Source organism: Heptranchias perlo, chromosome 22, assembly GCF_035084215.1.
Source record: "Heptranchias perlo isolate sHepPer1 chromosome 22, sHepPer1.hap1, whole genome shotgun sequence".
Taxonomy (NCBI): Eukaryota; Metazoa; Chordata; class Chondrichthyes; order Hexanchiformes; family Hexanchidae; genus Heptranchias; species Heptranchias perlo.
Genome location: NC_090346.1, coordinates 29,874,998 through 30,019,176, shown reverse-complemented (window position 1 = coordinate 30,019,176; position 144,179 = coordinate 29,874,998). Strand labels below are relative to the sequence as shown.

Below are 144,179 nucleotides of genomic sequence, written 5' to 3'. Positions count from 1 at the left end.
GGCGCGAATGTTACTTGCCACTTATCAGCCCAAGCCTGGATGTTGTCCAGGTCTTGCTGCATGCGGGCTCGGACTGCTTCATTATTTGAGGGGTTGCGAATGGAACTGAACACTGCAGTCATCAGCGAACATCCCCATTTCTGACCTTATGGTGGAGGGAAGGTCATTGATGAAGCAGCTGAAGATGGTTGGGCCTAGGACCCTGCCCTGAGGAACTCCTGCAGCAATGTCCTGGGGCTGAGATGATTGGACTCCAATAACCACTACCATCTTCCTTTGTGCTAGGTAGGACTCCAGCCACTGGAGAGTTTTCCCCCTGATTCCCATTGACTTCAATTTTACTAGAGCTCCTTGGTGCCACACTCGGTCAAATGCTGCCTTGATGTCAAGGGCAGTCACTCTCACCTCACCTCTGGAATTCAGCTCTTTTGTCCATGTTTGAACCAAGGCTGTAATGAGGTCTGGAGTCGAGTGGTCCTGGCGGAACCCAAACTAAGCATCGGTGAGCAGGTTATTGGTGAGTAAATGCCGCTTGATAGCACTGTCGACGACACCTTCCATCACTTTGCTGATGATTGAGAGTAGACTGATGGGGCGGTAATTGACCGGATTGGATTTGTCCTGCTTTTTGTGGACAGGACATACCTGGGCAATTTTCCACATTGTTGGGTAGATGCCAGTGTTGTAGCTGTACTGAAACAGCTTGGCTAGAGGCGCAGCTAGTTCTGGAGCACAAGTCTTCAGCACTACAGCTGGGGTGTTGTCGGGGCCCATAGCCTTTGCTGTATCCAGTGCACTCAGCCGTTTCTTGATATCACGTGGAGTGAATCGAATTGGCCGAAGACTGGCTTCCGTGATGGTGGGGATATCGGGAGGAGGCCGAGATGGATCATCCACTCGGCACTTCTGGCTGAAGATGGTTGCAAACACTTCAGCCTTGTCTTTTGCACTCACGTGCTGGACTCTGCCGTCATTGAGGATGGGGATGTTTGCAGAGCCTCCTCCTCCCGTTAGTTGTTTCATTGTCCACCACCATTCACGACTGGATGTGGCAGGACTGCAGAGCTTTGATCTGATCCGTTGGTTGTGCAATCGCTGAGCTCTGTCTGTAGCATGTTGCTTCCGCTGTTTAGCATGCATGTCGTCCCGAGTTGTAGCTTCACCAGGTTGGCACCTCATTTTTAGGTACGCCTGGTGCTGCTCCTGGCATGCTCTTCTACACTCCTCATTGAACCAGGGTTGATCCCCTGGCTTGTTGGTAATGGTAGAGTGAGGAATATGCCGGGCCATGAGGTTACAGATTGTGCTGGAATACAATTCTGCTGCTGCTGATGGCCCACAGCGCCTCATGGATGCCCAGTTTTGAGCTGCTAGATCTGTTCTGAATCTATCCCATTTAGCATGGTGGTAGTGCCACACAACACGTTGGATGGTGTCCTCAGTGCGAAGACGGGACTTCATCTCCACGAGGACTGTGCGGTGGTCACTCCTACCAATACTGTCATGGACAGATGCATTTGCGACAGGTAGATTGGTGAGGACGAGGTCAAGTAAGTTTTTCCCTCGTGTTGGTTCGCTCACCACCTGCCGCAGGCCCAGTCGGGCAGCTATGTCCTTCAGGACTCGGCCAGCTCGGTCAGTAGTGGTGCTACCGAGCCACTCTTGGTGATGGACGTTGAAGTCCCCCACCCAGAGTACATTTTGTGCCCTTGCTCCCCTCAGTGCTTCCTCCAAGTGGTGCTCAACATGGAGGAGGACTGATTCATCAGCTGAGGGAGGACGGTAGGTGGTAATCAGCAGGAGGTTTCCTTGCCCATGTTTGACCTGATGCCATGAGATTTCATGGGGTCCAGAGTCAATGTTGAGGACTCCCAGGGCCACTCCCTCCTGACTGTATATCACTGTACCGCCACCTCTGGTGGGTCTGTCCTGCCGGTGGGACAGGACATACCCAGGGATGGTGATGGTGATGGAAGAATCTGGGACATTGGCTGAAAGGTATGATTCTGTGAGTATGGCTATATCAGGCTGTTGCTTGACTAGTCTGTGGGACAGCTCTCCCAATTTTGGCACAAGTCCCCAGTAAGGAGGACCTTGCAGGATCGACTGGGCTTGGTTTGCCATTGTCATGTCCGGTGCCTGGTGGTCCGTCCGGTTTTCTTATTATGACTTTTTGTAGCGAGATTTTACAACTGAGTGGCTTGCTCGGCCATTTCAGAGGGCAATTAAGAATCAACCACATTGCTGTGGGTCTGGAGTCACATATCGGCCAGACCGGGTAAGGAAGGCAGGTTTCCTTCCCTAAAGGACATTAGTGAACCAGATGGGTTTTTACGACAATCCGGTAGTTTCATGGCCATCATTACTGATACTAGTATTTTAATTCCAGATTTTATTTAATTAATTGAATTTATTTAATTGAATTTAAATTCGCCAGCTGCCGTGGCGGGATTTGAACTCATGACTCTGGATTTTAGTCCAGGCCTCTGGATTACTAGTCCAGTAACATAACCACTATGCTACCGTACCCGGTAATTAAGTGATTTAAGCACAAGGATGAGAATTTTAAAGTTAAGGCTGAGGAACCAGGAGCCAATGTAGGTCAGTAAGGACAGGAGTGATGGGTGAACAAGACCTTGTGTGGGATAGGTTATGGGCAGCAGAATTTTGCATGAGCTGAAGTTTACGGAGGATGAAGGATGGGAGGCCGGCTCGGAGAGCATTGGAATATTTTAGTATGAAGGTAACAAAGGCATAAAGTTGTCAGCAGCAGACAGGCGGAGACAGGCGATGTTGCAGAGACAGTCTTTGTGACGGAGAGGATATGGGTTCAGAAGCTCAGCTTGGGGTTGAATTGGATGCCGAGGTTGCAAACAGTCTGGTTTAGTTGGAGACAGTGGTCGGGGAGGGGGATGGAATCGGTTGTAAATGTACAGAGTTTTGTGGCGAGGGCCAAAGACTATGACTTCCGTCTTACAAATGTTTAGCTGCGGGAAATTGTGGCTCATCCAAGACTGTATGTTGGCAAGTTGCCTGACAACCCAGAGGCAGCAGGGGGGTCAAGAAAGGTGGTGGAGAAGTAGAGCTGGATGTTGTCAGCATGCATGTGGAAGCTGACCCCTGTCTAGATGATGTTTTCAAAGGGGCAGCGTGTAGATGTGGAAGAGAAGGGGTCCAAGGATCGATCCTTGGAGAACTCTGGAGATAATGGCGCGGAGGTAGGAATATAAGCCATTGCTGGAGATGCTCTGGCTACGATTGGACAGGCAAGTGTGGATCCAAGGGAGGACAGTATCACGCAACTGGACAAAAAAGAGGAAAGGCATTGGAGGCGAATGGTGTGGTCAACCGTGTCAAAAACTGCAGAGAGAGCAATGAGGGCTAATGCATCACAGTCACAGAGGATGCCATTTGTGACTTTGGTTAGGACCCTTTCAGTGCTGTGTTCCAGCCAAATCTGGTGAGGGATGCCTAAATCAGTTATGCGCCAGATATAGTCTTATGCATCTGTTGGACTTGAAGGAATAAAAATGGGGAACATAGGGGGAATGACCATGATGGGAGAGGATGAAGGTTTTGCTGGGGACAAGGGTGGAAGTGAGGAAGTGGTTGAGCAAATTAACAGCTGTTGAAGCATCATGACCAATACAAGGCCAAAGGCTAGGCAACTGGAAGTTTGTGTGCAATTTTAAATGACTTGAAGGAGAATTTTTTTTTTGCAGGGACAGATGCAGAAGGAAGTGGGTTAGAAAGGAGGTGGGCCACATGGGTGGTGAGAGATATAAGAAGTGGTTGGAGATGGCTCTGTCTGTGATCAAGTCCATGGGAGTGAGAAAGAACACGGGAGGTGCCAAGGTCGACGGGATGGCTTTGAGTATAGGTGGGAGACTTTATATGGAGGGAGAAGTTTAGGAAGGACAGTGGGGTTATGATTTCAGAGGAGCAAAGGAAGCAGAGATGGACATTGAAATAGTCAAGGATAATGATTAGGATCAGTATGGTGTCTGAGGGAGGAAAGGAGGAAGGATATCTTGGTGTGAAACTCAGGCTGAGGCTTGGGGGTGGTAAACAATGAGGAAGTGAGAGGCTCAAAGGAGGAAAAGGTGCCAATGGGATAGAGGAACAGACCAATGTGTGACTTGGTGATAAGGGCTACACCACCACATCGATTTGGGTGGGGCAGGTGGTAGAAAATATAGTTAGGTGGGGAGGCTTCAGTGAGGTACAATGTATCACCACCCATGAGCCAAGTTTTAGTCACAGCCAGGATGTCAATGCAATCATCCACAATAAGGTCGGAGACGGAAAGGGCCTTGTTCCAGAACAACAGACTATTCTAAACATTACAATTATATAGCATTCTGTCTGTGTATCTGCTTTTGTGAATCATTTTAATGGCAAATAAATCTGGTTATTGGTTTAGTTTATAGAAAGTGGCCACATGTTATCAATATTATTTGATTCTGGAGTGCGCATCATATATGATCTCCGGTGAGCAATTAGGGTGATCAGTATTAATTGATAGACCTGATCTATGTTAACTCAGTACAGCAGAAAGTAAAAGATGCAGGTTTGAGCTGGTAAGAAACAGTTTGCTTACGGAAACCTTAGCCAAGGCATTTACACATGGAAAAGAGTTGATAAAAATCTGAACCATAACAGTTTTTGAAAAATATTTAGTATTTAAAAATATTTCAAAATGATGATTGTATAGTTTAAAGCATTCATAGGTGTTTAACCTAATCCTAAAATTTAAATATATTACTTCAACAATACTTACAGTGATCTTAATATCGTCTGCCATTCTTCTAGAAATTTGTTTCATCTCTGTTTTGATTAGTTTAATCTCAGAGTCTTGTAGTTCCATTTTATTTTTTTCCTGTCCTAGATCATTCAGCAAAGTCAAAGTCATTTGCTCTGTCTGGTCTCTTTGGTCTTGAATATCATGCACTACAGTCTGCAGTTCTACCATCCTAAAAAAACACAGCTCACTTCAATAGAATAAAATTAGAATAGAATAGAAAGTCACATAACATTTTCTTATTTAACAAGAGAAGCTCTGCATACAATATCAAGAGTTGGTACAGTAAACAGTCACAGGAAATGTCATCTATAATTTTGAACACGTAGTAAAACTGTTACTATTGAACGATTTTATTGAAAGGACAACTGACAAATGTATGTTATAGTGCTGAAAGTACCACAGTAAAGATTAAAGCTACTGTAACTGTAGTGCAATGAAACATTGACAAACACTACAGAGATCAAGGGCAGAAACTGTGTTATCGAGACACGGCAAAATCTCTAGGCTGTCAGCCAATGTTTAATTGAATATCTAGTAATGACATGTTGCAGGGAATGTTTGGAAACTTTACCCAACAAATGACATAACCCAGAGGTTCTCAAACATTTTTTGCTGAACTCCCTCTGACCAGAGAAATGGGTCTGATATGCTGATAATATAAGTAGTTCTGTTAATAGCTCAACAAAAGGTGCACTCATGAGGTTGAGTGTAAAAGGACATGAAAAAAAATTACATCAATGTGTTACAAATTTTGTAGGTCTGCAATAGGTATTTAATCGGGTTCACGTCACCGGCAACTCCTGTAGGAGGACCCTGCATACCTGTAATCTGAAGTGGAATTTTACTGCTCAATATCTAGTTAAACAATAGTGTAACCTGAGGACTGTAACATTGACCTCGGTTGAATGTACTGGATACGATGATGTTTCTTGCACATGCCACCAAGCATTCTCCTGTCATATGGAAAACTGACTGAAAAGCAGTCGAGTGAGTTGTGGCCAGTTGTAAACCAACAAACTGGTTTATTTCACATCGAATAGATGAATGAACAGAAAACAGTTTTCCAATGAGACATATCTATTTTCTACCGCTCATTGTACCATTTAAAAAAAACAAACCACGCGTCCCTGCCAACATTCTGGGCGGAAACTCACTTTTCAACCCAATTGTCAGATAACTGGTAATGATTTTAGGTTACAAGCACTTTGAGTTCAATCTGCCATACTGGAACTTCTGTTTGTCTCTGAATAACTCACACCAACTAGCAGGAGAGGTATGTCTCCTCTCTAGAGGATGGGGGAAGAGAACAAAGACAATCCTCTGATCTCTCCCTTAACTCTGTCGAGGACTGGCCCACCAAGCTGCCAATAAATTACCACTTTGAATGAAAAGCTGTCCTTTGGTATGGGGGCCGGCAGCACATGTATGCCTGGTTCAATCCCTTTGCTGGGCAAAATGAATGAAAACATTGTCATAATGACAAGAAACTCATAGGACCAATCCTAAACAAGCTTCATTGTATCAAAACTAATGTAATATGCAAAAATAAACAGGTGTCTATGATGGCTTGCTCGTCTGGTATCCCACCCCCAAAACCTATCACCAGGGTGTGAACTGCTAATTAAAGCACCTGTTTCCTACTGAATGTCCTAAATGGCTCTAAATGTTAAGTTAAAGAATGTTTTACCTCAGGGACTTTGTAAGCTGAACCTAGCCTTCAAAGCGATATCATAACATGAATTAAAACCAAAACAAAACTCCTTCTGGGGCCATGTAGATAAAAAGTCCAAAATATTATACAAGGCATTGGGGCTCAAATAATGATTTTAAAATGGATTAAGGTCATACACAAACTTTGAAGGTGGCATGTACAATTCTGGGCACTGCACTTTAAGTACAATGTCAAGGCCTTGGAGAGGGTGCAGAGGAGATTTAGTAGAATTATACCAGGGATGAGGAATTTCAGTTGCATGAAAAGACTACAGAAGCTGGAATTGTTCTCCACAGAACAGAGGTTAAAGGGAGATTTAATGGAAGTGTTCAAAATTATGAAGGGTTTTGATAGAGTAGATAGGGAGAAACTGTTTCCACTGCAGGAAGGTCAATAATCAAGAGGGCACAGATTTAAGGTAATTGGCAAAAGAACCAGGGAGGAGATGAGGAGAATTTTTTTTTTACCCGAGTTGTTATGATCTGAAATGCACTGCCTGAAAGAGAAGCAGATTCAATAGTAACTTTCAAAAGTGAATTGGATATATACTTGAAAGGGGAAAATTTGTAGGGCTATAGGGACAGAGCAGGGGTGTGAGACTAATTGGATAGCTCTTTCAAAGAACTGGCACAGGCACAATGGGGCTGAAGGGCCTCCTTCTGTGCTGTATAATTCCATGATACTTGGTATGTAAACTATGTATAGGGAGTTACTTTTGTAACATTTTAAACTGCTTGATTAAAAAAAAATTACATTTTTACAAAATTATTGTCCTCTGAAGTGAGAAGTAATAGTGAGAATACTTTTAATAAATTGCAGTTTGCATTGTATTCTTTCTGTCGATTATGTATATTTTAAACACTTCTGAACTTTGTTGTAGGCATTTTGTTAACATCTCTATTATAAATAAAAATGCTGAGCATGTTGCAATATTACATAGAAAGCTCCTTTGTCAATGGAAAACCCATTTTAAAAGTGGCATATACCTGCAGTACCAGATATGCCTGTAGGTTACACTGTAAATGGCCGATTTCTATTTTACATAAATCACAGCGACATTAGGTGGAAAAACAGCTAATATTGAGAATGAACGTTTGTTCATCATCCTGCACTTCCACTCTCTGGCCACCTCGTGGCTCTTCAACAGCCAGTCAACACCAGCACCGAATAGTAGGAAATTTATCAATCTTGTGCTTCCCTGTTCACTACAAAACAAAGCTTATGTGGACATTCAGTTAAGTGTTACACACCAGCCTGGAGCCCCTTCCCCTCTTTTGTGCCCAGTCCAGAAATCCGCCATCTTAATCTCTACTGTTCTTTCAAGATGTGATGTCTGTCAGCTTTTGGAAGCCACCAATACCCTGCAGCACCTCATTAACATTAGCTTCTCCCTCCCACAACATCAGGGACCAACCACTCCCTATCCAGGCCCAAAATCCACATCCTCACTGGCCTTTAAATGTAGCTGTTTGTCGCAATGCATCCTGGTGGAACATTCCTGGTTACAAAATATTCAGGAGGGATAAAATAGGAAAAAAGGGGGAGGAGCTGTGATGGTGTTAAAAACTCAATTTCAGCACAACGACAGGGATGATACAGGGGTTGGTTCAAAAACTGAATATATTTGGTGAGAGTTGAGGAATAACAAGGGAGCTGTTACTCTACTGGGAGTATATAATAGGCCAGAGTATAGTGGAAAGGCAATAGAGGAAGAAATGTGCAGATAAATTAGAGAAAAATGCAATAACAGAGCTATAATAATGGTTGACTTAATCACCCAAAGATAAACTGGTAAGAGTAACATAAGTGGCAAAGAAGGGGAGCAGTTTCTACAATGTATCAGGACTATTGTCTATATCATAGTATTTTTAATCCAACAAAGAGACAATCTCAACTGGAGGAAGGCTAATTTCAGTGAGTTGAAAGGGGATCTGGCCATGGTGGATTGGAATCAAAAACTGGCAGGTAAAACAGTGGGAGGCCTTCAAAGAGAAGTTGGTTAAGGTACAGACTAGACACATTTCCACGAGGGGGAAAGGAAGGGCATCCAAACCTACAGCTCACTGGATGACTAAAGATATAGAGATTAAAATGAAACAGAAAAAGGAGGCTTACGATAAATGTCAGGCTCTTAATAGCGTAGGGATCCAAACTGAATACCGAAGGTACAGAGAACTGAAAAAGTAAATAAGAGGGGCAAAGACAGTGTATGAGAATAGATTAGCAGGTAACATAAAAGGGAACCCAAAAGTCTTTTATAAACATATAAAAATAGTAAAAGGGTAGTCAAAAGAATGGTAGGGCCGATTAGGGACCGAAATGGAGACCTTCTTTTGGAGGCAGAAGGCATGGTTGAGGTACTAAATGAGTACTTTGCATCTGTTTTCACTAAAGAGAATGCTGCCAATATTAGTGTAAAGGAGGAGTTAGTAGAGAAATTGGATAGGATAAAAAGAGAGAAAAAGGAGGTACTTAAAAGGTTGGCAGCGCTCAAAGTCAAAAGTCACCCTGTAGGGATGGGATGCATCCTAGGTTGCTGAGGGAAGAAGGGTGGAGATAGCGGAGGCTCTGGCCACAGTCTTCCAATCCTCCTACAGGAGGATTTCAAATGTTACACTCCTGTTCAAAAAAAGGGGAGAGGAATAAACCCAGCATACGTAGGCCAGTCAGCCTAATGTCTGTGATGGGGAAACTTTGAGACAATAATCTGAAACAAAATTAATTGGCACTTGGAAAAATATATGAGTTAATATATTGCAACCAGCACAGATTTATTAAAGGCAAGTCGTGTTTGACTAATTTCATTGAGTTCTTTGATGAAGTAACGCAGAGAATAGTGTTGATTAAGGTAGTGTGGTTGATGTTGTATATGGTCTTTCAAAAGGTGTTTGATAAAGTACCTCATAATAGACTTATTAGCAAAATTGAAGCCCATGAGATTAAAGGGGCAGTGGCAGCACGGATATGAAATTGGGCAAGAGACAAAGCAGAGAGTACTAGTGAAAGGTTATTTTTCAGACTAGAGGGAAGTATACAATGGTGTCGCCTATGGGTCGGTATTGGAACCACTACTCTTTTTGATATATATTAATGACGTAGACTTGGTACATATTGCATAATTTCAAAGTTTGCAGATGACATGAAACTCTGAAATGTAGTAAACAGTGAGGAGGATAGTAACAGACTTCAGGAGGGCACAGATAGACTGGTGAAATGGGCAGACACATGGTAGATGCAATTTAGCGCAGAGAAGTGTGAAGTGATGCACTTTAGTAGAAAGAATGAGGAGAAGCAATATCAACTAAATGGTACAATTTTCTAGGGGGGTGCAGGAACAGAGAGACCTGGGGGTGTACGTACACAAATCTTTGAAGGTGGCAGGACAAGTTGAGAAGGCTGTTAAAAAGCATTTGGGATCCTTGGCTTTATAAGACCTAGAGCATAAAAAACAGAAAAGAGTAGGGGTTAAGGGTAGCTACTCATACTGGCAAAAGGTGGGAAGTGGTGTTCCACGAGGATAGGTGCTGGGACCACTGTTGTTCACCATTTACATTCACGATTTGGATTCTGGAATTGGAAGTACAATTTCAAAATTTGCGGACGACACCAAATTGGTGGGTGTAGTTAATACAAAGGAAGAATGAATCAAAATGCAAGAGGCCATTAATAAACTTGCAGAATGGGTGTGTAATTGGCAAATGAATCTCAATATCGATAAGTGCGAGGTGGTGCATTTTGGTAGGAAGGATAAGAAGGCCACATACTGCTTGGATAATAAGAGTATAAACAGGATAGAAGAGCAAAGGGATCTAGGGGTACAGATACACAAATCTGTAGCAATGCAGGTTAATAAGGTTAAAAAGGGCAATTAAGCACTAGGGTTCATTTCTAGAGGGATAGAATTGAAAAGCAAAGAAGTTATGTTAAGCTTCTATAGAACCTTGGTTAGACCGTATTTGGAATAGCGCGAACATTTCTGGTCTCCTTGTTATATAAAGGATATAGAGGCATTGGAGAGGGTGCAAAGATGATTCACAAGGATGATACCAGAACTGAGAGGCTATCCTTATCAGGAAAAGCTGAATAGGCGGGGACTTTTCTCCAGAAAAGAGAAGGCTGAGGGGTGATCTGATAGAGGTCTTTAAGATTTTGATAGGGTAGAACATAGAGAAAATGTTTCCACTTGTAGGGGAGTCCAAAACTAGAAGCCATAAATATAAAATAGTCATTAATAAATCAGATAGGGAATTCAGGAGAAATTTCTTTACCCAAAGAGTGGTAAAAATGTGGAACGTGCTACCACAACGGGTAATTGAGGCAAATAGCATACATGCATTTAAGGGGAAGCTCGATAAGCTCATGAGGGGGAAAGGAATAGAAGGGTATCCTGATTGAGTTAAGTGAAGTAGGGAGGAAGGAGGCTTGTGTGGAGCATAAATACTGGCATAGACCAGTTAGACCGAATGGCCTGTTTCTGTGCTGTAGTTTCAATGTAACAAAGTAAAAGCAAAGAAGTTATGCTAAACTTTTATAAATCACTGGTAAGGCCCCAGCTGGAGTATTGTGTCCAATTCTGGGCATCACACTTTAGAAAGGATGTGAAGGCCTTAGAGAAGGTGCAGTAGAGATTTACTAGAATGGTACCAAGGATGCAGGACTTCAATTATTGAAGAGACTAGAGAAGCTGGAGTTGTTCTCCTTTAGAGCAGAGAAGGTTATGGTCAGATTTAATAGAGGTGTTATAAATCATGAAGCGTTTTGATAGAGTAAATAAGGAGAAATTGTTTTCACTAGGAGATGGGGTGGTAACCAGATGGAACAGATTTAAGGTAATTGGCAAAAGAACCAGAGGCAAGAGGAGGAGACGCAGCGAGTTATGAAGATAAGGAATGCACTGCCTGAAAGGGTGGTGGAAGCAGATTCAATAATAACTTTCAAAAGAGAATTCGATAAATATTTGAAGGGGAAAAATTTGCAGGGCTACTGAAAAAGTGAAAGAAATGGGACTAATTGGAGAGATCTTCCAAAGAGCCGGCACAGGCAAGATGGGCGAATGACCTCCTTCTGTGCTGTACCATTCTATGACTATGTTGGATCGAGTTCCTGGAAATGAAGTAGGGCAATGTGAGCATAGGGGAGCACCTAGGAAACAGTGATCATTACACCATTAAGTTCAATATAAAAATTGAAAAGAAGAAGGATCTGTCAAAAATAAAGTTACTGACTAGAAAAAAAAGCCAATTCCAATGAAATAAACTGGAAAGAAAAAGTGACAAATAAGACAGTGCACAAACAATGGGGAAATAATAAAACAGGAAATGATTAGGGTATAGACCAGATATATTTCTCCAAGAAGTAAATGTGTTGCAGCAAAAGCTGGAGTTCCTTGAATGAGTAGAAAAATTAAAATGATGAAGAAAGAGAAGACTTACATTTATATAGCGCCTTTTCACAATCTCAGGATATCCCAAAGCTCTTTACAATCAGTGAAGTACTTTTGAAGTGTAGTCACTGTTGTAATGTAGGAAATGCTTCAGCTAATTTGCACACAGCAAGGTCCCACAAACAGCAATGATATAATGACCAGGTAATCTGTGTGTTTTTGGTTGAGGGATAAATATTGGCCAGGACACCAGGAAGACCTCCCCTGCTCTTCTTCAAAATAGTGCCATGGGTTCTTTTACGTTCACCTAAAAGGGCATACAGAGCCTTGGTTTAACATCTCATCAGAAAGACAGCACCTCTGGCAGTGCAGCACTCCCTCAGTACTGCACTGAAGTGTTAGCCTAGATTATGTGCTCTGGACTGGGACTTGAATACATGAGCTTCTTACTCAGACGAGAGTGATACCACTGAGCCATGGCTGACACCATAGACATATGATAAATCTAGAGTTAAAATTATAAAAGAAAATCAGGCCGAATATAGAAAACAGAGGGGAAGCAAAAAGATTAGAAAGGCTAAAATAAGGAATGGACTAGTAGGTAACAAAGGAAAAGAGGAAATAATTTTATAATCACGTAAAAAAAAAGTTATAGAAATGGATGGTGCGCATTAGAGATCAAAATTGAAATCTTATACTGAAGGAATGGTAGAGATACTAAATGAGTATTTTGCCTTGGTATCACAGAAGAGTGTAATGGAGAGCATGAAATGGAGGAGATGGAGTAATTGTACAGAACAGATAAGCAAGAACTACTGAAAAAATTGGTGGAATTCAAGCCCTTATGGCATTCATCCTAGAATACTGAAGAAAGTCAGAGAAGAAATAGCATCCCTAGATATGGACGTTCTGCCAGTGACTGGTGGGGTTGCCAATGGAATACCTTTTCAAAAAGAAAGTAAAGGATAAACTATGTAACTAAAGAAGAGTCAGCCAAACATTGGTCGTGAGTAAGTTTCTAGAGGTCACAATATGGGATAAAACTAATATTTACCTAAAAGGTCTCAGCTTTGAAAAATGACATCTAGGAAGAAGGTTTTGTTGAAAGTCATCACCTTGGGAGATTCAGAGGTAGGGAAGACCTCACTGATGAACCAGTATGTAAACAAAAAGTTCAGTAACCTGTATAAGGCAACAATAGGGGCTGATTTTCTAACTAAGGGGTCAAACATCTTACATTAAATATAACAAATACATCACAAGTGTTAATATTTGTTCAAGGCATGATTTTGTAAAAGGCAAGTCATGTTGAACAAATTATTTCCTTGAAGAGCTCTGTTAAATATGTTGATAAAGGAAATGCAGTGGACATTGCGTGTATGAATTTTTATAAGGTGGTTCATGAGATACCACATTGGAAGCTTGCTGATTGAATTAAGGCACACTATTAAACAGAGTGTGGTAGCCTGAATAGGAAGTTGGTTATAGGACAAAAAAGAGAAGTGGTAAATGAATGCTTTTCAAATTGTAGGGATGCAAACAGCGGTGATTCCCAGGGTTAATGTTAGGACGATATATAATATAAATAAATGATTGGGACTTGGGTATAGGGGATACAATGTCAAAATTTGTAGATTACATAAAAATGAAGAATGTGGTTGACTATGGAGAGATCTATATGTGACTTCAGGAGGATATAGACAGGGTAGACTATTTGGCAGATAGACATCAGATGAAAATTAATGTGGAAAAATGTGAGAGGCAATACATTTTGGGAGGAAGGATAGAGACAGGACAAATACATTATATGGTAACATTTTAAAAGGGTTAGAGGAGCAGAGAGACTTGAGGTTCCAGTTACACAAATCTTTAAAGGTGGGAGGATAAGTTGATAAAACTGTTTTTAAAAAAAAGTATGCGTACCTTGATATTATAAAAGCGGATATAGGCCCCAAATTTTCTCATTTTTCAGCGCAACAATGGTATAAGTACGACGTAATGCCAATTTTCAGTGCAAAAGATCAAGGAAATTTGGGCATAAGTGACTTACGCCTGTTTGTACACAATACTCGAGTTTCCTTGATCATTTGCGCTGGCTCAGCAAAACCTCCACCCAAAACCCTCTGCCACTCATTAACATACTCCACCCCTCAATGCAAAAGTATAGCTCATGTGAATTTCCTGAATTTACACTAGTTCTGAGGGCTATTAATTTATGCAACAGGGCCCAGTCATATTTCTGATGTTTTATGGCAATTTTTTCAGCAATTTCTTTTCTACTTCTCACTGAAACCTAAAATGTATTTCTATACCTTTTGAATGCAGCTTTATGGTATCAGAATGATTTGCAGTAAAAACTGAAAAACTTCCATGATTCCATAAAGATTGCACAAAGAAGGAATATGATATAAGTTCTGTGCTTTCCTTGGGTCCCGACTGTTTACACTGATTTCTGCATGTTTAAAGCCAGTTTTTACATTCCATCGTATTGCTCATGAGATTCTCAGGAGCATAGGAACAGGAGTAGGCCATTCAGCCCCTCGAGCCTGTTTTGCCATTCAATTAGATCATAGATCATCTGTATCTTAACTCCATCTATCTGCATTGGTTCCAGAACTCTTAATACCCTTGCCTAATAAGAATCTATCAATCTCAGTTTTGAAATTTTCAATTGACCAAGCCTCGACAGCTTTTTGGGGGAAGAGAGTTCCAGATTTCCACTACCCTTTTTGTGAAGTGCTCCCCGAATGGCCTAACTCTAATTTTAAGGTCATGCCCCCTTGTTCTGGACTCCCCCACCAAAGGAAATAGGGTAGATAGAGAGAAACTATCAACTCCTTTAATCATCTTAAACACCTCAAATAATCTTTTATACTTAAGGGAATACAAGCTTAGTCTATGCAACCTATCCTCATAATTTAACCCTTTTAGCCAAGGTATCATTCTGGTGAATCTGTGCTCCAGCCCTCCAAGGCCAATAATCCTCTGAGTGCACTGCCCAAAACTGAACTCAGTACTCTAAATGGGGTCTAACCTGAGCTTTATATAGCTGTAACATAACTTCCACTCCTTTGTATTCCAGCCCCCTTGAGATAACAGCCAACATTCCATTAGCCTTTTTAATTATTGCTTGTACCTGTCCACTAGCTTTTAGTGATGGAAGTCAGGAAATGTTGCAGATGGCAAGATCGACAAATTTTGGCACAACTTACCGTTTTTTTTTTCAGAAAATACCAGGCCATAGACTACAGAGGCAAAGGGGTAATGCTAAACCTATAAAAATTATTGGTTAGGTCACAGTTCAGAATATTATGTCCAATTTTGGATACCTTACTTTAGGAAAGATGTTAAGGCCATGATGCAGGTGCAAAAAAAAGAGATTAGTTAAAATGATACTGGACATCAGAAGCTTTAAGAAATTGGGGCTCTCTTCATTAGAACAAAGAAGATTGAGATCTGGTAGAGGTGTTGATAAGGTAAATTGGGAAACGAGCCAGCATGGAGGGTATAAATTTAAGATTACCATCAAAATAATAAAGGGAGAGGTTAGCAGAATTTTTTTGTGCAGAGGGTTGTTAGAACATGGAACACCCTATCAGAAACAGTGGTGGAAGCATAATCAATAATTGTGCTTAAAAGGGAAGTGGATAAATATTTCAAAAAGAAAAATGCAAAACCATATGGGGATGAAGCAAGAGAATGGGAAAGATGGATACCTTTTTCAAAGAGCCAGCACAGGCATGATGGGCTGAATGGCCTTCTGTGCTGTAAAATTTTATGATTCTAAATAAATAAGATCTTGAGATGTTGGGAGTGAAGAATAAAGAATGCTACTAAGCAAGTTTTCTCAATTAATATAACTACAAATATTATATCTGTGTATAGCATAATATCTATAAAGCAATATTACATGTATAATACTATTACCTCTTGATTTTGCATCAGTAAATTTACTATAGAACAATAATGGCACTGTGGTTAAGCACCAGAAACCATACTATAGGTCTGTGATCAACCACAAACATCATCAAAGGAGATCCACAAATCTTATTAAAATACACACTAGGATCTATGAACTAATGAACAAAATTACAGTCAATCCCAATACAGGATACTTCATTGCACCCTTAAGACAAGCTGCATTTACGACAATTATGTTCACCTGTACTCAAGATGATTCTTTTGTCTTTTCATATCTTCCTGGTGGCCAGTGACAACCCGATCTAGCTGACTCGTATAATCTAATAACGCATTAACTGACAGTTTCTCGGTGTAGAGCATCCCCTCTGCTTCCTTTAAACGAGACACAACCTTTGAAATCATGTTATTGCTTGCTTTAATACTGTCCATAATAGCTGACCATGAATTACGCTGCTCTTGGAAATTAATAGCTTGAGTTCCTATTTGTTTGAGCTCATTTTGAAGTTGTACAACATCCTCTCGTAAGGAATAATTTGCTTCTTCTACTGTTTTCACTCTGGATTCTAACAAAGATATCTTTGAACTTTCACCAACCTCAACGGAAGGCAGCTTATTTCCGTAATATTTACTGCCCTGGAAAGTGTGTCTTTGTTTAACCGCACCATATGGTCTCTCTTTATTTGAATCTGACATGTGTAGATCAGGAAGGATGCCAACCCGAGGACCAACTTCACCAGTTGATCTAAAAGGCAATTTAAAATCAGAATCAACTTTTAAAAGGGTGTACTATAATTTTATGAACATGTAAAGCACTTCTTGGAAGGAAACACTCTCAAAATTGTACTAATAGCTTGCTGGACATGGTTGGTATACAGATTTTGTCAGATTAGTTTTAATTAAAGTATACCCATGAATGCATTCCCATGGTATTGTAAGTTTAATATATCGTGCTGCATGCTTTAATTTAAAAAAACCTCTAATTTGTATCTGTGAAGTTATAAACGTACGGTAAACATATTTCTGATTACGCAAGCATATTTTTAAGTGAACTAGTTAATTTTATTTTCTACAGGTCATGCTATCTAGTAGCTTTACTGCCTTTATTTTTTAACACTGTTAGGTGATCATTACACATAATTTTTTAAACAAATATTTAAGTTTATAAGGCTCCAAGGAGCAAATTTACTGAATCATTATCCATAGGAAATCTTAAAAGATTTTACGGGTAAAACAAGGAAAGTAATCAATAATTTAGTTTTCTGTGTGACACCAAAAGATAAACAGCAAAATACAGTTTCAAATTTAATCAATCAATTAACTTTCTTCACCATCAAGATCTGAGGAATGTCAATGTTTTATGGGTTACAATCTGTATGTTCTGTTTCTAGAAAATGTTTTGTCATCTTGTGGTCTAATTAGTTTAGAACTTCTGGGTAAAGCTATATAAATGCAAGTAAACTCAACCAACATAAAACAAAATTTGGAGTGAGAAAAGGCCATTCAGCCCACCGTGTCCAACACCATGTACAATTTACCTATAACTGATTCTAACCAACTCAGTTAACCTCCAGAGAGACACTAGTAAAACCTCTAAGACAATAAATGAAAATCAAAATACCTCTTCCCCAGTCTTTAAAAGTACTTGAACAAACCTTCAGTAGATTAATCCAAACTCACATGATATAACACTAACCAGATCCATTCCACACATATCTTATCCATGGCTCCAGCAACATCGGAATCGTTGTGTTCTGTATAGTATTTGATCATCTATCTAAGTCTATTCCTAAATAGACACCAACCCTGCTATCTCTCTTTTAAATGAGTTAAATCAGCATAGCATTAAATTCAAAAGCAAAATACTGCGGATACTGGAAATCTGAAATAAAAACAGAAAATGCTGGAAATACTCAGCAAGTCAGGTAGCATCTGCGGAGAAAGAAACGTTTCAGATCAATGACCTTTCGTCAGAACTGAAAGAAGTTGAAGATTAAACAGTTTTTAAGCAATTGTAAACAATTTTACAACACCAAGTTATAGTCCAGCAATTTTATTTTAAATTCACAAGCTTTCGGAGGCTACCTCCTTCCTCAGGTGAACGATGTGGAAATGAAATCCTCGAAATGAAATCGCATTTATAATTCACAGAACAATGCTTGGTGATTGGTTTTTAAGCAAGCTAGGGAAAGGGGGAAGGAGAGGAAGGGAGGAAAGAACAAAAGGGAAGGTCCGATAGGGTGGAGGGCAGGAGTGATTAAATGACAAAAGGGATGATGCTGCAAGGCAAGGAGGGTGGTAATGGGACAAGTAAAAAAAACAAAAGATAGGTCTAGAGGAGCTGTAAATGGCAACATCAGAACCATTACCAGCACCTGCTGTCTGAAAAAATGGGAGCAGTGGATATGACTATATTATTAACTTCTTTTAATGAGAATCTATTACAAATATCCAGTATCTGTGGTGGAGGAAAAAATTATTTAATCTGCTGTTTTGAGATTTGTGAATTTTACACTCATACCCTCTGCAGTCTTGTAACTTGTTCACATCTATATTAGTCATGTTGCTCATCATTTTAAAAATCTGAATCATCTCTCAATCATCTTTTCTCCAATAAAACCAATTTAAGGGTTTGGATGATACAAGGGATTAGCACAATGTCTTTTCACATCTGGACCTTGGTTTGCTGCTAGCCCAGACTGATGGAGTGAAGGTCTCTTTCTGCTTAGTCAGTGACCTTCCCTCCATCATAAGCTTAGGAGTTGGGTTGTTTGTTGACTATTCCACAGTATTCAGTTCCATTCACAATTCCTCTGATAATGAAGAAGCCCATGACAACCTACAGGAGAACTTGGGCAACATCCAGGCTTGGCCTGACAAGTGGCAGATAACATTTGTGAAAGGCAATGACCATCTCCATAAAGAAGAGACCCAACCAATTCTGGGCACTGCACTTTAGGAAGGATGTGAAGGCCTTAGAGAGGGTGCAGAAAAGATTTACTAGAATGATTCCAGAGACGAGGGACTTCAATTATGTGGATAGACTGGAGAAGCTGGGGTTGTTCTCCTTAGTGCAGAGAAGGTTGAGAGGAGATTTGATAGAGGTATTCAAAATCATGAAGCGTCTAGACAGAGTAGAGGGAGAAAAACTGTTCCCATCAACGGAAGGGTCAAGAACCAGTGGACATAGATTTAAGGCGATTGGCAAAAGAACCAAAGGCAACATGAGGAAAAACTTTTTTTTACACAGTGAGTAGTTATGATCTGGAATGCACTGCCAGAGGTGGTGGTGGAGGCAGATTCAATCGTGGCTTTCAAACGGGAATTGGATAAGTACTCGAAGGGAAAAAATTTGCAGAGCTACAGGGATAGGGCGGGGGAGAGGGACTAGCTGGATTGCTCTTGCAGAGAGCAGGCATGGACTCGATGGGCCGAATGGCCTTCTTGCGTGCTGTAACCATTCTACGATTCTAACCACTTCCCCCTGACCTACAACAGCATCACCGTCAGTAAGTTCCTCACGATTAACATTTTTAGTGGAGGGAAGGGGGTTACCATTGACCATAAGTGTATCTGATCCAGACATTTCAACACTGTGGCTACAAGAACAGGGCAGATGCTGAGTAATTTGCAATGAATGGCTCATCTCCTGATCCTTAAAGCCGCTTGACCTCAACACCCGCTTGGAAGGGTACAGTCTCAATAACGCTCAAGAAGCTCAATATTATCCAGGACAAAGTAGTTCACAATCATTACCCGTGCTCCTCGACTCAACTCCTAACGCCCCCCCCCCCCGCCATCACCAGTACACTGTGGCTGTAGAATGTATGATCTACAGGATGCACTGCAGCAACTCACCAAGCTTACTTCAACATCACCTTCCTCCCCTGCGACTTCTACAATCAAGAAAGACAAAAACAACAATATCATGGGAACACAATCACCTCCAAATCCCCCTCCAAGTCACACACCATGCTAACTGGCAAATATATCACCGCTGAGTCGATATCTTGGAATTCCCTATCTAACACCATTATGGAAGCATCACCATCTCAAGGACTGCAACAGCTCAAGGTGTTGGTCCCCCAACCACCTTCTCAGGGCAACTAGGTGTGGGCAATAAATGCAACCTTACCAGCATCAACCACAATAACAAATAAGTTTTGGTAGTCTCAACTGAGTTCGAAGTGGACTTGGACCCACAGAACAAAACAGCTCCTTAATATGAGAGTAATCGAGACTGAATTGGCAATTTTACCCGGACAGCCTGGTGTGGGAAATGAAAATATGGCAGTAAGTGAAATAGTGCGTAGACCACAAGCACCCTTACTCTACAGCTGATAGTGCTGACCTGAGATTTCTTGATGTCAACACCAATATGTAAAATAGCTTTCCCTATTGCTAACACCCTTTCCTAAAGAGCACCAAAGCACAAAAAAATGTTTTAAAACAATTGCAGTTAAGCAAGTCTCTGTTCAAAACTGTTTCAAGTCCCAACTTCTGGAATCATCCTCATGATTCTTCTTTGAGCTGTCTCCAGTGAATCAATGTTTTACAGTAGCGCATCAAAATTGAATGCAATATTCAAAATATTGTTACCAATAAGTTACAAACGGTTAAAATTAACCCGTCAATCAAATTCTCTGAGGAGAATTCTCCACGTGTGTGGTCAGATCTGGTACCATGACTCACAGAACTGCCACAGAAGCCGAGATAGCTTTCAGGATCAGGGCTTCCAGCAGTCCGATAGGATATCCCTGTTGATATTCTGGAAAGCCTCCTCTTTGGAAGACTATAATGGAAAATGGAGGTTTGGTGTTTGCTGGTATCACAACCGTGGTTACAACTCAGTGTCTGGTGCACCAACAATTCTGTCATACTTACAAATGGTACAGTCCCCACCACTTACACCATCTGCGCTTATCACGGGCAGCTGCTAATATCAGGCAAACAGCGCTAACCATTTACCAGTACCGTTGGAGTCAATTACAAGGCGCCACTTATAACGTATTAAGCTTGCCAGCTATTCCGTGCAGTTCAGTAAATTCTTCGCACCTCCACAGGAGAAACCAAATTATGATGATCCGCCCAATATGTTAATCCCCTATTCTTAGCGATTTAAACGCTCCGCTGATTTCAAGTCAGGTCTTCAAGTAGCTTCAATCAGCTGTTCGCAAATCGTTAAAGTGAAATTTCCTGAGAAATGAGATTCTTAACGTTGGTATTGGTTCGGATGCAACTGTTAAAAATTACGGGAGGCAGTTGGAATGTTTGCACAACGTGCAGTAAAATTTCCTGATGGCCAGATGAGGTTTTGGCGCGGATGTGCTGTTGGTTATGTTCAACCATGAAATGCTATTGTACTGCTACAACCTATTATGGTTTTACCATCCACCGCATATAGTGGGCAAATTGCAATAGTACAAACTCGTCCACTATATATAGAGTGGGGACTGTATCATAGTAGGTACAGCACAGGAGGAGGCCACTATATCTTGGAGCATCCTTTCTTCAATTGACAAACCATGGTCAAATCCTGAAATGCAGGGTACCACCAAGGTTAAAAAAAAGTAAGAGATGAGGTATATCATGAAGTAATGTTAAGGTGATGTGAAACTTGAATTTTAAAAGTCTGAAGATCACTTCTTCCAGTGAAATAAAGTTATGTTTAGATGCCATTACATTTTTTTGCAAATAGATTAGATTTGCACGAATCCGTTTTAACATAGAATTATATATAAATTACAACATGGAAGTATATCATTCAGCTCCACCAGTCTGTGTTGGTGTTTATCCTCTACACGATCAGTAGTCTTAATCCCAGGTGCCCATCCTTGTTCCAATGTCCCTTTAACCCCCTTTCCTTCAACCACTTAATTACACTACTCTTAAATGTTGACACAGTCTCTGCTTCAATCACCAACTCCAGTAGTGCATTCCACATCATTACAACCCTCTTTAAAAGTTTTACCTGCTCTCTATTCTAAATCTTACATTTAATATTTACATCACCTTGTTCTAGAACCTTCAACCACAGTCTGTGTCTGTCTAATTTGTCCCATCCCTTAAGAATTTTAAACACCTCTCAAATTCTCCTGAATCTCTAAGTTCTAATGAAAACAACCCCTGTTTTTCAAACCTTTATATTTTTATTTCCCCACATCAGGCAGCTTCTCAGTAAATCTGCACTGTACCCTCTCTATTAATTTGACATCCTTCCTATAGTATGGAGCCCAAACTACACAGTACTCCAACCGTGATCTAGGATTTAATATAGATTCACCATTACTTCGCAACCTTTATATTCTATATCTCAACATAAAACCCAGTATTCCAATAACTTTCTTCATGGCGTTATGCACTGGAGGTGCTGCTTTTAATGTCTTGTAAACCTTAAACTCAAATCCCTCTGCTCTTCCACATCACCCAACCTTTATCAAAAGTATAATTATTACTATTTTAAACAAAATGTACCACTTCACATTTACTGACATTGAATTTCACTTTTTTGCTCGTTCCACTATCTTATCAATATCCCCTTGCAGTTGCCTTCAATCCTCAGATTTATTTACTATGCCTCTTATTTTAGTATCATCTCCAAATTTGGACACCACTGTGTCCAGCTCTATATGCAAATCATTGATGGACAGGAAACAGAAATAGTCCCAGAACAGGACCAAGTGGAACACCACTATCTACTTCCAACCACTCTAAGAAATTGCCCTTAACTCCTACTCTCTGATTTCCTCCTGTTTTTAATCCAACTTGCTACCCCTTCCACTAATTCCATGCCTCTTAATTTTCTCCAATTTCACCGATGCTCAATTTGGGTTCCGCCAGAACCACTCAGTTCCAGACCTCATTACTGCTTTGGTTCAAACAATGAGACAAGAGCTGAATTCCAGAGGTGAGGCAAGAGTGACTGCCCTTGACATCAAGACAGCATTTGACAGAGTGTGGCATCAAGGAACTCTAGTAAAACTGAAGTCAATGGGGGATCAGGGGGAAAGTGCTCCAGAGGCTGAGTCATACCTGGCACAAAGGGAGAGGGGGCTTTGGTCATTGGAGGCCAATCATCTCAGCCCCAGGACATCGCTGCAGGAGTTTCGCAGGACAGCATCCGACACCCAACTATCAATGACTTTTACTCAACAACAACTTGCATTTATATAGCGCCTTTAACGTAGTAAAATGTCCCAAGGTGCTTCACAGGAGCATTAACAAACAAAATTTGACACAGAGCCACATAAGGAGGTATTAGGACAGGTGGTCAAAGAGATAGGTTTTAAGGAGCATCTTAGAAGGAAGAGAGAGGGGTTTAGGGAGGGAATTCCAGAGCTTAGGGTCTAGGCAGCTGAAGGCACGGCCGCCAATGGTGGAGCAATTAAAATCGGGGATGCACAAGAGGCAAGAATTGGAGGAGGGCAGAGATCTAGGAGGGTTGTAGGAGGTTACAGAGATAGGAAGGGGCGAGGCCATGGTGGGATTTGAAAACAAGGATGAGAATTTTTTAAAACTAGAGGCATTCCCGGACCAGGAGCCATTGTAAGTCACCTTAACACCCTGTACTCAAAGTATTTTGCCTCCCAAAGACAAATTGGAATCAGTCTCCCAATTTGTTTTTAAAAAAGAACAAAATCCATTTTAACTATGGGCTAGTACATCTCTTAAAAATGCATACATCTAACATGACAACAATTTCTATTTGTTGCAGCAAGTATTTTTGAAATCTGTAGATGAAAGCAGATCAAGGTCCAGGTGAACTGCTTTTTTCATTGATTCTACTGTTGAAGATGCAGTGCTGAACAGAGTTTGTTAAATCTTACATGGCAAATGGACTCTGGACACTTCTGTTTCTACATGTTCCACTAGGACCAACATTTTCACAGAGGCACTTCAGATGCTGGTCATGATAAGATCTTGAACATTGGATTGTTGTAGTACTGTGACATGATGTATAGCAGTTATAAAATAAAATGTGAAAACTCAAACAATATTATTTTAAAATGTTTCTAAGGAATATACTTCGGCGAATAAAGGAAAGCATTCCATATGCCGCCTTAACCACCTTATCTACCTGTCCTTCCTCTTTCAGGGATCTGTGGACATGCACTCCAAGGTCCCTCACTTCCTCTACACTCCTCAGTATCCTTCCATTTATTGTGTATTCCTTTGCCTTGTTTGCTCTCCCCAAATGCATCACCTCACACTTCTCCAGATTGAACTCCATTTGCCACTTTTCTGCCCATCTGACCAGTCCATTGATATCTTCCTGCAGTCTGCAGCTTTCCTCCTCACTATCAACCACACGGCCTATCTTTGTGTCATCCGCAAATTTCTTAATTATGCCCCCTAGATTTAAGTCCAAACCGTTAATGTATACCACAAAAAGCAAAGGACCTAGTACCGAGCCCTGCGGCACCCCATTGGAAACAGCCTTCCAGTCGGAAAAACACCCGTTGACCATTACCCTGTGCTTCCTGCCACTGAGCCAATTTTGGATCCAATGTGCCACATTCCCTTGGATCCCATAGGCCTTTACTTTTTTGACCAATCTGCCATGTGGGACCTTGTCAAAAGCCTTGCTAAAATCCATGTAGACTACATCAATTGCGCTATTCTCATCGATCCTCCTTGTCACCACCTCGAAAAATTCAATCAAGTTAGTCAAACACTACCTCCCCTTAACAAATCCGTGCTGACTGTCCTTGATTAGTCCGTGCCTTTCTAAGTGACAGTTTATCCTGTCCCTCAGGATTGATTCCAATAATTTGCCCACCACCGAGGTCAGGCTGACTGGCCTGTAATTACTCGGTCTATCCTTCGCTCCCTTTTTAAACAACAGTACAACGTTAGCAGTCCTCCAATCCTGCGGCACTACCCCTGTATCCAGTGAAGTTTGGAAAATGATTGTTAAAGTCTCCGCTATTTCCTCTCTGGCTTCTTTTAACAGCCTGCGATGCATTTCATCCGGCCCTGGTGATTTATGCACTTTCAAAGAAACTAATCCCCTTAATACTTCCTCTCTCACTATGTTTATCCCATCCAATATTTCACACTCCTCCTCCTTAACTTCAATCCCTGCATCATCCCTCCCCTTTGTGAAGACAGATGCAAAGTATTCATTAAGAACCATACCCACTACATCTTCCGCCTCCATGCATAGTTTACCTTTTTGGTCTCTATTAGGCCCTACTCTTTCCTTAGTTATCCTCTTGCTCTTAATGTATTTATAAAACATCTTTGGGTTTTCTTTGATTTTACCTGCTAATATTTTTTTCATGCCCTCTCTTTGCTTTCCTAATTTCCTTTTTAATTTCACCCCTGCACTTTGTATACTCCTCTAAGCTTTCCGTAGTACTGAGTTCCCGGTGTCTAGCATAGATTTTCTTTTTCTGCCTTATCTTACCCTGAATGCTTCTTGACGACCAGGGGGCTCTAGGTTTGGCACGCCCCCCACCCCCTTTTTCTTTGTGGGAACATATTTTCCCTGAACCCCTTGAATCACCCCTTTGAATGTCTCCCACTGCTCTGACACTGATTTACCTTCAAGTAGCTGTTTCCAGTTTACTTCTGCTAAATCACTTTTCAGTTTAGTATAATTGGCCTTTCCCCAATTGAAAACTTTAACTCCTGCTCTGTCTTTGTCCTTTTCCATAACTATGCTAAAACTAACTGTATTATGATCACTACCACCAAAATGCTCTCCCACTGCTACTTCTTCCACCTGCCCCTCTCCATTTCCTAGAACTAAAACCAGAACTGCCCCCAGCCTCTCGTTGGGCTTGCTATATACTGGCTAAAAAAATTCTCCTGTATGCAATTTAAGAATTCTGCGCCCTCTATACCATTCACACTGTTTGTATCCCAGTTAATATTAGGGTAGTTCAAATCCCCTACTATTACTGTCCTATTGTTTTTGTAAAGAATCTTACAACACCAGGTTATAGTCCAACAATTTTATTTGAAAATCACAAGCTTTCGGAGGCTTTCTCCTTCGTCAGGTGACATTCACCTGACGAAGGAGAAAGCCTCCGAAAGCTTGTGATTTTCAAATAAAATTGTTGGACTATAACCTGGTGTTGTAAGATTCTTTACATTTGTCAACCCCAGTCCATCACCGGCATCTCCACACTATTGTTTTTGCACTACTCAGAAATTTGCCTACAAATTTGCTCCTCTATTTCCCTCTGACTGTTTGGCGGTCTATAGTACACTCCCAGTAGTGTGACTGCCCCTTTTTTGTTTTTTAGCTCAACAAATAAGGCCTCATTTGATGCTCCTTCCAAAATATCATCCCTCCTCACAACTGTAATTGTTTCCTTAACCAAAATTGCCAACCCCCTCCTTTTTTATCCCCCTATCGCATCTGAAAACCCTGTAACCAGAGACATTGAGCTGCCAGTCCTGCCCCTCTTTAAGCTATGTTTCTGTAATAGTTAAGATATCATACTGCCATGTGTCCATCAGTGCCCTCAGCTCATCCGCCTTATTTCCTATACTCCTTGCATTGAGGTAAATGCATTTAAGGACTGCCAAACTCCTCTGTTGTTTATTTTCTAACCTTCGTTCCCTCTGCCTTCCAGACTCACTCACTAATTTTCTGCCTTCCATTTCCAGTTCTGACTTAATCCCATCTGAATCCACATTCTGGTTCCAATCCCCCTGCCAAGCTAGTTTAAAAGCAGGGATGTTTTGCTGAAACTGTATAGAACACTGGTTAGGCCACAGCTTGAGAACTGCGCACAGTTCGGGTCGTCACATTAAAGGATGTAATTGCACTAGAGAGGAGGTGCAGAAGAGAATTACGAGGATGTTGCCAGGAATGGAGGATTTTAGCTATGATGATAGATTGGATAGGCTGGGGTGGTTTTCCTTGGAACAGAGGAGGCTGAGGCGTGATTTGTGAATGGTGGTGGACAATTAAACAACTAACGGGAGGAGGAGGCTCTGTAAACATCCCCATCCTCAATGATGATAAAGTCCAACACGTGAGTGCAAAAGACAAGGCTGAAGTGTTTGCAACCATCTTCAGCCAGAAGTGCCAAGTAGATGATCCATCTCGGCCCCCTCCTGATATCTCCACCATCACAGAAGCTAGGCTTCAGCCAATTCGATTCACTCCACGTGATATCAAGAAATGGCCGAGTGCGCTGGATACAACAAAGGCAAAGGGCCCCGACAACATCCCAGCTGTAGTGCTGAAGACTTGTGCTCCAGAACTAGCTGCGCCTCTAGCCAAGCTGTTCCAGTACAGCTACAACACTGGCATCTACCTGACAATGTGGAAAATTGCCCAGGTATGTCCTGTCCACAAAAAGCAGGACAAATCCAATCTGGCCAATTACCGCCCCATCAGTCTACTCTCAAACATCAGCAAAGTGATGGAAGGTGTCGTCAACAGTGCTATCAAATGGCACTTACTCACCAATAACCTGCTCACCGATGCTCAGTTTGGGTTCCGCCAGGACCACTCGGCTCCAGACCTCATTACAGCCTTGGTTCAAACATGGACAAAAGAGCTGAATTCCAGAGGTGAGGTGAGAGTGACTGCCCTTGACATCAAGGCAGCATTTGATCGAGTGTGGCACCAAGAAGCCCTAGTAAAATTGAAGTCAATGGGAATCAGGGGGAAAACTCTCCAGTGGCTGGAGTTGTACCTAGCACAAAGGAAGATGGTAGTGGTTGTTGGAGGCCAATCATCTCAGCCCCAGGACATTGCTGCAGGAGTTCCTCAGGGAAGTGTCCGAGGCCCAACCAGCTTCAGCTGCTTCAACAATGACCTTCCCTCCATCATAAGGTCAAAAATGGCAATGTTCGCTGATGACTGCACAGCCTTCAGTTCCATTCATGCCCGCATGCAGCAAGACCTGGACAACATCCAGGCTTGGGCTCATAAGTGGCAAGTAACATTCGTGGCAGACAAGGACCATCTCCAACAAGAGAGAGTCTAACCACCTCCCCTTGACATTCAACAGCATTACCATCGCCGAATCCCCCACCATCAACATCCTGGGAGTCACCATTGACCAGAAACTTAACTGGACCAGCCACATAAATACTGTGGATACAAGAGTAGGCCAGAGGCTGGGTATTCTGCGGCGAGTGACTCATCTCCTGACTCCCCAAAGCCTTTCCACCATCTACAAGGTACAAGTCAGGAGTGTGATGGAATACTCTCCACTTGCTTGGATGAGTGCAGCTCCAACAACACTCAAGAAGCTTGATGCCATCCAGGACAAGCAGCCCACTTGATTGGCACCCCATCCACCACCCTAAACATTCACTCCCTCCACCACTGGCGCACAGTGACTGCAGTGTGTACCATCCACAGGATGCACTGCAGCAACTCGCCAAGGCTTCTTCAACAGCACCTCTCAAACCCACGACCCCTATCACCTAGAAGGACAAGGGCAGCAGGCACATGGGAATACCACCACCTGCACGTTCCTCTCCAAGTCACACACCATCCCGACTTGGAAATATATCGCCGTTCATTCATCGTCGCTGGGTCAAAATCCTGAAACTCCCTACCTAACAGCACTGTGGGAGAGCCTTCACCACACGGACTGCAGCGGTTCAAGAAGGCGGTTCACCACCACCTTCTCGAGGGCAATTAGGGATGGGCAATAAATGCTGGCCTTGCCAATGACACCCACATCCCATGAATGAATAAAAAATGATTGAGGTGTACAAAATTATGCGGGACCTGGAGTGGATCGGAAGGACCTATTTCTCTTTGCGAAGGGGATCAATAACCAGGGGGCATAGATTTCAATTGATTTGATAGAAGGATTAGAGCAGAAATTTGGAAAACAATTTTCACCCTGAGGGTGGTGGGGGTCTGGAACTCACTGCCTGAGAGGGTGGTAGAGGCAGAAACCCTCATCTCATTAAAAAAAACCTGGATGTGCGCCTGAAGAGCTGTGACCTGCAGGGCTACGGACCAAATGCGGGAAAGTGGGATTAGGTTGGCTGGATCGTTTCTCAGCCAGCGCGGACACGATGGGCCAAATGGCCTCCTTCTGTGCTGTAAATTTTCTATGATTCCATGATTATAAGGTTGAAGATGAACTAAAATTCCCCTGCCTTCCACAGCTACAAAAGAACTTATTTTAACTAGTGAACCTGGTTATCCATCCTCCAACTGGGTTTCTAGAAATTGTACAGAATTTACAGCAGCTACCTGGAAGGTGATTTATTTTAAGTTCTATAAAGACAGTGGCACTGTTTTCTGTAGAACATGACTGAGGTAAATAAGCACAGCAGAATCTATGGTTTAAAATATCATGTAGAAAAGCTACGATTTTCACTAAAGAAACCCATAATTCTGCACCAAACACCTTACTGTATTGCACAAAGCTGCGAATGGGGGAGGAGGTTCGATAACTATCATTAATATCCAAACAATGAGCATCACTCATTAAATGGACGGATGCTATTTACTAAAGGAATTGGTTCAGTCGTTTACATCCGTCACAGAAAAGTTGCCAATCGCCACAGCAACCGTCGAATCGCACCACCAGGCTGCTTTAAAATGGCCAACCTTCTCGATTCCCTTTCACTAAAGAACAGTGAGGAGGCCCAGGCTGGGGCACGGTTGCTCGGTTACCTGCCGCCATTCATGGCGCCCGTTTGCTATTTTTGCAGCCGCTTCCTGCAGCGGACCGGCGTCACAATCAGGCTCCAAACGTTCGGCGTGAATACGCGCGCCTTGAGGGCCATCACGTGCAGGGTCTTGGAAATGTCGGTATCGCCTTCACTCTGACTGTCAGATGATGTGATCGTTGCTGATTCCAACTTCAGCTGCATGGAATCATAGTATTTTGTCGCAAGGAGGCCATTGGGCCCACAGTGCCTCTCAAAGAACTCTCTGCTTACTGCTTTTCATGTTTTCAAAAGCTGATCAATTCCCTTTTAAAACCTGTTATGGGTTCTGCTTCCACCATTCCATATCCTAACCTAACACCCCTCTATGTAAAATAAAATTCTCCTAACCTCCCTTTTTTGACGAGGTTGAAACCCACTCACCGACCCAGTGGAAATATTTTCCCCAGTTTATCAATTTGTCTTTCTGAACTCCAAGTTTCTCTACTTTTTAAAGTTTTAACATCCTTATTCATGCTCCCACAATTGGTATCACCTCGCATTTTTCTGCATTAAATTTCATTTGACATCTACCTGCCAACCTACTAAACTGTCGCATACAGTCCTTTTCACAATTGCCTACAGTCCCTATTGTTGTGTTGTCTACAAATTTTGATATTGTGCCCCCATACCCAAGTCCAAATGATTTATAAATGTTAACAGCAATGGCTGGAACACTTACCCCTTGGGGCTACCACTGTTTCCATCCCTTAATCACTACTCGCAGTTTTCTATCCTTTAACCAACAACCTATCCACACTGCATGCCTTAATTTTATCAACAAGCATCCCGTGCAGCACCTTAGCAAACATCTTTTGAAAGTCCATGTACACATCCTGCATTTCTTTTATCAATACACTCCATTATTTCCTCAAAAGAAAATTTGTGAAGACATTACTTGTCTTTTACAAATCCATGGTGGCCTTTCTTAATTAACGCATGTCATTGTAGGTGAGAATTAATTTTATCGTATATTGTGGCCTCTGGAAGCTTACCATTACCAGTAGCTGGTGCTGTGCTGTGGGCAGGAATTCCTAATCTATAACAAGAACAAAATTTCCCATTTGCAGCCCACAATGTTTATGCAGTAAATATGTAGCTATAGTCTCCTTAAAATGGTCCTGTTGCAGATGATACTTGCTGAAACGCATGGCATACTTTCTCTGCATTTTATATCATTCAGTGACAGTGGATGACAAAAGTTTCCCCTGTGGGATGTTATTTCAATGTTATAGAGATATAGGGGGAATGTTAACCTAACCCACCCATCAGAAAACTGATGCATTGGATGCAACGCTGGTTTTACACCCCACCCGATTTTACCCTGAAGTCCATGGGGCGAGTTAGGCTACAATTACCCCCATAATTTGTAGGAAACAGGAGGCCAACTGTCACTGAAATGCATACCTCATGTTTTAGTCCAAACACACTGACCAGAGATGAAAAAATACGCAGTCAACTGTGGTGCTGGCAGGTAAAGTAATGCAAAGATCAGATTTCATGGTTTGATGAACCTTAATCTTTTACTTTAAAGGGAAGTAGGTTTCTTTTTGGACCACAACGGTTCTTGCAATTGTAGCTCAGCTATCAAAGCAGTAACATGCTACTTTATGGCAGAACCTAGCCCTTGTTCATTAGTCAATTAATGTGGAGCACTAAAGATGCAAGTAATTAAGTTGAGAGCTTGGCATCCTTATCTCAAAAGGTTACACCAAGATGGGTCCTGTGTTTGAGTCCAAACTTTTGGATCCCTTGTTTGCTGGGGAAAGGTCAAAGAATATTAAGTTGGTGGGCTTTGCCACCCTTCTGTCAACTATATGGACATTGCAACGGTTAACTACATCAAAAGGGACCAAGTGGCACCAATGGATTCATTATCAACCCAATGACAACCTCCTTTCATTTCTAGGGCCTGAGTTCAAATCCATCCCAAACTAATGGAATGGAAAGTTCCCTTGGTTTTCTAGCTGCAGTAGTCCTTTATTGGTCAGCTCCACAGCACAAAACTACCAATAAACTAGCACAAGTTGGTGGCCTCAAAGTGTTGGCACTTGTTATCCCACTGCTATCTAACAGAAAGAAAACCAGGATGTGTATCACTACTATCAGCAGAAAATCTGGATATCATAGAATGATACCATTTTGCCCATCAAGTCTGTGACATTGTTACACAGAAGCATAGAAAATAGGAGCAGGAGTCGGCCATTTGGCCCTTCGAGCCTGCTGTGCCATTCAATATGATCATGGCTGATCCTCTATCTCAATACCATATTCCCGTTCTCACCCCATACCCCTTGATGCCTTTTGTCTCTAGAAATCTATCTATCTATCTCCTTCTTAAATATATTCAGTGACTTGGCCTCCACAGCCTTCTGTGGTAGAGAATTCCACAGGTTCACCATCCCCTACATTACTACTACTGTTTGGAGGCCTAAATACAAGTCCCACCAATGTTTTCTGCCCCTTGGTGCTTCTTAACTCCATCCAGACTGATTCTACATCTTGATTTTCTGTACCAATATCCTTTCTCACTATTGCTCTTATTTCATCCTTTACTAACAATGCCACCCCACCTCCTTTTCCTTTTTGCCTGTCCTTCCTAAATATCGAATACCCTTGGATATTCAGCTCCCAGCCTTGGTTACCCTGCAGCCATGTCTCCATAATCACAATTATATCATATCTGTTTACATCTATTTGCGCTGTTAATTCGTCTACCTTATTACAAATGCTTCATGCATTCAGCTACAGTGCCTTTAGATTTGTCTTTTTAATCATAGAATCATAGAAGTTACAACATGGAAACAGGCCCTTCGGCCCAACATGTCCATGTCGCCCAGTTTATACCACTAAGCTAGTCCCAATTGCCTGCACTTGGCCCATATCCCTCCATACCCATCTTAACCATGTAACTGTCCAAATGCTTTTTAAAAGACAAAATTGTACCCGCCTCTACTACTGCCTCTGGCAGCTCGTTCCAGACACTCACCACCCTTTGAGTGAAAAAATTGCCCCTCTGGACCCTTTTGTATCTCTCCCCTCTCACCTTAAATCTATGCCCCCTCGTTATAGACTCCCCTACCTTTGGGAAAAGATTTTGACTATCGACCTTATCTATGCCCCTCATTATTTTTTTTTTAGACATCTTAACATTTTTTTGTGCTATAGCCCTATTTATCTTATTACCATTTTTTCTTATTAGGACCCTATTTGTTGTCTTTTGCTTGTACATTCTGTCCCTTCCTGACACAATCTGATTATCCTTACCCCAATCACTTTCCTGCACTGCTTCTTTGTCTTTTCTCTTTAGCATTCTAGATTTCTCTCCACCGGGACACTCCCCACTGCCCCCTGCCCCCCACCCACCCCTTATTTAGTTTAAAGCCCTAATACTAGTTATTCAATTCGCTAGAACTCTAGTCCCAGCATGGTTCAGGTGTAGTCCGTCCCAACGAAACAGCTCTCTTTCCCCAGTACTAGTGCCAGTGCCCCATGAATTGAAACCCACTTCTCCCACATCAATCTTTGAGCCACGCGTTCATCTCCCTGATCCTGTTGACCCTATGCCAGTTTGCTTGTGGCTCAGGTAATAATCTAGAGATGATGACCTTTGTGGGTCTGTTTTTTAATTTAGTCCCTAGCTGCTCAAACTCTCTCAGCAGAACCTTTTTCTTAGTCCTACCTATGTTGTTGGTACCTACGTGGACCACGACAACTGGATCCTCCCCCTCCCACTCCAAGTTCTTCTCCAGCCCATAGGAAATATCCTTAACCCTGGCACCGGGTAGGCAACATAGCCTTTGGGACTCATGCTCCTGGCTGCAGAGAACAGTGTCTATCCCCCTAACTATACTGTCGCTTACTACAACCACCTTCCTTTTTACTCCCCCCACGTGAACGGCTTCCCGTACCACGGTGCCGTGGTCAGTTTGCTTGGCCTCCCCGCAGTCCCCGCACTTGTCCACAAGAGTTGCAAGTACCTCAAATCTATTGGACAAGCGCAGGGACTGAGGCTCCTGCAATACTACCTCCTGGATCCCGTACCTGCCTCACACGCAGTCACACCCTCCTGTCCCTGACCACTTGTCAATTCTCAAGTATTTAATCTAAGGGGTGTGGCTGCCTCCTGGAGCAAAACATCCAGGTAGCTTTCTCCCTCCCAGATGTAGTCGCCCTGGACAAAAATGTCCACAAACTCCCACATATTGCAGCAGCAACACATCTCCTGTTCTCCCATTATTTTATTTATTTAAATTAATCAATTTAGTGTCAATCAAATTATTTACATTGTTTAATTAGATTAATTAAATTAAATTTAGTTTTTAAAATTTAGTTATATGCTATATGTTAACTTAAAACTTAGCCCACAGTCACTACCAATCACTTACCTGCCTCACCTGTGACATTACACTGCAGTTTTCTCTTGTTGCAGGTCTGCTGCTTTTATCCCCGTTCTCGGTCTGCCGCCGCTCAGGTCCGCCGCCGCTCTGCGGAAAACGTTAGGAAAAGCAAGGCAAAGCAGCACCTCCTTCCCCCATTTCACCGAACTCCCACGCTTACCAAACTCTCAAGCTGTTCACTCTGTGCCCGCTGCACTCAGTGTTGCTTCATATAAGCCACCTAGTTTAATCCCACTTTTCTGCTCACTCATCTCATTTAATGTAAGGAATCTTACAACACCAGGTTATAGTCCAACAGTTTTATTTGAAAATCACAAGCTTTCGGAGGCTTTCTCCTTCGTCAGTTGAGTGTGCAATTCCTTGAAAGTTACCGCATATATAAACAGAGAACAATGCCTGGTGATTACAGATAATCTTTCCAACTGCCCGTTATCAAGGCAAAGGAATTGAATAGTGTTCAGAGAGACATTAGATACAAGACTACCGAATATACAAACGGCCAGAACCAAAGACAGAGAGAGAGAGAAACATCCGAAAGGAAGAGAAAGAGAAGAATGACCAGTTGTATTAAAAACAGATAACTTTTTTTTCCCGCTGGTGGGGTTACGTGTAGCGTGACATGAACCCAAGATCCCGGTTGAGGCCGTCCTCATGGGTGCGGAACTTGGCTATCAATTTCTGCTTGACGATTTTGCATTGTCGTGTGTCTCGAAGGCTGCCTTGGAGAACACTTACCCGAAGATCAGCGGCTGAGTGTTCCCCGACTGGGAAGGAACCCTCCTGTCTGGCGATTGTTGCGCGGTGTCTGTTCATCCGTTGTCGCAGCGTCTGCATGGTCGCGCCAATGTACCATGCTGCGGGGCATCCTTTCCTACAACGTATGAGGTAGACAACGTTGGCCGAGTCACAGGAGTATGAACCATGCACCTGGTGGGTGGTGTCCTCTCGTGTGATGGTGGTATCTGTGTCGATGATCTGGCATGTCTTGCAGAGGTTGTGTGGTGTCGCGGACGCTGTTCTCCTGAAAGCTGGGTAATTTGCTGCGAACGATGGTCTGTTTGAGATTGGGTGGCTGTTTGAAGGCGAGTAGTGGAGGCGTGGGGATGGCCTTAGCGAGGTGTTCGTCGTCATCAATGACATGTTGAAGGCTGCGGAGAACATGGCGTAGTTTCTCCGCTCCGGGGAAGTACTGGACGATGAAGGGTACTCTGTTGGTTGCGTCCCGTGTTAGTCTTCTGAGGAGGTCTATGCGATTTTTCGCTGTGGCCCGTCGGAACTGTCGATCGACGAGTCAAGTGTCATATCCCGTTCTTACGAGGGCGTCTTTCAGCGTCTGTAGGTGTCCATCACGTTCCTCCTCGTCTGAGCAGATCCTGTGTATTCACAGGGCCTGTCCATAGGGGATGGCCTCTTTGACGTGGTTAGGGTGGAAGCTGGAAAAGTGGAGCATCGTGAGGTTGTCCGTGGGCTTGCGGTAGAATGAGGTGCAACAGCCTCAGCATTCAACACCAACAGCCAATCTCCAGATGCCATCCTACAACTCATCCACTTCATCCTGGATCACAATGTCTTCACCTTCGATAACCAGTTCTTTACCCAAACACACGGAACAGCCATGGGGACCAAATTCGCACCCCAATACGCCAACATTTTCATGCACAAGTTCGAGCACGACTTCTTCACTGCACAGGACCTCCAACCAACGTTATACACCAGATACATCGACGACATTTTCTTCCTATGGACCCACGGCGAAGAATCACTGAAGAGACTACACGATAACATCAACAAGTTCCATCCCACCATCAAACTCACCATGGACTACTCCTCAGAATCGGTTTCTTTCTTGGACACACGAATCTCCATCAAAGACGGGCACCTCAGCACCTCACTCTACCGTGAGGTTGTCCGTGGGCTTGCGGAAGGTGAACACTTCAGAATTAATCACTTTACAGAGAGTGGAGAATGTGAGGAATGAACTCCGAAGGAAACAGTGGAGGGGAATTGCGTTCGTGAATTGAACAGGAATCTACATATATATTTGTTAAGAGAAGTGATTGAGAAACATGTCATTGACGACTTCAGGACTGGTGTTATGGTTAGCACTGGACATTCCCATGACCATAAATCATCAGGGTTAAGGGAATGGATATTATCAGCATCCAAGATGAATATTTGATCAAAATGGGGAGGGGTAAGTGAATTAGCAAGTGTAGACAAAAGCATTCCTTAGTTTTCACATTATCTTATTTTCCATGTACTTTTGGTTATGATTGACCAAATGTATATAGACTGATTCACAGCAGCACCAAAATGAGACCCTGAATTATTATCTATTCAGGTGGCTAGCAGGATTGTGAAAAGGTGATCGAGGAACAAATCCCTGAGGAATTCCACTCATTGTGTCCTCAACGCAGCACGCATTTACATTTCAATTATTCAATCCGTGCCACTCAATTTTATTTTCCCCCCTGTTTTGGTATCAAGTCCATAATTTTCTACTCCCTGCTGAATCTTGACATTTTTTTTAAAAAAGCTTCAACCAAATCCACTTTCACAGCATTATTTCATAGGTCAAATGTAAAAATGTGAAGTGTGTAACCAGTAAAGAATAAAGGGAATAAAAACAAGTGCTAGAAATGCACAATAAATTCATTAGCATTTAAGACAGGGAATTTATTCTAGTCTTTCTGTACCTACATTTACCACCAGATAGAGCTATGTACTAAGGATTAAGTTGACATCAAGTTTCCACAAGATTAAAATTCTATTTCCCATCAAATCATTTGTTTTTCAGACTAAAGGGAAGTATACACTGGTATTTCCCAGGGGTTGGTATTGGGACCACTGCTCTTTTTGATATATATTAATGACCTGGGACTTGGGTATACTGGGCACAATTTCAAAGTTTGCAGATGATTCAAAACTTTGAAATATAGTAGTAAACAATGGGGAGGACAGTAGCAAACTTCAGGAGGACATAGACTGGTGAAATGGGCAGACAAAATCTAATGCGGAGGTGTGAAGTGATGCATTTTGGGAGGAAGAATGAGGAGAGGCAGTATAAACAATATGATACAATTTTAAAGAAGGTGCAGGAACAGGGAGGTCTGGGGGTTCACATACACAAATCTTTGAAGGTGGCAGGACAAATTGATAAAGCTGTTAAAAGTATATGGGATCCTTGGCTTTGTGTGTCAGCATGGCTCAGTGGTAGCATTCTTGCATCTGAGTCAAAAGGTTCTGGGTTCAAGTCCTACTCCAGGGACTTGAGCACAAAATCTAGGCTGACACTCCTGTGCAATACCGAGGGAGTGCTGCACTGTCAGAAATGTCGCCTTTCGGATGAGACGTTAAACTGAGGCCCCATTTTCCCCTCAGGTGGACATACGATCCCATGGCACTATTTAAGTAAAAAAAAGGAGTCCTGGCCAATATTTATTCCTCAACCAACACGTAAAAAAGGAAGAGATTATCTGGTCATTATCACATTGCAGTTTGTGGGAACTTGCTGTGCGCAAATTGGCTGCCGTGTTTCCTAAATTACAACAGTGATGACACTTTGCAGGTCTTTCTTTTTTTTTTAAGAGGTATACAGCATAAAGCAAGGAAGTTAGCTGAACCTTTATAAATTGCTGGTTAGGCCTCAGCTAGATTATTGTCCAATTCTGAGCACCACACTTTAGGAAGGGTGTCAAGGCCTTGGAGAGGGTACAAAGGAGGTTAACAGGTGATACCATGGATGAGGGACTTCAGTTATGTGGAGAGACTAGAAAAGCTGGGATTGTTCTATTTGAAGCAGAGAAGGTTAAGGGTTGATGTAATAGGTGTTTAACTGGTAAAAGAACCAGATGGGAGGTGAGAATGTTTTGTTACGAAGCGAGTTATGATCTGGAACGCATTGCCTGAAAGGGTGGTGGAAGCAGATTCAATAATAGCTTTCAAAAGGGAATTGGATATCTACTTGAAAAAAGGAAAAATGTGCAGGGCTAGAGGAAAGAGCGGGGAATGGGACTAATTGGATAACTCTTTCAAAGAGCCGACACAGGCACAATGGGCCGAATGGCCGCCTTCTGTGCTATAAGGTTCTATGACATGTGGATGCTGACTCCATATCTGTGGATGTTGTTGTCAAGGGGTAACATGTAGATGAGAAAGAAGAGAAAGCATTCCTAGAGATGCTCTGGCTCCTATCAGTGGAACCAAGCAAGGCCAGGCCCATGCAGCTGGACAACAGAGGAGAGGCACTGGAGGGGGATGGTGCGGTCAACCACATCAAAGTGCCGCAGAGAGGCTGAGGAGGGATAATGTACCACAGTCATAGTCACAGAGAATGTCATTCTTGACTTTCGATAGGGCCATTCTGGTGAAATGGAAGGAGCGGAACCTGATTGGACTGATTCAAACAGGGAATTGAGGGAGAGATGGATGTGGAACTGGGAAGTGACATCACGTTCAAGAACTTGTGGGTAAAGGGAGGTTATAAATGGGGTGGCAGTTTGCAACGGCAGAGGGATCAAGGATGAGTTTTTGAGGAGGGAGGTGATAACAGAAGATTTAGCAGAGAACCATTTACAATGTCAGCTAGCATGAGGCCAGGAAGGAAAGTTGGGAGTCAGGTGTTTAGTGAGAATGGGATCAAGGGAGCAGGTGGTGGGTCTCATGGATGAGATGAGCTCGGTATGGGGAGATATGGATGAGAAACTAAACAAAGGTGGGGGTTCAGCTTCATGAGTAAGGGGAAGAGGTTGAAGCAGCAGAGGCACCTGAACAAATGGTTCAAATCTTAGTGATAAGTAAGTCTTATTTAACATTTTTATCTTAAATGTGTTTGTTGAAGTGAAGTGCTTAATGTTGACAAAGTAGAAGATGCATGGTCAGATTCATAATCCTCAGTATCTACTGGCTACCTATATCTGCAGGATGTGGCACCTATGCTTCATGTATGTGAATATAACCACAAAAAATTACTTTAATAAAGAACATCACCCATTATTCTAACCATTTATAAAAAGTTCAATATACTTTAATCAGATTGCAGCTGAACTTTGCATTTTCAGATGTAACAAAATCTCAAGTTGGTGTTCATACCTTTTTTCAAAAAATAATTATGTCATTTCTTGTTGAAGGCTTAAGAAAGTTCTTTCAAAATTGTTGAGTAGTGATGAACCTTTTGACAAAATTTTGGGGCATGAAAAGCATCCTTGGCAAACCAGGGGGAATCAGATAGTGACATAGGTTTATAACACCTTTCTCTTCTAGGATCTGGGTTTGAACCTAGCCCAAGCGATCCAAGTCTCTCCTCTCTGGTGGTGTCGGTGTTGTAAAAGGAGTTTGGGCAATCTAAATCCACCCCCTGCGAGACTGGGCCCACAGATATGATACTAAATTAGCAATGTCACTCAGAGGTCGTAAGGTGGGCTGGTGTGGAAGATGGAACATCACATTAGTCAGTGAGGGAGGAATGTTTTCGGAGGCTGGGGTTAAGACACATTAGTAGGACAGAGGCAAGTAAACTCTGCAGCTGACTGTCCTAATTCTGACTTGGGACACCAAAAGAAGTATTTCCCAATACTGAAATCCTTTGTTTTCATGAACATAAAAATTCTAAGAGTTAAAAACTACCTAAGCAAATACATTTATTTCTACAGGATGCTACAGGCCTTGTAAAAAAAATGTAACAATACTTTTTGGAATGCATGAGCACCTAGATATCTTTAGACAAAAAAACTTGAATAGTGCTTAAGGACTAAAACGTATGTCTATTTTGCAGTTTTATCATTATATTTATGGTTCATTCATATAGTTATCATTATATTGGAGTTTCAGACATTGATATAGCAGAATAAAACTAAAATTTGAGTATGATAAAATACAAGTCACTACTGCAGTAATAAGAACACTGTGATTAGCTATCCAAGTAACGGTTTTGTAAAACCTCGTTTGCTCACTTGGAACACTATTTGGAATTTTATTTGTTCCCCTGGTGTTACTGCCATTCTTAATTTGAAGTCAGGTCAACATTTATTCAACATTTTATTAGCATTATTTTTAGTGTAAGATAATAAGATAAACTTAATTATCTAACATTAAATGCAAGGTGTGCATACATCAGTAGTTTCTCATATCAGAACGTGCTGCAGAACAAGACAGTCACTGGTATGCTAAAAACCCTCTACACTCACACCTCACCATTTATTATTGACATTCTATCTTCTGCTACAGAAGTCAAAATTCTAAAAACATTTGTACTCCCTTGAAAGCACACCTGTAACCTCTGGCAGTTTTAAAATCTCCTGATTTAATAGATTAAAAAAATACAAATGAGATTATAGAATCTATATTCTAATAACTGAAATGCTAAAATAAATACTAGCAAATTAACAAAAAAGTCTGCAGATCTGTGCCACCTGTGTCAATGCAAGAGGCAATATACCTCTGGAATCAAGTCCTGATCTGCTCGCATCTGTACAGAAGCTAAGCAGTAAGAGACTCTTGCCAGGGTGTAGGTGCAGTACAACTCCAGCTTGGTGTGAAGGTGCATTTTGAAGGTCCATAGTTTACTGTTAGACTGTCTTGGAACTATGTCAACTTTATATTTTCATATTTGGGCAAAGCAGATGCTCCCGCCTGGGCTTGAACATTAGAAATTAACTACCCACACAGCAGAGCTCTGCACAGGTATGCAATGTGCATGGATAGAGCTCCCCTGTAGCTGACCACTGGGAAGGTGCAGCCAGCAATATAATTTTACTCTGCTGACGGCATGTTACACTTCACAGATACCAGTCTGAGACTGGTAGCTGCTGTACAAGTGGGTCCCAACTTAATATGTATACAGGCCAAGTGAATTCTTATTGAACAAATCAACTTTTCCTTTCCCTAACTCCACCCCCCTAAACACCTGGCTCAGAATAACAGCAGATTTTCCCAGAACATAGCAGAATCTCCCCAAGTTAAAATTCTGGTTCATCTAACCACACAGGAGCAACTTTACAAATACATTTGCATTCCTGATTCCCATTTGCCAAAGTTTACCAGGACCCAGAAAGAACAGCAGAAAACTGTGCAAGGCAAATGTACGTTCTAATTAAAAAATATAATAAGACTGTACAATTTTAAGTTATAACAAGTTACAGTGCAAACAAGTCAATTCTGGCACAAAATGGTAGCCCTTCCAGAAAATATCCGGGTGCATGAGGCCCCATTCACATGAAGTGCAACAAAATGCTGGCTGAATAAAATGTTTTAACCAGAATTTTAAAAAAAGTTAAAACTCCAGCACATCGTAGTTTCTGATCAAAGGCACAAGATGAAATCATGTGTGTGCCATTTCAAGTTCCTCCAATTGTCCTTTATGCAAACGATATCTGGCAAGATCTTTTCTGGTAACAATTCCAATTACCTACGTGCAAAATGATAAACATAATCAATGTTGGCATTAAATCATGAAGTAACTACTTTACACAGAACTTCAGATCAATCGAAGTAACTGGCCAGGTCTATATCACAAGGATTAATTCAAACCCTTCAACTATACAGCGAAACCTGTAAATCAGGGACACCTAAGGGACTTGCATCAGGTGTCCTTTATTTGCAGGTGTCCCTATTTTCAAAATGGTCATTGTATGTACAGTAAACCAAATGAGCCAAATATCCCGGGATCAGCTGTATCTCCTGCAGCGTTCCTTCTTTTTCTCGCCCTCACATGGGATCGTGCCTAATTTTGGAGCCCTGCCAGCAGGATGTGATTTCAGTTTATTTTCTGTTCATTAGGTTTCCCAGTTCTTTGCCATCCCAGGGTCCTTTTCCATTGAGGAAGGGATGTTCTGATATTGGGATTTGCTATGTTGGCAGCCTGCATACGGCAAGGTGGCTGCTGTAGGGCCGGAGTGACTGGAGATCCCAGCCAAATCTTGGGGGGGGGGGGGGGGGGAAGAAAGAGAGGAGATTCATGTCATGCAGATCCCTGAACGGGTCCCCCTCCCTCCGTGTGCTGCAGCTGCTAATGTTTGAAGTGCAGGGGACTGTTAGCCGCTCATCAGTACCTGACCTACTGGTGAAATAGGGTTGCCAACTCTGGTCGGAGGTATTCCTGGAGGTTTGATCACATGGTGTCGGACCATGATCATAACGTCAACAAATGTTATTGGATTTACCTAATACAGGTTGGGTCCCCTGTAGTTGAGAATCTTTAATTGTGGTTTTGCGCCAGCAGTTGTTGTGTGAGAAGTTCCAAGAAACAGGATGCCACCCGTGAGCAGGCGAAGAGGGGAAACTATTCTCTCCATCATTTCCCCCCACCCACCAACTCTCTCCTGGCCCCCAATTCCTTGCGTAGCAAACCTGCAACTGTTGCTGACTACATTTTATCATACTAGTTTCCCAGGTATTGCACTTAGTAGAGTAGTATTCTAATGGCTAGGAGTTTCATAGATCGGTCAAGCAGTTCAGGAAAAAATGCTATATTGTTAATTGATGGTATTTCAATCCTGCTGCAACGTCATAGCTGTTTTTGTTAAACTTTGTCACATGGCTTGAAGCCAAGTGATAAACTTATCAGCTCTAATGACTGTTAGTGACCTTAAGGGAAAATAGCTTGTGCTAATGGAAGATAGGAGCTCCAACATCAAAACTTAGTAATATAAAAACTACAACCTAAGTATGTATTGGGGGTGTGCAGGGAGAATTTTGGGGATGCATTTCATTACACTCTAATGACTTATCACTCGATTCTTTTAAATACTAACACGCAGAATGCATTAACACACAATTGTTTTGTTGTGTTTGTGTAACATACAAGTTCTACAATTTTTGTTTGTTACTAAGGATATAGAGGCATTGGAGGATGCAAAAAAGATTCACAAGGATGATCGCAGAACTGAGAGGATATACTTATCAGGAAAGGCTGAACAGGCTGGGGCTCTTTTTTCTAGCAAAGAGAAGGCTGAGGGGTGACCTGATAGAGGTCCTTAAGATAATGAAAGGGCTTGATAGGGTAGACGTAGAGAAAATGTTTCCTCTTGTGGGGGAGTCCAAAACTAGAGATCATAAGTATAAAATAGTCGCTAATAAATCCAATAGGGAATTCAGGAGAAACTTTTTCACCCAAAGAGTGGTAAGAATATGGAATGCGCTATCACAAAGAGCAATTGAGGCAAATAGCATAAGTGCATTTAAGGGGAAGCTGGATAAGCACATGAGGGAGAAAGGAATAGAAGTGTATGCTGATAGGGTTAGATGAAGTAGGGAGGGAGGAGGTTCGTGTGGAGCGTAAACGCTGGCATAGACCAGTTGGGCCGATAGGCCCGTTTCTGCGCAGTAGTTTCGATGTAATTTCTAGTTTTGCTCTCCTCCCCCAGCCCCCCCATCCCCCCTAACTCGAGCCCCCCGCAAATTATGACCCCCCAATTTGAAGCACCCCCCCCAAGCCGCGATTTCAGCCCCCCTCCACAATTTCAGTGCACCCACCTGTGATTTTAGATTCCCGACTCCCTCCCCCCACCCCATGGCTGACAGTTCCCAGCTTTTTGTGGAATATGGAATTCTTTATCAGCGTCCATAATGGCAGAGAAACCGCTCTATACCTGGGATATAGCCGTCTAAGCATTCAATCCCAGAGATAGAGCGATGGGTAAAAACAGCTCCATTACACAAAAGCCGTTTCTTTCATCCCCGGCCACCTCCCTACCTATGTGTCCCGTGTGTTAAGTTGTAAGTGGACTTGGTACACTGAAGGCTGTCCGCAGTTGATAATTTACGAGTGTCTGTGGTTTCAAGGTGCAGCTTGTATCTATTACAATGTAAGTTATTTAGGACTGTCCACAAGTGTCTGTTTTTTGTAGGTGTCCATTTGTACGCTGCATTTAATTAAATATCCCAGGTTTTCTCTTTCTGAAGATCTTTATTTTTGAAAATTGTGTTACAACTATGTTAACTATTTCCTGATACTAAACATAGTATTTTTCCTAGGATAACAAATTTCGGGTCTTGCCTTAGATATTCTCTCAAGTACTACTATGCTGGTCACTCCCATAAGCGTTCTGAGCATCTTGTGTTTAGGCGCATTCCCCTACTGCCCAATATTTAACAGAACAATAAATATACGCAAGGCTGTAACAACAGTATCTCCTTGTGATCTGAACTGGATATTAATATCTTTCACACATTTCTTCAATCTTTTTGAAGATAAATTGAGAAAACACTGAGATGGGGCTCAATTTTAATTTGATAAGCTGCATTATTTCAAAGCAAGTGAACATAAAGAGCAAATTATGATCAGATTCACTTTGTTCAAATGGTACAACTTGTTTTCAAATAATGATTCAAAATAAAGAACATGCTACACTTCACCAAATTAGTGAATTATCTTACTTAACTTAAATACAATAACTCTTTACAATACTCTTGCATTCTCCTCCTCAGCCTGGCACAAGCTTCCGCTCACAGCTTTCCATTTAAAAAAAACTTTACTGTCTTCACAGCCTTTTCTACACTTGACTTCCTGCCTGTGTCTGTTTATTAAAAAAATCTCCCTCTGTTCACAGCCAAAAAAAGGTAGCCCTGGCAAAGACCTCTTGCCGAATGCCTGGGACCAGGGAGTTCCCAACACTATAGATGTGAGATGTTGATGATCAAGACAAGTTAACTAATTGTTTAACCTTTGAGAAAAGAGCGTCCATTGGCATATTACCGTCTTTCAAGCTATGTGCTTTTTTCCCCATTAAACTTGTATTAATATATTTTATTTTAAAAACGTATTTAAATGCAACTTCTTTCAAATATTTTCTGCAGAAAAATGGTCATAAAGCCCCAAACCTGACACTAAACATAGCATTTTTTCTATTACAACTTGAATTACTTACCCGGTTAGATCCATCACATATCACCAAGTGTCTCAAGCCAAGAGTACGGAACAATCTAAAGGCTCTAGGAAGAGATGCCTCCTTTAAAAGAAAAACAAATACTGGAATTAAAGTTTAAACAAACAGATCAATTTGAGCTCACTTGCGGACTGCCTAACCCAGCTCGAACAAGATCATATTGAAATGGTAAATAAGCTGAGGCCATTGACACAAGTCTATATATTAATTCTGGTCTGACCCAATTAGCCACATGTACTTTCCAGGAATGTTAGCAAAATTAGATAGATGTGTTCTCCTGTCTCTCCTTGAAATGGAAGATTTGTGATCAAATAAACTGCTGAACTACTTCAGTGAGGAACTATTAAAACCAGGATACAAATCGAGTCTGTTTCATTCTAATCATAAGTTCACCTTGTTCACTTACATACACATATTTGACCCAAGATTCAAAATAACAGTTTGGAAATTTGGAATCCAACTACATTTTCCATGGCGTTGCTCATAATCTGAGACCTGGAGTGCTGTTTGTGGTCCCATGCTGCTTAAGCAGAATAGCAGTGTGAAAACATTAGGGATGTTTAAAACACTGAGATGTAACAGTTAGAGTACTAGAGGGATGAGCCTCAATGACACAAATGATCTTTGCTTAAGTTTGTGTAAGTGAAAATTTGCAAAATTTTAGATTATACATTTAACTGCTATAGTAAAATATCTGAATTCAATATGTCTTCATTGTCTATGTTTGCCAACTAATGTAGATATAATTGTGAATACACCAACTCTAAAATAACTTCACACAAGGCAGTGTTAGTAAAATATGAAAAAAATATTCAAACAATCTTTTGAATGATCAACCAGACAACACTGTTCTAAGGCAGCAGTTTAAATTTCATTACCCCAGGTACACTATATGGGGTTGGGTTCATGAATTCTGTCAAATCCATTGTACAGTCTCCCTCATCCTGTGACACATGAATAGACTGGATTGGAGGGAATCGTGGGTAAGCATCTCGGAAGTCCTTAAGTTGAAGCTTCCTCTGCGTGAGGTTTGAGTTTGCCCTTTCCACAAACACCTGAAATAATAAAAGCAGAATGACAACCAAGAAAAAAGTCATAAACAAGAGTTAAAGTATTTGTGTCACCCATAATTATCACTTCCAGAATTATGGACGTTATTCTTATTAAAAGAAAGCAATTTTATCTGGTTAATAGATTGGTCATATTAAAATTAGAGGCCCAGAATTTCCCAGAAAGTTTCAGTGTAACTACGGCTTAAGAATTGAGTTGTACTACTTTTGTTCTGAGGAAATTTGTGCGTATATGATTTACACGGGTTTTATGCCAAAACGTCGCTACGCAGGAATTTCCTCAATCATTCACACCGTTTCCGAGTTATGTCCGCCAAAACTCCACTTGGCTCAGACATAGCACCCCCCCACCACGTAAAATACCAGAGAACACAAGTTTCTTGCATTTACACCCGTTCTGCATGGGTATAAATTTACACCTATAATTTTAGGTGCAGCAGGACCCAAAGTCATGGTGTTTTCTAGTGATCATTTTAGTGATTTTTAAAATATTTCTCCTTATTGAGACCTGCACTGCATTTTCCATATCTTTGAATGCTTTTTATTGGCATCAGAATCTGTTACGTTAAAAAGAGAAAACCGTCCACAATTTCATATTCTTAAACATGTTGTGCTTAATGTGCATAAATGGTTTGATGGCTTCAGACTTTATCTTATTGATGTTATGAAAAATTAAAAAGGGACTTCAAGAATAAAGATGACATATATTCCCGCTTTCCTCGGGCCCCGATTGTTTATACTGATTTCCATTTGTTTTATGCCGGTTATGTTCCAATGAATATTAATGCAATTCTGAGGAAATTTGGGCATAAGTTCCCATCGGCAAGATCAACACAGAAACTGGTGTAAATTTCTAGGTTGGTGCGAACCAGGAAATTCCAGGCCAGTGTTTCTGCTCAGTTCTTTATGTTGTGTCAGCTTAGTTCAGCTGTAGCACGCTCACCTGAGTCAAGTGGTTGTGGTTTCAAGCCCTACTCCAAGATTTCAGCACATGATCTAAGCTGACACCAGTCTAATACTGCATTTTTGAAGGAGTTGTACAATGGCTGAGATGTTAAACCAAGGTATTGTCTGACTGTTCAGACAGATATTATACTAAGAGCTGGGATTCACCTGATGCCTGGACAATGATACTTCCCTCAAACAACACCTCCAAAAAAAAAACTAGTCCAGCATCTCATTGCTGTTGTGGAGTCTTGCTGTTTACAAAATGGCTGCTGTATTTACCTACGTAACAATCCCTGCACTTCAAATTAATTCATCGTATGTAAAGTACTTCTGAGCATCTGAGATCTGTGATTATGGTGCTATATAAATGCAAGTCTCTCAGTTAGATACCCAACATTTTAATAAGGTTTTAACATGTTCCATCTTAACTCTTGCTGTAGGAAAAATGAATTAGCTGTTGAACAGATCAGACTCCTTTGAATTTTAACATGCAGCATTATAATGGCACCAAATACAGTACTTGGCTTCAGATGACTGGAATGTGGCTAATTTTTTTTCCACCTCAAATTCTGAAGTTAAGTCAATAAAGTATTCATTATTGCTTGGTTTCAAAATTCAGTGCAATGCGGGTAGATTATACTAACACTGCTCCATCTAACAGCTGGAAGAACATTTATATCCATGGAAAATGAATGAAACTCTGTTCGTTCCCCCTCCCCCAGTGTAAAAATGATCATGGATAAGAACCAAGATTCAAATCTTTGAAATCAGATAGTTATCCAACCATTACACAATTAACATTTTGCTTCATATTTAATTCAGATATATTTACTTACAAAAATATTTATAATTTTATATGAATTAAAATAAAATGCACCAGAGTCAAAAAAAAGTTCTGAAGGATATACCTACTCCATTAGTTTTTCTCTTCAGAGATGCTGATAGATCTGTGTATTTCCAGTACTATTTTTATTACAGATTTGCATTTTTATTTTATTTTTATTTTAAAGATTACCTTGTGTTTCAGGAGAACAATTAACTGTGACCGTAATATTAATCCACACAGTCTTCCAACATTATCACCTTCAGGCTGAAAAGAAAATGAAAGCCTTTGAAACCTGTGATTATGATTGGAAATTGAAATCACCATCAAAAACAGAAAATATAAACACTCATAACTAGACCTTTTAGGTTGGTTTCCATTCTTGAGTGCTAGTAATGAGAAACAGGAAGAATAAAATTTACCAAAAACAATGCCACATTGTGTATGGAGTATTCTACTTTAGCAAAGTGAAAATAGGTCCAGAAAATATAGTTGCAAAATTAGAATTAGATAAGCAACTTCATAGAAAAAGAAATCAAGTTGCTGGCTGAGTATAGACAGAATTAAAATGAGAGGGGAAAGAATAGAAACAGCACTTCCATAGGAAAAAAGCAACCAGTCTCTTGGGTGCACCAGGTCTTCCGTGCCAAATATCTTAATTTCTCTATTTAATATCCAGATGTCATATGAATTGTAAAAAACATTGAAGAATACAGCAAATCCCAGATGATTCAGTAGCATTTGGCATATCAACAAACTACACTGTGGAATAGTAAATTTTACAGCTATGATTCCCCATGTAGCAAGTTGCTACTTTTAAGCAAGACAGCAAACAAAGCAAATTTCTTTCGTCATGGGGAGGAAGGAGAAAAAGGTAAAATAATTACACTGGTCACTCCAGTTACTGTTTGATTCCCTCTCAAAACATGGTGGAGGTCAGGGTGCTGCACTTTTAACAGCAGAATAATGCACAGGCTTTGGGGTATAAGGGGGGTGGGGGGGGAAGTACAGCAGTTGATCCTGTACATTTATGGTGGCCTTACAATAATTAAAAAGGATGGAATTATGCTTTTGTCAGTGAGGGAACCATAACCCACGTCACGCCAGAGACAATGATGACTGCATATTAATCAAACAACTTCATGAAGGATTCTTCCGATGGCTCAGAAGGGCTAAACATTTAGCACCTGAGCCATACAGCAGAAAGGACCTAGGTTTGATCTCTAGTCTTTGCTGATTCAGATAATCTCAGCCAACCAGCAGTGGGGTGTACAATCTGCCTCATCACCCATGGGTTAAGGAGAAGTTAGGCTCTTGATCCAGTGTGAATGTCTGATCAGTGAGCATATAGGGTACGGTAGCATAGTGGTTATGTTACTGGGCTAGTAATCCAGAGGCCTGGACTAAAATCCAGAGTCATGAGTTCAAATCCCGCCACGGCAGCTGGCGAATTTAAATTCAATTAATTAAATTTAAAAATCTGGAATTAAAATACCAGTATCAGTAATGATGGCCATGAAACTACCGGATTGTCGTAAAAACCCATCTGGTTCACTAATGTCCTTTAGGGAAGGAAGCCTGCTGCCCTTACCTGGTCTGGCCTATATGTGACTCCAGACCCACAGCAATGTGGTTGATTCTTAATTGCCCTCTGAAATGGCCTAGCAAGCCACTCAGTTGTAAAAATCTCGCTCAAGAAGGCGGCTCACCACCACCTTCTCAAGGGCAATTAGGGATAGGCAATAAATGCCGGCCTTGCCAGCGACGCCCACATCCCGTGAACGAATAAAAAAAGATATCAGGCTCAACTCTGATGACTGCAAATCATAAAGCCTACCAGCACTCACCTGTAGCTTACAAAGATTTCTCGATGAGGCACTGGGGGTTAGGGCAAGCCACCTAGTGCCTCGGAATCATACTCCAGCAGGAAATTATTTCCTTTAGGAGGGGAGGGAAGAAAACAGGCCAAAAAAACATAATGGAGTCACAGACAAGAATTCCATAGGTATTTAATAACTATGGGAGTTCCAATCTCCTCAGAGTTAGATGACTTTCTTTTCAATTCCACACAACAAAAAAGGTAATTACATAAACAATCAGAGCTGCCAGTACTAAAATGGGGGCAAAATGGTATTGCTGGACACAGCTGTATGGAGGATGATTACTCTGCCAGCTGCTTAATCTCCAGGCAGGACTGCAAGATTTGAATTATTTCATAACATCAATCTGGGCTTGACAGATCACAGCTATTGGAGAACATGGCAAAATAATGCAGATGGTTAACCATTTAGAGTTAATGGTCAACATTGTGAATCTTACTTGATGGGCATTGGCCATTAGCAAGTCTCAGTATTTGCACCCTCATGGTTTAAAAGAAATTGTTTTGCATATCAAAAATTAAAAAGATTGGAAATACATACATTGTCTTCTTTTCAAAACTTAAATTACTGTCTAAAAAGAAATTTCTGCACATTCTAGGTAAGATCACAACTGACTATCTTAAGGAATGAATCGCCGGCAATTTGAAACATGAAAAATCTTTGGGCTTTGCCTATTGGTTGGTAAATGGCTAATGTTATTAAAATGGAAGAACCACAAGGATATACAAGCATACAGGTACAGTGCAACCTTGATTAATTGCACTGCCATTATTTGTGCGCTCTATTAATGGGAGCTCAGCGAGAGTCAGGGCTGCCAGCTTGTGTTTTAAAACAGTCTTGTTGTTGACAAAATCAGCTGGCATTGCACAACTGATCAACGTGCCGGTCGGTCAGCTTTCTGCTACCCCACACCTGCACAGGCTCGAGTATACCACACAAATATTCTCTCCCACACCAACCATGGGACCCAGCTACAAAAGTGAGCGTTAAAAGAAGTATACACTAACTTCCAACTATTTCGTCAGCACCCTTGGTAGCACAGTTCTCAGCAGAGCTGCAGATTACATAGATGAAGAAACTGCATGTTCAAACATGCTCCTGAACAGGCAGGTTATGCACTGATTTTGAAGTCAACAGTTCCACTGAGATTAGTAGATTAGTGTTATTGCTGCCAATTGGATGAACAAAGGTGAGCTCATAGTACTTTTAGCATTCACCTCTTTAGCTGGAGGCCCATGGTTGGTATCAAGGGACCTTTTTTCAGACTCTCAGGTCTGTAAGCATGAGCTAAGTTATGGGTGGGCTGGTGCATGGGAAAATCGTGAGCCAGCAGGTCTGTTGATTCATCAGCTGTATAACACTAACTGATCTTGCTGGAAAGGATAATGGAGGCGAGTCCTGCTGGAGAACTGAAAAAGTAGGCAGAGACAGGCAGGACAATTAGCAGTTTACAGCAATTTGGAGATTCTTATTTATTATCAGTTTCTATTATTGGTCACAAGGGTACCCCTTCGTTGCATACTATAGCGAACTGGGCTCAAAATACACTAAGAACAGGGTATGGTGGTGTAATGGTTCTATTACTGGACTAGTAATTCAGAGGATGAGAGTTAAGTCCCACCATGGAAACTTGAGAATTTGAATTCAATTTTTTAAAAATCTGGAAATAAAAAGCCGGTATTGGTAAAACTGACAATGAAGCCGTCAGATTGTTGTAAAAACCCAACTGGTTCAACCAATGTCTTTTAGGGAAGAAAGCCTGCCGTCTTGACTCGGTCTGGTCTACATATGACTCCAGACCCACACCAATGTGGTTGACTCTTAACTGCCTTCTGAAATGGTCCAGCAAGCCATACAGTTGTATCAAACCGCTACAAAAAGAGCATTGTGGGAGCACCTTCATCACACGGACTGAAGCGGTTCAAGAAGGCCCACCATCACCTTCTCATGGCAACTAAGAATGGGCAATAAGTGCTGGTCTTACCAGTGATGCCCACATCTCAAGAATTTTTTTTAAAAAAGACACTTGCCTGCTTTCAGCAGGAAGACTTTTATACTTGAGCATTTTCTCCAACTTCAATTAAACTATAAGCAGAGTGGATTGATTCCAGGATCAGGATCGCCATGAGTGATGTGACTGGGCTCTGTCAGTTTTTTCTCCAGCACTCATTATGTTGAGGAGTCTTTATATGCTTAGCAATTATATAAATCTTAGATTGGCCACATCCTAATTATAGGAGATCAGCACAAATTTTATATTGTGTTCAAGTTGTGCTTAGGGACACCATCCTGTACTTTCTTGTATTCCCTTTATGTTCTATGAAAACCAAAATCTATATTTAAAAATGTATCGACATACCTCATAATTCTCATCTACCACCGGAAATCCATTATGATTAGTTGATGTGTCACTAAGAATCTCCACTATGCGTCCAACCTTCTCTAGTCGTTTGAAACAAGTGACTGGGTAACTCATCACTTCACTAAAATTGAATGATTCATTTGCTTTTAAAATATATTTCTACTACAATCTATTTATACAACATATTTTGATATATACACAAAATTGCAACTGGAACTATTTTCTCTCCAGTGCCAGAAATCACCAACACTTTTACGATACTTGTACGCACTAGTCTGCTGTATGAAAGAGTAAAATCAAAATCAACAGACAAAAATGAATTTGAAAACAAGAATTAAAAACTAAACATTCATAGTTTTCTCAATTCCCTGGTATTTGGGTCAAAAATGGCTCTATGAATTTAACACAAACAAGCGTGCATAAAACTCCACACTTTCAATTCACATTAAAACTAAAACAAGGTATTCACATATGTTATAAAGAATTAAAGGGTTAATTCTGCAATCCCAAAAGGGAGCCGCACTTGCAGGTATCATAGGTAAAAGAATCAGGACTACAATGTTGTAACCTTCTGACCCACCCACCCCCAACCACACTCTTCTCCACTAACACCACAGAATTAACGGTTAAATCTTTATAAAACAGGTGGAATACACATTAAAATTCTCAAGGAAGCAAGTGCGGAAATAAGTGACCGCTGGTAAACATTTTTACAAACTCTAAACAAACTGTGAGGACTGAAGGGTAGCAAATGTTATTCTACTATTTGAAAAGGATATGCAACATTAATTTTGAATTTGTTATCCAAACATTGATAATAAATGTACGGTAATGTATCGCGAAATAGGAAATAGCAAATGTATATTTGAAGAAAAGGTCCCTTTGAAATGGATCAGTTAATTGTGCAAGAGCAACACATGTCTTTTTTCCCCATTAACTAAGGTGGAAAAGGAAAAGGGTTCGGTGTTGTTATTACTAAGCTTCAAAGTCAATGTGAGGCAGTCATCAATAAAACGAATTAAATAGTGGGATAAGACTCAAAGGCATCTGACTACAAGTCAAATAAATTATTTTAACTTTGTACAGATCTTGGGGCGAGACTTATTTGGAGTATTGTGTGGAATCTAGAAAGAAAGAAAAACTTGTATTTATATAGCACCTTTCATATCCTCAGGACATCCTAAAGCACTTCACAGCCATTGAAATACTTTTGTGATGTAGTCACTGTTGCAATGTCGGGAAACGCAACTGCCAATTTGCGCACAGCAAGGTCCCACAAACAGCAATGATAAATGACAAGATAATCTGTTTTAGCAATGCTGGAGAGGAATGAATGTTGGTCAGGGCACTTGGAGAACTCCCCTGCTCTTCTTTGAATAGTGCCATGGGATCTTTTTACGTCCACCTGAGTGTGCAGGCACAATGTCAGATTAACATCTCATCCGAAAGTCAGCACTTTTGACAGTGCGACACTCCCTCAGTACTGCACTAAAGTGTCAGCCTAGATTATGTGCTTAAGTCTCTGGAGTGAGGCTTGAACCCACAACCTTCTGACTCAGAGTAACATGTGCTACTGAGTCAAGGCTGACACCGTATGAGATGAGACTCAGAGCTGAACTAGTCCTTATTAGAGGAAAAAAGATTGGGAGAGAAGACATGATCTTGGTGTTTAAAATGCTGACAGCATAGACATGAATGTAAACAGGCTATCTGATTTAGACTATGAACACAAAAGTAGAGAACGCAGGTTTAAAATGAACACACCTCAAGTGAGACTACAGATTAGAAGAATCTCCCCTTCAACCCTATAGAGTAGTGGATATGTATAATAAACTTCCAGCAGTCATTAATAAAATCCTTCAAAGCATAGCTGATTGGGAAAGAGACTGGAAGTTATCTGAATATGTACAGACTAGAATAATCAAATACTCTGCTGGATTACCTTTAGGATCAAAATATTTATGCAGAACTTTCCCTGCAGAGATTAAATGGGAGGGGTAGTTCAAAATAGAGGTTGCATCTGGGCTCTGGATGGACAAAACAATAGTTTCGAAATCCAAACTTTATGCACAGAATACACGATAAAAAAACAATGGAATAACTCAATTTCTCCATACAAGAAAAGCTTTACAAAAGGTTATAATTTTGTCAGTAATGAGTTAGCAGCAAGTTCAGTAAAGAGGAGACTTTTGGGTGAAATTTGTGAAGATATTTACTACAATTTCCTCACTTGTGTGCTTTCAATAAGGCAAATGTAGTATGTGTTATTGATAATAGCTTCACCAATGGTGACTGACTAAATTAAATACCACTTTTATTACATGGGATTCCAGGATTTTTAATCGATGTTTTGGGGAATTGTATTCCTTGATTTTTTTCAGTTTTGCCATGAAACCCAAACCTAGTGGCCTTGGTAATAATCCTTCCCTATGTGCATTACAATCTTCATATGAAGGATAATGTCATCAGTTTTGCTCCAATACTGGTTTATATTTGCCCTTTCCACCCCACATTCATACATCATGACTATAATGTCAAACAACCTAGTAAAACACATTTAAACACAATAAATGTTGCTAGCCATACATGAAAAAGCATTAACATATAAGGTGTATGCCCTTATACAGACTGGTTTTGGCATAGGTGCTTTTGTGCATTGTAAACTGCTGGCAGATTTATCAATCATACTGACATTCACCCTGCATACAAGTGGCAGTTCACCAGCAAAGCAAAGGCAAAGTATTAACTTAAATGGAACAGTATTACAAACTTAATCTTAAGCATTGGGATCAAGTGTATTACCTATAATATGGTGCCCAGCCATACTTAACTACAGCAGATACAGCGGACATACTACAGCTGACACTGAAGCTAATCCAAGTGCTCAATCATGCTCTAAGTAATAATGAACTACTGCTGTATCGAGCACTGAAATCATGCTGTTCCTTTAAGATGTGTGTAGAGCCAGCTAATGAATTTTCTACAAAATTTTGGATCTCAAACCAAATCACTTAAACGCATCTTATTTGGCTGGTTAAAGCAGCATTGCTGCCAAGTTATAAGCAATGGATTTACTATTGAACACCCTATGTTTTGCCCATAATAACTGGTTGATCGAGTCTTAATAAAAAAGAGCTGATGGTAAAAATTATGCAGTTTAGGATGAAATGAAAAAATGCAAGATAGTGTAAATGTAATATGAACTGCCAAACCAGACAAATATGAACTTTTTGTTCAGAAACACAAAATCTTAATTAAATCAGGACATCCAAGTCTGTGGTACGGGAATTTGTATTTTCTACAGTATAATAAAATTGTCAACTACAAGTTCTCACAGGCCCAAATCTACTTGTCAACACTTATGCAGTACTAGCAACAAAAACTGTTGAGTTTTATGTAAAATGGGATGAAAATTAAATTCCTAGCAGAGAAGACATCTGCCAAATAACAGACCCCTAATAAAGTTCTTTGATAAGTTATACTTTCAATTCATATAATTCAAATGCAGATTAGTCCACGAGCTTTTCATGAATATTTTTATTACATTAGATGATGTAAGTAAATAAAGAAAAACTGTTCCCATAGGCAAGTAAAATCAAGGAAAACCCAAAGATGTTTTATAAATACATTAAGAGCAAGAGGATAACTAAGGAAAGAGTCGGGCCTATTAGAGACCAAAAAGGTAACCTATGTGTGGAGGCAGAAGATGTTGGTATGGTTCTTAATGAATACTTTGCATCTGTCTGCACAAGAGAGGGACAATGCAGACATTGTAGTTAAGAAGGAGGAGTGTGAAATACTTGATGGGATAAACATAGTGAGAGGAAGTATTAAGGGGATTAGCAGCTTTGAAAGTGGATAAATCACCAGGGCCGGATGAAATGCATCCCAGGCTGTTAAAAGAAGCAAGGGAGGAAATAGCGGAGGCTCCGACCATCATTTTCCAATCTTCACTGGATCCAGGCCTGGTGCCGGAGGATTGGAGGACTGCTAACATTGTACCATTGTTTAAAAAGGGAGCGAGGGATAGACCGAGTAATTACAGGCCAGTCAGTCTAATCTTGGTGGTGGGCAAATTATTGGAATCAATTCTGAGGGATAGGATAAACCGTCACTTAGAAAGTCACGGAGTAATCAAGGACAATCAGCGTGAAGTTGTTACGGGAAGGTCATGTCTGACTAACTTAATTGAATTTTTTGAGGAGTTAACAAGGAGGGTCGATGAGGGTTGCGCATTTGATATAGTCTACATGGAATTTAGCAAGGCTTTTGACAAGGTCCCACATGGCAGATTGGTCAAAAAAGTACAAGCCCTTGGGATCCAAGGGAGAGTGGCAAGTTGGATCCAAAATTGTCTCAGTGGCATGGAGCAAAGGGTAATGGTCAACGGGTGTCTTTGTGACTGGAAGGCTGTTTCCAGTGGGGTTCTGCAGGGCTCAGTATTAGGTCCTTTGCTTTTTGTGATATATATTAATGATTTGGACTTAAATGTAGGGGGCATAATTAAGAAGTTTGCAGATGATACAAAAATTGGCCGAGTGGTTGATTGTGAGGAGGAAAGCGTAGACTGCAGGAAGATATCAATGGACTGGTCAAGTGGGCAGAAAAGTGGCAAATGGAATTCAATCCGGAGAAGTGTGAGGTAATGCATTTGGGGAGGGCAAACAAGGCAAGGGAGTACACAATAAATGGGAGGATACTGAAAGGTGTAGAGGAAGTGAGGGACCTTGGAATGCATGTCCACAGATCCCTGAAGGTAGCAGGATAGGTAGATAAGGTGGTTAAGGAGGCATATGGAATACTCTCCTTTATTAGCCAAGGCATAAGAGCAGGAGGTTATGCTAGAACTGTATAAAACACTGGTTAGGCCACAGCTTGAGTACTGTGTACAGTTCCGGTCACCACATTACAGGAAGGATGTAATTGCACTAGAGAAGGTAGAGGGGAGTTTTTGAAGATGTTGGCAGAACTGGAAAATTTTAGCTATGAGGAAAGATTGGATAGCCTGGGGTTGTTCTCTTTGGAACAGAGGAAGCTGAGGGGTGATTTAATTGAGGTGTACAAAATTATGAGAGGCCTAGATAGAGTGGAGGGGTCAATAACCAGGAGGCATAGATTTAAAGTGATTGGTAGATGGATTAGAGGGGAGCTGAGGAAAAATGTTTTCACCCACAGAGTGGTAGGGATCTAGAACTCACTGCCTGAAAGGGTGGTAGAGGCAGAAACCCTCAACTCATTTAAAAAGTACCTGGCTGTGACCTACAAGGCTATGGACCAAATGCTAGAAAGTGGGATTAGGCTGGGTGGCTAATTTTCAGCCGGCGTGGACATGATGGACCAAATGGCCTCCTTACGTGCCGTAAATTTTCTATGATCCTATGAAGGGTCACAAACCAGAGGACACAGGTTTAAGGTGACTGGTGAAAGAACCAAAGGCGACATGAGGAAAAACACTTTTTTATGCAGCGAGTAGTTAGGATCTGGAAAGCACTGCCTGAAAAGGTGGTAGAGGCAGGGTCAACTGTGGCTTTCAAAAAGGAATTAGATAGGTACCTGAAGGAGAAAAATTTGCAGGGCCACGGGGAAAGAGCAGGGGAGTGGGATGAGCTGGATTGCTCTTGCAGAGAGCCAGCGCAGGCTCGACGGGCCGAATGGCCTCCTTCTGTGTCATAATCATTCTATGATTCTATGATAGCTAATTGCATCACACTCCCAGCCTGCCAGGAAACAGACACATTCTTCCGACTCCAATTTTTCCCTCTTGCACACTCCCCTCCCCCACCCGCAGAAGGCAAGTGCGTACAAACCTCAAAACCTTGCTATCAGACATATGTATCTGTTATAACATCATGAACAAGAACGTCCAAGATACAATGTGTGCACATAAACACAAGGTGGGAGCTTAGATTTAAAATTAGTTGTGTAAAACATTGGAAGATTTGTTCTACTCGAGTTTTAAATTCCACTTGTTGCCAACGTGCAATTGCAAACTAAGCAGGAATAAATTTGGAACAAATCCAGATTTGCAGTAGCTATAATTGGGTGCCAGGCAAGTGTCTAACTAACACAACCCAACATGATCACAGGGCAGATTCCTGAGGGGGTAAAACTGCTACTGATGGAGAAATAGAAGAATGCCTGTCTTTTTCTAATTAAAGAAGTTGCATTCTCAGAAACTATACATTAGCAGGCATTAAAGTAAAAAAACAAGAATTTTGTTTTTTTTTAAAAAAAGAGGAATTTCATATCTACCCCTCCCTGCATTTAAGTTTGCTGAGAACACAGTATTGTAATTTGAAACAAGTGTAGAGAGGGGTAGGGCTTGAATAAAAGTAAAGATGCAGAATCACTAATTATAGGTTTGAAATGAAGCGAAGCAGGGATATAGTATATAAACCATGACCAATTGACTGTTCTTTTAATTCATAACATTGGAGTAATAACATCATAAAAATGATAATTCTTACCGTGCAGTTAAAGCATGAGATTTTGCAGGAGGCTCCCAACCAAGGAAAGGTACATTCTGCAGCTTAATGTGAATATCATACAATCCCTAAAACCAAAAACAATTTAACTGTTTAAAGTTTAAAGTCTTTTTCACACCCATGTTCTACTTTATATTGATACAGTTCAAATGCAGATTAGTCCCGAAGCTATTCAAATATTTTATTGCTTAAAGGTGGTAGATCATTGCATCACTCCCCAGTATGCCATGGAACCCTGACACATCCTTCCAAAACTAATATCTTTCACCCCTTGTCCCCAATGCATCTACTTCAATGAATCGTCAGTGAAAAGCCTGGTAACAGGGAATTTGAGTTTTTCAGGTGTGTACGATAATACAAAAGTGTGATATCATCATCCATTTTATGTAACAGCATCATCAGTAAATACAGTCAATGGATCTCACTAATGAACAAGCTGTTAAGCTTCCAAAAAAACTGCTAGTTTGCAAAGAGGTAAAAGCTACTGACTGAATTTTAAGGCCAAATGAAAAAGCCACAATCACTCCCAGAAGCAGCCATAACGTAGGATTTAATTAATTAGGAAAAATTACATGAAAATGGTCTTGGTGCATTAATTGGGACATGGAAGAATTCTCATGTGTTTTTAAGACTTCAGTTCTTGCCTCACAAAATGTTTCTATTTAATGATCTGTTCACAGATCAATTGCAGGTCATTTTTAAACAGAAATAAGACAAATCAGTCTGAACTAGAGAGTCTGGTCGTATTGCCACCAGCGATATCAACGTGGGTACAATGGGAATCCTCTTGTTTTACAAGTTCTAATGCACGTGTTCCCTTGAAAGAGTTGTACAAAAGGCTTCACGAAGAAATTTTATAAATACAAGACACATAATGGGGACTAATAATTTTAGGGTCTTGCCTTAGATTTTTTTTTAAGGTTGGTCAATCCCACAATTGGTCTGAGTGTCTTACATTTGGAGGCATGCAAGCTTAACCAAAGGTTGTAACAACAGCATGTGATCGGAACCAAATAATCATATCTTCTGCACATCTGCTTTATTCTTTTTTAAAACAACCCAAGAAAACATTTGGTAAGTCAAGGCTAGATACAAATCATTAAGCTGTTTTATTTCACAACAAGTGCACATATAGAGCAACAGCTATGATTAGACTCAATCAGTACAACTTATTTTCACATAATTATATGATGAACATGCCACACTTTCCCACATCACAGTCATCTTACTTCACTTAAACAGAATAACTCCTAACTAACCTATAGCATCCTCCTTCCGAGCCCAAACTTGCCTTCGTGGCTTTCTGTTTGTAGCCCTAGCTGCCTGTGTCTGTTTCTTAATCTCTGTTTTCATAGCCAAAAAGAAAGCAAGACTTAGCAACACAATGGGCGTTAAGTGTTTAGTGATTTTTGAGACAGGCAAATGAATTATTTACAGCCTATGAGGAAACAACATCAAAGCTTAGCTCATTCGCATTTTAACCACCTACTGCCCCAGTGCCTGTTTAAAAAAAATTGTGAATACACTTTGCTTTAAAACCCCAACGTTTAAAAGTAATTTTTAATTTTCGAAACCCTCTCTGTAGAAAAGTGATCACAACCCTCAAAACATGACGGACATTAGATATAATATATATATTTTATTTACCTATTGTATATTTCTGAACACGGAACGTAACAGTAATTTATCTAATTGGTATTGCCTTTATACTACTAAAATAGAAATGAATATAATAGTTTGGTAGACTTATAAGAATGAAAGGGAGAGCCAACAGTGACATCAAAGAAGATATGCTTTCTCACAGCAGTAAGAAATAAAATGACCCATCATCCCGGCCATAACAGTCAGATAGTTTGAATGTGTCATTTATAGCTCTATAGCTACTTGAAGAAATTTTAATTAACATTTTTTCGAGTATCTGAGTGAAGGGAAAACAGTTGCAAGTTAAAATAGCAAACATGTTGTGTTATGTTTGCGCATGAATGAAGATAAAATCCACTCACATGCTAAGCAATGCAGCCTGTTATTAAAAGTATTGCTACAATGACAAACTGTACAGAAGACTGAGCTAAGCAGCTGCGACTTATCAAGTACTTAACGACGAAGCTGTGAATCCCCATAACAGAGAGACTCATGTTCTCAAAACACACACTAATTTGAGATATGTATTGCATTTCCAAATGTGATCTTGATTTACATGTACTTGTTAACATTAGGATAAGTATTTAATCCAGTCTGATCCTTGAGTGAAATTCAACACTTTGCAGATTGAGTCAATGTAAGAACCTTTACTCTCAGATTAAACTGTAAAATAGAAACTCTACATTTCACATCAGTGTGTGTTTACAGTTTAAAAACAAAATACACACTAAATTCTTTAAGCTTTATGTCCCAACCCCTAAATGGTGAACGCATTCCTTTGAAGCAGGATATAAATAGAATTTTTTATTTGTGGTCATATACACTGCAACACTGTTTATTCAGCAGAATGATGGTCAAGACCAGTTCTAATTTAGTCATATTTTGAAGTCATGGGTTGTTTGTCACTCAATCTCAATTGCTTCAGTTGGGAGAGTCGACATGGCAATGAGGCTGCACGTTATCAACCAGTTCTGATAAATGAGTTTCGTCCAATCATTTAACCTATCTTTGTTTTCAGATACTGAGTAACCTGCTGTGCATTTCTACCGTTTTCTGTTTTTCATTTGTGAACTATGGAACAGGAATAGGAAGAACAGGCACTTTTGAAGCTCAATGCATTATAGAATCATAGCAAGGTTACAGCATGGAAAGAGGCCATTCGGCCCATCGAGCCCGCGCTGGCTCTATGCAAGAGCAATCCAGCTAGTCCCACTCCCCCACCCTTTCCCCGTAGCCCTGCAAACTTTTTCCTTGCCAGTATTTATTAATGCTCATCTCCTACTTACTAAGTACTAAACAGACTAACAGGAGGTCAGAAAAGAATTTGCAGCTCAGACTTTTGCAAGTATGGGAGAAAATGAGGAGGAAAGGAAGAACAAAGAAAAAATAGCCACTGAATCTATGCACCCCACTTTGTTAATTTCAACTATATACCAATATTGTGAGGATGAAATATTGGTTTGAGCGTAGAAATACTCATAAAAATGGGGCGAGGCCTACATTTATCCATTATTTTGATTCATAATGCAGTGAACATTTCCAGGTATGTACAGAATTATGTTGATGGAATACTTGAGGAAAAGACCGTGCAACAATGTTCCCTCTAATTTTATTTGGCCACGTGCAGAATGAATTTGGGTTTGTGCACAGATATAAAGGCCGTGTGCACCACCGTTAAAAAAAAAATCACAACTTTGAATAGAACATTTTTTAGAAAACATTATTGAGGGTATATAACAAACAGAACAAATATACAAAATAATGGATAACTGTAACAATTTAATGTTAAATTATATAAATTTATCAGCCAATGTATGAAATGGGTTTCTTAAGTTGCACTAGGATTGAGCAGACCAGTCTCGTTATATTTTATTAAAAATCTGATGGGGACGATGCCAATCAGCTTTTTGTTGAATCAGCTTAATGACTGATTCAAACAGAAATAAAACATGTGCAATCATAATTTTTAAATTGAGTCAGAAATACAAAACAGCTGTCAAGTCAGTCAGTGTGAATTTGGGGATAGGGAACAGTTTAATTAAAGCTCTCCCTCCCCCCACCCGCATTGAATCCTCAGCAGGGTTAAAAAATTAATGCATTACAGCTGTACACCTTGCAGGTCTCATTAGCTTTGTCTGCCTCTATATAAGGCAGAGGGCAGTTTGGACATGAGGAACCTGAACTGAGGGAGGCAATGGACAAAGACAAAAAGAGACTATCCTTGGGGCAACTGAGGGCTTTTGGAGAGCGGTTGTATAAAACAATTTAAATCAACTTCATTGTTTTGATTACAATGTACCAATGTGATTGGAAAGTATATTTTAGCGCAATTGTAGAAGGCTCTTTAATAACAGTATTACACGATCTGTGTCAGAATAACTTTTTGTAAATATGAAATATGGAAATTGATAAACGATTATATATGCCAGGTAATTTGGGTTCATTTGTAATTTACTTCAGAAGCTAACATTGAATAGGATGGTGACAAAAACTGTTAATTACACTAATCATAGATTCCCTCCAATGTTACTTGCTACCAATGCCTTAAATATGTTTGTCTTTAGACTAAAGTAACTGTTCTCCACAATTCGCACTAGAGGTGAAAAGCTTTCGTTTAACTGAACACATTTCCTCACTGAATCTTTACTGAATCCTCGTGTGCTGAGGTTTTCTGATTGGAAACTCAGATCAGTTATATCATGAAGGGATGGAAATATTATATAAACTTTTACACTTTTTGTCCAATTTTTATGATTATATATAAACTTTTACACTATTTCTTCTATACATATAAAAAACTGTTAATACTGTTTCATATATACACATATTTACACTACTTGTCCAATGAATATATATCCATCCATCAGACAGTATTTTATTTGTGGATACCAGTCTCTGAGCAGCTGTACCATTGATCTGCACCAGACACCGACATCCACAGTACAACGCTCCCATCCAACCTCACTAACTCCCGCCTTTGCTGCAAAGTGATTGGTAGCTGACATCACCTCAGCAGAGTTTCCACCAGAGCACTGGTTTCGTGCGCGGACGGAACGACGATGTGTGCGGCACACAATTAACTGCTGCGCAGCCATGCACGCGCGCCGCTTAGAGGGAACAGTGCCGTGTAACGGTCCTTATTCTCAATTATTTGTCAGCAACATAAACCTACGTAACCAAAAAACAAAACTTTCTCTAAAAATTACCCACAAGGTGGATGCCCCTCAGCGAGGGCTGCTAGTTCATAAGTTGAACCAGACTCAAGAGTTTTGCATCTATACCACTGTACTGGCCACAGACACGAGACCCAGATCGCATAGAAACATTCTGCTGATGTCTCGTTACAGAATGCTATGGATACTATTCCCAGTGTTGTCTAAATCACAGTATAAATGAACCTGTAGATATTGTAACGGTTCTCGATGAGATTTCTTAGCGTTCACTGAAAACAATAATTATGAAATAGCACTCACTGCAAAACAATGCATCAACTTTAAAAGAATCAAAAATTAAGTTTGAAGCACAAAAAACATCAAGTTTTTATGCAAGAACAACAAGCTGCAAAAGGACATCTGAAGTTGTCAACAGGGAAAAGAACCTGCAGACCCAGATGAGGATTCAAACATGGTAAGGGATGTCTAAGCCATGTGAGCACCAGCCCAACATTACCACGCAATCGAAGTTAAAATATCGTAAAGGAGATAGCCCTTAATTTCTTCCTGTTGCTGATCTGGGCTTGCTTTTGTATTTGAAGAGTGCTCTCTTTTTAAACGGAGGTTGTAATACTTTCAATCTGAAGTACTCCTACAAAACCCTGCTCCAAGAAGTGATACTACTACTTGCTCCAGTCCAAAAGCAGCTTCATGGTGGCCTAAGTCATATTTCCTAGCTGCAAGAGCATGCTGAGGCAACTTATTCAACAAGTTAATTTTCACCTATCTTTTGCTCCCCAATTCACATCAATATTTTAATTCAAGGAAACTATGAAATTCAACAAACTATGCTGACAATTAAAACAAATTTACTTTTCTAAACAAACTGAAAGATTAATTTGACAAATTTTTCATAAAGTGATTATACTTTCAGTATTCAAACATTTGAAATAGATAAACAGGCACCTCAATACAGAAGTCCCCAACTATTTTGGCAGTCATCAGCACCAACATGATGGGAAGACCATATGTTACATTTCCAGTAGCTTCCACAATGATGACAGTCAGGCTCAGCGTCATTCGTACAATACCTCCTGTCAATGGAAAGTGATAGACCATAAGCTCAGCTACATCTGATAGAACATAACAGTTTATATGCATGCACATACACACGAACTATCTTAGTTGCCTGCTCTGTCTCTCATCAGACAGATCAATGTTACATTGTGTATCTAGATTTTCCAGGTACATAAGTCAACATAATTTTTGAAACAAATATAACCAGACTTAAACTGTTCCTAACTGAAGAAACTTTCTCAAAGTTAAAAAGTTTCAACGTTAACAACTTTCATAAATAATCAGGAATCTGATTATGTTCGACAACAGTGCTAAGCCCTCCATATTAATCATAGAATCATAGGAAATAGGAGCAAGAGTAGGCCATTCGGCCCTTCGGGCCTGCTCCGCCATTCAAAATGATCATGGCTGATCGTCTAACTCAGCACCATGTTCCCGCTTTTCCCCATATCCCTTAATCCCTTTAGCATTAATATATCTATCTCCTTCTTGAATATATTTAATGACTTGGCCTCCACTGCCTTCTGTGGTAGAGAATTCCACAGGTTCACCACCCTCTGAGTGAAGAAATTTCTCCTCAACTCTGTTCTAAATGGCATCCCCCGTATCCTGAGACTGTGACCCCTGGTTGTAGATTCCCCATCCATCGGGAACATCCCGATTAATGATGATTACTCTGTGCTATCAAAAACAACTGTGATAAGTGGTAGTTATTCCAACTCAGATATATAGCACCAAGCTTAGCACATTACTTGTTAACTTACCTGCAACACTGAACTTTCTTTGTTCAAAGATATGCAGGAAACAAAAGTATCAAAATCATTTCCTCCATCTAGTGAGAGCGCTTGGCTTACTTTATAGTAGCAGATTTCATAAAACGTGGCACCTCGGGATTAATGAAAAATCCTCCACAATGAATTTGTTGCCAATATTCCTACCCAGATCACAGCAAAAAGGAATTTTTTGAAGTCTGCAGGTCTGTTATAGAAATTACTTTCCTTCTATTAGGCAAGGCAACAGGAAATTATCTAATATCCCTGGACTGTTAGACTGGAAATCCTAACTTTCCAGTATGTAGGTATGTAAGTGCCACACTTACCAAGCTGAGCTGCTGCTCCCATCAGAGCATATTTCCCTGGGTCAGCCCAAGTCTGTAGAGTGCGACAGAAAGTAAACCAATTAAAACAAGCACAAAAAACCAACTGAACTTCATAATATTTTCCATGTTGTTCCCTTTTAAAGCCATTTAGAGAAAAAAATTCCTTGATCTTTGATTAAGAAAATAGAGATTTCCTGCCATGTTAATGAGAAGGGAAAACTCTTAGGTTCAGCCTGACTAAATTAAAGGGAGAGCCAGGCGATGCCTTTGAATGTAGAATCCTACGTTATATAACTGGCCTTTCAAATTATGATTCTAACAAGATGATACACCAAAGGAATATGACAGGAAATGGGTGTCAAGATTATCGGTCTCTGAAGAATTTGTTTCATGTTCTTAGCCGAGCTGAAGTCCTGGAATTAGATAATGACTTAGATTTTCCAACTGTAACACTGACTGTGGCCCAATAATTTTAAATTGGTTAACTTGAGAACTACAATCAGAAAATCTGTGCCAAAATGTTCCTTGCGACAACACAACAAATTGTTTTGAATGCTGGAGGGAAATGGATTTTCCCCAGAGCCCCACTCTTGGGAAAGCTAAAATTCAAACAGACTAGAATCTCATTCTGTTTAAGTAGTGGACAGAAACAAGCATTAAAACTGTTAAGGATGCACATGTGGAGGAGGGGACCTTCATGTCATCTCATTAAGTGTGTCAGGAGTGTTATCAGTCTTGTAATCAATTTTACAGATATTTGAAAATTAGAGAAGCATTTAAGGTTTTTTTGGACCCATAAGGCTCAGATCTTTCACAGCAAAACCCTACAATGTATTCAATAAAGTAGTCAGACGTTAGGAGGGTTCTAGAGGAAAATAGAAGACAGTTTTGTGATAGGTGACACTTTATTGCTGCTAACTCAAAAAAAATCAGGACAAATCAGTTCCTCCTATTATTACAAGTCAGCTTTGGGGAAAAAAAATCAAAATCACTTATATTCTCAAAGAAAGTATAAAAGTCACTACTTACAAAAATACAATTAACTTTCAAGACAGTTTAAAATGGTTTAAGAAATTCCCTACTGGGCTCATAGGATAAGAATGCTAGAACTAATAGTACAAGACATAGGCTGGTCATTATCTGGTTCATATGCTGAACTTTCATTGCTTTAAATAAAATCTCATTATCTCATTTACACTAATAAAACTTAGCTATTGTGAACTGTCCCAGAAATCATAATACATTAAGCCCTGAATGTTATCTTCAACTCAGAGCTCAAGAGGCAGCAAGAACTATCCTTCACCAGGTAGCTAAAGAATAAATTCATGAAATAAACATCTTCTGATCAGAAACAAATCAATTATTTCATGTTAGAGGCACAAATAGGGATTCATTTGTTGACAAATTAGATATGCATTAAAAAATTCAAAATTTATGTTTGTTTTCTCATTCAGACTTCCCTTTAGAAAATACCAAAAATCCATGTATTACATTTACTACTGTTCAAGGTTATGAAAAAAAGAAACTCACAGAGTCTGGCGAAACGGTGGAAAGAAATAGTCCAAACAATCTTCCCCATGCAGCACCAATTAGTAAAGATGGAATGAAGATTCCACTGGACACTGCTAAGCCATATGTCCAACAGGCCAGAAAAAAGTAACTTAACGTGAACAAGCCCAGAGTCATAGGATTGTATGTACCTACAAATACAGATCATAATGATCAAGTAAATGCTGTCCTTGAACATCAGCCTCTCACATTTTGTTTCACAGTATTCAGTTTTCTTGTTAATTTTCAGCATCAAATTAACCATGTTTTTTTGAACTTTAAAAAATGATTTCCCCTCTCATCCACAAAAATGGATTATGATAAGAAGTCATGTTATAAACATTGAGAGAGAAAAACAAAGGCATTACAACAGCAGCAACAATGAAATAACTCAAACTTGAGGGACCAGTGGGAAGGTGGAGTTGCAGCTTCTTTCAACATTAGTAAAGGTGACAGAGAAGTTAGATTTACAAGGCAACACATGGAAGAAGCAGACAGCGAGAGGAAGGAAATGGGCGAATGAAAGTCAATGTGCTGTTGCATGGTTAACCTGGTTACCAGATTTTGTTCATTATTTAACGGCACTCTGTACTGTATATGCCTGGAGTTTGTTTGGAAGAAGCTGAAGATCGTATTATCTGTGCATGTTTCATCCACCTCTTCTTCTCTTCCATCAAGACCCTCCTTATAGCCCACCTCTAACCAAGTTTTTGGTCATCTCTCCTAACATCTGCTTCTTTGACTCAGCATTCATTTTATTTTATTACACCATGGGATGTTTTTCTACGTTAAAGGCATTATGTAAATGCTAGCTATTTTTGTACGTTAGTTTTCAAAACCCAAGATGGAGATCTAAAAAATCGGTGTCTTTTAGCGACTGATGTTTGTGATCCCGAAGACAAGTAGAAAACAACTAATCTGTGTAGTTATAGTTCCAGATGCACAGCACTGCCCAAATTTGATCCATTGATAGTAAAAATATTCAGTGTTCAAATATCTATCTTTACAGTTGCCTGCGATGCAGCAGCCCAAAATTCTTATTCGATTCGCCAGTGAGCTGCCTGGGGACGTCCAGCAAGTGTCTGCAGATCACCAGTTTCGTGTGAATAAGGCCCAAGGCCCAATATCAGATGTGCCTCGAGCCTACCCGTTCTAATGCAGGAATTGTTCAGATTCCATTGGAAGTTCTCAAAACAAAAATTTTCCGCTCATAGGTGATATGCTACAACTTGAAGCCTTAAGCCATGCAAAAGACCCAGAGGGAACATTAATTATCAAAGGAGGAAAATAAAAAGATATCCAAGGAGCTGTGCCCATTATCCTTCGCACCACACTACCTTCAGAGAAGTCTTACTGCAATGCTGATGTTGCATTCAAGTGATAGATAAATTCTTAAATAGGTAACTGTTGGTTTCAATACAAAAGCCATCCAGTAGAGGCTCAGAAATAGCACAAGATCTAACCCTTTTTCTGTGACTACAGGTCTGGCTTGCATGTGCATTATGGATGTTTGGTGCTCAGATTCAATACACAGCCAAATTTTCTTTGGCTAGTAATGGCACCACTACTACTGTCTCGGGAATTATCTGGAAAATAAAGGGAAGGCATGCAGAATTCTGCTCTGTCAAAAGATTTGGGGGGAGGGGGAAAGAGGGAGAGAAAGAAATTTATGCAGTATGGGCGGATGGCTAGGAAAGCAATAAAGTCTAGAGGTGACAAAGGCGTGGATAAGGGAGAGAGAGAAAGAAAGAAAGAAAGAAAGAAAATAGAAGAAAAACACTTACTACCAAAGTCTTAATTTTTTTTTGCTTTGAGGAAATCAGGCATAATTGAGAAGCAGCCTAAAGTTCATGCCTGGGCTGCCATTAATGGACAGGTTGCTACTAGCACTGGTCTCATTACACAAGAAAGCTACATTCCTAGTAATGATGGAATGTGACTCAGCTGATACTTTTGACAACAACAAAAATTGTTCTTTGATGCTGTCTCAACAGATCTTTACTGATTTCTTTATTTGATCTGAAGCACAAGCTATTGAAGAAAGGCAGGTTTCTGAAGCTTGCCAATGTGTGAAATATCCTATCTCACCCTTTCTTTCAAGAATACTTTCCATCAAATCAAGTGGTCATAATAAGCCCTGTTTTGATTATTTGAAGTAGATTGTGCACATCTAGATGTATGAACCTGCAGCAGGATATGCACATGGAAGACCTCTCCCTGATGAGTGACAACAGAATGATCAAACTGCTGCTGATGACAGGAGAAAGATAACTTAGTTGGAACTTGTTTTGACAAGACCTTAAATGAAGCAAAATACTAGGGAAAACTATATGCATAGTTGGCAATTATGTGGTACCAATTTTTTTTTAAAAGAGACAGTGTCCCAATGGTGTTTCCTTATTTGGCTGGAAGCCTACTAATGTGTACGTGGATGACGAACAATGATTAGTGCTTTTGTTTTTACTTTCTATATTGTGCTCAATATATAATTGTACTAGAAATTTTACTGCATCAATTTTGTCCTTGTATTTTAGCTCTCTGCAATATGTTGTTTTACTCCAGCATTACTGATGATCTTCCACATTGTTTTCCTGAAAACAAAATAGCAAATTGTTGTGCTTGCTAGATCTCCCCCAAGCCACAGTCAATATCCCCTTCATTTGTATTCCAAATACAATAATGCAAACATAAAAATGGGAAAATTAGACTTAAGGCCTAACAAGCACATACTTGTAAATTAATAAAATGACAAGTGATAAATGGTTCTGGGGTAGAGTTGAAGCACATTTAAATCACCCTAATATTACAACCACATTCCAAGTACAGCCATCCACAAACTGAAGAAAATTACTGTCTTTGACTTGCTTTTCTTCTGAAAGATGTATGCTAGAAGGGGCTGGAAAATTGTGGTTAACAGCTTTTAAAAATATATATTTGACTGTAGTGACTAAACAATTTTAGAAATATATATGTAAAAACTATAAAGCACCAAGTTTAAAAGAAATATATTAAAAAGTGCAGGTGTAATGAAATAGCCATGTAGTTATGAATTATTAATTAGTTAACATTCTTGAATTGTTAATCATACCAATACTGCAGCAAAATACCAGTTCAATAAATTTTTAACAGAAAAGCTGCATTACCAACTTTTCTAACACTTACCCTGAGAATCATGAAACAGACTACGAACGCTCTTTTCAGGAGTGTTGAAGAATGCTGTGGCCATTGTGTTGTACTCTCCATCTGGGCAAAATAGCTGAAATTACAAAAGTGATCTCATTAAGACAACATGTTTCAATTAAGCAAGACAGCATTTGATATTTTGATGTGGAGAAGCCGGTGATGGACTGGGGTGGCCAAATGTAAGGAATCTTACAACACCAGGTTATAGTCCAACAATTTTATTTTAAAATCACAAGCTTTCGGAGATTATCCCCTTCGTCAGGTGAATGAGTGAAAGGTTCTCAAATCGCATATCTTATATTAGGCTGGGATAGCATCACACCAACCAAAAGGTGTCGTTGTTGCTCAAACAGGCCAGCCACGGAGAACAGCACGTCCCAGTACACTGGATATGCATTGTGTCAATTACACAGACAGAAAGAAAGAGACCCAAATGGCAGAGAGAGAGAGAATATTAAAACACATAACTTTTTTTTCCCTTTTTGCTGGTGGGGTTACGTGTAGCGTGACATGAACCCAAGATCCCGGTTGAGGCCGTCCTCATGGGTGCGGAACTTGTCGATCAACTTCTGCTCGACAATTTTGCGTTGTCGTGTGTCTCGAAGGCCGCCTTGGAGAACGCTGACCCGAAGATCGGTGGCTGAATGTCCTTGACTGCTAAAGTGTTCCCCGACTGCGAGGGAACCCTCCTGTCTGGCGATTGTTGCGCGGTGTCCGTTCATCCGTTGTCGCAGTGTCTGCATGCGAAGAATCACTGAAGAGACTACATGATCACATCAACAAGTTCCATCCCACCATCAAACTCACCATGGACTACTCCTCAGAATCGGTTTCTTTCTTGGACACACAAATCTCCATCAAAGACAGGCACCTCAGCACCTCACTCTACCGCAAGCCCACGGACAACCTCACGATGCTCCACTTTTTCAGCTTCCACCCTAACCATGTCAAAGAGGCCATCCCCTATGGACAGGCCCTACGAATACACAGGATCTGCTCAGACGAGGAGGAACGCGATGGACACTTACAGATGCTGAAAGACGCCCTCGTAAGAACGGGATATGACGCTCGACTCGTCGATCGACAGTTCCGACGGGCCACAGCGAAGAATCGCATAGACCTCCTCAGAAGACAAACACGGGACGCAACCAACAGAGTACCCTTCGTCGTCCAGTACTTCCCCGGAGCAGAGAAACTACACCATGTTCTCCGCAGCCTTCAACATGTCATCGATGATGACGAACACCTCGTTAAGGCCATCCCCACGCCTCCACTACTCGCCTTCGAACAGCCACCCAACCTCAAACAGACCATCGTTCGCAGCAAATTACCCAGCTTTCAGGAGAACAGCGTCCACGACACCACACAACCCTGCCACGGCAACCTCTGCAAGACATGCCAGATCATCGACACGGATACCACCATCACACGAGAGGACACCACCCGCCAGGTACATGGTTCATACTCCTGTGACTCGGCCAACGTTGTCCACCTCATACATTGCAGGAAAGGATGCCCTGGAGCATGGTACATTGGCGAGACCATGCAGACGCTGCGACAACGGATGAACGGACACCGCGCAACAATCGCCAGACAGGAGGGTTCCCTCGCAGTCGGGGAACACTTTAGCAGTCAAGGACATTCAGCTACCGATCTTCGGGTCAGCGTTCTCCAAGGCGGCCTTCAAGACACACGACAATGCAAAATCGTCGAGCAGAAGTTGATAGCAGAGTTCTGCACCCATGAGGACGGCCTCAACCGGGATCTTGGGTTCATGTCACGCTACACGTAACCCCACCAGCAAAAAGGGAAAAAAAAAAGTTATGTGTTTTAATATTCTCTCTCTCTCTCTGCCATTTGGGTCTCTTTCTTTCTGTCTGTGTAATTGACACAATGTATATCCAGTGTACTGGGACGTGCTGTTCTCCGTGACTGGCCTGTTTGAACAACAACGACACCTTTTGATTGGTGTGATGCTGTCCCAGCCTAATATAAGATATGCGATTTGAGAACCTTTCACTCATTCACCTGACGAAGGGGATAATCTCCGAAAGCTTGTGATTTTAAAATAAAATTGTTGGACTATAACCTGGTGTTGTAAGATTCCTTACATTTGATATTTTGGATAACTGCAATGATATCTACGCAGTTGTTTAGACAGCCAATGCAAACAAGTTCCTGGTTTAACCAGTCGAATTCCTCCAAAGCAGCCAGACACTGAAGTCGTTTGGTGGCAAAGATTCCAACAGAAACTTCTTAGATTCAGTCTCTAAAATAACACTGCTTTGACTGGTGTGAGGTTTTGTACAAAACATCTATTGAATAGTTAGTGACGACTCAAGAGTAGCCAAATAATTAATGGTAACTTTCTTGGAATACACTTCAATTTGCAAAATTTGTTGAGCAGAAAGTTGCCATGATTCTGATACTACAGTGCCTACTAACAGTTTGAATTTTTTTTGAACAAAAAAATTGAATTATCCAATAATTTACATTAAGCAACATGAACAGCAGCAAAGTGGGAACTTAGTGCTAAAAAAGTGAATCAGATCATTTGAATTCAGCACCTTTAAGTTAAGAGAAGACTGTATCCAATTAACTTAAAAAGGAAGATGGTTCAATAAAAATCCATTCAAATGTTTGTTTATTTTTAAAATTGCTAATTTTTCTTCACAAGTTTTCTGTCCTCCCTCCTCAAGACACTGAATCCTTGTTGGGTTACAATTCCACGGAAGGCAGTTAGCCTCCTGCATCTTGCCCAAGTGGCCAATATTCATGTGTGATCACAGCACGAGGAAGTAGGTTACTCAACCACAAGGAGACACAAGAGTCAAGCCAGGCTCCATCTTCACCTACACACGCTGGGGCTCATTGGGTAATCAGGAGCAGCAACAGTGGCTAATTAACCCCTCGCTAACTCAGAGATACCAAGGTCAATTAAGCATCCCAAATACCACACCAGCTGAAATCAGCTAGCTTAGCACAAATCTAGAATCTTATAGGTCTGAATGCCTCAACTGTACACAATGTTAACCCAATGAGCCATTGGGGCTTTTAGTTTGTGCAGCAGGATGTGAACAGATTTGCAGAAACCATTCCCAGTTTTATTATTGTTTTTAAATTACCAGATACAGTTCTGTCCAATTCATGTCATGGTTTTTGCACTGGGCAGACTTAGGTTACAGAAAAATTTTAATTGATTCTCAAACATAAATTGTTAAATTTACCCTTCAGTACCTCACCCAAGTAGCTATTTTTCATGTGCAAGCCGTGAAAGAAAGTGTCAGCAGGCTATTTGATTGTGGAGGATATCACAACCTTGTCCTCCCTCAATGTTCATACACTACCAGCAGTAGGTCCCTGAACAGAAATCAGCAGTGGGAACCTAGCCAATTGTCTCTCCCCTAACTCATGGGAGCTAAGGCAAACTGTAGCAGCTGTACAATCGCTCCAACTAACAGCAACAGGCAAATTAAATCACTAAATTCCCTCCCCCTTTCTTACTCTTTTTAATTACAATAACTTTACTTTTTTATTGTCAACTTTCTCCCCTCCTGAAGGAGCTGATGAGCTGTCAGGGAGGAAACTGATCTCTGAAAACTGAAACTCTAAGCTACAAACTTCCAGAGAAGAAACAATAACTTACTTGGAGTGGATATTTAATAGGATCTTCTCCAATAGGCTGGCAATCATAAGCGTACATAGCATAAATCATGACAAAAGAAACTGTAGCAGTCACTGCCCCAACCAGCATAGCCTCAATCACTTGCAAGCATGGACGATGAATGTACCTTTTTAGGCAAAACAAAAGCAGGTTAACATTATGTTACTTTAATTTGTATTGGTCTTCAATTTAGTAACTTAGTCAAAACATGGTTCAAAAATCACTGCCAAATGTATATTATTCCAACCAGATCACTGTGATATGAGAGACAGAGCACACACACGCAGGGGGAGCGGAGATGACAGAGGGGCACAGGAGGGAAGAGGAAAAAAAATATTCTATGTAATTAAATCAAGCTGTCAGTGCATGCTTGATAGGAGCAACAAAATGAACTTTAGTGAACTGTTCTATGGGACAACAATAGAATTAGTGAAATTCATGTGTCCTTGGAGGGCAGAATTCTCAAAACATGACAATACCAGACTGCTATTCTATGTACATAAGGATTAGTATCTACAAAAGATACCTTACGACCTTGTCTTGTTGAACTTTATAATCTTAATTCGCAGTCACTTTAATTCAATGTTCTGGCAGCTTCCTCTTCATGTGTTTTCTAACTCAATCTGGGTATCCCGAACACTGATTACTGGCTCTTAAAAATAACCAAACCTTTAAGCATCACCCAACAAGGTTCTGAATGAAAGCAAATGACTTGAGTTCTAATGAATGATTTACAAACCTATGAATAGTTTGAATGAAAGAAAAATTCAGGAAGGAATGAAAGATTGATGTGGTTTGGTCGGGTATTATTTTCCTACTTTTGGTTGCAAACTCACCCTTTCAGGAAGATTAAAATTAGAGGTTTCCCATAGCATTGCTCATGGCAAGTTGAATGTTTTAGAAGGACACAAATGAAATACTGTTCCAGAAGGACAATATTGTTATACCAAATAATTTCACAATGTATTATTCCACTGCACAGGTGGTTTCGTGTCCCTTTAAGGCCACCAAGTTGAATGGTTAAATAAACAGAGCCCAAGTCAAAGTGTAACTGTTCTTTGGTCAGGGAACTTGAGATTGGAAATATACTCATCAGTTTCAGGCAAGAGCCCAGGCGCACATACCATTTTTCACATCCGTAATAGTAACAATGTGATACCTACAGTGTGTTATCTGTAAGCTCAGATGTACTTCAAGATAGCAGTAGATTTCCCATGGTGTTATTCACGGTTAGTCAGATGATATGCCATTTTATGACAGGAGTGTTATACCATGTAACGTCCAATGTATTATTTTGCTGCTAAGGTAGAGCAGTGTCCCTTTAAAACTACAAAGTCTAATAATTTGTAGATTGGACTGAGTTTGTTAACTTCAGCCTGAAGGTTAGAAATGCACGCAAGGAGGAACCAACATTTTAAAACTGTTTTGCAAATGTGACACATCTTTTCAATATATCAAAAATAGACAGCAGTGATGTCTTGATGTTAACAGCGTATACCGATTCTCCTATGATTGACAATTCAGAGTTTGCACTTTGGCTATTATACTGTAGCTACCAGTATGAGGCCAGTAGCTACCAAATTGATTCCAGCCTGGCAGTACTTCAATTTATGTGGCCTAGCTCTAAAGTCAGCATTCTGTGCATGCATGCTTACATGCATGCACTCTCAGCTGGTAAGTTGGAAATGTTTTGACAGCAGGAGCGACCACACACTTGGAACTATTTAAAGCAAATCTAAGTCTGTAAAATGTTCAGGAGTTCCAATGGTTTGCCATCCCACTTGAATTTTTACTGCATGCAGTGTCAAACCCATACTATTTTACGCTGCCTCTTCCAACAGGTGCTGAGAGTTAGATTTGGGACAGACTCCGAAGTGACAATACTTTTGCATCACAATGAAGTGGAAATTGTCAGCAGCAACATAACTGGCCATATAACTGCATCCTGTAATCTCAAACACACAAATCTGGTTAATGTTTCCAGATAGACCAGTATCAAGCCCAAAAATGAAAGAACAGGGCTAGGGTTTTTCTTTGCTACCAAATGCCTAATATATTGCTGCATCGTTATTACACAGAACCTGAGTCATTTAAACTTTTGAGTAGAGATGATAATCAATATTTGAGCTCAGTTCCATGTGTCACTCTTTATTTTTGAAGGAGTACCATAGAATACAACTTTATGCTATGTCGTAACAGTTAAACCAACACAATCTTCTACCATACCTTAAAACTGTAATGCTTGCAATCACATGCCATGAAAATTGCAACCTTTCAATTTAGAGGACAGCATATTTCCATACTTCAATGACATGACAACAATAAGAATCAGTGTCTCCACATGGCCTGGTCAATAGATTGAGAACACATTCCCATCCTGGATAGAATGTTTATTACGTGTAACAGATGAAGAAAATTCAATTAGGAAATTGTCAGGACAGTACCAGCTCAGCAACATACTGGGCTATTTAGATTTCAGTGGCACAGCAAAACAACATGAGCTACAGTCTCATCAGCTTATCAGCTGTACAGATTAAACTATAAAATTAGCACTGAACCAGTTGTTAAACAAATTATTAGCTGGTGTTAGAAATATGTGGAAGGGGGAAATCAGCAGCCATCTGGAGCAAAACTGCCAATAAGTTATTGGCAATTTTATATTAGAAGTCCTGAAACTTCCAAAATTCTTCTCAAGATGGACTCTTATATTCAACACACTGTAGAGACTTGAACCCGAGTCCGAGATGTGATAAGACAACATGTTAACACTGCACCACCCAATGCCATTCAACTTTTTTTCTCTGCCTGTGAAGGACAAAAAACAACTTGAACACGAATATTTTAAGGATCTGGATTTGTATGATTTGGGCCTTCATACACCATTTACCATTAAGAACATTAATTTAGGGTTTCCAATACTTACAGATTAAAACTATCCAGTACTAAAGCAGTTCACATGACAGCTGCATTCCTTCAGAGCAAGTACAAGGTCTGATGTGGTAATGAATATATTGGGCATGATTTTGATCCCGAGCCGGGAAAGGGGGGGTGAAATTGCAGCCGGGAAACCCGGAAGTACGGGTTTCCCAGACGTCCTTACGATTTTGACGTACTGACGTCTTTTTTTTTTTTGGCAGTTTCCCGTCCGACTGACTGGCCTGATTGGTAGGCTGGTCTCAGTCGAACGGGACAGCAGCCAGGGAGAGGACGTGTTCTGGTAAGTCTTCAGGTAAGGCTTTCTTTGTATGGATGATGGTTGGGGGGGGTGGGGGGGGGGGGGGGGAAAAGGAGAGGTGTCGGGATCGGGGGTCCCTGATTGTTTTGGGGAGGAGGGGCTTGGGGGAAGCACTCCTCTGGGTCCACAACCGTTAGTTTCGGTCCTTCTTGCCTCCTTTCACATGGCGTAAAGGAGAAGGCCTGGGAATCCCGGTCCCCAGGGGTTGAAATTGGAAACTGTGGAAAAATGGAGGCCCACAGCCGCCTTGAAATGTTGAAGGTTTTAATCACCAACCCGCCTCCTGGGACCGGATTAGTTGCCCACCCCGGTGAAAACCGGAAGTGGGCGGGTTAGAGGAGAGTTCGAAATGGTTGCGATTCTGAATGCCCCCTCGCTCCCAACCCACCCATTTTTCCCTTTTAAAATCGTGCCCATTGTTTCATTCATTACACATATAACATGGAAACCAGATCAGATAGCAGTGGCTGGGAATGCACAGCTGCAGCTCATCACTGCCTTAATTCTAAGAGGGTTTGCAGCATATAGCATTCAATTTTAGTGCTTTTTTGGGGGTGAGGGTTGGGAAAGGGAATAGGGGGAGATATAGTTTATGTTTATAAACTTTCTCACTAAGTTTGTTATATTACTGCAAGAAATGGAATGTACACATATCACTAAAAGCTAGTGCACAGGTACAAAAAGCAATCAACGAGGCTAATGAAATGTTGGCCTTTATCTTAAAGGGGTTGGAATACAAAAGATGCTTCAGTTGTACAGAGCTGGAGCACTGTATTGATTTGAGCACCGCACTTCAGGAAAAATATACTGGCCTTGGAGCAGATGCAGCGCAGATTCACCAAAATAATACCAAGGCTTAAAAAGTTAAATTATGGGGACAGGTTGCATAAACTTGGCTTGTATTTCCTTGAATTTAGTAGGATGAGGGGTGATCTAATCGAGGTCTTAAAAAGATACGGGATTCGATAGAGTAGATAAAGAGAAACTATTTCCTCTTGTGGGTAAAGTCATCTTTTTTATATTAGAGCTAGGCCATTTAAGAATGAAAACAGCATTTTTCACACAAAGGGTAGTGGACATCTTGGATGCTCTCCCGAAAAGGCTGTGGATGCTGAGTCAATTGAAATTTTCAAGACTGAGAGCGATAGACTTTTGTTACATAAGGGTATCAAGGGATATGGATCAAAGGCGGGTAAATGGAGTTGAAATGCAGATCAGCCATGATCGAATAGAATGGCAGAACAGGCTTGAGCTGAATGGCCTGCTCCTGTTCCTATGACCGCTTCTTACAATCTCATTTCATTCATGCAATTTTCAACAAATGTTTCTGAACTGGTTTACAGAACTTTTTCTACAAATATGCAAAACCTGCTTTCTCCAGATATTTACAACCCAGATTCTAAGAAATCAATTGCACATTAATGTAACATAAGAAATAGGAGCAGGAGTAGGCCATACGGCCCCTCGAGCCTGCTCCGCCATTCAATAAGATCATGGCTGATCTTCGACCTCAGCTTCACTTTCCCGCCCAATCCCCATATTCCTTGATTCCCTTAGTGTCCAAAAATCTATCGATCTCAGTCTTGAATATACTCAATGACATAGTTCGAAAGTAACTATCTCTCCAAAACCACTACAAAAAAACCTAAAAGCTAGGAGGATTATTGCAATTCTTTACAGAAAATGGTAACAATTGCAATTGAAGCCAGTGCCAGATTTCTCTTTCAATGCATCCATTTCAGTAACATTTAACAGAAAAATGCATTGGCTTTGCACAACTTACCTGATTCTAAACATTGTAAGCCAGTAATTCAACCGATTAAACACTGCTCCCAGCATGCCACCTGAAGTACAAAGAGAATGTAATATTTGAATAGGCTTTTAAAAATTACCAAATTATATTAAATTCGCTAAATATGTCACCACAGCAATCAAAGGCTGAGACGGATTTCTTACATTCACTATTCCAATCAAAGGCATCGTCCACACATCATAAGAAAGGTCACATGAACCATTAAGATATTGAACTTGATATCAAAAACCTTGCCCACGTGACCTTTCTTGTTGCTGTGCCAAACATATGTAAATAAATTATAAGTCCAAACAGTTTGATGAAGGTGCGCAGGTTGCCGACTTACCAATTATCTCAACAGAATGCCTATAAGGTGGGGGCAGATCTAGTAGAAGAATGAGCCAAGAGGTTCCTACCAGGGAAATGGAAGCAGTAGAGGGTACACTCTACTAACCGTTTGGAAATTACTTTTCCATGGGCTTTCATACCGTATAACGCAACAAACTAACAAGGTTACGAGAAAGCTTTAATTCAAACTCTGTGCTCTGTGAGCATCCATGTAGCAGAACAGTTTAGCTAACTGATACAACAATGCTAATCTCCCAACTGAGATGGAAAACAGAACATTACTTGGGCTGTGCTCAAAATATCAGAGAATCAGAACGTTTGATGAGAATAGGGTGGACCAATACCTAGATTTAGCAGCAAGTAAAAACTCTCTTCCAAGGGCATTCAAGAAAGGATATATAAAAAGTTTGTGGAGAACTAGATTCAAGTCCCAGGGAGAAGTCAAAAGGTGTAGGGACAGGATCATAAAACACAATAGGGATCTACATGGAACACCATCACTGATAGCAACAATATTTGCCACATACAGAGCTGAGCTTCAATTAGGCGCAAATATCTAGTACCTCAACAGAAATCATGAAAGCCGTTGCTTTTGTCACGTGCTGCAAACTAAGTGGCTCTGCCTCTATATTCAATTAGAACAGCTTTTCAGCTACCCTGGAAAGAACTTTTAACCCTCAAGCAGACCCTTCGCTTGATCTAAGAGCAGCTGCAGCAGCCTGGCCTACTGTTACTTTGAGAACTCAAAGATGCATAACCCAGAAAACCACCACTCCAGGAAATCCTAGCCTATGGGCCAGGCTCCGACATCAAGAGCATCCACTACAGTCATGAGATGATTATCCAAAAATGGCAGGCAAGGCTCCCTGGCAGAATCTCTAGTGGGCCTTACCACAGTCTAGATCTGGGTCTGAGTGACCCTCTGCCTTGAAAATGCACTTAGTGGTTATCTCTTAAGCATAATATTGCAGGTCTGAATTGCAGAGTTGCCCACTACTCAAACCAGGTAGCCCCTTAACATTTTCTTTGGATGGAGTAGGGTTATAATTTCCTGAGAGGGGCAGAAAATTATAATACCGGCTGCCAGATGTTCACTGTCAAGGAGAAAACTCTTGACCAACCCTTCTGGTCAGGGTGTTGGTGGTTTTGGAAGGAGTGGGGAAGGGGGAAGAAGTTGCAAATACGAACAAAAATTAAGACTACAATTTAGTTACACAAGTAAAAATCTAAAGAAAAAAGTTGTTACAAAAAAATATATTAAAAAGATAGCTGACAGTGAGAGCAACACAATAATCTCATTAAGGCCATTCAGCTAACATCACAAAGCACAAAAAGTGATGCTTAAGTAGTTCATAAAACTGGTCATGTGAAATCCAAAAATAAATTTTAGTCTTGAAATCACTGCTAGAAATCAGTAATCATGTAGGACAAAGTTTACTGGAGGGCATTTATTCAGTTTTGGATTCTCTTATCATGACAAATCAAACATACCACACTGGTCCTTGCAACATAATTGATGCATGCCTCAGTGAGAATGATTACATTGTAACAACTGCAAGTTAATCACATGATAGTCAACAACTGATTCCTGGGATATAATGTTCAAGTATACAATAATTTAATAGTATCTTAGTGAATTTAATGCACATCTAAAAAATCAGTAATGCCTAATCAAGACTTCATGGATGAAATGTCAAATGTCAAACTTTTCATAGTCTGTTTCAGTGTATACAAACATCAGGTCACCTCAGATTTTCTGTCATTTTGCTCCAAAATTTCAAGAAAAGTACAATTTTGTTTACGTTAACTGCTTACACTTCTGCATTGGTAAATAAGTCAATACGTACCGATTGCACCCACACATATAAATATAGGGATTTCAAACCAATTATACTGTACAGCCTGTTAAGAAAAATAAATAAATAAATTGATAGCAAGTAGAAGAATTTGTAATATTGCCACAGATTTGAATTCATATTTATTGCTTTCCAGATTAGTAATACCCAAGACTTATCCTACAATATTCAGCAATCATATTTTTTTTAAAATTCAAGAAAGCTAGGTAAAGGGCCATGAATCATTCTTCAGGATACCATGGTGGTTGATAAGAATAGAAGAGTTCAGGCAAATCAAAAATAGTGACATGGTAAAGAGAGACAAGAAAAGTTGCAACAGAGAGATTGAGAGACTAAAGGGGACTGAGGGATATTTTTCTTTTACCCTGTCCTCTAATAAAGACTAACTCTATTAAGAACACAATCATTAAAATTCCAGTCTGAATTTACTAACAATGGCAATCCAGTCAGGCACAGTGATAGTAGGCCACCTTTTATGTTACAACTTGGAAAGCCATCAGTCCACACCTAGAATTCTACAAAGTTTCAATCTTAACCATGTAGAAGGGAGAGACAATGGGGGTTTCTTCTTTCCAAGGCAGCTAGGCCACCTATTGCACAACAGGCATTTGATTAGTACAGTATTAGCAAAGGGCCAAGAATAAAGCTAAGTATTCTGAAAGTAATAGTTATTAGCACTTAAATTATAGCTGGATATTATTTAATGCTACAAGTATAACCTTTAAAAATTCAGGCCTATAAGTCTTAACTGTTTTTAAACAGTCATGCATAACTGACATTTTTCTACAAGAGTATTTACCACCACCAAAAAGGCACATGAAAATCATTAATTTATCTCGCAGTTTTAAATTAACTGTTATCCTGGGTTTTTTTTTGGGGGGGGGGGGAGGAATTATCGATGGACTCTTACGAGGTGCAGAACAAAAGCATTATTTAAGGTCTTTAAAACATGCATGCTTACATGACCTCTCTCAACTGTGCTACCAAGAAAATTTTAACATACTGAAATTAACAAATCTTTTACAATATTCAGATTTGCATACTGAAATGATGCATAGACATCTCCACTGCACATTAGTTGTGCATCAAAAAATTTACCCTTCAAATTTGATTACTGCTCATTCAATAGGAGATTGGTCTGTGAACAAACATCAAATGAACTTCCATGCCTACTGTGCTGGAGCTAATCACTGTTTATTGGCAAGAATATTTACATTTCAAGTTATCCAACATTCAAATTACTGCATCCACGTTGAAAAGTTAAAACGATACTGTTAAGAAAAATGCAAAAGATGACATAAATTTACCCCAGACGCTCCATTTGTAGGCTAAATTATAGACTTGAGAAATAAAACTATGATTAAAATAATCACTTTCCTCACTCAAAATTTGTCTATATTTAAAACATTAGCAAACAATTATGTCCCAAACTTACATTTACTGAAGCTCAGCAAAATTTGTTAAAGCCACCATCCAATGACTAGTTAAAGAAAACGCATGAGTTTTATTGGAACATTTTTTGTCCCATGCTTGAAACAATTTACATTTTTATAGTGCTCCACAACCTCCATCTTTGCAGGGCGGGCAGTGATGGCGGCGGTGGCTCGAGTTTCAGCTCTCAGAATGCAATTGTTAGAAAGGAGAGAGGGAGTGCCTGTGGAGGAGAGTAACTTCTGCTATTAACTCGCGTGAAAAAAAATGAATCTGCAAAGGAATTAACATGTTAATTGTAAAGCCCTAAAAAAATTTTACTGTATTATTTTTATGCAAATGGTTGCAGGACTGTAGTGTAATTTAATTTAAGATTTGTTTTTTGAAATAATTCTATCTTGACATGAATGTTGCCAAGATACTATTAGAACAGCAACAGCACAGGAATGAAGCTGTTTGTTTCATCTGTCTGTGACCAATACTTACAATTGCAAAAACTTATGACAATAGAATGTTCATTATTAGAAGCATGAAAAATGGCTCAATTCCCATGCTTCAATAATACTTTCTATGCCAGTTATGGAATTTTCAATATCGAACTGCATTTTTGCCCTGATGCAACAAATTGCTAATGAGATAACAAACAATTATTACAAAGCAATAAAATCATTAATTGTTTGACCTTTTCTTACCTCACTTTGAAACTGCCCAAAATTGATCAGACCTGGGCTTGACAGATCACCTGGATTGCCATGGTAGACACTCAGGACAAAGTTCAAAGTAAATGTTGAAATCATTGAAGCAAAGAACTGGAACAAAGAAGATTCCAGGGATCAAATTCAATTAAAAATTAATTAAAAGGACAACACAGAAGGAAGTATTGTCAATATAAAATATCTCCCCAGGAACACAATTTTTTTTTGCCGTGTCTGCGTGAAATGTTGTTGTTCTTTTCCCCATTGATCCAGCAGCAGCTGGATTGCAAAACTAGAAATCAGACACAACAATTACACCTATGCATGCCACAGACACCACCTACAAAACTTGCACTGGAGTATTGTGACCTGACCTGGGAATGGAGTGGCAGCATTTGGGTGTCAAGACTCAGCCTCCAAACAAACTGGCAATTATTCCTCTCAATTTGCTGTGCAGTACATCGCTGCAACACTGCTCTTGCCCTAAAAGTAAATGACCAGCATCCAGTCTCCTGTATCCGTACTACCCATGACCAATGTCATGGAAGGTCAGCTAGTATTTCAATTTTTAAAAATCTAAAGTTACCACATAGGAAACATCAAACTATTCATTGCCTAGCCCTCCAGGTCTCCCTTCAGACTGGGAAGTTTCGCCAACAGAGGCTGTGGATGCATCGGAGTGTGAATTCATAGAGTGATCCAGAAACCAGCACTTGGGACCAGATTAGACACTGATCCAAAGCTGGGAAAAGTCAATTTGACTGGATCCTGCTGTGAAAGTTATAATTCCCTATGGGTATCAAGGACCAAAAAGGATATATTTTTCATTAAACTGTTGTCGATGGTGTTCATACCGTAGGGGCAATTTTTATCCTAACTCACCAGCAGAAACTGGTGGGTGTGTGACCAGTCAAAATCAGCTGGGTGACTTGCCCGCTGATGTCCCACCTGGACATCTTCAAAATCTTCAATTTTAATCGGTGCTTCTGAGCTGGAAGCAAAGGCACTCACGGCAGGGTCCTCCTTTAAATATGCAGATTGGGGTCTGATGATATCATTGAGCCCTGACTGCAATTTTAACTGTGACCTGAGTAGGGAAGTCATTGTGGCTTTCCCGCCAGGTAAAGATAGTGGGTCGAAGATCCAGGACCCGGAGGCAATACATGGTATTTTCTTTTTTACTTTCATTATGGGGCCAGAAGGAACAGAAATGCTTCCCGGGCCTCAAGAAAAGTTTAGGCCATCCTGGCCCCAGGCATCCTCTCTTTCCTTCTGCGAGACCCTCTTGCCAGCAAGCCTCCCTTTTGTGTGGGTCAGCGACCTCCTGCTGCCCAAACTTCCGCTCCCTCCCGCCAACCAGCTGCCATTTTCCCACCAATTTCAGGCAGGCAGCTGATCAGCGTCGTGCAGATGAGGCCTGGAAGTTCAAATCGCCCAGGCTTCAGGCTGCCAAGCTAGCAGGTTTGCCCTGCCTCCTGCCTGCCCGAACCCACTCCAAGTTAAAATTGGGGCTCTGTCAGCTGAACTGCTTTCTGGCTTCTGTTTAAAAAAAATTATAAATATAAATATATATATATATATATATATATATATATAGTCTCTATGGAGCTGCTGAGTGGAGAGGAAGAATGGGATTAAAGTCAATTTTTGCCTACTTGGTAGATTTAGAAATTGACTGACAACAGGGACAGAAATTTCACAACAAAAAGTACTTTCCCGCTCGCCACCCCACCAATACTTTGATTCTCTTTTAAAGATTCATCTAGTTTTAACAGCTCTGTCAGCAAAATATTAAGCTTGAAATGCTGCATACCCTTTTTTCAACTTATTCTCTGCAACTCCATATGTGAATCACAAGCTATTTAACAAAACTAGTGACCCACAATTTACTTAACAAAATCAGTATACAGCATTTTATACAATTACAATCATCGAATGGTTATAGCACAAAAGGAGGCCATTCAGCCCGTCGAGCCCATGCTGGCTCTTTGTAACAGCAATCCAGTTAGTCCCATTCCCCCACTCTTTCCCTGGAGCCCTGCAAATTTTTTCCCTTCAAGTATTTATCCAATTCCTTTTTGAAAGTAATAATTGAATCTGCTTCCATCACCCTTTCAGGAAGTGCATTCCAGATCATAACCACTCACTGCATCAAAAAGTTTTTCCTCATGTCACCTTTGGTTCTTTTACCAATCACCTTAAATCTATGACCTCTGGTCCTTGACTCTTCCGCCAATGTGAACAGTTTCTCTTTATTTACTTTATGTAAACCCTTCATGATTTTGAACACTTATCAAATGTTCTCTCAACCTTCTCTACTCTAAGGAGAACAACCCGGCTTCTCTCCAGTCTATCCACGTAACTGAAGTCCCTCATCTCTGGAACCATTCGCGTAAATCTTTTCTGCAACTTCTCTAAGGCCTTCACTAAAGTGCGATGCCTGGAATTGCATACAATGCTCCAGTTGTGGCTGAACTAGTGTTTTATAAAGGTTCAACATAACTTCCTTGCGTTTATACTCTGCACCTCTATTTATAAAGCCCAGGATCCCATATCCTTTTTTAACCGCTTGCTCAACCTGTCCTGCCACCTTCAAGGATTTGTGCACATATACCCCCAGGTCTTTCTGTTCCTGCACCCCCTTTAGAATTGTACCATTTAGTTTATATTGACTCACCTCATGTTCTCTGCCAAAATGTATCACTTCGTACTTCTCTGCATTAAATTTCACCTGCCATGTGTCCGTCCATTCCACCCGCCTGCCTGTGTCCTCTTGAAGTCTATTACTATCCTCCTCGCTGTTTACTACCCTTCCAAGCTGTGCGTCATCTGCAAATTTTGAAATTGTGCCCTGTACACCCAAGTCCAAGTCATTAATATATACCAAAAATAATACATAGTACCAATCTCTGGGGAACATCATTGTATACCTTCCTCCAGTCTGGAAAACAACTGTTCACCACTACTCTCTGTTTAGCCAATTTCGTATCCATGCTGCCACTGCCCCTTTTATTCCATGGGCTTCAATTTTGCTGACAAGCCTATTATGTGACACTTTAACAAACGCCTTTTGAAAGTCCATATACACATCAACCGCATTGCCCTCATCAACCCTCTCTGTTACCTCATCAAAAAACTCAATCAAGTTAGTTAAACATGATTTGCCTTTAACAAATCCATGCTGGCTTTCCTTTATTAATCCACTTGGCAGAATTCATGGATCATACTGATCAAACAATGGAGATGCACAAACTCGTTCTGGCCCAGTTTGCTTTCAAATTTTATTCACTTTAACACTGATGATTTGTGTTTCCCAAACTTTAATATTTAGTATTATAAGCATAAGATAAAATACAGAAATATTTGAATATGTACACTAATTTGTTAATTGATCAGTTGCAACCTTGCAAAAAATGTTTTTAACAATAATCTGCAATTATATAATACACATCACTTAAAGGATATGTGCCTCAGGATAAGTGTCTCCGAGTGCTTTATAACGAGGAAGGGATATGGAGAAAGTGGTGGGAAATGAAGAGATGAATATGGGTAACTGAAAGCATGGTCAAGGAGAAGGATTTTAAGGAGTATTTTGAAAGGGAAGAGTTGACATGGAAGCAGGTACTGGGTAGAGAAATCCAGAGGGCAGAAATGTAGCAGCTGAATGGAGTGGAAGTCAGAGACAAGGAGAAGTCTGGTGTTACAGGAGCAGAGGTTGTGTGCAGGATGTAAGGCTAGAGGAAGTCACTATGGTAGTGAGGGAGGGAGTTAATGTTATCAAGGGGAGCTTGTAGATAGTGAAGAGGAGGACAAGGATGGACTCCAAGCAAACACCAACGGTGACCATGTGAGCAGAGGAGAAGTTGTGGATAGCAATGTAGTGTTAGTGCTAAGTCAGGTACGAGCAGAAGTGGGAGAGCAGTGTCTCAGAAGTAAGTAGACTCTAGGCAAGAAACATTGGAGGAGGGTGGAGTAGTCGACTGTATCAACGGCTGCAGAGGGGTTGAAGAAAAGAAGGAACATATAGCTATGGTTGCAGTCACACAGGATATAATTTTGGCCAGAATGACTGACCAGCGCTGTGGGCAGAAGCCAGATTGGAGTGCTGCAGGGAGGACCCGAGAAGAATGGAAGGTTTGAGTTCGGGCAGTAAATGGACAGAGTGAATGGCTCTAGGGAGGGTATCTTGAGGATACAAGTGAAGGATGCTGTGTCCCACAATAGCCAGTGGTAACCATTATGTATCCCATTTTGTAAAATCTCCATCTACTTACGATACGCCAAGTCATCATTTGGTTCCAGAAGGAAGCCCCTTCTTCCAAGCTGAAAAGAACACCACCTGCAAAATACATTTACATTACAGGGAGGCTTCACTCGAAAAGCACTAATTATTGCATCTATCAATGGTAAAGTCACCCATCAATGGTAAAGTTACAAGAACATTGTATATTTAAAAAATAAACCACCAGATTTTAATGCACAATTATAAAATGCTTTCACTGTAAACTATAAGTGGCCAAGCTCTGTTTTTCTGAACAATTCAAACATCAAAATGATGTTTGGTTACATTTTGGCTGTACTTCCCAAGGATTTTGAAGTTCAAAAGGCAATCCAGACTAAAGTTTTCACATTTGTCCATTGTCTTCAACACTTTTTGATACTTTAATTGGCACGTCATATAAAGTGCAACAGAATCAAGATTAGTTGCCTTTTCATTAAGTCAAGATTAATTGTATGGTGGTTGCCATTGGAGTGAAACTGCAAATATTATGCCAATTAGTGGCAACTGGGAACAGTTTTGTGCTTTGGTCTGCTACCTATAAGCAACCGGGTTGAAATTGCCCAAACGTATTTCACGCAAAACCCTTACAATAAAGAGAGAGAGACTGGGTTGGATTCAAGCCCAAACCCCAGTGGTAAAAAGACAACATGCTAATCAACTCCCACGACAGCACACTCAAACTATCTCATGGATACTGGTGACCATTTAGTGCAAATCCACATTTCATTTTCTTCCCCCTTTTTAAAACTTACGTGTTGTAGTTTTAAAAAGGTCAGAAATTGGTCTGCTTGAAACATTCTTTTTTGAAATGGGAAACTTAACTACACAAATTGGGTACTGTCTTTGGATATTTAATGTAAATAAAAAACATGACATAGTTTTCATATTGCTCCTTACCTACTGGGGCACCAAAAGCAGCAGAAACTCCCGCTGCAGCTCCAGCCGACACAAAATCTCTTTTTTCGGTATCTCTGCGAAAATACTCAAATATCTGAAACACAGGACCATAAGACACAGTGTTAATTTTCTCTAAATTTCTTCAAGACTATGGGCTTGGTGAACTGACACTGAAAATGCAAAAACTGTCTTGGCAACAATTGCAGTGATAACTTTTCATGACCAAAAGTTTCTTGAACAAGTAAAGCACTTCTTTTCCAGAAGTTGTATAGTAATTGTTCAAAGACCACACAAATTAAAGACATAATAAGTGCCGAGTGAATAGATGAACTCTATCCCATGTGCACAGACATAATGTATCGCACCCAGTAAAAATTCTGATATAATTAATTTCTCCCCTCACCAACAGCAATCCAGCAATACTCCAGGTTTCCAATAAACTTGAATACTCAAGGTTCCTCAAAGGAATATGCAATCTTCATTTTTCAAATCAAGTGCACTCTCACATACTATGAACAATGAACAGAGGCTTACTGATACTAACAATTCCTTAAACATATTGGCCCAGAGATTCTGCATGATTTCTGCCCAGGTAACAGCATAATCTGGATGGAATTAAATAAAATAGTGCAAAAGATCGCAGAATTTTAAGAGTAAGTGAGTTACGCCCATAACCACCTTACGCTGAAGTTTCCACTATCTTTTACACTGGTTCAAAAGTCCATTCCCCATGCCAGAGCGGAATGATGTGTTTCCACCTGTCTGGGAGTGTTCTTCATATTGCGGCCAGATTCTCGGCACACATAGTTACATTAATCCAGCATTAATGACCTGCAACTGCAGTGACCAACAGTCCACTGAAGTCTAATTCAGATCTGTTTCTCATACTAATGTTACAATTACCTTAAATTGCTTTAGATTAGTTCAAATTCAGTCAATTGATCTGCCCTTGGTACACAAGACCTGTGACCAGCAGTCAACTGAAATCACCAATTGGCCAGTTTGCTCAGCTGCAGGAATTACTTGAACAAATTTTCAGTTTAAATTCAATCATCTTGAGGCCCCATTGGTTATGTTCCAGAAAATAATCGATTACGATCGCTAATGCTGCGTAATTGCGCTGATTCATGCGAGATTTTACATTCGGGTTTATGCTAATAAGTAAAGAACAGTATCAACACTAACCTTGAAATCTTTCTTTAAGGTTGAGGATCTCCCTTGTGAAATACCAGCTGCAATTACCGCACCAGAATGAATCATAGGACCTTCCTAGAAATTAGAGTAACATTAACACACAACTGTGTTAAAGACTGAACAGTGAAGAGCATTGGAAGTAATTAAATTTGTCTGATTTGGGATTGCTGATATGTCTCCAATTTAATCCATTTTAAGTTTTGCAGCAAAATTTCCTTTCTTAAAAAAAAATCCACCTTCTACGTATGCTTCATTGTTTATGAACCATCGTAACTTTACTGCTATCACAACAGCTGGATCGCCAATGCTATTTTTTTCTGGTGATCTAGTAAAGTATGCATTCAACAAACTGGTAGTCTGTGCATGGAAGGGGAAGTGAGAAAATGATTTCCCTATTCCCGCCAGTCTCATGTTGTCAGAAACCACTGAGGTTGATGCTTGAGCAACTTCGGATTCAGGAATTGGACATCAAAGCCCAGAAATGTTGGACGGGTGGGTCCACAGCCAGAGAATAACTTTGCTATCAAGTAAAATTTTGAACAGAAATTTTCTCCAATTCATTCTGCACTGGAAGACAACTCACAATGGTGCAGTACAGTTTGTCTGCCAAAATTAAGTAATGAATCAAAGGCATCTGACATTGTTAAATAATTAGAGCATTGTGTAAACTTCTGCTGTAATTATAGGTCAACAAATAACTTCTAGCATTTATCACTCTTAGCTTTTAAAGATGGAAACATTATAAAGCTGCATATTATAGGAGTTGATAAGCCGGAGATATAATCTGTACATGCTTCATACCTATAAATTAAACGTAATCCATAACTAAATTAACATTTTGCCACTTTAGCCATCATCCAAAGATGTGCAGCAGTATTGATGTAAATTTTATAACAAATCTACAGATGTGGCAAAATGACAGTATATTTTAAAAACTAAACTTCAACATTTATAGCAAATGGTCATGTGCAAAATAAAAATCCTAAAAATGTCAGAGATACAAAGTAAAGCAAGAATGAGCCACACAATCTAATGCAAGCTTCCTTCAGACTCCAATTAGAATCATGGAATGATACAGTACAGAAGGAGGCCATTCGGCCCATTGTGCCCGTGCCAGCTCTTTCAAAGAGCTATCCAATTAGTCCCACAGTTTATTCAACAACTGGTAATCTGTGTTTGGGAGGGGAAGTGGAAAAAATGATTGCCCTATTCCTGCCAGTCTCATGTTGTCAGAAACCACTAACTTAGGCTGATGCTTGAGCAACTGAATCTATCCTCACACAAAGTGCTGTTATAGAAATGGAGTGCAGAATCCCATTTCTAACACGATAGGGGGGTAAATGAGAATGCAAGCAGCAGGAAAGTGGAGGTTCAGCAGCAAAGCCAGCACAAGGAAATGAAAATAAGCAAACAGTATAGAGGAGAGCATGAGCAGACACCAACTTTGTTCAAGAATGGTCAGAAAATACAGTACTTTTTCCACAACCTTATCTTCTAATCTCAGTCACAGTACCAAGTCTCTCCCACTTTCTATAAGCTACACTGTCCAATTCCCATTTTTCTCACTGTGAAGAGGGTCATCTTCATCACTTTCTCTCATTTGTTTCAGTTTTCATTTGTCCCTCTACATGCCACTCTCCCAAGCAATGAAAACATTTATATAAAATCATAATTCTAGATGTGTGACTATATTTATGAATCAAAATCAAGTCACAGCCTTCTAACACTTGAATACCAATCTTTATAATATAATTAACAACATTGTTGAAATCTCTCCCCCTTCTATTCACATCTTTTTCATGTTCTTGCCTTAACTTTGTTTTCACTATTCACTTTTTTTTGTAGTTTGTTACAAACTGTAATCAACCCATTGTTTGAAACAAATATTGCATATTTGCCATACAAAGGGCTGGATCCTGATTACTACTGTACTAAAAAAAGGCTAATTCCATCTAGCTGAGTTGTCTTCTTCTGGTCTTATCTTTTAAAACAGAATAAAGTCTTGAACCAAAATGTTCAGAACTCACAGGAAGCTGTAAACTATAGGCAAATAAAATACTGCTGAGACATACAAAATAGGATTGCAATGTTTTCTTCATATTTTTAGTTGCAATACTCCTTTTGCAACTTTTACATTTCATCAATCTGAACTTGATTCAAACCAATAGAGAAACCTGTGAATTATGGACACCTAGACGAATGGCACAGCTGTCCATTTTTTCCAGGTGTTTATATTTTCCAAATGGTTACTGTACCGTATGTTGTTTTAGCCAGGGCATATATAGTCATCAGTTGATGAATTTTATCCAGTAAATACTCATTCCTGCAAACAAATCTATTAAATGGTATTTTTATTTTCATGAAATCAGCAATTAACCACTCATAAATAAAAAACTCATTCATCATTCACTATTTGACTAGAGGTAGTCAGTGATTGATGTCTGGACAGCATGGACTTTTGACTCCATGTAGCAGTCATTTGCATCAGATTCAGCTGCACTCATGTGGGAAAACAATGTGTTATAGTCCTTGTTGGAGGCGAATAACTGGATCTTGGACATCATGGAAAAGACTTCTTGGAAAGTGGGAAATTCCACAGATATGGGGTCGTGCACTTGCTCGTCTTCTGGGTCATCACCGGTGTCATCGTCACAGGCTGTGGCACTTAGGCGAGCATAGGAGTCAATGAAATTTTGCTCGCAGGACTCGGGCAGGGATTCCTCGATAGGAAGTTCATTGTCAAAGGAGACAAACTCCTCTGCTGACCTGGAGCTGGGCAGGGCAAGGCAAGGGAGGACAGCAGGGAAGAGAGGTCAGGTGTGGCAGGCGTCTCCACAGTATCTTCTACATTGAAGGGGTGGCTGCAGCTGGCGAAGCACTTGGTCACAGTGAACAGCTTCACCTACTGTACTAGAGGCAATCCAGCAGCAGACATCGAGCACTTTGACTTCGCAGGTGATTTCACTGACAGGTGATGAGGATTGCGGGGTGGATGCAGATTGTGAATCGATCTTGGTGACGACAGAGGTCAGCAGACTCTTGTGGTAGTGGGTTTTGATTATGCCATGGTCAAAGGGTTGAAGGATGGAGGTGGTGTTGAGCAAGAAGAACACTATCTTGACATTGGAAAGACAGGGACCAGCAGAGTGAGAAGGAGCACTGTCCACAAATAGAATGACCGTGCGTTTTTTTTTTACAGGGGCCCATGTCCCGTGTTTTAAGGTGTAATATACACTAAGTAAATAGGGCTCGTTACATTGAAGGCTGTCCATAGTCCGTAATATGAGTGTCCATTTCAAAGTGCCTCTTGTATCTTTTATAATGTAAAATATTTGGGACTGTCATGAAGTGTCTCTATTTTACGGTTGTCTGCCATTTGCGAGCGTCTGTAGGACTAGGTTTCATTGTACATGAAAGGAGAGTTGTGCCATTAAGTGCCTTTATCAAAGCATCAATGCTTGTAAATTGACAATTTGTGGCAGTGCAAATTTATTTGAAATGGCAAATGTAGCAAAAGCAGGGATATGTTGTTTGCATCTTTGTTCTGCACCTTCTTTCCTTTACATTTTTTAAAAAAGAATGTTACAAAATGTAATCAAACCAATGTTTGAAACAAATCATGTTTCCTATCCAAGGGGTGGATCCTAATTACTGTGAGTGAGCTTCAAAAAAAAATCTACAAACACTGCCAACTGCTCCAAAATTTTACCAATTGCAATTTTTTATCAATAGAAACATGCATAAGTTAGGCCACTTGCATTTCATGTCTTCACTTTGTATTTTGCAATAAATACACTAATTGCAACTCCACTATGTCCTGTGTAGTTTTGTGCACCCACTTGCAGTTTGTGCATCAGACCTGCCAGATAGACCACAATGGTCTTCTCCAGTTCCGTAAATTCCTATGTTCTGCCAAATTGATAAAAAAAAATTCTGGAAACCTACTGCATAACTTTTGCTCGAAAAGGAGTTCCTTAATTTTAAACAACAGGATTTTATAGATCCAGTTAAAAATGTATACACAGGAAATACTGAACAGTCTGGACACACAACATGACAGAATAGATGTTCTCTGCTCCAAATGACCATACTAATCCTCCACTGGAGCAGTATAAATGTTCGGACTGAATACTGACCTATTTCCACTACAGGAGCCTACTACTGGATCACTACTAAAACCACAAGAAAATGATTACTTGCTTTACATCACAAAATTATATTAACAAAATTGTATACATATTTTGAAAGAGTTTTACATAGTCTTAATAATATCTATTAATTTATTTTAATACAAAAACATTGCAACAATTGTTAAATATTATTTTAGTAGATACAAGAAAGGCGTGTAAATATTCAATATTCCATTTGGAACCACTTATTTGCATTGCTGTGAATTAGTCTTATTTAGTGGATAAATTTATTGTTTTCTATACAACATCTAGATTTCAAATCCATAGGAGAAAATGATGTATTGCATTGCATGCAGGATTTTGTAAGCAAGAATTCTGTATTGAGACTACATAAGCAGTTTTTTCTGTTGCACATTACCTTCCCGACTGCCAGTCCACCAACGACGGAGGAGATCACACCAAGCACTTTAACCACCAGAGTCTGCAAGATAAGCACAAACCATAACTCTATGTTGGGTGGAGGGGAAGAGCTTTGCACATCTTACCAAGCAATAGCACAGAACAAATCAATGTTAGAAAAATTACATACCTTTTTATTAGTGTACAATAAATGTAGCACTAAAAAGATTATAGTAATTTGAAGCCGAAACAATCAGAATTAAATATCACAAGCCCAATATCTAGTCATATAAAATTTGATATATACAATCAGAGCACAGGAGGCCATTCGGCTCATCGTGGCACTGTGAAAGCTATCCAATTAGTCCCAACCTGCTGCTTTTTCCCCATAGCCCTGCAACTGTTTCCTTTTTAAGTATTTATCTACTTCCCTTTTGAAAGTTACAATTGAATCCGCTTCCACCACCCTTTCAGGCAGTGCATTCCAGATCATAACTCGAGTAAAAATGTGTCTCCTTATCTCCCCCCTGGCTTTTTTGCCAATTATCTTAAATCGGTGTCCTCTGGTTACTGACCCTTCTGCCAGTGGCTACTCTATTAAATCCCCTCGTAATTTTGAACACTTCTATTAAATCTCCCCTTAATCTTCTTTGCTCCAAAGAGAACAATCCCAGCTTCTTTAGTCTCTCCATATAACTGAATTCCCTCATCCCTGATACCATTCTGGTAAATCTGCTCTGCATCCTCTCCGAGGCTTTGACATCCTTTCTAAAGCATGGTGCTCAGAATTGAACACAATAATCTAGCTGAGGTGTAACCAGTGATTTATAAAGGTTTACCATCACTTCCTTGCTTTTGTACTCTATATTTATAAAGCCAAGGATCCCGTATGTTTTTTTTTAAAAAAACAGCTTTTAACAACTGGGCATGCATTTCATTGAAAACTACTTTGGAAGTCAGCTCTCACGGGAAATCGCATTGTAAGAATATTGTCCATTTTTGGTAATTACCTCTGGCACTTGTACATTGTGCTATGATAGGACTTTCAATGTTCAAGGGAGGGCATTAAGCTGAGTGAGACACACACAGTTCATCTTAGAATTAATTTTTCAAAAAAATCAATTTAGTTGAATTCTGAAGTAAACTGTCCCTAATTACCACCTGTGATATATTACGTTAGATGTTATGTTGACTGTCAACATTCTAATTTGTGACACTTGAGGAGTTTTTCCTCATCTTAAACTTCGTCCTTCAACAAAAAAGACAAATGTGTTCAATTTTGAAAACTAATCATTATCTGTGTTTTGCCGATAATTAACTAGAACGTTTACATTTTTTTTAAGAAAAAAAAGAGAAAGAGATCCATCGAGATAGGTCGTGGTGAGGTAGAGCTGGGTGTCATCGGCGGACATGTGGAACCTGATGCTGTGTCTTTGGATGATGTCTCCGAGGGGCAACATTTAGATGAGCAATAGAAGGGGGCCCAGGATAGATCCTTGGGGGACTCTAGAGGTAACGTCGTGGGGGCAAGGAGAGAAGGAATCGTTGGAGATTCTCTGGCTACAATTGGATAGGTAAGAATGGAACCAGACAAGGACTGTCCCACTCAGCTGGACAATGAAGGAGAGGCGTTGGAAGAGGATGATGCCCTCAACCACATCAAAGGCTGCAAACAGGTCGAGAAGGATGAGGAGGGATAGTTCCCTATGTTTACAGACACATAGGATGTCATTTGTGACTTTGATTAGGGCCGTTTCACTTCTATGGCAGTGGCAGAAACTTGATTGGAGAAGTTCAAACATGGAGTTGCAGGACAGATGGGCACGGATTTGGGAAGCGACAACACGTTCAAGAATTTGAGAGGAAAGGGAGATGGGACAATAGTTTGCAAGGACAGAGGGGCTTTTTTTTTGAAGGGAGGGAGTGATGGTGGCAGATTTGAAAGGGAGGGGGAACCATTCACAATATCAGCTAACAAGGGGGCCAGGAAGGGAAGTTGGGTGGTCAGCAGTTTAGTGGGACTAGTCATGAAAGCAGGAGATGGGTATCATAGACAAGATGAGCTCAGAGATAGGAGAGAAACTGGAGAAAGATGCGAACTAGGGCAAGGGAGGGATGCGGCAGAGGCAGCTAAACAGATGTTCCCAATCTTAGTGACAAAGAAGTCCGTGAGCACCTCGCCCTTTTTGGAGGTGAGGGTGGAGGGAGCATGGCAGAGGGGTTTAAAGAGAGAATTTGTAGTGGAGAAAAGACGCTGGGGGTTATCTTTGCATTCCAGAATGACCCTGGAGCAGTGAGCAGTTTTGGCAGAGGAGAACAGAGCTTGATGTGGTCCAGCCAGATCTGGTGATGAGTGGCTAAACCAGTTGTGCACCAGAAACAGTCAAATATGTGTCCCTTGAACTTACAGGACCGAAGTTGCGGGCTGTACCAAAGAAAATGACCAGGGTGGGAGAGAGCAAGGATTTTATTGGGGATAATGTCATCAAAAGGTGAAGGTGAGGAGAGGGTGTGATTGAGCAGGTCGGTAGCTGCAGATATATCGTGGCAAACGGTAGGCCAAAGGCTAGATAGTACCTATTGCTTCCCCTCACCGAGACGGACTGTACTACAACATATTACGAGGAAGTATAGCCATAGCAAAGCACAAATGGAGTTAAGTAAGTTTTACTTCAGTAAGCATTCGATGAGTTTTTTTTCCCTCCCTAGTTTTCTCCGTCCTGAAGGGGGTATGGTTCCACAGAGAACAATCATCCTCCAATATCTCGCCCAAGTGGCTATTATTCACTTGTACATTTGACAGTGAATGACTGTCAAATGTACAAGTAAGTCCAAAAACATCTCTGCCTGACATCGATTCCTGTGAATGTCATACATTTGTTGGGGTTACTCGGAACCCTGGCTGATTTCCCCTCCCTAAACAAGGATTCCTATGCCAATTTTAGCAGCCTCGGTTACCCAACTAATCAGGCACAAACTGGGGATTGAATCTGGGCTGTTGCTGCTTTACACAAGATCGACGATGTCACTCAGCTTATTAGAGATTTGTTGAATTGGTTTACATTGCAGATCTTTTTTGTAGGCAGCAGGCATCAGTGACACAGCAGGATCTGAGGGTGTCAGACAACCAAAACTGAGCTCCTTGTAATCAACAATGCCGGATGTTAATGCAGAATTTCTACCCCTCCCCCAACACCAATACAATTTTTCAAGTTTACCAGCAATATTCAACATTGTTTTTATACATATATTTATGTATGGACTTTCTGGAGTATGGGAAAACATAATTTTCCTTTTCCTTTAAGTAACCTAAAACAAAACACCAACACATTCTCTGGATCCAGATCACTATGGGCCAGCATTAATTTCAATGATAGCTATTGCTTACATGAAAATATGACCACTTATTGGTGGAGTGTCACCATAGTGTGCATCAGTTGTGTTTTACATAGGAACAGGAGTAGGTCATTCAGCCCTTGAGCCTGTTCTGCCATTCAATTAGATCATGGTTGATCTGTACCTTACCTCCATTTACCCTAATAAAAATGTCAATCTCTGTCCAATTGACCCAGCAACTACTGCCTTTTGGAGAAGAGGATTCAAAATTTCCATTACCCTTTGTGTGAAAAAGTGCTTCTTAATTTCATTCCTTCAATGCCCTAGCTCTACGAGTGTGCCCCTTTGTTACCCCACGAGAGGAAATAGCTTTTCTGTATCTACTCTATAAAGTGCTTTTATCATTTTAAACACACAATTAGATCACTACTCAACCCTCTAAACTCAAGGGAATACAACCCAAATTTATGTAACCTGTCATCGGGTTACATAACCTTTAAGTCCCAATATCATTCTATAGCCTCGGTTTCAATTATAAATTTAAATGCTAACGTTATGCATTATAGAAGTGAAATAATGCAAAGGTTTTCTTTAAATGCTTTGAACTAAATCAATCATTTCACAACATTAAAATTAAACTGTCAAACCTTAATTCTTTTTAACTCAGTTTTAAAACATCAATTTGTACTGTCAAACACGAACCTAGTGTGATTCTTTACACAAGTGCTTTTCAACATACACAGCTTCAGAGAACAGTTGCCAAATCAGAAGGTTAAAAATAAGTTCTACACAGTTCATTTTATTAAATGTTCTGCTTACCTTAAGTCGAACCACATGTGGCACCTTTACTCCGTTAAGAAAACATTTGATCTGGGGAATCCCACTGCCAGCTGCTGCAGGCTAAAGCAAAACATTAAACATTAAATAAAAGCAGTCACACAAAGATGATTCAGCACTGCTCTTCAAGACTGACTTTGCTCCATCACTAAACATATCTTCGCTGCATAGAACATATTAAACACCCACAAGCAAATCAATCATTGAGACAAATAGGAGTTAGTTTACGATATTAATTAAGGGACATAGCATGGTGAGTAAAAATGCAGGTGATGGCATGAGGATAAAGACAGGTTAGTGAAGTGGGAAAATGCAATTAAATGCAGAAATAGTATATTTTGGAAAAACACTGAAAGGAAGTATACCCTAAATAATGGTTCTAAATAGAATGGAGGAACAGAGAAATCCAGGGGAGCAGATATACAGATCTTTAAAAGATGAGAATATGGTTAGAAAAATGTGAAAGAGGCAAAAGGGATTCTGGGTTTTACATATAAGGGCAATGAATATAAAAGCAAGGAAATTATGCTGAATTTGTGCAAGATATTGGTTAGGCCACAGTTGGAATACTGCATGCAGCTCTGGGAACTCTGCTACAAAGAAGAATATTAGAGCCATGGAAAAAGTACGTGAAGATTCACTAAAATTATACCAGGAATGAGAGATTGTGAAAAAGCTCAAAACGTGGGCAGGTTTTCATTGGAATAAAGAAAGTCATGGGAGGAATCGAAGAGTTTTTCAAAATGATAAAGCTTGAGACAGTAAATAATGAAAGATTATTTCCACTGGTTTGCAAATTAGTAGAGGACATAAACTCAGGATTAACATTAGAATAAGTGCTTTCATGCAGAGGATTAATTGAATGTGAAATGTCTTACTGCAAGAGACTAGTGAAACAAAAACTATCATTTAAAAGGGAATTCATGAAGTACTTGATATGCAGGGAAATGGGATCAGGATAGATGGCTCCAGATATGGAGTCCATGTCAATGCTAGCTCCATGGGCTCGTGGTCTCCTTCCAATCTATAGTTTCAATGTATATACTGTGTATAAATAGTGTCCTGCCCAATTCAGCATACGTTACCCTGCTCTACAGGAGTATTCTTTTTACACTGTGAAATTATAATACACAATATACACAGCAGCAGGTTAACTTGAGCACATAATGTAGGTGATTAGTTCAGTACAGTGCTGAGGATGAGCTGCATTGCCAGAAACACTGTTCTTCAAATGAGATGTTATGCTAAGGTCCTGTCTGCCTATTTAAGATCCTTTGGTAGCATTTGAAGAGGGGCAGGGAGTTATCCTAGTGTCCTGGCCAACATTCTTCCCTCCATATTAACTAGTCACTTATAGCATTCTTGTGTGAAAAATGGCTGCCACATTCACCAACATAATTAATTGTATGTGAACCACTTTAGGACATTTCAGAGAAACATGATGAGGTACTATATATATGCCAGTTATTTATTTCTCTCTTTAACTTCGAAATACACAAATCACTGTGTGTATCATGCTCCGTATTGAGTTGCATTTAATTCAAGGCAAAGTTTACACCTGCCATTTTTACTTATTAGAATCCATTATATTTTTCAGAATATATTGCATTAGTTTAACATCTCATTCCACAGTGAAGTTCAACCACAGTTGCACTTTTCCCTTCTTGCGAGAGGGACTTGTTGAAGCAGAGACAATGGCATATTTTAGGGAAAAGTGGATAAACATTTGAAGCAGAGGCTATGGGGAGGAGAGTTGGGCTGGGGGACTGGTTTTGGATTGCTCCAGCAAAGAGCAATCACTTATAAAATGTGCCAAATGGCCCCATCTGTGCTGTAAACCCCTTATGGTTTCACCAAGGAAAAACAGAGTCTGATAGAAGGGAACACAGCAGTGATTCTTCACTCTTCCAGCCATTCATTCCTGATATTATGCATGCAGATATTACTGAAAACCTGCTAGAATAACCTTACCAAAGATTTCTACAAGATGCACGACACCCAAACCAGTAGAGAAAGCAGCAGAGAAAACTAATGGCATGCAATATCAATCTATACGGCTTAGTGGTACTGCAGCTTTAAACAGGAAGCCCTAATAGGTTTCTGAACTACACATGAAGACACCTTTTAGAATGAATCTCTAGTATTTTCAAACAATTTCACAAGTGGGCAAGAAAACTGGAAAGAACAAATTAGGGTGGATGGGGAGGATGGCAATCTCAACAATCAGGTAGTACTCCATCAAAAGCATTGTTTTAATGTAAAAAAAAAATCTAGAATTTTACTGGGCAGGCACAAATTGTTTGCCATAACATCTCATTTGAAGAACAGTGTTTCTGGCAATGCAGCTCATCCTCAGCACTGTACTGAACTAATCACCTACATTATGTGCTCAAGTTAACCTGCTGCTGTGTGTATTGTGTATTATAACTTCACAGTTATGACAGCTGCACATTGCACACTCTAACTATTTAATTACGTATGAATACCTAAAGCAATAAATTGCTTAATACTAGAGGATATTGTATAATATTGTTGCAAAATTATAAACTATCACCGTGACAAAATTACATTTTAAAATCCAATTTTAGAACTGCTTCCTTAGCAGTTCACAACTTACAATTTTTATAAATTAATTAAAAAATTATGCAGAACAACAAGAAATCTCATGACCTCTATAAACGCCACCAGAATAGAGCCAATCATCACAAAACCAGCATTCATTGTTGCCCAAAGCACAAGTGAAATGGATAAGCCACCCCCTTCCGTAGATTTATCAATATCTACATATTCTTTAAGGAAAGCAAACGACAACTTTGTAGAATATTTGAAGAGAGATTTATACAAACACTACAAAATGTCAATGTAACGCAAAACTTCCAGCCAGGTGAAATCAGCAGCAATGACGATATGTCATTCAGCAAACAAGAAAAAGGATACTTTTTTTAATTATGCTGTACTTGACATCTGCAAGCTTTTCCACAACAATATCTATAAAACAGGCAATAAGGCCAGTAAAGATTCCTATGAAACCACAGACAACCCATCGTTTGATTTCAAGTACATGGAAGCCCTGTATGGAGAAAAAAGAAAAAAAAATGAATTGTAGATAAATCAACACTACATAAGCCATCAACACAGAAACTACCAAATACCATGGTACAAGCTTCTATACATCAGTGTTGAAATTGGACAATGTATAATCCAACAGTGGCACCATATCAGATTATGGGTTTGTGTTCAGTGTAGATCATGAAACCCCTCACTCACTGAAGGCCAGAGAGGGTGTGTATATATAGCTAATCTGGGGGTAACCAAATTACAAAGTAAGTGGGTCAAAGTCAAAAGCAGGAAATGTAAATGAGACAGCTTCAACTTCCTCCTGGTTTAGGGCTTTCCAGCATTTCCAGGGTGGCTATCAAAAGGGGGTCACCAGGATTGCCAAATGGAATGACATTTTTGACTAGGCACATCACCCAAAGCAATCCTTGCCTACACGTAGTATGTATTTGATGAATATATTAATTTGGCATTACTAACCCAGAAGACTAGATAGGCCTAGCAGTAATCTTGCAATTAAAATACCTCTGAATCTATAAAGGTACTGCACTAAGTAGCACCTTTTGTTTTTAAATCAGGCAGCTCATTCTGAGAAAAGTAAATAACTAGCTATTGAATCAAACCACTATTTTTTGTGTGTAGTTCAACATATATTCCAGCTATATTTCATAGATATACACAAGTTATAAAATACATATATAAAACTCTAAGCTTTGCATCTGCAGGTGCCAAGGAAAAATATCTATCTGAAGGACTACAATTTCCAGGAGCCACTATGTAGCCCACCCTCCACAACAAGTGCATGCCATTTTGGTGTTTTAGCTCATTTACCAACATGTCAACTAGATCATAAAAAAGGTACACCCAGTTGCTTTATAAACAAGGGCACAACTTGAAGGTCATATGTAGCATCTTCAACATGTGCAAAGTCATTAGAAATATGGCACAAAACCCATCAATATTGACTTGTACAACTAGCCTATCCAAGACAAGGCTCCTGCCTTGGTTTTCTCCCTCCTACAATGCCATTCCTGCTTCTCTGAGCATTATATTTGGATACATACCTCGCATTTCCAAGCAGGTAGAGTCTGGTGCAGTCCCTACACAGAATGAGCCCCAGTCATGCTCTTTTTGCTAATGTTCAAATCACTCAGGCAAAGGTTTGAGGCTTTGCCTTGTGGCTAGTTGAACAAGTGTACTCAGTCCCTAACCTCCCTGTACCTGCTCCTCTGAGTGCTGCCAGGCTGCAGCTTTCCGCTCTCCTTCCCAGCCACAGCCTCAATGCCCCAGTTTCATTTGCACTTGCCCATATTGCACGAGCTCCTACACAGCCTGTCCCTAACTCTAACCTGGTAGATGTTGACTGACACCTTGCTGCATAAGACATAGAAATTGAGTACATCACTAAAAGAACTAGTGAGTCATACAGAAGAGAGGAAACAGAAGGAAGGAGACTTCAAGAGTGAGAAAGGATGAGAAAGAGGGACAATCGCAGACCCAAGAAAAACATGAATAACACCGTGAGACAAAAAGGAGTGGACAGGACAGAGATATTTTAGTTTTGTCTTAATAACACCACTGAAGGTGAATATGTACTGCTAAAACAAATACTGCATAAAAGTACTTACTATTTTGCTGATCCTCCTTTCTTCCTCCATGAATAGCTGATTTTCACTATTGTCATAATCAAGGCTCTAAAAAACAATTTAATAAACCAAAATCCATGCTTAGACACACTAACAGAACTTAGACAAGACAAAATGCAGTAAACAATTCTTTTTTAAAAATTTTTTGGATAAACACCACCAAAAGTTAAGAGGACACATTTTGACACAGGATCTTCAGGTTGACTATTCATTGACAGTAGTATATGGAGAACAAATATTTGATAATATATTATGAAGCTGCAGTACACCCAACAAGTTTAGATGCCAACGTAAATATAACAATTTGATGCTCGTTTAAAAATGTCATACAAACACCAACAGGAGGGGACAACCTTGAACACACTCCAAGACTGAATATACATTTTCCTTCCACTTGTGAACGTTCCCATTCAATTTTTGTCTTTACAATTTGTATCACCCATTACTGCCATTATTTTTTCCTTACTGTTGTCCTTATTAGCACAACAAAGTATTTGCTTAAAAGATTCAGACACGATGCCAAGTACTAACAGCAGATTGGATAAAATCATTTTAATGAAAATGCAAATATTATTCCACTTGGTATTAAAGATCCCATATAGATTATAAATACAAATATAGGTTATCTACCTGGTAGGATCTCTGTTCTTCAAATTATATGCATCCTCCATATGAGCGTAATTTGGCTTAATGGATTTTGGGGAGACCATGTGCTGAGCACACATGAAAATCTGCAGTAAACCAGTGACTAATTGGGCAGCCAAATGGATGCTTGGGTATATCCGACACCAATACTATCTTTCAGGGAAGAACCCAAAGGGATTCCACTGCTGCTTCCTGGGCATCTCTCAGATTTCAGTTAGCATATGCAAGGTTGTCATATGAAGCAAATATCACAAATTTACTAAAAATCATTGTCTAGATTTAACTGCAGTACATAATGCCTTTGGCAGATCATTCCTCAAAAGCTATGATTTATGCACAAGGGTCTTCTCTTCCTAATTTTGTACTACTTTGGCATGGTCCTTTGGTGTTATGCAGACTGCAGAAAGTACATGCTTTCCTCAGAATCTATCAAGCTAGGAGATATTCCTGCAATGTGTAAAGAATGCAGAATGAAGATTGAATTGCAAGTTCCAGATATCCAATCGAAGAGCTGAGTAGACGTGCATCTGAAGGACAAAGCTTAAATAATTTGTGATCTCTAAAACCCAAGATAATTACCTACCTTAAGTTTTCTCTTAAGCTTCATCCACATGCCACAGGAGATATGCCCTGGGTGACATTTAAAAACACAGTAGTGCTTTTAAAAAGGTTTTGACCTACATTATCTCCTTCCCAAGCCACATAAGCACCTTAATATGCTGATGTTTAAATTTTTTAGCAGAGGAAACAGAATATGAATAAGCATTACACAAACTGCCTTGTACACTGCCACAAAACTACCATTAATTACCACTTTCTGCCTCCGCTGGGGATGGGCGGGGAGAAATCAGCGCAGGTGAGTGCTCTTATCCAGTCCAAGCAAGAAGCATTATGTGAATGACATCATATCGACATCAAAGCATCTTAAAGGGTTCAAGGCCTTGTGATATTCCTGGCTATCAATATGGGCTTATTGCAGTATGTGGAGGTAGGTCAGAGTAAGAATTAACACTTTCATCACTGTCTCTAAGTTAACTGGAACACCAACTCAATATTTACACTGGGAAAGGATTTACATAAAAAGTGCCAATTACCTCATAATTAAGTGAAAGAAGTTTTTCATTATGCAGAATTTCCTTGGAAACACAAGCAGATGGACCTCCACCCTAAGGGAGAAAAACATGTATTTCTTTCATTCACTTCACATTTTATTTTAGTGCTTAGCACTTAATTCTTTTTTTTTAAATGTTAACCACCTAAATTACAAAAGGAAAGACAGCAGTGACCACCTTCCCCCCCACCCCCCAACCAATTTTTCAGTGGATGTGGAACAGGAGGCTGCGGAAAGCTACTCAGGAACATGTTCCACCTCCCGCTACTTTGCGATGGCCAGGTCAGTTGGGGCCCAATAATAGGTAGGCGAATGAACAGTGATTCCATGCAAATGAGGGAAACACAGCCCCCACCATGTTTCCCACCATTTGTACACTTCAAACACTGGACACACAGACCAAGCATTAGATTCTAGTGTCCAGTGATCAGAAGTCGGTGAAGCAATAGCAGAAGAGGTCTGTGCAAGTGCTGTCAGAGCAATGCCATGCACAATCCCCATCACCCAAATGAAAAATATTCAGAAATGTTCCTCCTGCTGTGGTAGGTTCCTCATGATCTGCCACAGGAAATCTCTCACCAGACCGGCTCAAGTCCCTGACAGTAGCCAGGGAGCCCACCCTCATGTATTAATGACCCCAGTCATGGAGGCAGCCTGGGGAAAGAGAAAATCTTGCCTCACCACAGATGCTGCCAATTTGGGCGAGAGGGCAGAATGATGATGCCTAAGCGTTTTTATGAAGGCCCACATAGTCTATACCATCTTTAAAGTTATAATTCATGGATGGATAAGTCAATTGTTCGGCGTCATTGGATGTTGGCTCACTCCTGCTATTCAGTGCCAGGCTAAGCAATCACATTAGGTCTCAAGTAGAGATCAGAAGGTTCTCTGCACAAGCATTACCTGCGGCTTCACCATAATCTGCTTTCAGAATGTTAATAAATAAAAGGCTAAAAAGTGGAGGGGAAGAAACAAAAAGGCCATCTTTTTCCTCAGCAAATAGCAAAACTGTATAGCCAGGTAGAAGTAAGTTTAAAATACTGTTTTGATATTTTGGACGAAGAGTGTGCAACATAAAATTCCAAGCATGAACGGATTCAGTGAAATCTGCCCCAAAGACCATCGGTATAACTGTATCTTCAAAAATGACAGTCATTAATACATTGTGTTGAGACTGAGGAATGAACCTGCATGAAGAGATACCATGGGGCACATTTACATCATCTAGACGACCTGCTGTCTTTCTCCTGGCAAATTTCCATGCAAGCGCAGAAAATACACCTGTCCATTCACCTCCTCCCACACCTGTGTCGAAGACATCAAGCACTCCTTTCGTATGAGACAGCAATTGACATGTTCTTATGTAGAATTACATAGAAATTACAACAGAGGTAGGCCATTCAACCCAACCAGTCCATGTACTTCCTCCAACCCAATACTCACAGTGTGGTTTCTTCTACACTAGGGAGATCAAACGCAGATTAGTTGATCACTTTGCTGAACACCATAGTTCTGGCCACAAGCGTAACCCCGAACTCCACTGTTTGCCGCTTCCAATTCCCCATCCCACTCTGGCCTCTTTGTCTTTGGCTTGCCACACTTTTCCAATGAAGTCAATGCACATTGGAGGAACAGCACCTCATTTTTTCTGTTAGGCACTCTGTAGCCCACCTTGCCAGATTTTTCAGTATCCATTTCAGACTTGTCTTACCCATCACCACCTCAGCTATTACACATTAATCGGTATCTCTTAAATGTCTAACTTCATTCATTACTCTTATCAACATGAGAGAATAGGAACATCACTTCAGCCATTTAATCATCTTTTCCATTTAAGCACTTTACAGACTCATTTACTCTCTCTCTCGTGTGCACACGCGTTTTGCCCTCCCATTTGTTCTGTTTTAAATGCTGTTCTTCTATAATATTTCCAATGCTGATGGTTAACTACCTAAAATGTTAACTTGTCTGTTCTCTCCACAGATGCTGACTGACTTGACTGTTCCCAACATTTCCTATTTTTATTTCAGATTTTCAGCATCTGCAATGTTTTGCTTTTTATTTATATTGTTTGAAAAGCATACGGCCTTCACGTACAGAAAGGGATACAGCAACTCTTAAAAAGATCCAAGCTACTAACAACTAAAATTACTGGTCTGGGGCTAACTGCTGATTATTTGAGCCAATGAGAATGGTAACATTACAAAGAAGCTCAAAAAGTACATTGTAACAAGTTGCTGTACAATAGCTTATCCCAATTCTTACAATGCGAGGAGTTTTTAGTTCTGAACTATGATCCTTCAATCTAGATATCTTGGTAAATCTTAGCATTGCACTGGTCTAGTGCAAACCACAATTTTCTTACTAAATTTTACTAGCTTATCAGTATTTCACACACACTATTAAAATGCAAACTAACAAAAAAAACTATGCACCCTTTAATCACTTTGTACCAATCACAGTGCTTCCCACGAAAAACGGGCTAGCTTAATGAAACATGTAATCAAAAAATAACTAAGAACCATGAAAATCCCGTAGTTCAGTTTTATAATATACAGCATTAAAAAGTCGCTGAAAATGTTAAATCATGAATGTGTATTCAAAGTTGCAACAGTTTTTTTGGTGTACACAAAAAGGTTTTTAAAGAATTACCTGGTCTTGTGCGGTATCGTCATCTAGATTCACCGTGGTCAGCCTTTCGATACGGAAAAAGTTGGTTTGGGAAAACTGTTAACAAGAAAAGACAATCAATACAATTTTAACAGATGCACATGATTCCAACACAAAATAAATGAGATAGTAACAGATGGCACAATTGCAAAAGCCATAAATGGAAATCAGACATTTTTTCTATGAACACAAACTTGCAGCTCTGAACACACAATCTCTTTTTCTGGCTCTTGCTCTTTTCAAGATTGGCCATCCTATTGTCGAAGTCTTATGTGAATATCTGCCTGCCCCGATAAAGTTAATAATTTGTTAATAATGTTAATAATTTAACAAAAGTTCAGGAATTGTGTGGGTGCAATATTTCTTCTTCACTTCAAGAATCCAGGAGTGGTGGATCATATATCACTGCCCACACCCTTTGCTCTGGATTGATACCTGTGCACCATGCTCTCTGTCCCAAAACCAGAGGCCAATCTTTCAGTCAGTTTTCTATCCATATTGCTACATTTCTTCTATCATATACTTGATCTTTTGTGACAAGTTTCCTGCGAGTCATTTCATCAATCTGCCTTCTAAAAATCCATTTACACTAAATCCTCATACAGTAGATCTCCTGTATTCCTTTTGTCAGTGCAAGTTCATCATTTCAGAAAAACTGATATTTTTTGAACATTACTTGTATTTAAAAAAAAGCCGCACCAGGACCACAGCTTTTCACCATGTACAATAATGACTTGGATTAAGGAATAGAGAGTTGTCTATCCAAGTTTGCAGAGGACACTAAGTTAGGAGGCACAGTAAGTTGTGCAGTTGAGAGCAGAAAGTTACAAAGGGACATAGACAGATTAAATGAGTGACTAAAACTGTGGCAGATAGAGTTCAATGTGGGGAAGTGTACGGTCATCTACTATGGATCTAAATAAAACAAATCAGAGTATTTTCTTAATGATGAGAAACTAGCAACGAGGTTGTTTGGGTCTCCATGTGCACACCCGCCTTCACTTCATATCTCTTGATATCCTCACCTAATAAAAATGTACCCACAGCCTTTTGGGAGAGTTTTCCAGATTTCCACTACCCTTTGTGTGAAAAGTGCTTTCTGATTTCACTCCTAAATGGCCTAGCTCTAATTTTAAGATCATGCCCATTTGTTCTGGATTCCACCACCAGAGGAAATAGTTTCTCTGTATCTCCCTATCAAATCCCTTATCATTTTCAAGTCCTTGATTAGATCACCCCTCAACCTTCTAAATTCAAGGAAATACAAAGCAAGTTTATGCAACCTGTCCTATTTTAACACTTTAAGCCCCAGTATCATTCTAGTCAATCTGCACTGCAGGCCAAGCAGTACTACAGATGGGGTCTGACCAAGGCTCTGTACCACTGAAGCATCACTTCTACACTTTTGTATTCCAAACCCCCTTGAGGTAAAGGCCAACATTCCATTAGCCTTACTGATTACTTTTTGTACGTGTGCATCATTAGTTGAGGGACAGTTCAGCCAGGAGCCAGGATCTAACTGAAGGGAGGAACAGGCTCCAGGGGCTGAATGGCCTACTCCTGTTCCTTCTTCCTATTGCATGCATCTCTAAATGCTCATTAATTTGATTTCAAATTATGGATTCTAGTAAAATGCCCAAAGTGACATAACTGGTCTTTAGTTACCAAGTTTATCTTTCTTGCCCTTCTTGAAGAGGTATTACAGACTTTGTCTCCATTACATTCAGTCAATCATCTTAATATTTTCCTATATTCAGTACTTTTTCCCTCTAATTTTCACTCAACGAAAGGCTTACATTTCCAGATGCTCCGTGGTATCCTGCCCAAATGGCCATTATTCACACGAGAATCATTAACAAATACCAATAGGCTATCCAGATGTGGAAAACATCACAGCCAAGCTCAATCCTATTTTTACCTAAAGCCATAAATGAGCACCATATTCGAATTTACTACCATCCACTTACATTATGAGTGACCCAGAGGTGTGGGAGGGGAAAGAAGAGAGAAGAAAATGGCAGCCCATGTCTGTCTACTCAACTGAGACTGAGCTTTGCAAAGTATGATGCAATAATGCATGCACCGGGAAACTATTGCAACATTTTTGTGGCACTAAGAGATCCATGTTAACTATTTCCAATAAACCTGTCAATATGAAACATGTTTTAAGCAGCAAGTGACAACGAGAATTATGATACAGTGAATCAAACAGCAATTACACAGAGAATAATTAATGCAGGACAGCTCTTGCACCTACTCCGAGGAGAGCCCATGTATTGTAACAAATTCATGAAATGCATGTTATATTGACTGCACTTGTTACATGTTTGTTAAGATGATTCGTGAACCCATAAACTTAATCCAATTTCTCCCTTCATCTCAATAATCAACCCAATTTAGCATTTACGTGGTTAATATGGAGAGTTTGCTCAACTATCTACACCTTGATGTGTAAATGCAGTTTATAGTTCCATATATTCAACTAAACCCATTAAATAAGGATTCAGAACCATGCCTCTATTGCCTAGTTCGAACACAAAATGTACTTCTTGCTTTTCTGGTCAGATTTTGGGAAAAAAAGCAGAACAGGTCTGATGCAGACAGTTTGATTCTTACTGTTAAAACCAGAACTCAAAGCTTTGACCACAGATGTACACATTTCCTCAAAATCCTCGAATCCACATGACCCAATGGTGATGTTTTAACTGTAAATGGACAGAAATATCAGCTTGCTCAAAAGAACAAGTGCAAATTACAAATTTCAGAAGGTGTGCCCCTGAACATGGTCAATTATGCCTTTTTACATACTAATCTCTCAACATCAGGTTCGGTTGTACCAGTACAAGAAAATAGCAGTAACTTCTGGAAATCAAACAGAAAATGTTGGAAGTACACTATAGGTCCCTCAACAGCTGTAAAGAGAAAGAGACAGGTTAACAGTTTAGGTGTAACCCTTCATCAGAACTGAAAAATAAGCATTTTAGCAGGGTTGGGGGAGAAAAAAAGAGTAACAAGAAAATACCCACGCAGAGAGGAATTTATGACAACAGAGTTGAATGACCTGCAACCTATTTAAAAGGCAAGAAAATCTCAGTGAAGCAATGAAAAGCCATTAAGACGACAAAGGAATATACAAATAGCCAAAATGCTGAAAAGGTATAGGAAAAGCTCAAGAAAAAAAAGCAAGAAATGAGGGGAAACAAAACTAACATTAATTGACTTTTTTCCTTGTAACATTTGCCCATTCTAACCATAATTTCCAAATAGCCTTAAGTTCTGTCGCTAGTTCTTTAAAAAGTTTCCTTCAGAGTTTTCTGCAACTTTTTAAAATTTCTGTCTGCACACATCAGATGTCAATTTATAAGTAGTCACAATTGCATATAGTTTACAGTGTACATCAACTCTATGTGAAAATGCATTAAATGCTATGCCACTAATTGACAGTACCAGCCTTTCTGCACAAACTTCCCAACCGTACTTACGGCAATTGTTAGCAACTTAAAAGCACCTGAGAAATGGTCTATGTTGTCCCCCTCTTTAGAATTTGAATAACCTGTTCTGATCTGCCAGTGATATTTCATTCTACTTGTTGGCAATAACAAATCAGTCACCACAGGACATGAACGGTTAAAAGCAAAAGTACCACGTTGATTGCTCGCAGAGTCCAGTTGGCCGGGAGAATATTTGCAAGCAATAGAGTACTGTGTTTAATGAGAACGCATGATTGTTTAAGAATCATGGGGCTAGAGGCCTTGGGAGCATCTAGCGTGACAATGTATATAAGAATTATGAGTGGTGAACTCATTTATAATTGGGTCCTCAGGAACTAAGAGGGATCTCTCTGTGCTAGTCAGTAATTAATTGTATAAACAATATCTGTTTGTATATCTTTAATTATCCAAATGTCCTAGTCTGTATTGGACCTTCCTGTATGGAAAGAGGATGTTGAATCAGACAGCCTTCATAGGGGAAGGTGGAACAAAGGAGACAATATTCCAATCTGGTAACACACAACATTTAGACCAAGGTGCAGACATCCTGTGATTACTACTGATCAAAGGCGGTTCCCTGGAATGTGGTAAATAAGTAATGTAAAAAAACTGCAGAATAGTCAGAACCTGCTATAACAGACTCGAGAAGAGAGGATGCTGTTCTCCAGAATGAGGTCATGGTAGCCTTTCTGTATTTTTCAGTGCTGTTAGTAAAGTCAAAGACAATTTGTTATGAAAAGCAAAATACTGCAGATGCTGGAAATCTGAAATAAACAAAGAAAATGATGGAAATACACAGCAAGTCAGGTAGCATCTGTGGAGAAAGAAACAGAGTTGACATTTCAGATCAACAACCCTTCATCAAAACACTTCCAGTTCTGACGAAGGGTCATCGACCTGAAACATTAACTCTGTTTCTTTCTCCACAGATGCTACCTGACTTGCTGAGTATTTCCAGCATTTTCTGTTTCTATTTCATAATTTGTTACGAGTTGATTATCTGGTGTCCAAAACCATAAGACTCCCATCATTAGAATCAACATACACTTAAGACGTCACTAATTATTGCAATTTAAGCTGGCACATTATGTAGAATTGTAGAATTTAGAGCACAGAAACAGGCCATCCCACCTTACTTCATCTCACCCCATCAAAGTATCATCTTAGTAGCTCCAGCTACATTTTCCCCATGCACACGCGTGCTGTTTGGCAATATCCATGGTAGCGTACATTCTTTCTCCCCACATTAGCAGCACTCATTCACCAACCTCAGAAGAATGGAGGGATAAGTGGACCTCAGTGGTAATAAAACCTATAACTTTACAATGGAATGGAGAAGACCATATTCTCACAGTGAATTCAATAACATATCTTGAAATGTTTCAGAGTTTTTTTTATTTAAAATCATTATTTTTGCTGGTGGGATATTGAGCTTTCAAATGTATAGTTCCTAAAGTATTTCCATCCCTGTTTATTTTAATTGAGCAGAGTGCAATTTGGCATCTAAAGAGTGACCTATTCAAAGCTGATTAGGCATTTGCTACCTTTTAGTGAAATTAAATGAAATAAACATTCGAGAGCACATATTCTGTAAGCAAGCTCTCACTATAAAAACCAAACCTTCTGCACAAAGTAATGTAGGATAACAACCTTTTATCATTAAATCATGCACTGGAAATAGCATGGGATCCCACCATACACTTGGGCTCTCCAACTAATACCACATGAGTAGGTTGAAAACTGCAAATCAAGGTTGATAAACAAGATTAGCAGAATTAAGAATTTCTTCTTTGGTGGACCTATGTTTCACTTGTATTTTCTGTTCAAAGTTCATTTCTGCTACACTCAGCTTTTTTTTTAAAAAAAAAGTTTCCCGTTTCTCTTCATTTTTCCTGCTTTTATTGTACATGGACCACATGTGTCTTTCACCGACCCACCCCCTATTCTGAACATTCTTCTGTCCTTTCCATATTGGCCATTTAACACATTAACTCCCTCTCTGCAATAGGTGTATTTGTTGGTTTTCTCTCCCCTACCTTTTCAGAAGAATAGAAGGTATCAGGATCAGATGGTATTCCTGGAGAGATTTACAAGATTGGATGTAGAGCTCTTGCTGAGTGCATGGCAGGATTCTGAGTCAGATTTTTCTCGATCACTTGCTGCTGAAGATAATGGACAGGAGGATTCGGGAATCACAATACAATATACTAAAGTGCCTGTTTATCTCTTAGCCATTAGTCAGATGTAAGGGACATATAAATCTCAACCTGAATTTTCTTCTTTTGTGGTCCCTTGAAGCTGTATTGCGATTAATTCGTGTAGAAGTGTCTCATGTGATGCACGTTGGTATATCCCTGTAACTCAGTGCCTTAGCTTTCCAACACCGGTCTTGCATTTGGCGCAGTTTGATCTGTACTTCATGGCAAAGGATTCTATCAGTAGCCATCTTCATCAACGAACCGGGGTCAGCAGGTAGATTTTGATACGCTCTTCTGATCCTATCACGCAGAAATCAGTTGCATTCGCCATTCTCATTAAACCTATCTTGTTGCCATCTAGACATGAATCCAAAGCTCTATTCCATCGCCTGATAACACATTCCGAGCTCCTTCCATTCCACACCGAAATCAGTGTTATCCAGAGTCGTTTAAGAGTTTGAAAGGGCTTATGTGATCTTCCTTGAACGCATCCACAATGCTTTTTTCTGATCCAGCTGTCAAAACAGTGTTCACAATAACTAGTTGACTCCTAGCGCACAACTCCAGGAGCACTAATCCTATGCCTACCCAAAACTGTGTCACCAGGTGACAGCATCCCTTTCTACATGTGCTTTGAAGTCTCTCATAATGATTAGCTTATCCGAAACCTGGGGTAAAGCAATAAGATCATTAAGTTAGCTGTAGAACTTTCCCTTTTCCTCCTCTGGGCTCATCATTAGTTGGCACATAAATACTCATGATGGTAGCATGGCATCCCTATGACAGACAAAGTCGCAATTGCATTAGCCGGTCATTCATGTCCAAAGGTAAACTCTCCAGTGTGGCAACCACGTAGATATGAATTACAAACCCAACACCAACAAACATCCTCGCCAGAAGAATGCATAACTTATATATTCAATTGCTGCTCTGTTTCAACAAGACCAAGAACTAAGTTTTATTTAACCAGCACACACTCAGCAGGATTATGATTGCCTACCTCACTTGGAAATTGAATGATCCTAAATATAAGAAAACACAGAAAAATCTCCTTAGCAAACTAAAACACACCCAAACACTGGACCCCAACTGGCTTCTACTGCAAATCTCAGCAACCTTTGGTTTTGGAAAAAAAATTGCCATATCAGAGTAACCTCAGCTGTTTTAAGTGATCTGGCTTCTGCCTAAATGAATAAGCCACTCATTTAGTTGGCCTTGCTCTGCTCAAGATACCCACTGTGACATCTTGCACCCACATAATGTATTCAGGAGGAAGAGTAGTGAAGTTATGACATCAATACCATGGCAAAAAGACACAAGAACTAGAAATTATACCCACCCCCCATTTGTGTACATTATAACATTGGTCTCAGGCTCTCACTGATTTGTTCTAAGCTTGTTCCTTGAACACCCCCTGATGAAGCCTCACTGCTTAATGCATTCAACCCTTTATAGGCTATAAAACACATGGCAAGTCGCATATACTTTTGAATCCAAGTTATCTAAAGAGGGATGTCTATGAGGAAAGCAGTCTCAAAAATAAGACAGGACACAGCAGACTTGCAATCCAAATCTACTCAACACATCTCTCAAGACTACAACCATAAAGTGTGGGCTGCCTACCGGTTAATCTTGACATCCTGGGACAAGAGAACACAGCTTGGGGGACCATTAGAGAGAGAATCAACACAATTAGCCCAAATCCCCCTTCCTTCTATGAAAGAGAAACATTTCAGTTGTACAGTTCTGAAGCAGTCTAGTCATCACTCAACTACATCCAAAGCTGCCTACAACCAGACATCCATGATATGCAGGTCTTTTTAGGATCCCTTTTGACGTACAAGGAGTTCCACTCTCCCAAGCAATCAGGGGATTTTCTGAATGACTGTCCATTCAATGTGTGCAGAGTGTTTGTGAAAGCATGTTAGCTACAGAGAGATATAAAAGCACCTTACTTGAAGAAAGATAGCTACTGTGGGCAAGCATTTTGTGAATATGCTGAATGCTGACTTGAGAATTCCATCATCAACAGAAAAATATCCACAACACCCATAAGAAGAAAGACTAACAAACGTTTCAGAGTTGTAATCTGGGCACGAATTACATTTTCCAAGCTACTCAAGTTTCATTCATAGTTACCATATTATGTAATCTGATCTGAGTTTAAAGGTTTCCATTAATGGTTTACAAACATTACCAGAACCCAGAGATCAGATCACAGCCTTGCATAGCATGGAGTGATTACAGCATCTATGCCCATATACTCGACCTTTTACATTTCAGGTTATCAATTGGAACTTAATATGACAAGAATGAAATGCTTCAAAAACAACTGAACCAACCTCCTGGTTTGAAACTTCATCGGAATAAACTCTATGGTAAAATGCTCAAAAATACGTTCAACTAGCCCAGCAGCACCAACTTTTGTATATCAGACAATACTGTTTACCTAAACTCACTTCTTGTTTGCCAATAAAACGAGTGTTTAAGAGGGCAGAAAGCTGGCTTTTAAAACTAAACTCGTCCAAGAATGATCAGGCACAAATACGCGCGGGAAAACAACGGTGAGAAAAATCATGAAATCTTTTATGAAGTGTTTTGACTCCTAATCGCAAATACAACTCGCCACAACCGGCGCTTTAACCAGCCGTGACGGTTGCATAAACACCAGCCTGTTGTCGATAACAAGCGCCGTGTGTTGGGTGCAAACAATCTCATCGAGGGCCGGCTGAAAGCGCCCAGAAGCCACATCCGCTGGGTTCTTACCCGCCGGGGCACCTCGCCGGACTGAGAGGCGGTAGGTGAACCGTTCAGTAACGGGGTCGATTCTCCGGGTCGAGCCTCGTCATCCTTGCTGGACCAAGAAACTTTCTTCGCCACATTCGCCATCTTTCACCGAGCAGTGCCGCTGGTCCCGTGACCTCCCCCCCCCCCCCCCCTCTACGGCGAGTCCAAGGGCTCAGTGCACTCCGCCCATTGCATTTTACTGTTCCCTAAAAATCTCGAAACCGCTGCGTGTCTTCCCCCCCTCCCTCGCCCCATCCTCATTCACCCCAGGAAAGTAGCCACAAAGATTCAGTACATCTAATTTGTTCTTTGATATTTCGGATTCTGAAACAGTACCTAGACTTCAAAAAGTCTTTGAAAAAGTTCCTCGTGGAAAGCTGCTAATTTAATTTAAAGTAGCAGGAATTCAATAAACTGGGAGCGGACAAGAAATTGGCTGAAGGGTAGAAAGTACTGGTGGAAGAAGTCATGATGGAATGTCCCAGCAACTGTTGTTGGGAACCCATCTGTTTCTAATTGCTGCTATGCCCAGTTCTTTTAACCTATTTCCTACCTACTTGCAACCTGGAACATCTTCCTCTGTAACCCAAACTTTTAAAAAGTTGAGGTAAAATTAGTTACATAGTAAAAGTAACCTATAATAACAATTAAGACCACAGATTTACAGTTTCTGTACAAAAGGATTTTGAGCCTGAAAATATTACTAACACTCCTACAGCACTAATAAAAAAAACACAATTTGACTTATTCAATCACTATAAATCGGTAACCCTGAATTTGTATTGTACATTGCAAAGCATAAAACATTGTGTCCCATGACTCACCACGAGCAACACCATAAACAGATGCTCTGTGCCTCCACTAGTATTTTAAGAACTGATATCCAATTAAGAGATTCTGACAATCTTTTCGTAACCATTGTTTTTGGAAATATTACTTAATTGTCTTCATGTTCTGCTATTGAAGTTGTGTTCCAGATATGACTGCATATGTCATTGATTTGCAGAAGAAAACTTCACTTTTACTTGCATTTCTTAAATGCATGTTGGAAGTTATTTTTTCAGTCCCTTATCAAGTGAGGCCAGGCAAAATGAAGAGGGTGGAACCTATCCCAGATTAGTAACTATATAATTGTGTAGAATGCACCAGAATTTAGAACTTTACCGGTAATTGGAACATCCATTGCCATAAGAAACACTCGTTATTATTCAGTGATATAATTATGCACAAGTACACTCTTGTAAATGTGAAATAATTTTTGTTTTATCGCTTGAAAGTAGTCTTAATATTTTGCAGTTATCATGTGCTTTATTCATTCATCCCTCCCTAAACTAAGTTTTTTCCCTATAATTATTCATAATTGACTGCATTGCTGGATCTTGTACGAGTACAAACCTTTTATTGTTTAACCTTCCAACTGAATATCTAAAAATACTCATATCTAGACAAATGTACTAATATAAACATTGCAATAGGATCTTTCCATCAGCTAATTTCTTGTGAAAATGTTCATGTATGTAATTGTGCTTAAGAGAAGCACATTTTATTGGTAACATTTTTCATATTATGGGAAACATTATTGTTATAAAACATTTACGAGGCTTTCAATCCAACTCGAAACACTCATTCCCATACCAAGTAAATCCTCAATGTCACTTATGCCTCAGTTATGCTGTAGGTTGCGCATTGCATTCTACTGGGCTTTTGGCGCCGCTTCAATGCAACCCTACTCATCTGTAGTAGCGCTTGGAACATCCTTGTGCGAGGCAGTCCCGTGCTACTAGTGATAACATGACTGCAGTTGTCCCATAAGATTTTAAAATACTATTTTGGAAGGTCTACCTCACAGCTTTTTTGTTTGCAATGACTAAAAAGAGCTTACTATCCTGTCAGTTTTCTTCAGTCACTGGCAATTTTACCAGCAGCCTGAGCAGCGATTAAAATGGAATAGGGTAAGAAGGAATATTTCCCCCCTCCACTGTTTATGCACCATTGCCCCCACCCAGTAAGTCGGAAGAACCAAGAATGAAACAGGCGTTCAAAATATTTTCCTAAACTGATAAGATATAACAACTAATTAAAAAACTTTAGAAATCTTGTGAGCAAATCAATGCTCAGTACTATAAGTAACTAGAGAGACAAGAACTGAAATTATATCTAAAACTACCCTGGGCCACTTTAACTCCTGAGTTAAAGTTGAGAGCAGAGCTCTCTTTATGCACTTAATTATGCAAGTGCAGATCCTTCTTTACCCTAGGCAGTAACACTGTGAGCAGATAGTGTGACCACAGCTGTCTACTTACAATGCATAAGTATAACTGATGCTGCCTCTCTGGTGTGGCATAAGCAGGACAACATAATTGCAGGTGTAAGACCAACTTCTTAAATGGTTACACTACAATGATGCATGTGTGTTTGCCATGCATCATTGTAGTGTAACCAGTACCAGTACCTGCTAGAATACAATCATGTAGAAATATTTGTTCTAAATTAAAGGATAAGAACCATAATATGGACTACCTTGGCAATATAAAATGATTTGATTTACATTACCACTCTATACTATTGACAAGATACAGTACATATTATGTAGTAAAGAGTGGGAAATTCATGTATTTCAGAATCTGCAGCTTTAACATGAATTGCATTGTCTTATTTTCTAATCAATAGTTGATTGATTTAAACTTTTGCAACAAGGTTGATAATAGTGTAATATTACTTTCCCATTTTCAATTTTGCTTTAACCACTTAAAATATTCACAGAGCACATTTTACCTGTTTTTAAACTGTTGAATTCTATAAAATGCAACCAGTAATATTATGATTCCAGTTAGAAGTCAGATGAATTGCAGAGATGTACAATATTGATGTATAAGAACAGAATAAACTGAAGATTCTTTGCCAAATACATCAATATAGCGCAATTCTGAATGCTTACATTCATTTTATTATATATTGTGAAAAGTATAAACTTCACTTAAAGTTAGTTGCACTTTTTAACCTTTAAGGATCAAAATATAATCTGAGAATGTGTGGAAAGATGACAGGTTTTCCTAAAAAAAAATGCCCATGTGGAGAAGATCTCTTCCGCCAGCCCCATGAAAAATACACCTGTATGACAATGTGAACAAATAATCACACAAAGAGATCAGGCTTTATTATTACAAATTCCTTAAGACTAGCGAACTACTGTTATTGTCATTACGGCTCTATGTTTTGAAGTTGGAGCTCTCCTGCTGGATATAATTGCGCTTCAGTGGGGGCCTAGATAAAGGTTGAGCGGTTTGTAAGGTAGAATTTCATTATTACGAAGTTTATTATTATAAGCAACATTAGAAAAAAAAACTTGCATTTATATAATGAATTTCATAACATTGGGACATCCCAAAGAACTTCATAGTCAATGAAGTAATTTTGAAATATTCTCACTGTTGTAATGTAAGAAAATGTGGCAGCCAGAATGCAGACAGCAAGGTCCCACACGCAACAATGAGATAAATGACCAGCTAATCTGTTTTAGTGATATTGGTTGAGGATATATATTGGCCAGGACACCAGGAGAATTCTCCTGTTCCTTGAATTGTACCTTGGGATCTTCTATTTCCATCTGAGAGGGCAGAAGAAGTCTTGGCTTAACATCTCATCTGAAAGACAGCACCGACAACTGAAAAACAGTGCAACACTCCCTTAACCATGTTGTTCACAATCTCTGCATCCTATTCAACCATAAGCTCAGTGTCCAACCCCTATCCTCTCCATAACATTACCAGCCTCCGCCCCTGCCTCAGCCCATCTGTCACTGAAACCTTCATCCAGGCCTTTGTTACCTCCAGACTCCACCATTCCAATGCTCACCTGGCTGGCCTCCCATATGTAAACTTCAGCTTATCCAAAACTCTGCTGCCCGTATCCTATCCCTCACCAGGTCCTGCTCACCCATTACCCCCTGTCTTTGCTGATGTACACCGGCTCCCAGTCCCACAACTCCTCTAATTTAAAATTCTCATCCTAATATTTAAATCCCTTCATGGAGTCACCCCTCCGTATCTATCCATATAACCTCCTCCAGCACTACAACGCCCCTCCCCACCAAACTCTCCATTCCTCTGACTCTGTTCCCCGCACCCCTCCCCACCCGCCTTCACACCCCATCCTAGCCCCATTGGCAGCAGTGCCTTAAGCCACCTAGACCCTACATCCTGCAATTCCCTCCCTAAACTCCTTTGCCTCTATTCCTTTAAGATCCTCCTCAAAACTTACTTCTTTGAGCAAGCTTTTGGTCACCTCTCTGGTTGGCTCCTTTTTTTGGCTTCCATTTTTGTCTGATTAACCCTCTGTGAAGCCTCTTGAGACGTTTTCTGCATGAAAGGTGCAATGTAAATGCAAGTTGTTGGTATTTTGTTGCATAAATGAGAAAATGCTAGTTAAGTGCACAGGAAAAGTATTGCAACCTTTATGGGTGGTGGAGGATTAAGCCATAGGTCTGTTGCTCTTTTTTCACATGTTGCTGTTTTCTCTTTGCAAACATTTGAATTTGTGCCAGAGTTCTACTATCCCCAGATGAAGTCTCGGGACCACCTGCAAATATATAATTCAGGTTCGTTGTCTGGCTTATTGAATACAAATGAAACAATTCCATGTTCAAATGCAAATATACGTACAAAATAATTTAATACCTGCCCCAGCTGTCCTTTCTGCCAGGGAAGATAATTGCTACCACTCACAAATTGGATTGCTTTGTCCACCTCTTTTGGTATATCTTCAATGTTGCTGCCGACATATTTATGCTCTGATTTGCCTTCATAAATGAAAATGTCCAATAACTGACAATAAGAACACCAGGTACCAATACATTTTCATGTTTCTGTTCAATTCTGTACATGCTTCTGGCACTATAGATAGGATGTCTGATCCCAGAGAATACATGTGTCGTGCTTTGCGTGATATAACCGTTGTAAACTGGTTCCTGCAAATCCAATGCCTCTTGCAGCTTCTCTCTATGCCAATATTGTCCCACCTGCTATACCACTGGTGTATTTCAGGTAAATATAAACGAGTATGGTATTCATTATACTACTCAAATTTTGCTAATGTCAGCACAGTTTTCCTATAGTCATCACTGTAACTTGTTAATGAATTTTGAATTTGCTTTTCTTTCATTCAAACTGAAGCGTAATTAGCATTTTTAATCAATCTGATTATTAGTAAGTTACTGAAATACAATTTAAATAACTTTTAAAAAAATACATATAGTTTCATGAACCATAATATGTCTTCATAGACTAAGCAATGGATTTGAGTTATTGCATGTTTAAATGCAAACATACAAAATATTCATAAACCTAACTGAGAGAAAACAGGTATCAAGTGGATTAACTATCGACTTAGTTGAATTTTTGAGGAGGTAACTAACATGGTAGATAAGAGAGTGTCTACAGATGTTATTTAAATAGACTTCCAGAAAGCATTCGATAAGGTTCCACACAAGAGACTGTTAAAAAAAAATTAAAGCACATGGAATTGGAGGCAACCTGTTGACATGGGTATGGAATTGGCTAGGAGGTAGGAGACAGAGAGTAGGGATAATTGGCAGGATGTTACTATTGGTGTCCACCTGGGGCCTCAGCTTTTCCTATATTTATAAATGACTCAGATGAAGGAATAGAGAGCCAAATATCTAAGTTTGCCGATGATACCAAGTTAGATGGCACAGTAAATAGTATAGATGGGAACATAAAGTTGGAAAGGGACATTGATAGATTAAGTGAGTGGGCAAATCTGTGGCAGATGGAGTTCAATGTGGGGAAGTGTGAGGTCATCCACTTTAGACCTAAGAAAGATAGATCAGAGTATTTTCTAAATGGCGAGAAGATAGGAGCTGTGGAGGTGCAGAGAGATTGATGGGTACAAGTACAGAAATCACTAAAAGCTAGTGGACAGGTACAAAAAAAGTAATTTAAAAGGCTAATGGAATGTTGGCCTTCATCTCAAGGGGGCTGGAATAGTTGAATAAAGCTCTGGTTAGACTCCATTTAGGAGTACTGCGTTCAGTTCTGAGCACTGCACCTTAGGAAGGATATATTGACCTTGCAGGGGGTGCAATACAGATTCACCAGACCGATACTGGGCCTGTAAGAGTTAAATTATGAGAATAGATTGCATACACTAGGCTTGTATTCCCTTGAGTATAGAAGATTAAGGGGAGATCTAATTAAGGTGTTTAAGATGATTAAAAGGAGTTGAGAAGGTAGATAGAGATAAACTATTTCCTCTGGTGGGTCCAGAACAAGGGGGCATAACCTTAAAATTAGAGCTAGGTCATTCAGGGGTGATGTCAGGAAGCACTTAATCACACAAAGGGTAGTAGAAATCTGGAACTCTCTCTAATGAAAGCTGTTGAGGCTGGGGGTCAATTGAAAATTTCAAAACTGGAATTGATAGATTTTTGTTAGGCAGAGGTATTAAGGGTTACAAAACCAAGGCAGGTAGATGGAGTTAAGATACAGATCAGCCATGATCTATTTGAGTGCCAGAACTGGCTCAATGGCCTACTCATGTTCCTTAAAGAGATGACTTTAAGAATAGGCTAATATAATTTTTTTTTTAAAAAGGCTCTGTTTTTTTCCTTTACTTCAAATCAGCCTAAAACATAGAGCAACTTTTGCATAAAGTTAATTAAACGTTAAATCATAATTTCCCATGTGATTCGCCTCATTGTTTCCATGGTGCATTTTAAAATTTATAATTTATTACTTCATATCAAATTAATTATTTTATTGCACCATCTAATAAATTGTCATGGTTCTAGGTTCAGTCATATTGTTTATCAAATTCAGTTCATTTAAACCAACATCTTGAGACTTTTGGGAGTTTGTTGTATAATTCTAGTCAAAACTTAGAGTAGAGATTAGGTAACAGCAATTTTGTACCAAATTTAGTATCAATGGAGCCAGTCAATTAGTGTAACAAATGGAATATTGCTGAATGCGAACATACAAAAGAGGACAGGAAAAGACCGGCTGGTCGATCAAGCCTGCCCCATCTCACATGGTGCAACTTACTTACACCATTAAGTAACCAATCCACCTCTCCCTAACCCCACCCCCCCCACCCCCACCGTCCTCCATCCCCGCCACAGCCACATAATCTGCTGGGCGAAACAAAAATAGAGGGAAAAGCATTGAACCAACTTCAGAAAAAACTCTGGGAATTCTTTCTCCGACCCCCACTGGCAATCGAGCAAGCTTCAGGAGACTACAGTGACTGGTACCACTAACCTTGTTGTCAACCCATGTACCTTCTATAACTCAGGATGTCTTCCACTTGCAGAAACTCATCCAGCTCTCTGAACGCTTGCAACAAATCCACATTCATTGCAGGTATCGGCAACTTATTCCAGAGGTTGACAACTCTCTGCAAAAAGAACTTCCTGGCATCTAACCTAATTCTATGTTTTCATAACTTGTACTGATGCCACCTTGTTCTCCCCTACTCATCTAGATCAAGTAACCTGTCCACATACATCTAATCCCTCCATAGGTCTATAGACCTCAATCATATCCCTTTGAAGTCTAAAATTTTCTACAGCAAATACCCAGCTCTCTAAGCCTGTCCTGATAACTAAGGGTCCTTAAACTAAGAATCAATCAAGCAGCCCTCCTCTAGACCTTTTCCAGGGCCTTGATATTCCCCACCATGTGAATGGACCAAAACTGGAAACAGTATTATAGATGTGGCCAGACCAAGGCCTTGTACAAGTTAAGGGTTCCACTTCTAATTTTATACTTAATTGTTGTAGCCATGCATCCTAACACATTATTTGCTTTTGCAACGGCCTCAGGACACTGGTCATGGACCTTCATTGACTTATGAACTATAACCCTCAGGAGCTTTTCGATTTAGCTGCTTTGAGTGCACACCCCAATGTCGAACATTGGAACTTAAACAAAAGTTGGCCAGAATGTTCCAAGTTAAAAGAAAATCTGACACAGGTAGCAGTTGTTTAATACCAAATCACTTTATGAGTAAGACATTTTACAAAAATAGACGGGACAAATAAGATTAATACATCATTTCAGTAAGAAGTCACTTCACAGGAAACTATAGGTCATTAATAGATCATAATAAGGAAGCCCTAAAATACACAACTAAATTCAGTATTCAAATTAGTATGACACAACTTAAGTTTATAAATTAGATGTGTTATATAAAAAATAGATTCTGCAAGACTATTGGAGTCATTAAAATTGCAGTATCCTTGTACTTGGTCTTATAAATATTTCTATGTTATATTCTATAAAGGTTATTACAAATATATTGACCTTATTTAGCATGTATGCCATTAATTCACCCCAAAGATTTTCTTTATATTGCTTGCTTACAGTCCTGCTATAATCAGGGAGTTTATCCAAATATTACTGGTTAATTTCTAAAAATATGAAAGTGATCTTCAGTTTTAAAGCAGATTGCTGAGACATGAATACTACAGTTCTGAATTGCTAGATAACAAATGCAGCAATTGCCAAAAAATGACTAGAATGGTCATACTCAGTACAAAGTACAGTTTAATGAGTCCCTAGCCAATGTGTTATTTTACCAACAGTGTTCTAGGCATGTACAATTACGATGTTGAATAGCACCATTAAGAGTTGAAACATCATTGAAAGTTAAAACTCTGCCTCCAGGTAATGCCTTTCCTGTGGTGATGGTTTTGATTTCTCCAGGAGACATAGCACGGTTCCAAATTGTGAATCCAGCCAAATTCCCCACAAAGGACTCGGTTTCATCAAAGCCTCCTCCCATATTATCCTGTTCCTGACCTAATAGAAGTGTTCCACCAGCTGGAATCTCATAGCCTTTTTGGAATTTGGAACCAGCTGCTGCCAGGCGTCTGTCTATATAGTACCAGTACTTACCCTCAAAGGAAGACCAGATGATGCAAATGTGATGCCAACGGCCATCTAAGAGTGGTACCACAGGAAGTTCCCTGAATGCTGGATCTCCAATTACAAAATGTATGGTGGTTTGTTTGCTTGTATTTCTGCCATGCAGCACCAATTTGTTGTCATTATCCTCTGTTGCATAGGACAATATAGTTCCCAAGTAGTTTGACTTGGTACTGAGCCAAGAGCAGATGGTCATTTCAAATAGCCCAGTTGAAAAGCCTTTGCCAAAGGTTGCATAGTTCTCAGTGGAAGAATTGGGAAAGTGCATCATTGATTTCACATTGCAGACTGCAACAAGAGAAACAAATGAATAATAAAATGTGAGTATTACAAATAATGTGTTTGCACATCTAAGAGATAAATATTAATTGATCCCTAGTTTTCAGGCCTCATTTGTGGTACTTTGGCATCAAATATTAGCTTTGTATGTCAGAATTTGTTGTACATGATACCAATTATCATCACCCATTGTGATGCAGCAGAAGTACTTACATAACCAATAATTAATGCATATTTTGAGTATGAAACCGATTGTGGAATTTCCCAGGCTATACAGAAAGTCAAACTAAATCCTTTCTCTTGTGAAATAAGATGTGGAAATAATAAGCTTTGAAGACCTTCAGTCCCTGACTTAATCAACTACACAGGAACTCTGGCATAAATGGGTCAAGACTTGAAACTAAATATACATTTAATATAAACATAAACGTACATTTTCAAGATAGATAGAAAAGGAAAAAAAGTGATTTTATTAATCAAGGACACAACCACAACTATAGAAAGGAAAGTTTTTATTGGTGCTGGTTGGTGCTCAGAGAGAGTCTATCTTGTCTTTAAGGGATCTGTTACCATATTGGGAGTACACAATATAGCACCAATTAGAGGAAAAGGACATCACTGAGAGGGTGCAGAATATTTTTGAGAGGGGGGGGGGGGAAGAGGAACAGCCAGAAATCATGGTCCATGTAGGAACCAATGACATAGGAAGGAAAAGGGCTGAGGTCCTGCAGTCAGAGTTTCAGGAGCTAGGGAGGAAGTTAAAAAGCAGGACCTCGAAAGGTAGTAATCTCTGGGATACTCCCAGTGCCAGGCGCTAATGAGTATAGGAATAGTAGGATAAGACAGGTTAATGCATGGCTGGAGAAATGGCGCAGGAGAGAGGGTTTCAGATTCCTGCAGCATTGGGACCAGTTCTGAGGCAGGAGGGACCTGTTCAAGCCAGACAGGATGCACCTCAACAGAGCTGGGACCAATGTCCTCGCGGGAGGTTAACTAGTGCTGTGGGGGAGGGTTTAAACTAATTTAGCAGGGAGTGGGCACCAAGATAAAACATTAGAAAGGAGAAACAAGGTGCACAGAGGACTGGGAGAGACAACTGGCACTAGAGTAAAGAATAGTTCAGAAATAGGAGGGCTCAAACAGCAGGCAAATGCAAGGCTGTCTAAGATGAGTTTGGAGTGCATGTGCATATATGCACGTACCATGGTAAATAAGGTTGGTGAGCTGTAGGCACAAGTTGCCACATGGGACTATGATATAGTGGCAAAAACAGAGACCTGGCTCAAAGACGGGGAAGATTGGGTACTTAATATTCCTGGCTACAAGGTATTCAGGAAAGATAGGAAAGGAAAGAAAGGGGGTGGCAGTATTGATTAAAGAAACTATTATAGCGCTGGAAAGGGATGATGTAGTTGAGAGGTCAAGGACAGAATCTATTTGGTTAGAATTAAGGAACTATAGAGGAGCTATTACATTCACCGCATTACAGGTCACCACATTACAGGAAGGATGTAATTGCTCTGGAGAGAATGCAGAGAAGATTTACAAGAATGTTGCCAGGGCTTGAAAATTGCAGCTACGAAGAGAGATTGGATAGGCTGGGGTTGTTTTCCTTGGAGCAGAGGAGGCTGAGGGGAGACTTGATTGCAGTGTACAAAATTATGAGGGACCCAGATAGAGTAGACAGGAAGTACTTATTTCCCATAGCGGAGAGTTCAAGAACTAGAGGACATAGATTTAAGCTGATTGGCGGAAGGATTAGAGGGGACATGTGGAAAAACTTTTTTACCTAGAGGGCAGTGGGTGTATGGAATTTGCTGCCCGAATTGGTGGTAGAGGCAAGGACCCTCAACTCTTTTAAAAAGTACCTGTACCTGTACCTAAAGTGCTGTAAGTTGCAGGGCTACAGATTGGGTGCTGGAAGGTGGGATTGGAATGGGCACATGGTTGTTGTTCGAGCCTGCGCAGACACGATGGGCCGAATGGCCCCCTTCTGTGCTGTATCTTTTCTATGGTTCTATGGTTCTATTACGCTACTGGGTGTATATTATAAACCACCAAATAGTGGGAAGGAGATAGCAAATTTGCAGGCAAGTTACAGAAAATTGCAAGATCTATGGACTAGTACTAGTAGGGGAGCAAGTGTAGCGTGTTTCAGTGGGGGAGCATTAGGGTAACAGTGATCATAATATCATTAGAATAGTTATAGAAAAGGAGAAGGAACAAACAAACATAAAAATACTTAACTGGAGGAGAGCTAATTTCAGTAAGTTGAAAGGGGATCTAGCCATCTTGAATTGGAATCAAAATTGGCACAACAGTAATTGAACAATTGGAGGCCTTCAAGGAAGAGATGGTTTGGTTACAGAGTAGACACATTCCCATGAGGGGGAAAGGAAAGACATCCAAAGCTAGAGCTCCCTGGATGACTAAAGATATAAAGATTAAAATGAAACTGAAGGAGGAGGCTTACGACAAATGCAAGGTTCATAATACAGTAGAGAAACAAGTTAAATCAGAAAGTACAGAGGAGATCTAAAAAAGGGAATAGGAGGGGCAAAGAGAGAGTATGAAAATATATTAGCGGCTAACATAAAAGGGAACCCAAAACTCTTTGATAAACATATAATTAGTAAAAGGATAGTCACTGGATGCCTCGGTTTTGATCTTCCAGAATTCCCTAAATTCTAGAATGGTCCCCATGGATTGGAAAGTAGCAAATGCAACCCTGCTATTCAAGAAAGAAGGGAGACAGAAAACAGGGTGCTATATGCCAGTTAGCCTCACATCAGTAGTAGGCAAAATGCTAGAATCTATTATTAAGGATGTAGTAACAGGAATATTAGAAAATCATAATATGATAGGCAGAGTCAACATAGATTTATGAAAGGGAAATCATGATTGACAAATCTATTAAAGTTTTTTTTGAGGGTGCAACTAGCAAGGTAGATAAGAGGGAACCAGTGGATATTTGGATTTTCAAACGGCATTCAATAAGGTGCCACACAAGAGGTTGTTACACAAGATTAGGGCTCATGCGATTGGGGGTAATTTATTAGCATGAATTGAGGATTGGTTAATGGACAGAAAAGGGATATAGACAGGTTAAGTGAGTAGGTGAGAAGGTGGCAGATGGAGTATAATGTGGGAAAATGTGAAATTATCCACATTGGTAGGAAGAATGGAAGAACAGAATATTTTTTAAAAGGTGAGAGACTAAGAAATGTAGGTATTCAGAGGGATTTGGGTGTCTTTGCACACGAATCACAGAAAGTTAATTTGCAGATACAGCAAGCAATTAGGAAGGCAGATGGTATGTTAGCCTTTATTGCAAGGGGGTTGGAGTGTAAGAATAAGGAGGTCCTGCTGCATTAATATATCTGGTGAGACCACACCTGGCGTACTGCTTTACAGTTTACAACTGGAGGACAGTTTTGGTCTCCTTACCCAAGGAAGGATATACTTGCTTTAGAGGTGGTGCAACGAAGGTTCATTGGATTGATTCCTGGGATGAGAGGGTTGTCCTGTGAGGAGAGATTAAGTTGAATGGGCCTATATTCTCTGTAGTATAGAAGAATAACAGGTGATCTCATTGAAACATATAAAATTAGAGGGCTTGACAGGGTAGATGCTGAGAGGCTGTTTTCCCTGGCTGGAGAATCTACAGCTAGGGGGCATAGTCTCAAGATAAGGGGACGGCCATTTAGGACCAGGATGAGGAAACATTTCTTCACTCAGAGGGTTGTGAATCTTTAGAATTCTCCACCCCAGAGGGCTGTGGATGGTCAGTCGTTGAGTATATTCAAGACCGAGATTGATAGATTTTTGGACACTAAGGGAATCAAGGGATATGGGGATAGGGTGGGAAAGTGCAGTTGAAGTAGAAGATCAGCCATGATCTTATTGAATGGAGGAGCAGGCTTGAGGGGCCGTACGGCCTACTCCTGCTCCTATTTCTTATGTTCAAAGGAAGGGTGGGGCTGATTAGAGACAAAAAGGAGATTGTGTGGAGGCAGAAGGTATGGCTGAGGTACTAAATGAATACTTCGCATCGGTCTTCACCAGAGAGTAGGATGCTGCCAATGTAGCAGTAAAGGAGGAGGTAGTAGCAATATTGGATAGGATAAAAATAGATAAAGAGGTATTAAAAGATTGGCAGCACTCAAAATAGAAAAATCACCCGATCCAGATGGGATGCATCCTAGGTTACTGAGGGCAGTAAGGGTAGAAATTGTGGAGGCTCTAGCCAAAACCTTCCAATCCACCTTAGATATGAGGGCGGTGCCAGAGGACTGGAGGATTGCAAATGTTACATCCCTGTTCAAAAAAAAGGGGAGAGGGATAATCCCGGCAATTATAGGCCAGTCAGCCTAACATCGATGGTGGGGAAACTTTTAGAGATGTTAATCCGGGACAAAATGATTTTGGCATTTGGAAAATTATGGGCTAATAAATGAAAGTCAGCACGGATTTGTTAAAGGAAAATCGTGTTTGACTAACCTGATTGAGTTCTTTGATGAAGTAATGGAGAGGGTTGATAAGGGTAGTGCGGTTGATGTTGTGTATATGGACTTTCAAAAGACATTTAATAAAGTACCATATGATAGACTTGTAAGCAAAATCAAAGCCCATGGGATTAAAGGGACAGTGGCAGCATGGATTCAAAATTGGCTGGGGGACAGAAAGCAGAGAGTAGTGGTGAATAGTTGTTTTTCAGATTGGAGGGAAGTATACAGTGGTGTTCCCCAGGAGTCACTATTAGGACCACTGCTCTTTTTGATATTTATTAATGACCTGGACTTGGGTATAGAGGGCATAATTTCAAAGTCTGCAGATGAAACGAAACTCGGAAATGTAGTAAACAATGTGAAGGATAGTAACAGACTTCAGGAGAACATAGACAGACTGGTGAAATGGGCAGACACATGGCAGATGAAATTTGACGCAGAGAAGTGTTAAGTGATACAGTCTGGTAGGAAGAATGAGGAGAGGCAATATGAACTAAATGGTACAATTCTAAAGAGGGTGCAGGAACAGAGAGACCTGGAGGTGCACATACATAAATCTTTGAAGGTGACAGGACAAGTTGAGAAGGCTGTGAAAAAATCATTAGGGATCCTGGGCTTTATTAATAGAGGCATAGAGTACAAAGGCAAACATTGGTTAGGCCCAGCTGGAATATTGTGTTCAATTCTGGGCACTCCACTTTAGATGTCAAGGCTTTAGAGAGGGTGCAGAAGAGATTTACTAGAATGGTACCCGGGATGAGTGACTTCAGTTATGTGGAGAGTTTGTAGAAGCTGAGATTGTTCTCCTTAGAGCAGGGAAGGTTAAGGGGAGATTTGATAGAGGTGTTTAAAATTATGAGTGGCTTTGATAGAGTAAATATGGAGGCACTGTTCCCAATGGCGGAAAGGTCGATAGCCAGAGCACACAGATTTAAGGTGATTGGCAAAAGAACCAGAGGCGACATGAAGAAACATTTTTTTTACACAGAGAGTTGTTATGACCTGCCTGGAAGGGTGGTAGAAGCAGATTCAATAATAACTCTCAAAAGGGAATTGGTTAAATACTTGAAGGGAAAAAATTTACAGGGCCATGGGGAAAGAGCAGGGAGTGGGACTAATTGAATACCTCTTTCAAAGAGCTGGCACAGGCACGATGGGCTGAGTGGCCTCCTTCTGTGCTGTAATATATTAAGTATTTGAAAAGGAAGACTATAAAAGCATATGGGGAAAGGATAGGGAAATAGGATTAAAATAGATAACACCAGTTGAAGAGCTGTCATAGCCAGAAACCAAATGGCCTCTGCTGTAATTTCTGCTTTTATGATTCTATGATAAATTAACTCAATACATACACAAAACAGCTGGCATATAGGATCTTAATATCTCAGGCAATTTCATAGACTCGTAATTGCCAGAAAGATCTGCATTAGTAAATATCATCCACATCAATATCGATAAAACCAAGCATTTTCTCCATTATTGTATTAATTCTTAGAAATAAATATCCATTAAATCGAACTCATCTATATCCATTCATCACCCTGTGCAAAATTATTTTTTTGCAATACCGTTTAATGTTAGAGGGTTATTTTTGTTTGCTTTTTTGACAATCTAACATTTTTCATCGTTTCCTTGTAAACTGTATTTATTAAGTATGAGAGTTTATTTTATATTTCAGTGCATATCTGTTTGTATTATTGTAAAATGTTAATCACTTAGTTGCACGGCAATCTGCTCCAATATGCTCAGTGTAAAATACTCTGACCTCACCAAAGATTCTTAAATCAACGAAGGCTCTAATTGTACTGTAGCTACCAGTCTGACCAGTATCTTGTGCAGTGAGATATGGTCCATTGATCCAAGTTATAGTACTATCTTCGTATCTCTCTAGATTGTCATGAGGCAGTGACAAATGAACTGTACGTGCATGCATGCTTGCCGGGTGGCTAATTTGTAACATTAGGAAATTATGGGTGGGAGAATCCAAACTCTCGTAACACAGAAAAGATTCCACACAAAGCTTTGAATGCTCCCAGATGATCCAGTGGATTATCTGGGCAGCGTTGCATCAGACTGGAGTTAATACAAATTGAGACCAATGTAAGGTAGCCTCCTGGAAGGCTCTGACGCCAAGATATGGTGCCACTAGGGTATCGATGCACACCCAAAACTGCCTCGCATTATTGTTAAAATAACAATATATCTGAATTCTAAGAAATATAAAACAGCAGGTTTATGAATAAATTTGTTTTTGTAAAGCACCTTGGGATGTTTTACTGCATTAAAGGTGCTATATAAATGTAAGTTACTATACCTACTCCACTGTGGAGTCATCTCCAGATATGTATATAGATTGTGGAAATCAAGTTATATAACAAGTGTTCTTAGTATGCATTTTTCTACTTTGTGCATTCTGAGTCATTCCATTTATACAGCATTAGAAACCAATATTTTTGTGGTGGCTTTTCAGTACTTTCATGACTAACAGCTTTAACAAACTATTTTGTAGAAATTACAGATTAAATCTTTCTTGTATGGATGGAGTTGGATTCTTATGATCAATATACAGTCCTAGATCTAAGTTATACTGGAACTTCTAGTCTTGGACTGGTGTCCATAATATAGTCGTGAGGCCAAGTTGTACCTGTAATGCGGATCACTCTGAGGGCAGCAACAATGGAGCTCTGACACATTTGCTTGGATGCATATTCAAATTTCTGCTCTTCTGGGGCTAATTTTTTATGTTAGAACAAAGTAGGTAGGGCTGCCTGCTTTCTGGTAACACTAAAAGCATAGAAAAGTAAGTTTATTAAGTGGCCAGGAAGTGCAACAGATTAAACTATAGCTTTCAAAAGATTATGATGAATTAATTGTAATGATACCCACCCAACATATAGATTTATTTGTTATTCAAAATTAATTTGTTTGGCCTGTTTGCATTACATTCAATTATACAATTATGATTAGAGGTAGTAAATGGGTGGAGAGAATTGGGCTAAGTGTACTGTCCCTTCACTTCTGGAACGCAGGTTTGAACCCAGAGGGATTAAATGAAATTATCCTCTCTCTTGGCTCCTATATCAAATTAACTTGGGAGGCTCAACTCATTTCCTAGTATGTAAGACAAACAGCACAAATAATAATTAACGGACAAACTCTCTGAGGTTGATGTGGAAAATTCACATTAGTGCAGTAATGAATGCTTTTCTGGTGTTGGGGCTAAGGTATAACGAGTGACTAATTGCTCTGTGTAGTGAAATCTGTTCTTTATAAACAGGTTTACAACAGGTTTACACCTAGCATGTAAAGGAAATCTTTTCCTTTTTGTTTGTGACGGAATGAAAGGGGCTGTACTCTGTATTAGTGTGGACACTGGCTAACAAAAGTAGAAAAGTTCCATTCCTCAATAGTGACTTCTAGCACTCCAGCAAATACAAAAAAAATCTCAGAAAACATATGCATATAAAAGAAAACGTTGATAATGTAAGCTTGATTTTAACTCGCGGGCAGGAACGTGGCAAAATGAGCGACCAGCCCGTCCAGGAGTGATAGCAGGAAAGCCCAGATGATTTTAATCACTGGCCCTCATTAACATGCTGCTTGCCAACTACTCAACCAAAGTGGCCAGGGATTTGGCAGCAAGTGGCTGCCTGTACGTTAACCGCTGGGACTCAGGGGAATGGTACTCAGCACAGGTAAGTCCTCCAGCAGGGGACTCCCAGTCGGTGAAGGGTGGGGAAGCCCGGGACAGGGAAGGCCCAAAGTTTTCTTCTGGGGCCCAGAGGTACACTCCTGCTCTTTCTGACCCACAAAGAAACTCTTTTTTAAAAAGTGTTAAAAATTACCTTGCTGGGCCACTTCTAGCCCTGGCAGATTTGTCCTGGCGGGGAGCCACCACTGCTCGTCCACTCAAGCTAAAATAATGAATTGGGTCCTGTTGATGTAACCGGAGATGGATCTGCATATTTAAAGAGGACCCCCACTGGCTTGGGTAGGTGTCCCTGTCACCTACATTTTAAAATTGCAGTTGCCTACCTCGGGGCGAGTAGGGAGTGGGTAAGTCCCCACTCCATTTTAACTGCCTCCCCCTGGGATATTGATAAGATGGTGGAATGGGCAAAAAAGTGATAGGTGGAATTCAATGTCAGTAAATGTGAGGTGGTACAATTTGATTTAAAAAAATAAAAGTAGTAATTAAACTTGGAATGAGAGAAAGCTGGGTGATGTGGAATAGCAGAGGGATTTGGGAGTTCAGGATCACAAGACATTAAAAGAAACACTTCCAAGAGGACAGGGCCATAAATATAGCAAATGGAAAACTGGGTTTTATGGCAAGAGGTATTGGATATAAAAGTCAAGATGTAATGGTGAATCTACATACCGTAGTTAGAGTACTATGTGTATTATTGGGTTCCACATTCTCAGAAGGATATTGAGCCAATGGATGGGGTACAGCACAAGTTCACTAGGATGCTGCCTGGTATGAGCAAATACAAATACAAACAAAGATTTGAAAAATTAGGGCTAGTTTTGTTAGAAGGGGTAATTTGATAGAGGTGTTTAAAATTAAAGGGATGGGATAGAGTAGATAAAAACAGACCATTTCTAGTAGTTGTGGGGTCTAGAACAAGGGGACTTAGATATAATAAATGTAAGAGATTTATGACAGGGAGAAGGTGAACTGTTTTTAGAGGTTTTTTACGCCGTGGAATGCACTACTTGAGTTAGTAAATTAAGCAGAGGCACTTAATTTTTTGTGTATTAGATGTGTCAAACAAATTTAAACTTTACCTGTTCAGGTTTCCATAGGCATGATTTTAGCTCGGAACCAGCACGTCCATAGATATTCACATGGAGAAAGCGGAAGCCAAATGAATGCATCGCAATCTGCGATCGCAAATCAATTGAAGGTAAGTATTTGTGCTTCCGGGTTTCCCAAGCACCAGGTAGCCAGATTGACAGGCTAGCTGCTTGTTGGGAGGGAAAGGAGCTGCAAATCGGAGAGGGGGGAAGGAAAGAAAGATCGTGGGCCATGGAAGAAATGGGAGGTGGGGGGACATGGATGACATTGGGGGGGGGGCCTTAGAGAAGATCGGAGGGTCCACCATCAGAGGGGAGGGGGGCATCCAGCATCAGAGGGGGGAGGGGAGTCCATCATTGGTGGGGGGAGGGGGGTCAGCCAATCATGCCAGATGAGCTTGTTGGGCCTGGATGAAGTACTCCTGTTCCTCCATGCCCTCAAGCAGTGCAATAAAGGCACTCCCCTCTTGGATCCAGCTCTTCCCGTCTGCTTTCACCTGACATGAATCAGAAGCGATGGGAAACCCGAACAGGTAAGGTTAAATTTGTTTGACACTTCTAATACAGAAAAAATTAAGTGCCTCAACTATCGTAATGAGGTACATTACTCTTTTAAGTATCAGCCCGCCGGCTTTAAGTGGGGACAGGACTTCCAGGTTTCTGTTGCATGTACGCATCCAAACGCACCTGGGTTAAACCCAGAAGTGGACATGTTGGAGCCAGAAGGTTGTCCCACTCCAAAAATCAACTATTTTTACTGCCAACCCATCCGTTCTTGGGGGTTAAAATTACCTCCCATATCTACAATTAAGAATAGTTTTGATAGGTGGTTGAAGGAAAGGGAAATAAAGGGATATGGGAATAGAGCAGGAACATGTCATTCGGACTACTACTCGTGGAGGATAAACATCAATGCGTATTGGTTGGGCCAAGTGGCCTGTTGTAATTTCTATGTAATTCCCTTTTTTAAGCCTGCCAAAGTTTTCATTCTACTACCCCGCTGGTATTCTGTTCTAAAATTCTATCACCCTCTTGCTCAAAAAACGTTGCATACATTTCCTGTTTTCTTTTGACACCCTTTGCTTTAAATTGTCCCCTAGTCCTCAAATCCTGTGCCAGACTGAAGAATTTTCCTGAATCCAAATTCTACAAAGCTTGTTAAAACCTTAAGGACCTCTATCAAGTCCCCCTCATCCTTCTCTTCTCTGGGGAGTATTTCCCCAGTGTAGACAATCTTTCCTCATAATTTAGCCCTCTAAATTCTGGAATCAGTATTGTAGCCCTTATTTAAACTCCCTGCAATAATTCTACAATCTTTCCTGTAATAGAGAGCAAACCTGAACACAACACTTCTAGATGCGGCATCACCAGGATCAACGTCACCTCTGACTTACAAGTCACAGCCTTGGGGTATATATTCCGACATATTATTTGCTTTTTTTCCCACCATCTATGAACACTGAACCCATGGTTTTAATAATGAATTCACCACAATCCCTAGAGCTCTTTTCTGCTCATTTAATGTGTAAACTACGTTCTGATTTTTTCTACCTAATTTTATGACTTTACACATATCCATAATGAACTCCCTCTCCCTACTGGCCATCGATCATAAACGGTTTAACGATATTATTATACATCCCTCTGCATTTACAGAAAGTTAACCTAGATAATCCATGGAAGTAATTTAGCAGCAACATGCTCTGGATTGCCTCTGACCTTTCGTCATTCTGCAGGCTCCAGTTTCTTAGGAGAGCTGCTATTCTGGGGTTGGAGTTGAGGCATATTGTTGGGATGGAGGAGTTTACTGAAGAGTCAGCACTAAGGAATCATTGCAGTGCTGCATAAATGGAATAGCCGGAACACACACAGTACAGTGCTGCTATGTACATATTTCTCATGCAAATATCGCTTTACACACTGCCTTTGTGAATCAGAATCATATTGGGGTTTAAAAAAAGTAGTTGTGTTCTTGATTTTGTCTTCTCCCTTGCAGTCTTTTAAATCCTAATTTAAAATTTAAGAACGTGTTCCAGCGCACTGCAACCAAATCCAGTTCGCTTTAACAGGAGCAGAGTTACAGTAAGATGTTACCTTTGAAAATTTCGATTTCACGGGTGGGGGGGGGGAGAGAATTCAATTAAATTAATCCAGGAGGACATGTAAACAATTAAAGTTTAAGGAATGATATAAAAGGAGAAACGGTGAGGTTTTAATTCAGGAAGGTTAATTTCTGCTTAAATCAACTTTTGCCTTGTAAATCTTGAATAGACCGATCAGCTTCCCACCCCTGCCAGATTGCTGTCGGAATTCTGACATACTTGACCCTTCTTTTTGGGAGATTTGCTGCTTGTCCCGCGGCGCCTGGTTGAGGAATTTTGCCGGGGGCACAAGCGGTGCCGTCGCTGCTGCGGACTGAGCTGAGCTGGGCTTCGCCGAGAGCGCATCGTTCTGCAAGGTAATTTTCATCTGCTCCTCAAACTTGGCTATTTTAATGCCTTGACTCTTCACCTCATCCTGAATGTTCTCCAATTCCTTTTGCAGTTTGTTCTTGCTCACAGCCAAGGAATTGATTTCGTTCCTCTGCTCTTTTACTTCTGTTGTCAGGTTGGATACGATCGCACTCTGCTCTTTCTTGTCTTTTGACATTTGTTTGCTTCGCTCATTTAGGATTTTCTCCAAGGTCGACATTTTCAGATCAATTTTCTTGGTTTTCTTCTGCATTTTTTTCATCCACGATTTTAAGCCCGCGATGTCATTTTCCGTAGCTGTATGGAATCCGTCCATTGTGGCAGTGATATTATTGTATTGTTCTGTTAGTAATTGGAGGCGAATGTCTACATTAGAAGAAATGTTGAAGTTCTCAGAAATTTTTTGTAATCGTGTCAAGCTAAGTTCTTGAAATCGACGAAACTGTGGTAATAAAATTGGAGATGATACACGTTAAAGGCGTTTCATCAAACACTATACTACACAATAAAGGTTATAGAACAAAAACTTCACTTGGACCAATTGATCACAATGTAACGCCACGGCTCCAAGGAAGTAAATCCATTTTTACTTATTCACACTTACCGACCGGCGGAGAATTGCTCTCATCTGCAAATACGTTCAAAATATCGACCGGAGGAAATTTGAATGAATGCATTAACTATAACGCTGTGCACAGCGACCTGAGCAATTCTGTCCCCGGAGAACCTCTAAACAAGACATTTGCTAACCAAAAAAAGTTACATTCCTACAAAATCAGCAGCCAGGAATATTGCTCGGACCCACCTGCTCCTCCAGCCGTCGAAACCGTTCGAAAAACGGTTTCCTTTGCTTCACACTTCCAGCGTCTTGCAAGCAGGTGACATGTAGATTGCAACAAATCCACGTTATGAAAATCCAATTAAACTTTTTGCTGAAACCCATTCTTAAAAGTCGGCTGGCTCCCTATATTCCTTTCAGGCATATGCTAGTAACAAACTCTGAAAATGAACCGTGGTGGCGTGGGAGGTTGCTTTATATTTGGCAGCTGTATCGTTTACATGATTGATGGTCTCATCTCCCCTGGCTTCTGTTACAAGGGAAACGGAAATAAAGGCAGTCGTTTAAAAAAGATGAGGTTTGCAGACCTGGTTCACTACATTTTCCAAATGCATTGGAATAATTTCCAACTGTTTTCATTGTAATTCAGCAGTGAGCAATGAGATCCGACATCCTTAAAGTAATATGATGTGGAGATGCCGGTGATGGACTGGGGTTGACAATTGTAAACAATTTTACAACACCAAGTTATAGTCCAACGATTTTATTTGAAATTTACAAGCTTTCGGAGGCTTCCTCCTTCCTCAGGTAAATGTCAGGAACTCCTCCAAGCCTACGCATTTATAAATCACAGAACAATGCATGGTGATTACAGATAGTCTTTGCAACTGCCCGTTGCCAAGGCAATCACCGTGTTCAGACAGAGAGGTGTTACCTACAGAGCCCCCGAATATACAGTCAACAAAAAAAAACAAACAGGAAAAAAAAACAGAGAGAGAGAGGCAGAAACATCCAGAAGGCAGAGAAAGCCAGCAAATGACCCATTATATTAAAAACAGATAGCTTTTGTTCGCTGGTGGGCTTACGTGTAGCGTGACATGAACCCAAGATCCCGGTTGAGGCCGTCCTCATGGGTGCGGAACTTGTAATAGACTGCAGACCACTCAATGCAACTTCGTCTGCTGTGCCTGAAATATTAGTTTCCCAGGTGTACCAAGAAATGCCTGCACATTGTAGAGTGAAAACAGAACATGCTGGAAATACACAGATAAGTCAGCATTTGTAAAGCGAAAAGACAAGTTATGATGTTTTGGGTGTGTACTCTTTGCCAGTCTGATCAAGGATTTGCAGCATTTGCAGTTCTTCCTTTTTACATTCTGCAGCTCACTGTTATTTGAGATTTCCTTGAACCACAATGCATTGAATGGTTTAGGATGAATAGACTGGATCAGTTAATATCACAAAAGCTACTAACTGAGGAACTGGGAAATACGACAATGGCTGAAGCCACATTTTCACATTAGCTACAGAATATACACTAATAGAAGCCCATAGCACATGTAACAGTCAATTGGTGGAAAACCATGACGTAGCTCAAGGCTAGTGTTTTTCATTTGAAGTGTCCTGCACTGAGCACTGCTAACTCCTCATTTGACCCCATCAAATTGGGTTTTAAACTTTGCAGATGTAGCCAGGTCTGGAAAAGCCATGATTATTCAATGAACTGTTCAACTAGACATTCATTTTGGTATAAAGTACACTTGTGAAAATAATAGTGGGAAGAGATAATATGGCGACAAAAACACACACAACTATTTCTGAAAGAACTAAAATGCTTCATATGTATAAAACACCCAATAATCAAGATTCTGAGGGGACTCGATAGGGTAGATGCTGAGAGGATGTTACCTCTCATGGGGGAATCTAAAACTAGGGGGCATAGTCTCAGAATAAGAGGTCACCCATTGAAAATGAGGAGGAATTTCTTCTCCCAAAGGGTCGTGAATCTTTGGAATTCTTTACCCCAAAAAGCTGTGGAGGCTGAGTCATTGAATACATTCAAGGCTGAGTTAGACAAATTTTTGATCAGCAAGGGAGTCAAAGGATATGGGGAAAAGGCGGGAAAGTGGAGTTGAGGTAAAAATCAGATCAGTCATGATCTCATTGAATGGCGGAGCAGGCTTGAGGAGCCGAATGGCTTACTCCTGCTCCTATCTCTTATGGTCTTATGGAAAGGGAGGCTCTGAGAACACTGACATAGGTCCTGGGGTCACAAAGAGAGGGGTCCTGGAATCTGGGGGTTTTAGAGTGAGGGCTCGGGGCCTTGCAGTATTGGGGTGGTCCTGGGATCAGGGAGCACTGGCAATGCAGTCTAGGGAGCCTTGAGCACTGAAAGGGACCCTGAGATCTAAAGGTGGAGGGTAAGACTAGAGACTGAGGGAATGATGAGGACTGGGGATGGGGTTTCAGAATAATGGAGGGCAGAATGTAGCCGTTTTGAGGGTCATTAAATCTGGCAGTTTTCAGGGAAGGCAGGTCTTGCAACCTGGTGGTGGGATCCAGGAGAAGGACCCAAACCAAACTGTCCTTGGACCCTTTAGGATCATTAGCCGCTACCCTCCTACTGCATTCCCATCAGCCTGTCCCCAGCCTCTTTTATGCTTCAGGTACCATCCCATCACTTTTCCCATAATTACCTTCCTGCCTTAAAACATTTAAGGGTAAATCTTCTGATACTTAAACTTAAATGGTTGGAAAATTACAGGTTGGGGGTGTGCAACTTTTCAATATGCACTCCTAGCATATGCCAAGAACATGAGTAGAAGTGTACCCATTCGTGGACTAGTAGTGAGTTTCCTGGTGTTTGCAGTCTTAAGAACAATTTACTCATAAAACACTCAAAAGTTCATCATTTATACAATTTCCAGGTTCTTTTATGTAAAAGATTTTTTAAACTGAATTTTCTACAGAAATAAACAGGTGAGTGATTAAAAAAGAAATCCATTCTTGATAAACAATTTTTATTGTCTAATCATCCAAAAGAAATCAAGATCACAGTATTGCCTGTGTAAAAGTAATCAATTATCTGAGATTTCAATGTCTGTTTTGTTTGAAAATCATGTGGAAAAATGAAGAAACTCAAATCTTCTTGGGATGAGTGAATAGCAATCATACTGATGCAGATTCCTTGCTGGGAAATCCTGAAAACCACACATCTGAGTGGATTGGTGTGATTATTAGAAGCTCCTTTGAACTGTTGCAAAATATAAATATCTAATCTTTTGACACAAGCTGAGGATTTCAAGTAAACGTCCTTGGGACGTTTTACTAAGTTAAAAGGCGCTTTATAAATGCAAGTTGTTGTAAAAAAATTAATGAATGTATTAAAAGACAGGAAAGACAATTCAGTGGGTAAATTTAATCATATTATTGTGAAATATGTATTTTTTAAAAAATTGGTTAACACCTTATATTGGACGTTAGAAATTTAAGTTGCTGAGAAAAAAAGCCAATGGCAATGAATTTTTTTTTCAAAAAGCATTTCAAGTTATTTGTGGAGAAAATACAACACAACATGGTCGTGTTACAGGGGCCGTGACAGGTAAGTCATAAGATTAACAATTGGAACTCCTATTAGGGTGCTACCTACTGGCATTACAAGGAAACATAGCAGGTAAGTGTAGACATTTTTACATTGGAATTCCCATACAAAATATTTACATAGTTTTCAATGAAGTGCACAGCCTAAATAAGAATGTTACTATATTACAAGAAATATTATCTTTAAAGATATAGAAACCATGAAAGGCTCAGCAAGAACATGCAGAAAACAAAAATATAATAAAGAATAGTCAGCACAGATTCCAAAAGGGGAGTCACTGCTTAATCAACCTTATTGAATTCTTTGAGGAAGTAACAGAAAGAGTATATACCAGTAATGCAGTAGATGTAATATACTTGGATTTTCAAAAGGTCTTCAATAAGGTACTGCATAGTAGACTCAACTAAGGTCAGAGCATGTGGAAGACAAGTAGCAGAATGGATAGCAAGCTGGTTACAGGAATTAGATAATTATTTGAAGGGAAAAAAATTTGCAAGGTTACGGGAAAAGAGCAAGGGAATGGGACTAACTGGTTTGCTCTTACAAAGAGCTGGGCCGAATGGCCTCCCCACGTGTTGTAACCATTCTATGATCCTAAAACAGAAAACAGCGAGTAGAGGTTAAAAGGTATTTACTCAGACTGGCGGAAGGTAAGAAATGGTGTTCCACAGGGATTGGTGCTGGGACAACTGTTGTTCACCATTTACATGAACGTTTGGAGTCGGGAATCAGAAGTACAATTTCAAAACTTGCAGATGACATAGAAACATGGAAAATAGGAGCAGGAGTAGGCCATTCGGCCCTTCGAGCCTGCTCCGCCATTCAATATGATCATGGCTGATCCTCTATCTCAATACCATATTCCCGCTCTCTCCCCATACCCCTTGATGCCTTTTGTGTCTAGAAATCTATCTAGCACCAAATTTGGGGGGGGGGGGTAATTAATACTGGGGAAGACTGCGACAAAATACAAGACGACATTAATAAACTTGCAGAACGGGTGTGTAAATGGCAAATGAATTTCAATAGAGATAAGTGTGAGGTGGTGCATTTTGGTAGGAGGAATAAGGAGCTCACATACTCCTTGGAAAATAACAGTCTAAATGGGATAGAGAAACAAAGGGATCTAGGGGTACAGATTCACAAATCATTAAAAGTAGAAACGCATAAAAAAATGCAATCAAAGTACTAGGGTGCATTTCTAGAGGAATAGAATTGAAAAGCAGAAAAGTTATGTTAAACTGATTTAGAACTTTGGTTAGACCACACTTAGAATACTGTGCCCTGTTCTGATCTCCACATTACAAAAAGGATATAGAGGCACTGGAGAAAGTGCAAAAAAGATTTACAAGAATGATAGCAGAACTGAGAGGTTATAACTATCAAGAAAGATTGAATAGGCTCTTTTCTCTAGACAGAAGAAGGCTGAGGGGTGACCTAATAGAGGTCTTTAAAGTTATATCTGAGGAGGACCAGGGGACATGGGTGTAAACTATGTATGAGTAAGAATAGATTGGATGTTAGAATCATAGAAAGTTACAGCACAGAGGGAGGCCATTCAGCCAATCAGGTCCGTGCCAGCCGAAAAAGAGCAATCCAGCTTAATCCCACTTTCCAGCACTTGGTCCGTAGCCCTGTAGGTTACTTCAAATGCACAGCCAAGTACTTTTTAAATGAGTTGAGGGTTTCTGCCTCTACCACCCTTTCAGGCAGTGAGTTCCAGACTCCCACCACCCTCTTGGTGAAAACATTTCTCCTCAGCTCCCCTCTAATCCTTCTACCAATTACTTTAAATCTATGCCCCCTGGTCACTGACCCCTCTGCTAAGGGAAATAGGTCCTACCTATCCACTCTCATCATAATTTTATATACTTCAATTAAATCTCCCCTCAGCCTCCTTTGTTCCAAGGAAAACACCCCAGCCTATCCAATCTTTTCACATAGCTAAAATTCTCCAGTCCTGGCAACATCCTCGTAAATCTCCTCTGTACCCTTTCTAGTGCAATCACATCTTTCCTGTAATGTGGTGACCAGAACTGTATGCAGTACTCAAACTGTGGCCTAACCAATGTTTTATATAGTTCTAGCATAACCTCCCTGCTCTTATATTCTATGCCTCAGCTAATAAAGGAAAGTATCCTGTATGCCTTTTTAACCACCTTATCTACCTGTCCTGCTACCTTCAGGGATCTGTGGACATGCACTCCAAGGACCCTTTGTCCCTCTACACCACTCGGTATCCCCCTATTTATTGTGTGCTCCCTTGCCTTGTTTGCCCTCCCCAAATGCAATACCTCACACTTCTCTGGATTGAATTCCATTTGCCACTTTTCTGCCCACCTGACCAGTCCATTGATATCTCCCTGCAGTCTACAGCTTTCCTCCTTACTATCAACCACATGGCCAATTTTTGTATCATTTGCAAACTTCTTGATCAGGCCCCCCACATTTAAGTCCAAATCATTAAAATATACCACAAAAAGCTCGGAACCTAGTACTGAGAACATAAGAAATAGGAGCAGGAGTAGGCCATCCAACCCCTCGAGCCTGCTCCGCCATTCAACAAGATCATGGCTGATCTTCTACCTCAACGCTATGTTCCTACACTATCCCCATATCCCTTGATGCCTTTAAATATCTAGAATGCAAACAATCAATCTCTGTTTTGAATGTACTCAATGACTGAGCTTCCACAGCCCTCTGGGGTAGAGAATTCTAAAGATTCACCACCCTCTGAGTGAAGAAATTTCTCCTCATCTCAGTCCCAAATGGCCTACCCTTATTCTGAGACTGTGAACCCTGGTTTTGGACTCCACAGCCAGGGGAAACATCCTCTCCGCATCTGCCCTGTCGGGCCCTATAAGGCTCGAGCACTAAGCCTTGTGGGACCCCACTCGAAACAGTCTTCCAGTTGCAAAAAACAGTCAACAATTCCCCTTTGCTTCCTGCCACTGAGCCAATTTTGGATCCAAGTAGCCACTTTCCCTTGGATCCCATGGGCTTTTATTTTTTTGACCAGTCTGCCATGTGGGACCTTGTCAAATGCCTTGCTAAAATCCATGTACACTACATCAAATGCACTACCCTCATTGACCCTCCTGGTTACCTCCTCAAAAAATGCAATCAAGTTAGTCAGACACGACCTTCCCTTAACAAATCTATGCTGACTGTCCTTGATTAACCCGTGCCTTTCTAAATGACAATTTATGCTGTCCCTCAGAATCGATTCCAATAATTTGCCCAATAATTTTTTTCTTTTCCCAGAGAATTGTGAGCTTCTAGAATACATTACCAGATTGGT

General features: G+C 40.2%; 2 protein-coding genes across 4 annotated transcripts; both read right to left on the bottom strand.

Annotated features, from left to right (window-relative positions):
• Positions 1-39,485: 39,485 nt before the first annotated feature.
• Positions 39,486-116,569, bottom strand: clcn7 (chloride channel 7). 3 transcript variants are annotated; one of them, XM_068003180.1, is made up of 25 exons: positions 116,540-116,569; positions 107,222-107,296; positions 104,553-104,624; positions 102,796-102,861; positions 101,048-101,180; positions 100,781-100,890; positions 98,093-98,173; positions 93,957-94,019; positions 89,400-89,483; positions 88,215-88,308; positions 87,310-87,374; positions 83,033-83,149; positions 80,901-80,955; positions 78,697-78,757; positions 73,661-73,805; positions 69,994-70,087; positions 66,814-66,983; positions 65,284-65,335; positions 64,074-64,201; positions 58,297-58,382; positions 51,827-51,950; positions 47,780-47,854; positions 45,625-45,801; positions 44,729-44,809; positions 39,486-41,268 (listed from the first exon to the last, which is right to left on the bottom strand). In XM_068003180.1, exons 1-25 carry the CDS (start codon positions 116,552-116,554, stop codon positions 41,182-41,184), a joined length of 2,310 nt encoding a protein of 769 aa, XP_067859281.1. In that variant the 5' UTR covers positions 116,555-116,569; the 3' UTR covers positions 39,486-41,181. The 3 variants fall into 3 exon arrangements, with proteins under 3 accessions (XP_067859281.1, XP_067859280.1, XP_067859282.1); XM_068003179.1 differs by lacking the exon at positions 116,540-116,569 and adding an exon at positions 115,695-115,843; XM_068003181.1 differs by lacking the exons at positions 39,486-41,268; positions 44,729-44,809; positions 51,827-51,950; positions 116,540-116,569 and adding an exon at positions 115,695-115,843 and having other exon boundaries at positions 45,714-45,801.
• A 7,200-nt stretch (positions 116,570-123,769) lies between these two features.
• LOC137340910 (pentraxin-4) lies at positions 123,770-137,735 on the bottom strand. The gene is made up of 3 exons (XM_068003715.1): positions 137,524-137,735; positions 136,569-137,160; positions 123,770-124,948 (listed from the first exon to the last, which is right to left on the bottom strand). The coding sequence occupies exons 1-3, from the start codon at positions 137,659-137,661 to the stop codon at positions 124,308-124,310; spliced, it is 1,371 nt and encodes a 456-aa protein (XP_067859816.1). The 5' UTR covers positions 137,662-137,735; the 3' UTR covers positions 123,770-124,307.
• Positions 137,736-144,179: the final 6,444 nt, after the last annotated feature.

Coding starts and splice junctions, on each gene's coding strand:
- clcn7 (XM_068003179.1), bottom strand. CDS start 115,817: ATGGCGAATGTGGCGAAGAAAGTTTCTTGGTCCAGCAAGGATGACGAG. Junction 94,020..98,092: donor CACATGTGGTTCGACTTAAG/GTAAGCAGAACA, acceptor CTTATCTTGCAG/ACTCTGGTGGTTAAAGTGCT. Junction 65,336..66,813: donor CCACCGTTTCGCCAGACTCT/GTGAGTTTCTTT, acceptor CGCACTCTACAG/ACTTGGGCTGACCCAGGGAA.
- LOC137340910 (XM_068003715.1), bottom strand. CDS start 137,661: ATGGGTTTCAGCAAAAAGTTTAATTGGATTTTCATAACGTGGATTTGT. Junction 137,161..137,523: donor TTCGACGGCTGGAGGAGCAG/GTGGGTCCGAGC, acceptor TTATTACCACAG/TTTCGTCGATTTCAAGAACT. Junction 124,949..136,568: donor CTCCCAAAAAGAAGGGTCAA/GTATGTCAGAAT, acceptor CTCTTGTTGCAG/TCTGCAATGTGAAATCAATG.